The sequence below is a fragment of the Thamnophis elegans genome, chromosome 16 (assembly GCF_009769535.1).
Source record: "Thamnophis elegans isolate rThaEle1 chromosome 16, rThaEle1.pri, whole genome shotgun sequence".
Lineage (NCBI taxonomy): Eukaryota > Metazoa > Chordata > Lepidosauria > Squamata > Colubridae > Thamnophis > Thamnophis elegans.
This window is the reverse complement of record NC_045556.1, coordinates 39,294,348-39,411,781: the sequence shown is the minus strand read 5'-3', so window position 1 is coordinate 39,411,781 and position 117,434 is coordinate 39,294,348. Positions and strand designations below refer to the sequence as shown.

The 117,434-nt window shown below is 46.9% G+C and overlaps 3 protein-coding genes and 1 long non-coding RNA gene across 7 annotated transcripts in view; all 4 read right to left on the bottom strand.

Annotated features, from left to right (window-relative positions):
* Positions 1-1,302: 1,302 nt before the first annotated feature.
* LOC116518953 lies at positions 1,303-11,406 on the bottom strand. Its single transcript, XR_004256602.1, has 3 exons — positions 10,849-11,406; positions 2,358-2,487; positions 1,303-1,385 (listed from the first exon to the last, which is right to left on the bottom strand). It is a non-coding gene; the product is annotated as an uncharacterized LOC116518953 (long non-coding RNA).
* Positions 11,407-22,913: 11,507 nt separating this feature from the next.
* Positions 22,914-92,842, bottom strand: ABL1 (ABL proto-oncogene 1, non-receptor tyrosine kinase). 4 transcript variants are annotated; one of them, XM_032232885.1, is made up of 11 exons: positions 91,799-92,842; positions 47,300-47,473; positions 46,399-46,694; positions 42,595-42,867; positions 32,776-32,860; positions 32,292-32,469; positions 28,986-29,170; positions 26,892-27,044; positions 26,435-26,524; positions 25,849-26,010; positions 22,914-25,342 (listed from the first exon to the last, which is right to left on the bottom strand). In XM_032232885.1, the coding sequence occupies exons 1-11, from the start codon at positions 91,938-91,940 to the stop codon at positions 23,721-23,723; spliced, it is 3,360 nt and encodes a 1,119-aa protein (XP_032088776.1). In that variant the 5' UTR covers positions 91,941-92,842; the 3' UTR covers positions 22,914-23,720. The 4 variants fall into 4 exon arrangements, with proteins under 4 accessions (XP_032088776.1, XP_032088777.1, XP_032088778.1 ...); XM_032232886.1 differs by having other exon boundaries at positions 47,300-47,470; XM_032232887.1 differs by lacking the exon at positions 91,799-92,842 and adding an exon at positions 57,470-58,226.
* A 2,260-nt stretch (positions 92,843-95,102) lies between these two features.
* Positions 95,103-102,065, bottom strand: EXOSC2 (exosome component 2). Its single transcript, XM_032233704.1, has 9 exons — positions 101,896-102,065; positions 100,185-100,286; positions 99,688-99,733; positions 99,081-99,170; positions 98,026-98,091; positions 97,512-97,580; positions 96,387-96,563; positions 95,502-95,630; positions 95,103-95,290 (listed from the first exon to the last, which is right to left on the bottom strand). The coding sequence occupies exons 1-9, from the start codon at positions 102,042-102,044 to the stop codon at positions 95,210-95,212; spliced, it is 909 nt and encodes a 302-aa protein (XP_032089595.1). The 5' UTR covers positions 102,045-102,065; the 3' UTR covers positions 95,103-95,209.
* A 2,684-nt stretch (positions 102,066-104,749) lies between these two features.
* Positions 104,750-117,434, bottom strand: part of PRDM12 (PR/SET domain 12) — a 16,439-nt gene continuing 3,754 nt past the window's right edge. The window contains exons 2-5 of the mRNA XM_032233466.1: positions 115,662-115,852; positions 111,668-111,823; positions 108,083-108,194; positions 104,750-106,162 (exon numbers count right to left, since the gene is read on the bottom strand). Of these exons, the coding sequence (XP_032089357.1) occupies positions 105,780-106,162; positions 108,083-108,194; positions 111,668-111,823; positions 115,662-115,852 (842 nt within the window). The 3' untranslated portion in view covers positions 104,750-105,779. The remainder of the gene's footprint in view (positions 106,163-108,082; positions 108,195-111,667; positions 111,824-115,661; positions 115,853-117,434) is intronic.

Genomic DNA, 117,434 nt, shown 5'->3' with positions numbered 1-117,434 from the left:
CCGCGCGGCAGAAGATATACAGGACTTATCAAAGTCAAGTTCCTGAGGTTTTCCATACCCCGCTTCGATCTAGTGTAAGTTGTGAGTTACTGTATTTTTCTGGAGTATAAGACGCACTTTCGACCCCACTAAAAAGAGTGTGAAGATTTGGGTGTGTCTTATATACCGAATGTAGCCCCGCCCACCCGCCAGCCCCCACCCTTTGCCCTCTGCCTCCCAGCAATTTGCCTCCTTGCCCCAAACAGCAAACAGCTTGTTTCAGTTTTCAGCACAGCCTGATTAGCAGAAGCAGCTGATTTTGGATCGGCCTCTCCCAACCATCAGCTGTTTCAGGCTGCAGGGATTGTCGTTGCCTGTTGCCACCTCCACGCACCCCATTTTCAGTCTCCGCATCCCGTTTTCAGCCTCTGCATCCCGATCCAACCGGCAATCAGCTGCTTGTGCTAATCAGGCTGTGCTGAAGCTGAAACTGAAACAGGCTGTTTGCTGCAAGGAGGCAAATTGCTGGGAGGCAGAGACAGATTTTTTTTTCCTTTTCCTCCCCAAAGTCTAGGTGCATCTTATACTTTGGAGCGTCTTATACTTCGGAGAGTCTTTGTAGACCCTTTGTAGAGTTGAAGAAGGTGGGAATAATGATGGTGACCGGAACAGCCATTCCAGGAAACAAAAGGAGATATATTTGTAGCTGGCAGTTGAATTGAGGGGATCCTGGAAACATGGAAATTAAAGTCTCTTTTTCAACATAAATCTACATTAGAGGTAGTCCTTGATGTAGAGCCACTCACAACAGGTGCAGGATGCCAGGGACCCAAGTTTCTTTTGCTAAGCACACCGGTTTTTAAGTGGGGCACGCCCGGTTTTAGAACCGGGTGTCATGGTTGTTAAAAGGATTCTTGCAGTCATTAAGTGAATCACATGGTCAGTAAGCAAATCTAGCTCCCCCCCATTGCCTTTGCTGGTTGGAAGCCACTGGGAAGGTCACATAAGACAGTCCTGTGCTGGTGGCCAAGCACCTGGTCACATGTCTGTCAGGATGCTGCAACGGTTGTAAGTGCGAGGACTGGTTGTAAGTGTGAGGACCGGTTGTAAGTAAGTCCCTTTTCCAGTGCTATTGTAACCTCAAACCGTCACTAACAAATGGTGGTGAAGTCAAGAACTGCCTGCCTAATGTTTGATTTTATATCCTTTTATTAGAACATGCATTTTTTTGGTAAATATTGTCTTGGTTTTGATCTCGGATTTTCCTTTGTAAAGCCAAGTTATAAACAGAAAAATTAAAATGGTTTATCCTTACCGATCTTTGTCGCTTCCTTTTCTCGGGTCCCTTCTTTCTTCCCTCCAAGAAGATTCGGATGCTGTCATTATTTCTCTCGGGATGCCCTGGGCTAGAAATGGAAATGGTTACGATGCTGACAGGCCATCCTCGGCGTAACGCCCACAGCGGACCCCAAAATTTCTGCTGCTAAACGAGATGGAGAAGCGAGTTTCTGCTACGTTTTACCACCTTTCCTGACACGGTCGTTAAGTGAATTGTTGCACTTGTTAACGTCACCACACGCCTGTTCAGTGAATCTGGCTTCCCCACTGATTTTGCTTGACCGAGGGTGGCAAGAGGGGACCACACGACCATCGGGCACTGTGACCATCATACATGTGGACCAGCTGCCAATCACCGAAATTTGGGACCAGCTGCCAAATTTTGATGACTTAACTTTGGAGAATGCTACAACAGTTGTAAGTGGGAAGAATGGTCACTCTTTACAGCGCCGCTGTAACTTGGATCACTTAACAAACGGTTGTAAGTCGAGGACTACGTATCTTTGAATTTACGGAGCCCCTGGGGTCTTCAACCCACATTTTCATAGCTGGAGCCCCCAGAGGAATCCTTCAGCAGAATCCTCCCTTGAAAAAAGCCCCGCTTGTCTTTATAGTGGTGGCTCAAGGATAGGATTGCAAGCTTGGTTGGGAAAAATAATATCCATACAGCTGGCAGGCGGAAACTTGGCAATTTGACTGTTTCTAATTTCCCCCTAAGGGCTCAGTGGCTAAAGACGCTGAGCTTGTCGATCAGAAAGGTCGGCAGTTCGGCGGTCCAAATCCCAAGCGCCACGTAACGGAGGGAGCTCCCGTGACTTGTCCCAGCATCTGCCAACCTCACAGTTGGAAAGCACGTAAAAAATGCAAGTAGGAAAACAGGAACCGCCTTTGGTGGGAAGGGAACGGTTGAATCATGCCGGCCACATGGCCACGGAGACGTCTTCGGAGAGCGCTGGCTCTTCGGCTTTGGAATGGAGATGAGCACCATCGCCCCCTAGAGTCAGGAACGACTAGCACATATGTGCGAGGGGAACCTTTACCTTTAATTTCTCCCTGAAAAGTTGGAGCTGCCTTTTGTCCGGGTACGGTTCTCGCCTCCGTTCTGAGAGTGTTTGCACGCTTCAAAAACCAACACTCTGTGCTATTTGTCCGGAGCTGACAAAATCAAGACTGAAAAATATGAACAAACATATAATCAGCTGCAGCTTGTATCACTTTGGAATCTCTTTAAAACAATTTTTGACTGCAAATGAGGTGGGGGTCTCTCTCTCTTTCTCTCTCTCTCCCTTTTTTTCTCCCTTTTCCAATGATTTCCTTCCAGAAAAAGAAAAAAAGAAAAAGAAAAAAAAACAGAGAGAAAAAGAGAGAAAGGGAGGGAATAATTTCCATTTCCACTCAGATGGGGTAAGGAAGATTCCAACTCTGAATTCTTGTTGCCCTTAACTAGACTGATTAAAAAAAACAATCGGATGCATTTGGATAGGACTTTCCTAGGGAATGGGAGATTCCTTCATTTTTCACACCATCAGGGTGGAAGACAGATGTAAACTGAGTGCTATTTAGCTTTGGAAACATGTAGTATTTTTGCAAATGAAGTGGGCTGCAAGCAAGGCTGTTAGGATTTGTCCTCTCTTCTTCCAACAACTGACCCACCCTGATTGTAGCACTGATGATGTTACCACATTGGGTCATGAAACGTTGCAAGCAGCCAAACAACCTCAGAGCTACTGTATGTAAACAGGGGAAAAAGTCACACTGGTAGTGATGATGTTACTCGGGTCTTATAGCTCGGAGCTACTGTATATAAACGTGAGCAAACCTCAACTTCCTCCTAGCACTGATAATGTTACCTAGTTTGGTAATGAAATGTCTGAGGAAACAACTAAGCTCAGAGAGTACCTCGGTTGTCCTCCTCTTCCTCCTCCTCCTCCTTCCCTCCACAAAACCCACTCCTGCCTAGCATTGATGATGTTACCTATGTGGGTCACGAAATGTCCTCAAGAAAACAGCCAAACCCGGAGGGCCCCAGGGACCCCCATTTCCACCCCTCGGTGGCCTTGAAAAACCTGCAGTTAGAAAGCAGCGGTTAAGGTTTTGCTCACCGCCATTGGAAAATGCAGAGTCATGGCAAGGAGTGCCTGCGGGGAAAATAACAATAACAATTCTGCCGAGAAATTCAGAAGCTGCCGGTTGGTGAGTGAAGTAGCCAAGATGCTCAGGCCAGACGTGTTTATAAGCTGGCTTGTTCAGCTCAAAAAAAAAAGAGCCACGCCAGTCTCCCATTGTAGCTAAATTGAAATTATGTTGGTCTTTTCAAGCCAAGAGACTTTTTCCCATCTTGGTTTCAAATCCAAGACGTGAACACATTGAAATGAGAGGTTTGATGTTGTCTGACCCATCGTGACCCCATGGACAACGTTCCTCCTGTCCTCAACCACCCTCTGGAGTCCATTGAAGCTCACACTCCATCCAGCCACCTCCTTCTCTGCCGTCCCCTTCTTCTTCTTTTTTGCCCTCAGTCGTTCCCAGCATGAGGCTCTTCTCCAGGGAGTCCTTCTTCCTTCTCCTTAGGTGGAACAAAGTCTTTGAGTTTCCTCTTCAGGATCTGGCCTTCTAAAGAGCAGCCAGGGTGGATCTCCTCCAGGACTGACCGGTTGGATGGCCTTGTAGTCCTTCATCTTTTGCCCTCCATCGTTCCCAGCATGAGGCTCTTCTCCAGGGAGTCCTTCTTCCTTCTCATCAGGTGGCCAAAGGATTTGAGTTTCCTCTTCAGGATCTGGCCTTCTAAAGAGCAGTCAGGGTGGATCTCCTCTAGGACTGACCGGTTGGATGGCCTTGCAGTCCAAGGGACTCAATGCAGGAGTCTTCTTCTCCAGCACCAGAGTTCAAAGGCCTCCATTCTTTGGCACTCAGCCTTCCTTATGGTCCAACTTTCAGAGGTTGGTAGGAGTTAAATGGGTTTGCTGGTTTTCTCGCATGTGCAGAGTGGCCAGACGAAGGGAAGAGCTAAAGAAGAGGGGTCGACTTGGGAGTAAGGCCAGAGGTGGAGAATGAATGGCCCCTCCCAGAGGAAATAAAAGAGCGAAGGGGGAGTGGAGTTTGCAGGAGACAAATAGTTCCCATAATTGGTTTGTGACTCTCCGAAACTCCTTGCCAAGTTCTGCAGATATCGGCCTGGCAGCTCTCCAAGCCAGAGAAGGTCTGTGACTGTAAATCCTCCCTCAAAAGACTTTGCTGGAGATGAAGGAGCAGAATTCACAGCAAATTAATAAAAGGGGTTTTTGTCGGGACCAGGAGTTGGCTTCAGGCTCTCGGGAAGCCTCAGCAGACAGAACAATTTCTTCTGATGGGATTCAACAGGAATGGCAATCAGGCTGAGACCAAAGATTCCCAGTTGTGCTGATGTCAGAAAAGAGACTGGGAGGAGCGGGAGGGCAAGACGGGAGCCCAGCTAATCCCAGACCGGCTCTCCGATCCCTGCTGATCTTTCAGGGTCCTCCCTCAAAGATTGAAGGATTAGCCGGGCCCTCAGCCGTTCCCCAGAGTTGCAGAGACCGGCTTTTGAAGCTCTTCATGCAATTCCAAATCCGTTCAAAAGTAGCCACTGAATTGCAGGCTGGGATAGGCGAGGAAGTGAAATAACTCAGAAAGAGAAGCAATTGTGATATTCACTCTCTTTATTTGCTTACATTTAGCACCGAGTGGAGTCCAGGAAAAACATCTGCTAAAAAAACAGGGGGGAGTGGGGGGTGGGTGGGGGGTCCCTGCTTATGACATCATCATAATGGTTGAAAACATCCCAATTGAAAGCAGAAAAAAATTCACAGCAATCAAAGGACCCGCAACTCTCATTCGGTAACAATGAGTGCACTATTTTTGCACCCCGGTGATCCTAAGGTGTGTGTTGTCACTGTCAGAGGCACCACACTGGCCCAACAACAACAACAACAACATGCAGAGACTCCCGCAACAGATCCATCATTTCCTATCTACATTCTAGGTATTTTGAGATTCTGACAAACTAACCTTTCCTGCACCACTTGTGTAAACATCAGCCTGGCGAAATCTTGCTGAAGCTTAATGGGACTTTGGGCTTTTTAGTTAAAAGCTTCCTGCTTCCCCTTCTCTTTTGAAGCACTCCTTAATAACTCTTCAGTCTTGTTTCCAAAGCCTGGTTTGTCCCAAAGCGAGGACCATGGTCTGCCCCAAACCCTCTTCACTTCCTTCAGCAGTCCTAGTTCTTACCCATGAATCAAGGGTTTAGGTGGGCTTAAAGAGGGTTAGGAGGGGGGAGAAAAGCCAGGGTTTTTAGAGGCTTCGCACACAAATTAAATAAGAGCGAAGGGCAAAAGCAATCAAGGCGATTCTCTTGCTTTTCTCCGCTTCTCCCGTGGAGCTTTCGTGGGTCTCATCAGGCTGTCATTTCCACCGTATCCCAACCATTCATTATGGTCTCTTAGGCCCTGGAATGTGCACAGCAATAAGCACAATAAAGGGAAAGGTGAGGACTAATGAGGTGCCTTATTTAAAGACAGAGAAGCGGCGACATCCAGACCCATCTGCAAAACCATCCGAGGAGGTCTGAACCCCGTAGGAATAAAAACGTAAGTAATTCAACCACCTTTAATTTATAACTCCATTCCATCCGTCCCTCGCTCCCTCCTTCCATTTCTCCATGCATCCGTCCACTGTTGCATCCACCCATCCAATACTCCCTAACCTTATTATTTGAGAACATCTGTAGCTCTGGGTTGAATGGAGGCCTCCTCGGGAGCTCTCCGAGCGTGGTTGCTCTCCTGCAGACATTTCATGATCCAGCTAGGTAACATCATCAGTACTAGAAGGGAAGGGGGTTTGTGGGGAGGAGGGGGAGCGTGGGGTCCTTGGTGCTCTCTGAGCTTGGCTGTTTTCTTGCAGATGTTTCATGACCCAAACCAGGTAAAATCATCAATGCTGCTCCCCAGCTGGGCCATGAAACGTCTGGAAGAAGCTGAGAGAGCCCCAAGGACCCCTTTGCCTCCTCACCAGAGTTCCGCTTGTCAAACAATCGCTTGGCTCTTCAATTAGCTCCTCAACTAGTTCTCTCTACTACCTCCTCTTAACTGATATCGGTGGTTATGGTTATTATTACTCTGCTGCTTTGCATGCGCACGGAGATCTTCTGCCCTGGAGGCAAATTCTCTGTTCCTCTAATTACACGGTCAAATAAAGTTATTCCATTCCATTATTCTGTTCTAATCTAATTCTTATTCCATTCTTATTCTATTCTCTATTCTCCATTCCCATTTCCTTCTCTCCTCTCTTCTCCTTAATTCTAATTCCACTCTAATTCTATTCTATTCTCTGTTCCTATTTCCTTCCCTTCCCTCCTCTCCTTAATTCTAATTCTAATCCCATCCCATTTTTTCTTCTTTCAAATTAATCAAGAGTTTTGTCATATTGCAAATAATGGGTTCGTTTCATGACCATTGCAAAAATACAATTGGGTTGGTCACACGATGAGCCGCTTAATGACTGCCACAACTTATGACTGTAATCCTGGGCTCAATGACGGTGTCATTGAGTGGAGGACTCCCCTGTAGTGCAGCCGTGGCCGATGTGGGGACCGATGTTTTCGAAGGTCCTAACAAGGGGGGAAAAACCTATGCAAGTACGACCGCAAAACAGTGGTAAAGTGAACCGCACTTGATTCTATGACCTTTATTGCCAGGGTCGTTAAGTGAATCACTGCAACTGAATGACTTATGTGGTCGCTAAATGAATCCGGCTACCCCAATTGGCTCTGCTGGTCAGAAGCACGGCTGCAAATGACTTTGGGGCATTCCAATTGTCCTCAATATACACTATATTGCCAAATATGTTGGTTAAGAAAACAAACAGTCATAAGTCAAGGACTGCTGTCTGCAAATGCCCCCCCCCTTTGCCGTCTTTCGATGCAACCGGGAGGAGAGCTTCACATCTGCCCATCTGCAGATGCGCCACCTCCAAAAGCTAGCGGCAACGCAAACCCACACAAAATTGTCTTTGCCTTCAGGGATTGCTCACACCCTCACAGCTCCGCAACCTTACAAAAGCACACAAGTGCGTATGTGGGGCTGGCGTCCATCCCACACAGCCTGTTTAACCAAGCAAAAGGCAGATGCCAGCAAAAGGGAAACCATTTCCTTCCCGCAACTCTTTCGGGTAAATCAAAGCGCCTCTGAGCATCTTCCTCCCGTCTCATTCTTTGCAACCCCACATAAAAGACAATTTGTATAAAAATAGCACCACGGCAGCATCGCAAACTGAGGAAGATCACGCCGAAGGTTTGCTTCAATCAAGGAGATGCCGAGTTTATTACAGCAGAACACGGATTATTTCTTTTGCCTCGTGGGTGGGGTGGGAAAAACAGGACGAAAAAAATTAGCCACCCTCCAATCAGGATTTTTGAGGCATCTCCCGGAGCCAGTCCGGGGGGAGCTGGAAGTGATGGTGCCCTGCCTCCTTCTGAAAAGCCTAAGAACTGGGAGCAACTGGGAGCTCTTCTAGTCCAGAGGTCGCCATCTGGGGGCCTATGAGAAAATTCTGGTGGTCCACAGAAAAATTATTTGCATTTTTTATATTGAACTAACTCCAGGGTCCTCCAACTGCGGCCCCTGGGACGGATACGGGCAATGGACGGCTGTGTTGCTGCAGAGAGTCTCCCCCTTTTGTGGGGGTCGGATGGGGGGCAGAAATTCAAACTTGGGGTCTGCTTTGGCCTCCTGGGGTGGGGGGGGTCTTTGGGCAAAGGCTGGAGGGAAGAGCCGCTGGTGGTGAAGAGCCGGAGGGCCTCGTTCCAGTGGGACGGCATCATGGCCTGGAACTGGCTGAGCATTTCAGCCCTCTGAGCCTCCAGGCACCTGGCCTTGAACTCCCGCAGGTCTTCCCTCTGCTTGGAAAGCCCATGCTCCTAGTCCTCAGTGAGGTGCTTCTGCTGAGCCTCCTTCTCGGTCAGATCCAATTTGAACCAAGCTGTTTTGCCAACTCTTTCTCCTGGGGGCTGCTTAGCTCCAGCAGCTGCTTCCTGTTGGGGCCCTAGGGAGCCCGGGTGGGCAGGCGAGGAGGGGCTGGGAGGGGCAAGTAGAGGTTGTCGAGGTGCCCCTTGATGTGAGTGACATTGAGTTGGCCACACCCACTCAGTCACATGACCACCTAGCCACGCCCACCCATCTGGTCATTAGGCAGATCATATCAGTGGTCCGCGAGTTTTAAAATTACGAATTTCGTGCTCCCTGAGGACCAAAAGGTTGGTGAGCCCTGTTCTAGTCCAACCCTTACTCAAGGCCTTATTCCATCATGGACGAACGGTTGTCCAATCTTTTCTGGAAGACCTCCAGAAAAGCATGGAGCAATCACAACTTCTGGTCTTGCCCATGTGTCTGTGACACTGGTAGTAAGTGCAAAGACCAATGGTGAGTCACTTTCCCCCCCAGTGTTGTTTGAACTTCAAACATTCATTAAGCAAAGTGTTGAAGGTGGAGGAGTGCCAGCAATTTGAAAGCAGCTGCCTTGTGCTAGGATTTCTCAACTTCCCAGTCTAGCCGATAGCCCTGGGATCTCTTTGTGGGCTGTCATCTGATGCTAAATATGCCTTACCCTGCTAACCTTGTTGAGATCAGCCATGGTTTGCTACTACCGTGTTTTCCTAAAAATAAGACCAGATCTTATATTAATTTTTGTGCCAAAAGATGCATTATTTTCTGGTTAGGTCTTATTTTGGGGGAAATATGACACTAATGGTGTCTGTCTGGCTGATGAGCTTAATTGGGTCTTATTTTGGGGGTAGGGCTTATATTATGAGCTTCCTGAAGAATCATGCTAGGGTTTATTTTCCAGTTGGGTCTTATTTTGGGGAAAACAGGGTAGATGTAACCCAAAGCTGTTGAAAAGGTTTCTGTTCCTGTATACCTAAAGCAGTGTTTCTCAACCTTGGCAACTTGAAGATGTCCGGACCTCAACTCCCAGAATTCCCCAGCCAGCGAATGCTGGCTGGGGAATTTTGGGAGTTGAGGTCCGGACATCTTCAAGTTGCCAAGGTTGAGAAACACTGACCTAAAGTATTTCTCCGCAGCTGTCCATGGTGCTGGAACCCAAATTCCAGTCTGTACAAATATAATCTTTTGGGATGCAACCATTCCTTTTTCAAGTCTTTTATCCTTTTAAAAAATATTTTTTAAATTACAGCAGATGCAGGGTCCAAAAAAAAAGAGAGAAACATTGAACCTTCTTGGGTCCATGGTTAACTTTTTGAGATGGGCCTATGCTGACTGGGTGCTGTCAGGTGCTAAGCCCATCTCCTTGGGTCCAGCTTGATTCCTCATCATTCCCCGACCCATGAAATGTTGCACCCAGGATAAAAGTGGCTGGGTCTTACTTTCTTCCAAGTAACCCCATCTCTTTCTTTCACAATGAGATAGCAGAAGGATAAAGGAGACAACACATCAGGGCAGTAAGGACCTCATGATTGGAAAAATAGGATGGATGGTTTCTCCAGGAGATAGAAAAATTATCCAACACATTCCTCTTTAATTAAAAGCTTCTTTCCCAAAGAGTAGAACATTGAGATTTCTGGCGATAGTCTGGTCCACTCTGGATGGTTTTCTTGGAAACAATTTAGAAATGGGGCCTTCTGAGATATTTTCTTTTTCCACTTCCCAGAGTGATCTACAGATAGTCCTTGATTTATGACTATATATATGACTATAGTCTATAGACTGGGGAGGAAAGCTATAAGACTACAGTTCCTGGGGAGGAAAACTATGGCAAATCGAGACAGCATCCTAAAAAGCAAAGACATCACCCTGCCAATCAAAAGTGCATCTAGTCAAGGCTCTGGTTTCCCCAGTTGCAACGGATGGCTGTGAAGGTTGGACCACAAGGAAGGCTGAGGGCCAAAGAATGGAGGCCTTTGAACTCTGGTGCTGGAGAAGACTCCTGCATTGAGTCCCTTGGACTGCAAGGCCATCCAACCGGTCAGTCCTAGAGGAGATCAACCCAGACTGCTCTTTAGAAGGCCAGATCCTGAAGAGGAAACTCAAAAGACTTTGGCCACCTAAGGAGAAGGAAGAAGGACTCCCTGGAGAAGGGCCTCATGCTGGGAAAGATGGAGAGCAAAAGAAGAAGGATTGCAAGGCCATCCAAGCGGTCAGTCCTAGAGGAGATCAACCCTGACTGCTCTTTAGAAAGCCAGATCCTGAAGAGGAAACTCAAAGACTTTGGCCACCTAAGGAGAAGGAAGAAGGACTCCCTGGAGAAGAGCCTCATGCTGGGAAGGATGGAAGGCAGAAGAAGAAGAAGGGGACGGCAGAGAATGAGGTAGCTGGATGGAGTTACCGAAGCAGCCGATGTGAGCTTCAGTGGATTCCAGGGGAGAGTAGAGGACAGGAAGGCTTGGAGGAAAGTTGTCCATGCGGTCACGATGGGTCGGACACACCTTCGCAACTAACAACAACAATATGACTGTATAACTATACATTTCCATTGCAAAGCATGGCAAGTAAGACAACTTACCCCATTTTACCACTGCGGTTGTGGTGGCCCACTGCAGTTGTTCCATTTAGTGACACTGTTGTTAAGTGAATCCGTCTTCCTCATCGACTTTGCTGATCAGAAGATCGCTAAAAGGGATCACAAGACCCATGGGGCAGGTTTTTAAGAAGAGATCGGATAACCATTTGTCTGAAGACATCGAAGCAGAGCCAGCCAAACAAATAGGCTTAAAAATAGTTCCTATCCTTGAGCTGTCAGGCTCTTAAACACAACCACAATCACTCCGACTAGTTTTTCCTTTCTCTTTCTTCCCTTTATTCCCCTAATTACGTGCATAGGGATGATGCTTTGTTCAGTTGACTCCTGAATGGATGGAGCCACAAGGCAGTGGAGGCTTGTAATGGGAGTTTCCCTTCTCCCAGACGATGGTTTCTTGTGCTGGATCTGCCGTTGGGGCGTAGAGCCCCCTTCCGCCTTCCAAACCCGTTGACCGTCTTCTCCCGTAACCCTGGGAAGGGGCCCTTACGAGGTGCTACCAGCCGGGCCGGCTGGGCCAAGGTTTTTTAAGGAGGTGTTACTCCTCCATCACTCACCCTTTGTCCTGGCTTGTGACAGGCAGAGCCTGGCCCCCCCCCAAAGGTTGGGCCCAGGATGGCGGGTTTATACATGATGTACAATGACAATAAAGACTATACTGTACTATACTATATAAAGGACAAGGTGGCTCGGTGGCTAAGACACTGAGCTTATTGATCAGAAAGGTCGGCAATTCAGCGGTTCGAATCCCTAGTGTCGTGTAACCGAGTGAGCTCCCGTGACTTGCCCTGAACCTAGCAGTTTGAAAGCATGCAAAAAATGCAAGTAGAAAAATAGGAACCACCTTTGATGGGAAGGGAACAGCGTTTAGTTTAGTTTAGTTTTATTGGACTTGTATGCCGCCCTATTCCCCGAGGGGACTCAGGGCGGCTAACAAACTAAATAGGGGAAAGGGGAGATACAAGAAATGAAAAGACAGACAAATGCAAACAGCTTAAAAACTCATCAACAGCCACAACAATTCGAGTGGGGCTGGGAACTCATCAGCCCCAGGCCTGCCGGAACAGCCAGGTTTTAAGGGCTTTGCGGAAAGCCTGAAGGGTGGCGAGGGTCCAGATCTCCACGGGGAGATCGTTCCAGAGGGCCAGAGCAGCCACAGAGAAGGCCCTCCCCCGGAGGGGTCAACAATCGACACTGGCTAGTTGATGGAATCCGGAGGAGACCTAATCTGTGGGATCTAATCGGTCGTGAGGAGGTAATTGGCAGAAGGCGGTCTCTTGCGCCTTTGGCGTTGAGTCATGCCAGCCACATGACCACGGAGACGTCTTTGGACAGTGCTGGCTCTTCGGCTTTGAAACAGAGATGAGCACCACTGCCCCCTAGAGTCGGGAATGACTAGCACATATGTGTGAGGGGAACTTTTACCATTTAATATACTGAACTGAACTGTATTGTACTATACTATACTATACTGAAGTGGTGTAGGGTTTCCTGCCTAGGCAGGGGGTTGGACTAGAAGACCTCCAAGGTCCCTTCCAACTTTGCTATTCTAGTCTATATTGAGGCACCCCAAAACAACACAAGCATGCACAATTTCTATTTTGCGGTCTAGACAACGGGAAAAGATGACTCTTAAAAGTCATCCAAAGTCAAGTCGAATAGCTGTTGCTTTTATCCTCCGACGGAGAGAAGGCTGCGGCTTTGATGGTGAAGAAGAAGAAAAGGCAAAAACTCCAGGCTTCCAAAGGTTTTCTCTTGGGATGTTAATTACATTCTCTGTTCTCGCAGCTTGAGAATATTTCCCCCCGTCTTCCTTCCAAGAGCCGTTCTATAGATTGCAACCTTGATTAAAATTCCAGAGGATCCATTTTTATTCGCTCCAAACTCCAAGCTGGTTTACGCAGCCCTCAATCTCGGCTTGCTCAGCTTCTGCGGAGGTTCTTGCAGTCAGAAAACAAACTAGCTAGGAAAAAACAACAACACACCCACCCACACCCACAAAACCTCCCAAATGAATCATTGTATTTGGATAGCTTAATTTGGCCAGGCAGGTTTGGAGAGAGAGTGGGGGGAGGGAGGAGGAGAGACAGAGAGAGACAGACAAAGAAAGAGAGTCAGACAGACAGAGGGACAGAAAGAGACACAGAGAGAGAGAGAGAGACAGAGAGAGAGGGAGAGAGGGAGGGAAGGGGGGGAGGGAGGGAGGGAGAGATAGAGAATGAAATATAGATAGATAGATAGATAGATAGATATAGATATATATTAGATATAGATATATTTATCAGCACAAATACAACAAATATATATATATATATATATATATAGAGAGAGAGAGAGAGAGAGAGAGAGAGAGAGAGAGAGAGAGAGGAGGGAGGGAGGGAGGGAGGGAGGGAGGGAGGGAGGGAGGGAGGGAGGGAGAGAGAGAGAGAGAGAGAGAGAGAGAGAGAGAGAATGAGAATATTCCAGTTCCCCATCAGTAAGATTATTTTATGGTTCAAAAAACTGGCAGAAGACCCTTTGGAGAACTTGTCCCGCAACGCATGCCAGGAAAGATTGTAGATGGAGCAATATTTGTGTCTGTAGCTCTTTGCTTCCTGCTGTGAAATTAATTTCCTCTTTTGAACTCGAAAGATTTGATCCCCTTTGCGAGGTTTTTTTTGGGGGGAGGGGGTTTGAGGCTCATCTCGGCGCGAGATAGAGAGCCTTTTGGAAGGAGGGATCGGAGAAGGGGAGGGGGCCTTACAAATGGGTTGAATCCTCTTTTTTCCTCGGCCATGGGGATGTTTGAGCAAGACGAACAAGGATGGGATTAAAAAAAAAAAGAATTGGGTTCCTTAATTGATTGCTGTGTAAGCAGAACTGGGCAAAAATTCACTTAGCAGATGTCTCGCTTAGCAACAGGCTGTTTTGACCTAGGACTCCCCCAAAAGCACAGAGTCCTAGTCCCGAAGAAACCCCTTTTATGAAACGAATGTGGATTCCTCTCATATACCTTCAGCCAAGGCCTGGCAAACAGCCTTTCAAAGGAATATTTATGACCACAGACCTTATCTATCCTGGAAAGCTGCCAGGTAAATATTTCCCAAATGAGGAGCTGTGCATGGAAAGGCTGGGCACAGAGTCTCTGAGATTCACGGACAGATCTTCACACTCCTGAAATGAATCTGAATGAACGAATTGTTTCCTGCAAACTCCACTCCCCTTTCGCTCTCTTTTGTTACCTCTGGGAGGAGCCATTCATCGTCCCCCTGTGGCCTTCCTCCCAAGTCGACCCCTGTTCTTTAACTCTTCCCTTTGTCTGGCCACTCTGCGCACGCGCACACTGGGAACAGGCTCCAGCTGTTCTTCTGCCCCACTGAAGTCTGACTCTGAAGGCAGCTGATAACTGTCAGACGGCCCTGGCCCCCCCTCTGCCTCTGACACAGAGGCCTCACCAGAGCCTTCCCCAGATTCCAGGAGTGGCCCAGGTTCCTCCCCAACATCCTCACTCTGCGACTCTGCAGCCAGCTCCACTAGCTGCTGGCATGGGCCACAATAGATCTGTTGTGGCCGTGAGTTCAGGACTTCCTGTGTTTTGCTTTCACCATTTGTCACTTAATTCTTAGCTTTTTTTTTCCAAGTTTCCTTCAGAAAAAAACAGGAAACTTTCTTCCGTTGTCTTCCCACATCTCTAGAATCTGAGTATTGGCACATATAATCCATTAAGCTTCACTTTTCATCCGAGACCTGTTTTTTCTTTTAAAAAAACTAAGCTTCTGGCTCTCTCTGATTACCATGATGTGCTTGAAGGAAAGCAAAGGGGGAACAGCCGTTACGAGCAAGAAATATCTTTCAAAATGGGAGGGGGAGTAGAATAGCCCGTTATGCCCTGCCTAATTTCCCCAACAAATGCAAAAAATATGGCATCAGTGGGACTCAGGGGAACAAAGATTTTCAGTGGTGCTTTGGAAAAAAAAATTGCTTCCAGGACAATGTAAGTGTTGCTTAAAGGAAGCAGAATTTGGGGAAAGGGGTCAACCCCCCCCCCCCAAGGTGCATCAAATCAGATCAGATCTAGGTAACATCATCAGCTGTAGAAGGGAGGGAGGTGTGGGAGTCGGAGGAGGAGGGGGTGACTGTGGGGTCCTTGGTTCTTTCTGAGCTTGGTGGTTTTCTTAAAGACCTTTCGTTACCCAACTAGGGAATAACATCAAGTGCTAGAAGGGGGGGAGGTCCTTGACATGACCACAATTCTTGATGGACTCTGAGGTTGGTGGTTTCCTTGCAAATCTTTCATTAGCAAGCGGGGTATCGTCAGTTCCAGCAAGGAGTGTGGTTTGTGGAGAGGAGGAGGAGGAGGAGAGGGGTCCTTGATGTTTCCTTACGGACCTTTCGTTACCCAACTAGGGAATAACATCAGCCCCAAAAATGCCCCCAAAGGGTATTTTTCAGACCATTTTTAGGCTGAAAAACACCCCCAAAATGCCCCCCAAAGTGCTTGAAAAACAGGCCTTTGGGCTTCTGGCACTCCGATGCTCCAGCACAGGGACACGGATGCCCATTCTGGTTTGGTCACTTGGCCATGCCAGCCCTAGAGTCAAAGAGGGGTGAGATGTTGACGGCTGGACAAGCGGGCCATTTGGCTCGACCAGCGATCTGACGGTGTTTCTTTCCCCACAGATGAGCCTCCCCAGCCATGTCTCCTGCCTTCTCCTGCTGAGTCTTGGGACCCCTTTCCCAGCCGACGGCTTCCGAGCCCCGGGACCCCCTGGAGAGGAATTCCAAGCGATCCCAAATGAACCAGGCGTCGGGGAGGAGGAGGACGGAGGGGCAAAGTGGCGGCGTTCGCCCATCGATCTGAAGCCCCTTTTCAGCATCGCCAAAGAGCTTCAGAGCTTCGGGAAAGAGAAAGCGGGCATCCAGTTCCGATTCGGCAGGCAGGACCTGGATGGGAATCCCAACGGCATCAGGGATCTGCTGGAGGGAGACGGTGAGAAGGGGACCCTCGCCGAACAACGGGATGGCCACCCCAACAGGAAGAAACCCAGGTTTAGCACCTGGTTTGGGAGGAAAAGAGGAGAGGCGCTTTGGGCCAAAGGCAGCTTTCCTGGTAGCTTCCCAAAGCTGACAGGATCCATTTGATGTGATCCTGACACGATCCGTTGTGCAATGCTTGATGTGCCCCTGAACCCATCGCCCATTTCCCAACCTCTCCAGGGATCTGAACCTTTCCAATTGGTTCTGTTTCTCAACCTCTCCTCTCCACAACTGAGCTGGCTGCCTGTCTAAAGGGGTGTCACCCAGAAGAGGGGCTCAATTCATCAGTGGAACCGGCTTGGCACCGAAAGCTGTGGGTGCTCCATCCCTGGAGGTCTATAAGAAGAGACTGGGCCACCTCTTGCCTGTAACGCTGCAGAGTCTCCTGCTTGAGCAGGGGGTTGGGCTAGAAGACCTCCAAGGTCCCTTCCAGCCCTACGATTGTATGTTTTATGTTCTACCGCAGGAAGGTTTTTGGGCGACCAATTGGTGGACGTAGCATCTTTTATTCATGCTGAACGGAATCTGATTAGTTTCAGCCACTTTCCCATTTTCCAACATTTTGCTTATATGGGGGGAAAGAAACCCTGGGAAAAACCTGCAAACTCCTTGCACTTTGCATTCTTTCCCATATTTTGGACACGTTTTCCCCAACCTCAGCTCTGCTTCTATTTTCCCTTTTGGCCACCTTGCTTTTTTTCTTCTTTTCTAGCAGAGTTTTGCTTAGCAAGCATCTTCCTAGAAAATATACCTCTCCCCCCCCCCTGCATTCTTTTGCCCTGGTGAACATGTGCTCTGTGTGTGTGTGTGTGTGTGTGTGTGTGCCTAATATAGGCACTCGGAGGCAAAATGTATTGAACGGCTTTGCAACACTGTCCAAAGCCACAGCGGCAAAGAAGCGCCGTGTTTTTGATTCTTAGGTCAGTCCCAGAAATATCAGCTTGACAATTTGGCATTCTGCACGAATCCAATGAATTAATTCCGAGACCATTCAAATTAATTTCTCTCCCTCCCTCCCTCCCTCTCCCTCTCTCTCCCCCTCTCTCTCTCTCTCTCTCTCTCTCTCTCTCTCTCACACACACACACACACACACACACACACACACACACACACACACACACACACACACACACACACCCTTTCCCAAAAATAAGACAGGGCCTTATTTTCTTTTGACCCCCTCCTTGGCCTTATTTCCGGGGAGGTCTTATTGTTTTGGAGGTGCAGGAGACCCGTCCACTTCGGCCGGCGGATCAGCTGATCCAGAGAGGGCCAGAGGTTCTGTTTCTCGGTTTCTGGCACACTCTTGCCAGCCTTGGCATCGCTGGGCCTGCTGCTCTTTTTGCGGCCGCCACTAAGGGGCGCAGGAGCGGGGGTTTGCGGGAGCAGCCTCTGCGAGGCCATTCCGCGTGGATGGCAAGTGCTTGTGGGGTGCGTGGGGCATGTCCCCCCCCCCAGCAAATGGCAGGGACCGGCTGTGTGTGCGTTTCAATATTTTCGGGGAGGGCTTATTTTAGCGCGTGCACTCAAAAGCCCAATTGGGTTTTTATGTGCGGAGGTCTTATTTTCAGGGAATATGTGTGTGTGTGTGTGTGTGTGTGTGTGTGTGTGTGTGTACTCTATCTATCTCTCTCTCTCTCTCTCTCTCTCTCTCTCTCTCTCTCTCTCTCTCTCTCTCTCTCTCTCTATCTATCTATCTATCTATCTATCATCAGTGGAACAGTTTGCCTCCAAAAATTGTGAATGCCCCAACACTGGAAGTCTTTAAGATGATGTTGGATAGCCATTTGTCTGATAAAGTTTCCTGCCTAGGCAGGGGGTTGGACTAGAAGACCTCCAAGGTCCCTTCCAACTCTGCTATTGTATTATTGTATTGTATTATCTACCTACCTACCTGTATATCAATATATCAATATATCAATATATCAATATATCTAGATATCTAGATAGATAGATAGATAGATAGATAGATAGATAGATAGAGATAAAATGAGAGAAATAAAAGCAGGATACAATGATTATCTGGGGAAGCAAATTAATGCATATATTTCCAGACCTAGCGATGAAGAATTTTTTTTTTTTAAATGAAATCTGTATTATATTTCTGACTGGTGTGGAAGGAGGAATGGTCAGGGGTGAAATTGCCCAGCTGGGGAGCCTTTTGAGCTCCCCTGCTGAAGAAATGAAATTATACTCTTGATTTTGTGACTGTCAAGTTTAAGTTGCAGCTGAAAGGACGTCAGCATTAATGGACAGGAGAAAGGAAAAGTGGGGGGGGAGTCCCCCCCCCCACTGATGGTGGGATGCATTTTTCTAGCATTCTTCTGGACGTGAAGCCTCTGTTGTCAAGGCTGGCCGTGCTTTAACGGAGTCCGTATTGCTGGAGTCCAGTAGCTGCCCATCAAAGTGCAGCTTTTAATGGACTTGAGCTCTCAGGGGTCCATTTTCACTCCAGTTGCAATCTTCCCTCCCTCTCCGCCTTCATTCTTGCAATATAAAATCACGGAAGGAAACCTCGGAGGTCTTCTAGTCCAACCCACTGCTCAGGCAGGAAACCCTATATACCATTCCAGGGTTTCTATTTTTGAAAACTTCCAGCGATGGGGCACCCACAACTCCTGGAGTCAAGTTGTTCCACTGATTAATTGTTCTGTCAGGAAATTCCTCCTTAATTCAAAGTTGCTCCTCTCCTTGATTAGTTTCCATCCGTTGCTTCTTGCCTTCCGGTGCTTTGGAGAATAATTAGACTCCCTCTCTCTTCTTCGGAGCAGCCCCTCAAATATTGGAAGATTCTATCATCTCCCCCCAATGCTTTTCTTTCATTATGCTGGACATAAGCAGTTTTTCCAACCATTCGTCCTACAATTTAGTTTCCAGACCCCTCGTCATCTTCCTTGGTCACATGTTTTGGTGACAACCGGAGAGATAACATAGGAAAGGGCCTTATTTCTTATTCCAAATTCTTAGGATGGCACGCCTAAAACGATTCTTTAAAAAATATGCATTTATTTTAACTTTATTGGGCAGAATGTGGTCCAGCCTATTTTTGAAAACCACCCGTGATGGAGCACCCAGAATAAGCATGTCATCCGAATCAGGATTCAAACCTTATAACCCATCATTTTTTTAAAGGTCGAGCGTGTCAAGCCGAAAGGTCGGCAGTTAGGCAGTTCGAATCCCTAGTGCCGCGTAATGGAGTGAGCTTCTGCCAACCTAGCAGTTCAAAAGCACCTCAAAAGTTCAAGTAGGAAAATAGGCACCACCTTTGGTGGGAAGGGAAGAGCGTTCCGTGAGCCTTCGGCGTTGAGTCATGCCAGCCACATGACCATGGAGACGTCTTCGGAGAGCGCTGGCTCTTCGGCTTTGAAAGGGAGATGAGCACCATCCCCCCCTAGAGTCGGGAACGACTGGCACAGATGTGCGAGGGGAACCTTTACTTTTAATCCTTCCTCCAGACCATGGAACAAGCATCAAAGCACAATGTTAAATCTGAATCGTCTCTCTCTTTATAATTTTGCAGCTATTAATAAGCTTTTGCAGCGTCGGAAGCTGAACAAGCGGCTGAAAGCTAATCAATTAAAAGGCCTCTGAGAAGACAAAAATTGTGAACAACAGGACTGGTGGCTAAGAAAACAGAGGCAGGAACGGAGTGGCTAGAAATTTGATCATTTGCTGCCCCACATTGGTTTAAATTCTCCAAGGGACTCCATCCATCCCCCACCCTCTCGTCCAAAGGAGCTACCACAGTCCCAGCTTTGTAAATTCAGCAGATCTGAGGATGGCAAGAGGTTCATTACACACAGCCACACTTCCCTGAAACGTTATTATTAAAGCTTCTGTCCAAGAGAGAAACCCAGGAGCTTTTATCTTGTCCCCCACCCTGGTAATGTCCGTTGTGTCTGACTTTGAACATGTGGCTGGGGGTGTGAGGCTAGATTTGAACTCCTGCCCCAACTTGGGCAGCTAATAACCGATGAATGGAAAGGTTAATTTTGCAGAGAAGGCCTGGAAGGCAGCTGAGTAACTTTGTGACCAACCACAAGGAAATAGTGAGTTCTAGTTCCGTCTCAGGCACGAAAGGCAGCTAGGTGACTATGGAGAAAATGGGACGAGGGGGGGGGGGGTATTAGGTATGTTCACAGCTTTGAATGACCCTCTAAAGTAATAAAGGTGGGAGAAAAATCTGATAAACAACAACAAAAAAAGTGAGGGACACAGGCAGGCAGACCCACAACAAAAGGAGAATGAAAGAAGGAAGCTTTGCTTAAGAACTTTCAAAACAAAGGCTTGTTGCCGGGAATCGCAAAAGCCAAAATTGATCTGGGGAGGGGGGTGGGGGGGTTTGCACATCCAGTGCTATTTTTGTGTGTCATTTGGGGGGGGGGGGAGAAACAGCATTATTTGGGCTCCCCATCGTTCCTCTCCTTAGAAGTCCCCTGGTAGACATAGAAGCCAGGCATGACGGACTCTCTATTCGGTTCCCTAACATTATTTTAATTAAAAATAATAATAGTTGGAGAGGGATAAAAAGACACAGGGGGAAAGAAATCCTTGCCATCAAACTGATTTTTTGGATTAACCCCCCCTTCCAAGTCGCACAATAAACTGGTGGATAATCTAAACAAAGCGGCTGCATTTGCACAACGCAGCTGCCATTAACCACGGTTAGTGTGTCGTGCAAACGCATCGGCCTATTTGTGTTGTGTTAAGTTGCAGGCCTGATGTTGGCTTCCTGCCCCGAGAGCACAAACCCCAGGAGAAGAAGCCTTTCCTTCTCGCCAGGTGTGTGAATGGACCAGCGGAAGGCCCAAGCCATAAAGCAGCAGCAGCAGAGCGACCGAGGGGCCAGGCTGTCCGTGAGGCAGGGCCAGTTCTGGAAAGGCAGAAACATCCCTACAAGCAGCACTGCAGCCTCAGTTCCCCCCTCTCTTTTTCAAAGCATTACCTCTGCCCCCACGTCAGCCGGGATGGCAAAGCTGCAGGGAACTTTATCGACTTTCCTGGGCCTCCCTCCCCCCCCCCAGCTTTCTCCCCCTCCCCCCCCCAAGAGTTCAGAGCCTTCATAAATATCCGCCCTGTCAATTTCCTATCAAGCTACGATCAACAGATGTTTGCAAACTGGACTCGGTTAGAAAAGGAAGGGGCTAATTGGCCAGCTTGAAATCTCCAGCTGACGTCTCTTCCCCGTGGCCAGAGCAGTGCAATAAACAAAGATTTTGGCAGGATTCATGGAGCCCTGGTTTAATTAAGGCTCCTTGGGGCTTGGGAGGGGATGTGTGGGGGGGAGAGCAAATGGAACCAGAGTCCTCGCTTTGAGCCAGGAGGAACGCAGAGGATGCCCGAAAGCCATTGATTTCTTAATCAAGGGGCCAGTATTGAAAGTGTAACGTCATGTCCGTCTAAGATTGGCGCTTGTCTTAATAAGAGCATCCCTCTTGGGGGATCTGGAGAGGGGAAATGTTTCAGCCCTTTTGGGTTTCCCCTGGGGAATGAGTGAGCGGGAGATGTTGATTTCGAGAGGGTGGGTGCATTCGGATCCAGGGCAAAGGGGGGATTCAGCAGGTTAGGGTCTGCCTCACGCGGGCGTTTCTTAAATCCTCGTCCCTTGGCTTCGCCCTTGGCCAACGCCCGGCTACCCATCCGTGGCCCAGTCCTAAGGCGAGAGAGTCAGCTTGCCACAACAGAGGCCTCCTCTCTTCTTTTTCTCCAACGTCAATTTATTTAAAAAAAAAAAAAAAAAAAAAACAAAGACTAAGAAATAACCGTCTGGAATCCTTTGAAAGATCACAGGAAAAGTGGTGGTAGCAGAGGAGGAGGAGGAGGAGGGGGAAAATATCTTTCAAAAGGTCCTGGATTGGACCAACGTAAGCTAGAGATGAAGAAGGTTGGGGGGGGACAATAAACCCCCCTCCCGTTGAGTACTATAGAAATCAAAGAATTAAAAGGTGGCAGCTACTTTGCACACTGGAAGGCTTACAAAAGGCATTAATACTGAGATATGAACGGAAGTCTATATTACAGCAAGAGGTTATTCACAAAAGTCTGGCTCTCCTCTGGAAATAGCCAACATTCTCCGGATTTTTTTTTTGGGGGGGGGGGCAGCTCCCCCTTCATCTCCATCTCTTCCAAAGCTTAAAAATCACAGTTTCGGTGTGTCGTCCCCCCCACGCCCCGTTTAGGCTGGCCACGACGCACAAGGGCAGCCCACTAAACTGAGTTTGCCAGCCAAGAGGGCATCCACGCAGGCGGAGGGAAAGAAGAATTAAAAAACGAAAAAGGTTTTCAGGTGGAGGTGCTTAGCGTAAGGGGGGCAGCGAACCGAACATCCCAAATTTGTTTCGAAGGACAACGCTCCCCCCTCCAACCCTCAACCCCCCCCCCCAAGGTTTCCCTGCTCCCACATTTCTAGGGTTTCACCAGGCGGGGAGGTTAGGGAGTGCAGAAGGATCGATTCCCTCTTGGGCCAATGGAGTGAATCATGCAGAGAAGCAGCGGGTGACCTCCGGGCTCTGCGCGGACTCTGGCAGAGTGACACCGGGCCACCTCCCTTCCGAAAGAAAAAGAAGAGAAGGAAGAAAAAGAGATGTGCAATCCCCAACGACCCAAATTGGAGCAAGCTTGGCTTTGGGTGGGAGCCGTAATTGTCTCCTTCCCAAGGCAACCGAGGTCTACCTCTTGAATGAACGGGGAGTGAGGGACGGGATCGAAATGGTTTATGCAGTCATTCCTTTATCTGGGGAGTGGGGGTGGATGGGTGGTGTCAGACGGAGAGGGCAGTTGCTTCGATTGCGCCTCATAAGAGCCCAGCCTAGTTTCAGACCGAAGTCTGCACTGGACAGGAGGGAGGCAGAAAGGTTAAGATAGCAATAGCAGTTAGCAGTTAGACTTATATACCGCTTCATAGGGCTTTCAGCCCTCTCTAAGCGGTTTACAGAGTCAGCCTATCGCCCCCACAGTCTGGGTCCTCATTTCACCCACCTCGGAAGGATGGAAGGCTGAGTCAACCCTGAGCCGGTGAGATTAGAACCGCTGAACTGCAGAACTGCAGTCAGCTGAAGTGGCCTGCAGTGCTGCACCCTAACCACTGCGCCACCTCGGCTCTTAGAGAGAGAAAATGGGCTGTGTGAACGCAGCCCTGTGTGGAGAAGGAGTGGCAGAACCAAGGGGGGGGGTGGCGTGAAAAGAGGCAGAAGCCTAGAATCCCCATGCACTAAGTCCAACATCCCTTGGGTTCCGTTGACCTTTATCGAACGCCTAGCAGGCGCCTAGCCGAGATGATTCCTGTGCGTGGGCTTTTGGCAATAGAGTAGCTTAATTGAACCTTCACACGTGAGCCTGCTCTTCTGCACCGGACCAGGTGCCAAGAGGGCCAAGGGAAGCAACCTGCCGTCCATTTGGCCGAGACAAGGGGTGTCCCGCAGCCCCCCCTTTCAACGCAAAGCTCACACCGAGAGCAAGCAAAGCATTTGTTAGAGCGTCCCAAAGGATGTGACACTAAGACCAATTAAGCTTCACAGGATTTGGAGGCCCCCGAATTAAGAAGGAAACCCGAGGGAAATTGCAGGTGAGAAAGATGGATATGGGGAGGGTGGGCAGGTGTATGGGGAGGGGGTTCTTGTTTGACAAGGTGGTTGTGAGGAGCAATGGATGAGCATATCCTGAGGGTGAGAGCCATTCAAGCAACGGAAGGCTCAAAGTTGACGGTCTTGGACAACCCCAGAGGACAACTAAGATACAGTCCACGTGGCTAAATTTGTGTGTTGTCTCTCTGAGGTGTGAGGTCCCATTGTTTTGTCCCAGAAATCAACAATGTGGGCCACTGATGATCTCCCCACTTCTGCTACCTCTGGACGATATCGCTGATTTCTTTGACCGAGCCGAGCAATTTGCTAAAATCCGGGGTGGCGGTCGGACCTCCGCCAACCGTGGCAGGGCAAATCTGAAGCTCCCGGAGGCTGTTCTCCAGTTTGTTGATGGCCTCTCGGAACGCAAACTTATTCCGCATCTGCTGGATCGAGTCCACGTAGCTGGCGCAGAAGGTGTACAGGTTCTTGCCCGCTTCCAGGACGGCGCTGTGGCTGACCATCTGCTCTGAGTTCTTGTTGATGGCGGTCCGCAGGGCATCGGAGCTCTCCAGGACCGTCCCCTTTGTGACGGTGCCGCTCGCTATCTTCTCAGGAGGTTGGCGGGTCTTCCTGAGGGACACGCGGGTGGAAATGAGGGGGATGAAGGCCGTGGAGAGAGGTTGGTCTGCAGCCAGAGCAGACGAGATGGTGGGGGGCGACGGAGAAGGGGAACCGAAGAGCAGTTTGGCGGAGGGAGACTTTGGTACGGAGGACATCAGTGGCTTTTTGTTTCCCTCGGTGGACAACCCGGACTTGGGGGTCTCAGCGCTGATGGGCTCCGCAGCCACGACTGTCAGCTTGCTCTTGGCCAGGGACCCTTCTGGCCCTTCGTGGCTTGGCCCAGGACCCCCCTTGCCATTTTTACCCAAGTTCAAGACCGGAGGAGGTGGGGCAAGTTTGAGCTTCGACAGCTTCCCTTTTTCCTTCTCTGGCTTCATCTTTCGTAGACGGGACTCCTCGGCCAGGGCTTTGCCAGCAAAGATGCCCAGGGGAGCCTTGCCTACCGTGGTCTGCTCCACCAAAGGACCCCCAGAAGCAGAAGGAAGCAAAGGCTGCCTCCGGGTGAGCTTAGGGGTAAGGCTGGGCGGGCTGGAGCCCGGGGTACACTCGGCCTCTTTGGAACTCTCTTCCAGTGTCTCCTCGTTCTTCTTCAGCAGCCGAGGACCCGAGGTGACCATTCCCCTGCTGGCCAGGTCAGCTTTCACCTCACTGGCTCGCTTCCGAGGCAGGGCGGGCTTTTCGCTCTTGTGGCCCCCAAAGGTGGAGGAGTCAAACTGGTGCCCCACGGACTGCGGGTTCCGAGGGAGGGTGACCGACTTCCACTCGGCGTCCCTGGACCCGTGGGGAACGGAAGAGGCAGAGCAGGAACGCAAGAAGCGCTTGCTGGAGATCGAGCTGCCATCCTCTTCGTTGGGACCCTGGCGATTATTGGCCGAGGACCACGATTTCTTCCAAACATTTGGCGTCAAAAGACTGGAGCTCCCAGTCCCATTGGCAACGCTGGCAGCCTCATTGCTGGGGTTGGGGAACCGGGAACGGTCCTCTAGATCAGCAGGGTGTGTGAGCAAACCGCCGTTGTTGCTCTCTTTGGTCTCGTCCTCCCCTCCTCCTCCTCCTCCTCCTCTATGCTCCAGGTGCACCTCCGCTTCCCGGAAGGAACTACTCCGCTTCGGAGGGGTGGGCGCCGTTTTCTTTTTCTTCTTGATCAGAGCGCTAAAAAGATTGGTCTTTTTGTCTTTGGGGATCAAACGGTCGTCTTCGTTTAAACTCCCGTCGGCTGCAGTCCGTTCCTTCCGCGGCAGTACAGGGGACACAGCCGGCTCGGGCTCTGTAGAGTCTGCAAAATAAAAACAGATTTTGGCACAAGATGCGAAACAGACAGGGGGGGAGGTATCAAGTGGGGCACAGTCACAAAAGATCCAGAACCGACCCCCTCTAAGTTCCATGGGAAATTATCTACGTCAGATTGTGACAAAACTAATATTTTGAGAAAACGAGGTTCGGCTCGGTTTGGCAAAACCGGTAGTAGTTTTTGTGTGATTTCAGGCGGCACAACTGATTGTCGCACCGCTGATCATCGGAGCTACTGGTTCACCCGAACCGGGAGCATTTTGTACTACCGCTTCAGGCTAACGGGTCCGAACCGGTAGCATTTCACCCCTGACTTGAACCCCACAGCTGTGGGTCTGATCGCTTGCACCTAAGACAACACTCTTAAACCAGTATGTCTCATTTAACGTGTGTGGACTTCAACTCCCAGAATTCCCCAGCCATCATGGCCGTTCACGGGTTGCCCTCCCTTACGGCAGTACCCAGTTTATGGTAAAGAAGAATTAAACTTACCCGTTTCTGCCGGGATTTTGGCAGGCCCCCCCTCTAAGCTCTCGACCTCCTTCCATTCCGCCATTTTTCGAGACGACCTGGTTTTCGTGGGCAGCTCTGGTGCTTGCAAAAATGGGTTGACCGTACATTTCACCGTTTTCTTCCCCAGTTCCTTTTCCACCTCTGGAAAGGAAGAGGCAAAAGGGGAAATCAGATTAAAGACCAGGAAATCGTATATGAAATTCAAACTCTCTTAAAACTAACTTCGGTTTTGGTCACGGACCATAAGAATAGCATCAACTATTTCACAATTTTTTTTTTCTTAATGCTTTTAGAACCTCATAGAACAGAACAGACTAGACTAGGAAAAGGATGGGTGGGTAGGTGGAAGGAACCTGGAATGAAGGAAGGAAGGTAGAAATTTACTTATAAGGGAGGAAGGGAGGAAGGAATGGAGAGAGGGAGGGAGGGAGGGAGAGAGAGAGCGAGAGAGAGAGAGAGAGAGAGAGAGAGAGAGAGAAAGAAAGAAAGAAAGAAAGAAAGAAAGAAAGAAAGAAAGAAAGAAAGAAAGAAAGAAAGAAAAAATGAATTATCAGGAGGCACCCACCGTCTGAAATGCTGGATTCTTGAAACATCGTCTCAAATGCTTGGTGGATTTCGGCAAAGGACGGCCTCTCCGATGCGCTCCACTGCCAGCCTAAAAGGGGGACCGAGGGAGCAAGGGGTGAAAAGCCCAAAGGGATCAGCTCCAGAACTAGATCTTTTCAATCCAGGAGAAGAGCGAATCTGGGGGTTTCCCTGCTCCGCTAGCCTGGAGCTCTGAAAAGGCAGGAGGCGAAGAGGAAACCCACCCTCCTCTGTTCCGTAGGGATAAACTCAGTGAATAAAATAAAATGCAACTTTGCACTGAATATCGGCATCCCCCTGCCTCTTCCCTTAAGTGGAGGCTCAGGAAAACAAATCTTAATTGCCCCCCCCCCCCAACCGCCATGCCCAGATTTGCCTTGTGGCTTCCCCAACTCGAAAGGAAATGTACGCCAGGCCGTGGCTGTGCGCAAACTCACACTCTCGCATGAGCTCGTAGACTTTTTCCGGGCAGCCCTCGGGACGCTCCATGCGATAGTCCTTCTCCAAAAGTTCATAGACCTGCGAGAGGTCGATCCCAGGGTAGGGGGACATGCCGTAGGTGGCGATTTCCCAGAGCAAGACCCCAAAAGCTGCACGGGAGGAAAGGGAGAATCAGCAGAGGTGGCGATTTGGCCCACCACCATCTCAGTCTGCGGGCAGACCACATTCCCAAGCAGCGCTTTTCTTGCAGACGTTCCGTGACCCAACTAGGTAGCATCATCAGAGCTGGAAAGGAGTGGGGATTTTTTTTTTGGGGGGGGGGGAATGAGGAGGATAATGACAGTTTTCCAGGCGACATACTGTTTAATGGATGTCTGAATTAAAATATTTTTTTTAAAATAAATTAATAAAAAGGTTGACTCAAGCCAACATTTTTCTACACAGAGTATTTTCTGCAGAAGCCGGGGAAGGAGGCTTCTGAAGAGGATTTCGCTAAAACAGAGCGGTTGGGGGAGGGGGGGGAAAGGACCCCTCGGATCCCCGAAGGCACGGAGGCATATTTGATAAAGAGATATCAAAACCTGCCCCGTATCTCTCTCTGCTTTGGCCCAGCGACAGTAACCGAAGAGAAAGCAGCTGCTGGGCTTGAAAACAGAAATCTTCAACTTGCATTATGAGGTGAAAAATGACCGGCCGTTTCTAGGAGGCTATTTTTGAGATCTTTCTTTATTAGGAGTCTCCTCGGGCAGCGAAGGATGGGGAAGAAATACGGTGCTGAGTCGGAAAGGAGAAGGACACCTGAGATGAAAAAGCACCTATTCCTGCTAGAAGAAAGTTGCTTTATATAAAATTAGAATAAGAGTAGAATAACAGAGTTGGAAGGGACCTTGGAGGTCTTCTAGTCCAACCCCTCTTCTAGCCCTGATGATGCTACCTAGTTGGGTCATGAAATGTCGGCAAGAAAGCCACCAAGTTCAGAGAGCACCAGGGATCCCACAGTTCTCTCCCTCCTTTTCTTCTTCCCCTCCCTTCTCCCCTTCCTCCTCCTCCTCCTCCTCCTCCTCCTCCTCCTCCTCCTCCTCTTCCTCCACCATAACCCCATTCCCTTCTAGCCCTGATGATGCTACCTAGTTGGGTCATAAAGCGTCTGCAAGAAAGCCACCAAGTTCAGAGAGTGCCAAGGACTCCTCAGTTCTCTCCCTCCTTTTCTTCTTCCCCTCCCTTCTCCTCCTCTTCCTCCACCATAACCCCACTCCCTTCTAGCCCTGATGATGCTACCTAGTTGGGTCATGAAACGTCTGCAAGAAAGCCACCAAGTTCAGAGAGCACCAGGGACCCCACAGTTCAACCCTGAGCTACAAATATTGAAGAGAATATCTTTTGTTACAGAGATTCATTCTCCCATCCACCCATTTGCTGGTTTAATAACCGATCCAGTCCCTTGGCTGGATTTCCTACCTTCAGCCTCAACCACTCTGACCACCCCCCCCCCCAATCCCTGCTTTGGGGAGATTTTCTCCTCTTCCTCCTCCCCAAATTTGTCTCGGAATTGTATTTCTCAAGGGGTCAAAAGGAAGAAACCGCTAAATACCACCAGGAGCAACAATCTTAACTGAACAAGTTTAGGAAACGCCTGAAAAAAAACTTGAGCCTAAAAATGTCTGCGCATCCTTCACCCGGCAACTTCAGGAGGGCCTTCATCGCCAGAAGTCCTGGTGCTCCATCACTGGAGCTTTTCACGAAGAGGTCGGACAACCATTTGACCAAGGCGGTAGAGGACAGAGGTCGGCAACCTTAAAGGAGACCCAAAAGTCCTAACCGGAAGCCCACCGTTCGATTCTGGAGCTGGCCGGGAGTCCGGTTCCCCCACCATAGAGTCTCCTCCTAGCCCGGCATCCTTTCCCCTCTACCTGTCCTAACCAAAAGCCCTACCAACTGTGATGCCGACCGGCGACAGGGAGCCGCAGCAGAGGGACGAAAGAGCCACATGCGGCTCCAGAGGTTGCCAACCCGGATATAGGATCTCCTGCTTAAGGAAGGACTAGAAGACCTTCAAGGCCCCTTCCGACTCTCCCGCTCTGTACTCTTACCCCAGACGTCCGATTTGATGGAGAATTTGTTGTAGGCGAGGCTCTCCGGCGCAGTCCACTTGATGGGGAACTTGGCCCCAGCATGAGCGGTGTAAGTATCCCCCGTCATCAATCTGCTTAAGCCAAAATCGGCTACCTTCACCAGGTGGTTCTCCCCCACCAGGCAGTTTCGGGCAGCCAGGTCCCTGCAGGGGGGGGGGGGGGAGGAGACGGCTGTTAAGAAGACGGTGAGGGAAACGGCTTAAAATAAGCTTCAAGGGGAAAGCCGAAGTAAGGTGAAGAAGGTGCCGAGAGGAGGCAGATTCAAGCGCAGAAAGAGATAGGGAGAGGAAGAGAACCCAGGGAGATACGATTTGCGGTTTAAAGAGGTGCTACGCTGAACAGGAAGAAAAATAGATATGGTTGATAGGAGGAGGAAGAGAAGGTGGAAAAGGAGGCGGAGGAGAGGAAGACAAGGCGAAAGAGGAAGACAAAGAAGATGAGGAGGAGGAGGAGGAGAAGCAGGAGAAGAGGAGGAGGACATTAGTTGAAAGACAGACAGATACGGATAGATTCCTGACAAATGGCTAAAAACCCCTAAGACATGAGAGAGAGAGGGAGGGAGAGCGTCACCGGGACACCCATTCAGGGCTTCTGCTTTTTCTCACACTGGAACAAGCCCCATCAGAGACGTCCTCTTTGCCTTAAGCTTGTTGCCGTTCTGCCATTCAGCGTGAGTGATAGGTCCCAGAGGGCACTTCAATCCGTCCTGCCTTGTTCAAGCGCAGCTTCTGGTCCTTCAGAAGGAGCACCGTCCAGGGGAAAGAGGCTGCTCTCTGTCGCTTGAGGTCCTCCACAAAGGCTTGAAAAGCACCACAGCTCCCAAGACAGACAAAGTACACAGAAAATGCCACTCTCCCCTCCAAAAACCTCCTAGAATCTCCAGATCTTCCTGGTCCAGGTTGTCAAAGGACAGCATGGATTCAGAAGGCTGCCTCCGAAAATATATAGAATAAGAGAGTTGGAAGGGACCTTAGAGGTCCTCTAGTCCAACCCCCTGCCTAGGCAGGAAACCCTACTCCACTTCAGACAAATGGATATCCAACATCTTCTTAAAAACTTCCACTGTTGGAGCATTTACTATTTCTGGAGGAAAGACGTTCCACTGGTTAATTGTCCTCACTGTCAGGGAATTCTCCTCAGTTCTAGGCTGCTTCCGCCCATTGCTTCTCGTCCTGCCCTTGGGGGCCTTGGAGAAGAGCCTGACTCCCTCTTCTTTGTCCCCCTTCGCAGGAGCAGAAGCAACGGGTGGAAACGAATCAAGGAGAGAAGCAACCTAGAACTAAGGAGGAATTCCCTGATAGAAGAACAGATCAGTGGAATGGCTTGCCACCAGAAGTGGTGGGTGCTCCATCAATGGAGATCTTCGAAGGAGATATTGGACCACCATTTGTCTGAAATGGGGCAGGGTCTCCTGCTTGAGGAAGGCCTCGGACTAGAAGACCCCCAAGGTCCGTTCCATGGTCTCTGGTCTTCTGAGTGGCGTGAGGTCCCTTCTCCTGCTTGAGCAAGGGTTTAGACTAGAACCTCCAAAGGTCCCTTCCAACCCTGTCATTTGTTGTTTTGAGTGGTGTAAAGGGTTGGACTAGAAGACCTCCAAGGTCCCGTTCAGCTCTCTGCATTCCGTGGGCTCCAGAGCTGCGGGGTTCCTCAGAACATCAGACTCACAAATGTCCTGGCTCAAAGTCCACCTCCTGTGGAACCCAGTCCCACATTTATCTCACAGGAGGGGAAACGACATAAGAAGCAGCCTTTTACCGCCGCTCCTTCCCCACTGATGGGAGAGTGGACGGAGCCTCCCGCCAGGCTCTGCTATTAGGCCGATCAGGGAGCATTTCCCCAGACAAAGAATGCAGAGCCTGGGCTGTAATTGCAGCTCACTGAAAGGTCAAAATCCTCCAGACGGGCTGCTGGCAGAGATGGTTAATTGAGACAAAGAGAGAGAGAGAGATAAAGCGCGCACAATAAGGAACCGTGAAAGCCGAGCGGATGACAAGGTGAGTGAAGGATGGACAAAGGGGCTTTGGAGGAAGTAGAGGCACCCAGGGAAGAATAAGAGAGGGGGAGGGAGAGAGAGAGGAAAGGAAGAACTTCATAAGGAGAAGCTGCCATTACGGGCAATTTGGGGGCCGTTCCTGCAGGCCGTCCTTCTGCCCTTTGGCCGCACAAAAGAGCCGCCAAGAATGAGGAAGATGGTTTCATCACCAGCCTTCATTACAGAAGCACAAAGGGCTCCGCTGGGCAAGAGGCAAAGGGGGGGGGGGACAAATGAGTCAGGGGAGATTTTTCAGGGCTACGAACCCCTTACGAGACGCAGGGCCGGCCTTTGCAAAGCCTCTCGGCCGAGCAGCTCAGCCGGTTGCCTCCGGAAGGAGAGCAAGGGGGCGTAAGAGCCGAGGTGGCGCAGTGGTTAGGGTGCAGTACTGCAGGCCACTTCAGCTGACTGTTATCTGCAGTTCAGCGGTTCAAATCTCACCGGCTCAGGGTTGACTCAGCCTTCCATCCTTCCGAGGTGGGTGAAATGAGAACCCAGATTGTTGTTGGGGGCGATATGCTGACTCTGTAAACCGCTTAGAGAGGGCTGAAAGCCCTATGAAGCGGTAGATAAGTCTAACTGCTATTGCTATTGCTATAGGAGGGGCTCTGGAGATATGCCAGGAGGCTGCAAGGTGTGTGTACACGCAAATATTGGGCTCGTTTTGGGTCAAAAAGGAGAGGGCACCCCTTAATTGGGGTATTTCCATTTATGTCTATACACACACACACACACACACACACACACACACAAATGGGTTTAGCAGTTCACGCTTGGTCCAGAGGAAGGGGCCTACTGAATTTTGGCTGCCAGGGCTGAGGAGAAGGGCCTTTTCTGCCGTGGCCCCTAGCACAATCTGCTGTTGGAGGGGAGATCTGCTCCCATCCTCCCAGGGAGAGGGAGAGGAGATGAAGGAAGGAAAGGAGGGATCAGATAGTATGCTATGGGAAGGAAGGAAGGAAGGAAGGAAGGAAGGAAGGAAGGAAGGAATATGCTATGAAAAGGGAGGGAGGGAGGAAGGAAGGAGACAATATGGTATGAGAAGGGAGGGATGAAGGAAGGAAGGAAGGAGATAATATGCTATTGGAAGGTAGGAAGGAAGGAAAAAGATAATATGCTGTTGGAAGGAAGGAAGGAGATAATATGATATGAGAAGGAAGGAAGGAAGGAAGGAAGGAAGTTGGTTGGTGGGTCAGCCTGGGAAGGGAGCTGGCATTCTCTGTCCTACCTACCTGTGGATGAAATTCTTCCTCTCCAGATACTCCATGGCGGAGGAAATCTGGGTGGCCATGTAGAGGAGGACCACCGCGTTCACCTCTTGCCGGTTGCAATCCCTCAAGAAATCCAGCAGATTCCCGTAGGTCATGAACTCCGTGATGATGTAGAAGGGGGGCTCCCTCGTGCAGACCCCTGCCGAGCAAGGCGGAGAGTAAGCCAAGGCAGAAGCTCAAAACTTCCCAAGGAGGCCCCAGAAGGAGGCTCCCCGGGTAGACGCCGAAGCTTTGGCCTTCCGTGGACGAAAGCCTCCTCAGGAGAATTAATTAAAGACCCTCTTCTGGGGTCCCTTTCCCCCCTCCCCTTTTCAGGAGTTAATTGCCAGGCCCTGAGAGAGAAAGGAGGCATCTCCAGGTGTGGTGAGCAGCTCCGTATCTCTTTCACACCCCAGCATGCCAGGCAAGGGGCTTCCGTCTCTCCATGGCCCTTCCTGCCACTTACCCAGTAATTGCACCAAATTTGGGTGCTTGACTTCTTTCATGACGGAGGCCTCTTTCAAGAATTCTTCCACCTCCATCGTGTCTTCCTGTGACAAGAAGAAGGGGGGGGGAGAGAAGGGCTCAGACCCCAGAGCTGGTTGCTGGGTGGAAGAAAGCAATTTCCAGCACAATCATCAGAACTAACTTCCTTCCTTCCGTACCTCCCTCCCCTCTCTCCTTCCTCCCTTCCCTTCTTCTCCTTTCCTTCCCTCCCTCTCTTCCTTCCTTCCTTTCTTGGATGGATGGAGGGGAAGGGGGAGTGAGCGAAGGAGGAAGAAGGGGAAAGGAAGAGAAAAGAGAGGGAAGGGGAAGGAAGGGAAATGGCTATGGAGATTCTCAGTCATCCAGGTCATGGTTGTCCCAAAGGGGCTTTTTCAAGAGGCCACTCGATTTTTGTTTCCAGAAAGTCCAGTTGGCTTCTTGAAAAAGAACCTTTGGAACAAGGGAAGGGATGAAGAAAGAAGGGAAGGGATAAATAGGGAAGGGAATAATGAAATGAGCTCTTATCTTCTTTACAGCAACCAAAGCAAACTTGAAATTTCTCCCTTTTTGAAATTGCTCTACCCAGTTCACTTCTCCCCTTCGCTGGTCTCCGATCCTAATTTGTGACCCTGGGACCATCAAGGATGAGGGGAAAAAGGCCGATCATAAGATGGAAGCTTTTTCCTTTGATTTTCTTTCTTTTCCCCTCAAGGATGGCATGGGAAACATGAAAGAACATGTGGTGGAGTGGAAATAAATACCTAAATAAGCCCTTCCCCAATATCCACTCAATCCACATCAGTGGAAACCCATTTTTTCCCCTTCTTCTTCTTTTCTCCCCCCCCCCTCCCCAACATTTCATTATCAAGTTTCTTTTTTCTTAGGTCGGCTCAAAGGCCACACGCAGGAAACGCAGAGACGGAGCCAAGCAAGGAACCCCAGTGAATTCCATGCAATTTCTAAAGAAACTTACAGATACCACCAATTTCCCCTGCCCCCCCCCCCCTTTCTCCTTTTCTGCTTATTTACTTGGGCAGGACTGAAAACTGAGCTCTGTTGGGGAAGAGTGGGCTTCCTTCCTTCTCGGAGCGCAGATGCTCCACGGGTCTCCTGATGATTTATTTTCTATTTAATTTTAAGGTTGTTACCCAGTTGTTGTTTTGAAAGGTGCCATTCCAGTATTGTTGGAGAACTGTAGTCACCACAGCACCAAAAGAAAAAGTTTGAGCCTTTGGAACCAGGGCAGAGAAGAGCAACTGAGAGGATCAGAGGCCTGGAGGCTAAAACATAGGAAGAATGGCGGCAGGTTTTGGGTTTGGCCAGAAAAGGAGACACGACAGCAGCCTCCCAGTATTTGAGGGGCTGCCCCAAAGAAGAAGGGGTCAACTTATTTCCCAAAGCACCTGAAGGCAGGACAAGAAACAACAGATGGAAACTCATCAAGGAGAGAAGCAACCTGGGATTGAGGAGGAAATTCCTAACAGTGCGAACAATTAACAAGTGGAACCGCTTGCCACCAGAAATCGTGGGCGCTACATCCAAGGTTTTCAAGAAGAGACTGGACAGTCACTTGTCTGAGATGGTATAGCTTTGCCTGCTTGAGCAGGGGGCTGGACTAGAAGACCTCCAAGTTCCCTTCCTATTCTCTTCTCTTCTCTGCATGAACTTTAAGCCATTATCGTTGTATGTAGGGAGTCCTTGACTTGTGACTACAATTCTTGATGGACTCTGAGGTTGATGATTTTCTTGCAAATCTTTCATTAGCAAGGAGGAGGAGGAGGAGGAGGAGGGGGAGGAGGAGGACTGTGGGGTCCTTGGTGCCCTCTGAGCTTTGTGGTTTTCTTGTAAACCTTTCATTATCAAACTAGGTAACATCATCCGTGCTCCTAGAGAGCTTGGCTTGGTTTCTGAGCTAGCAGTAGTAAAAGCCACCCCAATTGTTTGCTCGCCTCTCAGAATGTGGGATCCCCTGTGGCGGCCAAGCATGTTGGTGTATACATGCAGTATAGATGTATACATACGGCTGACAGATGTTCAGTACAAAGAATAACAGATGGATGCTTGTGAATCTGCTAGAAGCCCCCCAGCTTCTGAAGCGGAGACCAAGCGGAGCCCTCGGTCTTTATGTATGCACGGGAGGCCAGGTACATCCATGACAGTGGTTAAATTCACCCTCAGATAGTGTGATAATTGAGAATGGCACTTCTACTTCCACAGCCCTTCTCTCGTGGCGTTGCAGGAGAAGGAAGTAGCAGGACGGGAAAGTCGCTGCTTTTCTGCTCACTATCCAAGAGATCTTTACTCACAAGAGAAGCAGGATAGAATAGAATAGAATTGGAAGGGACCTTGGAGGTCTTCTAGTCCAACCCCCTGCCTAGGCAGGAAACCCTACACCACTTCAGACAAATGTTTATCCAGCATCTTCTTAAAAACGCCCAGTGTTGGAGCCTCTGGAGGAAAGTTTTCCCACTGGTGAATTGTTCCCACTGTCAGGACATTCCTCCTTAGTTCTAGGCTGCTTCTCCCCTTGGTTAGTTTCCACCCATTGCTTCTCGCCCTGTACCCTCAGGTGCATGTATAGCCTTCTCAAAGACGGGCTGAGCTCCAACCCACCTCAGCTCCTCCAGTAGCACGGCTGGAGGTTAGAGACAGAAGAAGGAGAGAGTTGGAAGGGACCTTGGAGGTCTTCTAGTCCAGCCTCCTGCTCAGCTCAGAAACCCAATTCCATTTTACACCAATGGCTGCCCAGGCTCTTCTTAAAAGACCTCCAGTGATGGAGCAACCTTCTGTTCTACCGATGGATTGTTCTCACCGTCAGGACATTCCTCCTCAGTTCTAGGCTGCTTCTCTCTTTGAAGCTCTTCCGTCCTTGAAGATCTTGCCCTGCCTTCAGGTACTCTGAAGAGCGGGATGCCCCCCCCCCCCTTCTTCTTCTTTGTGGCAGCCCCTCAAATATCACAATGCTGCTATTACGTCACCCCTGGTCCTTCTTTTCCCTGGACTGGACACTCCCAATTCCTGCAAATGCTCTTCATACAGCTCAGCCTCCAGCCCCCCCATCCTCTTGGCTGCTCTTCTCTGCACTCCTTCCAGAGTCTCAACATCTTTTTTATATTGTGGTGACCAAAACTGGATGCAGGATTCCGTGTTTTGGGAGAGGCGCGAGATTCATCTGCGTGAGGTCGCTACCCCACACCCAATCTGAAGTAGGGTTAAAATACAAAACGGTCCAGGAAAATGGTAAAGGTTCCCCTCACACCTACGTGCTAGTCCTTCCCGACTCTAGGGGGCGGTGGTGCTCATCTCCGTTTCAAAGCCGAAGAGCCAGCGCTGTCCGAGGACGTCTCCGTGGCCATGTGGCCGGCATGACTCAATGCCGAAGGCTCACGGAACGCTGTTCCCTTCCCATCAAAGGGGGTCCCTATTTTTCTACTTGCATTTTTTTACGTGCTTTCGAACTGCTAGGTTGGCAGAAGCTGGGACAAGTCACGGGAGCTCACACTCTTATGTAGCGCATGGGATTCGAACCGCTGAACTGCCGACCTTTCTGATCGACAAGCTCAGCGTCTTAGCCACTGAGCCACCCTAGTAAAATGAAACTTCCTGACAAAATAAACACAGATCTATGAAATAAAATCTGTGAAATTGAAAATTAATTGGGGGGAGGGAGGGCGAATAATCTGTGACAATAAAATCCACCATTACCACACAGACCCCAAGCATTTCTGCACTGTCTTGCACTTTTTCTGCACGTTTCCATCTACTCCAGGAGACAAGGAACTGCATTGATAAACCGTACAATGGGAAAAGAGGAATATTGAGGGAAGGCAGCTCAAGGAGCCTTTAAAAGGCTATTGATTCAAAAATATAGGACAATCAGAGTCATAGGCTATTTATTCCGGGCTAAACAGCAGCCTTATTAGTTTACCAACGAGTCTGAGAACGTTGCATGCAAAATTTAACTGCAGTACCCACCCACCCTCCTTTGGGTCAAGTGACTCAGCAATTCATAATTTGATCCTGGAACCACTGTGGAATCTTTGTTAATTCTTCTCCTCCTCCTCCTCCCGCAATGAACATGTCTAACTCTCCATGAGGGACATTCCTGGTGACGGCCACATTTCCACAATGAAATGGGACTCAGAATTTGCTTGGGAGGGGAGGAGACAAAAGTAGAAAAGTAAGGAAGGGAAATTAGAGGAGGAGAAAAGAAGAGAAAGAGAAGGAAGAAGGAAGGAAGAAGGGACTCCATTTGGACTCCATTTCTGCAGTTCCAGCCGAGGCACAAGAGGATGAAGTAGACCACCTCTGGGTTGAGTTTCAGGACGTTGCCCCCGGGGATGTGGACAAGGCCATGAGGGCTGTAAGTGCCTCCACCTGCGTACTGGACCCGTGTCCCTCATGGCTGGTTGCTAACAGCAGTGAGGTGACACGAGGCTGGATCCAGGCGGTTGTTACCGCCTCTCTTCGGGAGGGGAACTTCCCCGCCGCGCTAAAAGCGGCGGTGGTGAGACCCCTCCTGAAGAAGCCATCTTTGGATCCAGCTGTTCTTAATAACTACCGTCCAGTCTCCAACCTTCCCTTCCTTGGGAAGGTTGTTGAGAAAGTGGTGGCCTTCCAGCTCCAGCGGTCCTTGGAGGAAGCAAACTATCTTGACCCCTTCCAGTCAGGCTTCAGACCCGGTTACAGCACAGAAACCGCTTTGGTCGCATTGACCGATGATCTCTGGAGAGCCAGAGATGGAGGACATCCCTCCATCCTGGTTCTCCTTGACCTCTCAGCGGCTTTCGATACCATCGACCATGGTATCCTTCTGCGACGACTGCGGGAGGTGGGAGTGGGAGGCACCGTGTTGCGGTGGTTCTCCTCCTACCTCTCGGACAGGTCGCAGTCGGTGTTAGTGGGGGGGCAGAGATCGAACCCTAGGCCCCTAACATATGGGGTGCCTCAGGGTTCGGTCCTGTCCCCCCTACTATTCAACATCTACATGAAACCGCTGGGAGAGATCATTCGCAGGCACGGGATCAGATACCATCAATATGCGGACGATACCCAGTTGTATCTGTCCGCCCCGTGCCAACTCAATGAAGCGGGGGACGTGATGAACCGAGGCCTTGAGGCCGTTATGGACTGGATGAGGGCTAACAAGCTTGTACTCAACCCGGAAAAGACCGAGTGGCTGTTGTGCTTCCCTCCCAACAATTCGACCAGTATTCCATCACTCAGGCTGGGGGGTCAAATTCTACACCCCTCAGAGAGGGTTCGCAACTTGGGAGTCCTCCTGGACCCACAGCTGACCTTTGATCACCACCTGTTGGCTGTGACCAGGGGGGCATTTGCCCAGGTTCGCCTGGTGCGCCAGTTGCGACCCTACCTGAATCGGGAGGCCCTCACAACAGTCACTCGGGCCCTTGTGACCTCTAGGCTGGAATACTGCAATGTGCTCTACATGGGGCTGCCCTTGAAGAGCATCCGGCGACTTCAGCTAGTCCAGAACGCGGCCGCGCGAGTGATCGTGGGTGCACCTCGGTTCACCCACATAACACCTATCCTCCGCGAGCTGCGCTGGCTACCTGTCGATCTCCGGGTGCGCTTCAAGGTGCTACTAGTCACCCATAAAGCCCTGCATGGTAGTGGATCTGGATACTTGAGAGACCGCCTCCTGCCAATCACCTCCCTGCGACCAATTAGATCACACAGATTGGGCCTCCTCCGTATTCCATCGGCCAGCCAGTGCCGGCTGGCAACTACAAGGAGGAGGGCCTTCTCAGTAGTAGCCCCGACCCTTTGGAACGAGCTCCCCGTGGAGATTCGTACTCTCACCACCGTCCAGGCCTTCCGCATAGCCCTTAAGACCTGGCTAGCCCGTCAGGCCTGGGGACAGAGATAATTGCCCCTCCCGAATGATGAATGAATGTTGCTCATTATTTTACTCTATGTTTGTCTACGTCACTGTTTGTATTTCCCTCCCCTGATCCTATGTAAGCCGCCCTGAGTCCCCTCAGGGAAAAGGGCGGCCTATAAATGTTAATAAACCTAAACCTAAACCTAAACCTATAAGAAGGAAGGATGGGCAATGTGAAAGAGAAAAAAATAAAAGAAAGAGTGGAAATGAGAAAAGGAAAAAGGAGGAAGAATAAAGGAAGGAAAATGGGAAAGGAAAGGAAAGAGAGGAGGAGGAGGAGGTGTCTTCCAACATATCCCCCCTCCTTCTTCTGTATTGGTGCTGGTGTTGGGGTGTGTGTGTGTGTGTGTCTGTGCAAACATCTCGCGCTAATTGAAGTCTTATTTAAGGGCATCGCCCAAGCTAAACGTGGGGAGAAGTATTGAATGGGGGCAGCAGCGCTGGGCCTCATTTATCTCTCTGTGGAAACTACTTTGTCAAAGCAGCCTCTCGGTGGCTCCCGGCGACTCCGAAAGCAGGATCATAAATAGTCTGGGGCTGAAAAACAATTAATCACCACCTGAAGTCCAGTCAGAAGTGCCGAAGAGGCGGCTTCCTTCCCCGCGATTCCTTGCAGCTGGGAGAGGCAGGCCATAAGGAGACGGTCCAGGACACTTTAGACCAGGGCTCTCCCACCTTGGCCCACTCGAAGCCTGGAGGACCTTCAACTCCCAGAATTCCCCAGCCAGACACTTTAGACCAGCAATCACCAACTGGGGGTCCGGGAGAAAATTTTGGTGGTCCGTAGAAAAATTATCTGCCTTTTTTATATTCGACTAAATCTGGGGTCCTCCAACTACGGCCTCTGGGACAGATAGGTGCAATGGACGGCTGTGTTGCTGCAGAGGGTCTCCCCCTTAGGGGTCTTTTTGTAGGGGTCTGGAGGGGGGCAGAAATTCCGACTTGGGGTCTGCTTCGGCCTCCTGGTGGGGGTCTTTGGGCAAAGGCTGGAGGGAAGAGCTGCTGGGGGCGAAGAGCCGGAGGGCCTCGTTCCAGTGGGACGGCATCATGGCCTGGAACTGGCTGACCATCTCAGCCCGTTGAGCCTCCAGGCACCTGGCCTTGCACTCCCACAGGTCTTCCCTCTGCTTGGAAAGCCTATGCTCCTAGTCCTCAGTGAGGTGCTTCTGCTGAGCCTCCGTCTCGGCCAGATCCAATTTGAACCGAGCTGTTTTGCCAACTCTTTCTCCCGGTGGCTGCTTAGCTCCAGCAGCTGCTTCCTGATGGGGCCCTAAGGAGCCCGGGCAGGCAGGTGAGGAGGGGCTGGGAGGGGAGGGGCGAGTAGAGGCTGGCGAGGCGCCCCTCAACGTGACATTGAATTGGCCCACCCAGTCACATGACCACCTAGCCACACCCACCCAGACAGTCATTAGGCAGATCATATTGGTGGTCCACGGGATTTAAAATTATGAATTTAGTGGTCCCTGAGGTCTGAAAGGTTGGGGACTCCTGGTCTGGAAGACCTCCAAGGTCCCTTCCAAATCTGTTATTCTAGGTCCCAGGTAGGTTCTGATGCTGGGAAAGATGGAAGGAAACAGGAGAAGACAACCAGCAAAAAGGTGGAAGGACTCAGTTGCAAGGGCTTTGTGGCTGCAATTGAGCCTTCAAAGAACAAGCTCGGGATAATAAGATTCTCTAGGAGAAATTCTCCAGGAGTCTAAAATGACTTGATTATAATCAATCCGTCATTCAAAAGTGACAACTGAGAGGGAAAATGTGAAAAGATGAGTAATCTAAGTGTTAGATAACTGGGAGCCGGAGGGAAAGCAGGACTGTCATCCTCAATCCCTCGAAAAACAAGAAACCGCTGTAACATTATTTAACTCCTCGGGTTTTTTTTATCTTCTGCTCCAAGGACTTGGGGTGACAATTCGGCAAACTTGGGAAGTCAGCAGGATCCCTGTTTTCATCCCTGCGATTGGGCATCGTCCAGAATAATCACTTGGGTCTTTGGATATTTTGTGCAGGAAAGGCAGATACTGAAATAAAGGGGTTTCTTAAGTCATGTCTGCTCTCTCCCCAGCCGTTCCCTTTTTGGTGGGGAAAATCGATGGTTTCCTAGAGGCTTCAGGGAAGGGAGATTAAGAAGCTGTGATGAATGCAAGGTTTGCCTCTCTTCATCAGGTCAGAATTTGGAGGCAGTTAGGAGTAATAAAGAGATTGGCTGTGTTTCATGCCATTAAACCAACCATCATACAGGCGGTCCTTGGCTTACGACAACAAATGAGCCCAAAATTTATGTTGCTAGGCGAGACAACTGCCCAAGGAGCTGCTGATCCAGTTCCACAGAGGAAGGATTGAGTCTGTCATCTGCACCTCCATAACTGTCTGGTTGGGCTCTGCAATCCAACAAGGCAGACACGGACTTCAGAGGAGAATCAGAACTGCAGAAGAAACATTGGCTACCAACCTGCCTTCCATGGGGGACCTGCACGAGTCAGAAAGAGGGCTGGGAAAATATCTACAGACCCCTCGCATCCTGGACATCAATTGTTTCAACTCCTACCCTCACAGCGACGCTATAGGGCTCTGCACACCAAGACAACTAGACACAAGGAGAGTTTTTCCCGAATGCCATCCCTCTGCTAAACAAATACTCCCCTCAACTCTTGTCAATCTATTTACCAAGTCTGCATTACTATTAGTCTTCTGGTCGTTCCTATCCCCCATCTCCTCCTCCCACTTATGACTTGTTGCTTGTATCCTTACGACTGATGTTGTTTCCTAGTATGATTTGATTCCTTATTTGTACCCTATGACTATCATTAAGTGTTGTATCTTATGATTCTGGATGAATGCATTCTATTTTATTTTTATGTACATTGAGAGCATCTGCACCAAAGAGAAATTCCTTATGTGTCCAATCCCACTTGGCCAATAAATAATTCTATTCTATTCTATTCTATTCCACTCCATTCCAATCTATCCTTTCCTTTCCTTTCCTATTTTCTTCTCCATTCTAAGGGAGCGTTGCCTGATTCTACGATCTTTCTTGCTTAAGTGAATCCCTCCCATTGTTAAGTTAGTAACACAGTTGTTAAGTGAATCTGGCTTCCCCACTGACTGGGCTTGACAGAAGGTCACAAAAAGTGATTGTGTGACCCTTTGTGTGTCCCTTAGGAACAACAATCTCCAGTGTTGAGTTGGCCTTTCTTCTCCCATTAGCGAAAACTCCCGATTATTAACACTAGATGGCAGTATTTCCCCATCTTTTAAAAACAACCACAAAAAGGAACTTTAGTGAATTTTAAAAAGGTTTTAAAAAGGTTCCCCTGGTACATCTGTGTGCCAGTCGTTCCCAACTCTAGGGGGCGATGGTGCTCATCTCATTTCAAAGCCGAAGAGCCAGCGCTGTCCGAAGACATCTCTGTGGTCATGTGGCTGCATGACTCAACACCGGGCGCATGGAACGCTGTTCCCTTCCCACCAAAGGTGGTTCCTATTTTTCTACTTGCATTTTTTACGTGCTTTCGAACTGCTAGGTGGGCAGAAGCCGGGACGAGTCACGGGAGCTCACTCCATTACGTGGCACGAGGGATTCAAACTGCCGACCTCTCTGATCCACAAGCTCAGCATCTGAGCCACCACGTGTGTGTGTGTGTGTGTGTGTGTGTGCACGCGCGCACGCGCACATGCACGTATTTATGTATTTACTTACTTATATTTATTTACTTACTTACTTACTTACTTACTTACTTACTTACTTACTTACTATTTATTTATTTATTTATTTATTTATCTATCTCTTCCCAAAATTAAGGCTCCTAAAAACCTGGTTCTAAGGCCGGGGGGGGGGGGGGGGGGGGGGGGAGAAACCGGATGGGAGGTTTGAAATGGAGACTTGTCAACGCCTACCTTGAGGGTCTTGACGGCCACGGTGAGGTTGTACTTCTTCCAGACGCCTTCGTACACCTCCCCGTATTGTCCTCCCCCGAGTTTGTGCTTCATGGTGATGTCGGTCCGCTCGATCTCCCACTTGTCGTAGTTGGGGGAGACGCCGTAAATGGTGGGCTTGTTCCTCTTGGGGGCCGGGTAGTGGAGCGTGATGATCAGCCCGTCGGCCACCGTCGAGTGATGGTGGACCAGCTCAGCTAACGTGTTGAAGCGGCTCTCCGAGGAGACGTAAAGCTGCAGGGAAGCAGAGGGAGAGGTGAGCCCGGCCGTCTTTGGTGGCTCCTCTTCTACACGACCGGGGCGGTGATTGCAGGCAGTCCTCGACCTACGGCCCCCACTCAGCCAGACATTTCTGTCGCTAACCGAGATAGTTGAGGGAGGGGTTTTTTTGTCCTACTTTATGACCTGCCTCACCACGGATAAATGAATCGCTGCGGTTGTTAGTCACACAGTTGTTAAGTGGATCTGGCTCCCCCCCGGGCTGGCCAGAAGGTCGCAAAAGGGGATCACGTGATCCCAGGAACACTGCGACCGTCATAAATAGGAGGCAGTTGCCGAGCATGTGAATCTTGACCACGTGGCCACGGGGACACTGCCACAGTCGAATGGTCACTGGAGGAACGGTTGTAAGTCGAGGACTTCCTGGTCTATAAACTTGTGGTCTGAATAGGAGCACCCTTCCCATTTCCAAAGGGGCTCCACACGGCGGGACTTCATTAGGTCCCACCAGAACTGGGGCTTTGTGCCCAAGCGGGTTGTGTCGTGGCCGGTCAGCAGAGCTGGCAGCAGAGTCAGAGAGTGAGGAGGTTGGGGAGGAACCTGGGCCAGTCCTGGAGTCTGGGGAAGGTTCTGGTGATGAGGGCTCTGCGTCGGAGGCAGATGGGGGGCCAGAGCTGTCTGACAGTTATCAGCTGCCTTTGGAGTCAGACATCAGGAGGACAAGAGTGTTGAGAAAGTTTCACCACCTCGAGTGATTCATAAATATATATATATATATATATATATATATATATATATATATATATATATATATATATATATATATATATATATATATATATATATATATATATATATATATATATTTCCCCCCGTTCAATTGTGTCCAATTCTCAGCCTAGGCAAGCCCCTCTCTCTTGGCAGGTTTTTCAGAATTGGTTCGCCATTGTCTCCTTCCTGGGGCTGCGGGAAAGTGGCTGGTTCAAGGTCACCCAGCTGGTTGCGTACCCGAAGCAGGACCAGGACTCACAGCCTCCCGGTTTCTTAGTCTGAGGCCTTAACCGCTCTCATAAACAATAATAAAAGCTGGATAAAAAAAAGTCTACAAAAATTTAATCTAACCATGCCAGCTAGAATCACTGTCAATCATACCCTTCCCCTTTTATGTGATATGTTATTCCCTGCAAAACACATTATGTCCCCCCCCCACCCCCCTTTCTTAGGAAATACCTCTCTTTGATTTAAAAAGCCACAATCTGCCTTCTTTCCCCCTGTGGCTCATGTCAGCTTTTACAAAAGATAACAAGATGCGGGATGGGTAGCTTTTGATATAGTTTTTTTTTTTTTTTTCCCCAAAAACACCCTGCGGGCTCTTTCAAATACCGATAAAGCGACATTATACTATACCCCCTGAATTTTAACGTCCTTCTTCCATCATCTCCACCCTAGAAACCCTTCTAGGTTGTAGTCCAAGACAGTCCTTGACTTTTAACTTCCCTCCCTTCCATCTTCTTTCTGCCTCTTTCCTTCCTTCCCTCCCTCTCTCCTTCTCTCCCTTCCTCTTCCATCCCACCTTTCTGGCTCTTCCCTTTCCTTCCTTCCATCCTTCCTTCTTTCTTTCCTCCTTCTCTCCCACCTTTTTTCTGCCTCTCCTCCTCCCTCCCTCCCTCCCTCCCTCCCTTCCAGCAGCTATAGATAGGTTCCCGGCTATATATAAATACAGGCCCCTCTTAGCAACCAGAGGGAGCCGCTGCTCTGTTATATATATGATTCATTCAAGGCAGTCGAAACGATTATCAGTCGCCAGAAAATGCAGCCGGCCAAAGACAAATTATTCATCTGTAGGAGTCTAGTGGCAGGATCCCTGTCGTGACAAAAATCACCCAGAGAGATAAGGCACCAAAAAAGAAAAAAAAAAGAAAAAGTGGGGGGGGGAGGCAGGGAAGCAGAAGCAAAAGAAAGGGGGAAAAAAGAGGCAATTTAACGCCCGCCCTCATCAGCCACGCTTCCTTGAAAGTCACCTTGGGAGGCCTGCAGTTACAATCCGCAGAGAAACCACGGTTGACTTACAACTGTTCACTTAGGGACCGTTAACGGGACCCGGCACTGGTTCTCACATTTATGGCCGTCACAGCGTCCCTCGTGGTCACACGATCAACATTCGGGTGCTTGGCAATCAGCAATTTTGAAGGTTGCCGAAACTCCCCGAGTCATGCGACCACCGTTTCTGACCTTCCAATAAGCAGTCAATGGGTAAAGCTGGATTCGCTTAACGACCATGTGATCCGCTTTACATCCACAGCAAAAACAATTGTAAAATCAAGCGTGGTCACATGATGCGTCGCTTAACAATTGTATCCCTTAGCAATGGAAGACTCCCATTCCAATTGCAGTCGTTAAGTTAGGGAATGTCTACGGGGCTCTTCCGATATGAGTGATTGGAAAAAAAAATGACATATTTAACCTCGTTTGCAATTCCTCCTCTGTTTTCCGAGCCCTCCTGGTGCTCCTGCGAGCGGCTCCCCTCCCAATTCCCAGGCCTCCCAAAACTGCTATATTTTCAACGCCTGCAGTTATTAACTTGTCCGATTACATTAATAACGGCCTGATGGGGGGAAAGATTCTTCGGAAGCGAAGAGCTACGCCGCCTGGCTCTACCTGATTTCTCCCGGCAAATGCCAGCCGGGGCCCCGAGATACGATATCTACTTTATCAAGCAACTTAATATTGTTTCATATGGCGGCGGGGTGGATAATGGGTCCAACGAGAATCTAATTCCGCACCGTTTCCTGGATGTTATTTTATTAAAAACAGAAAACCTCCAGCTGATAAGAGTTTCTGACAAAGGAGCCGGTGGACATTTGGTGCTAATGAAAATCCCTTGGCTGTTATCTCTTTCTTGAAAATTCTGACTAAAACAATTCCGAGGTAAGGAAAGAATCATTCATCTGTTCAGCAAAAGCCTCTCCAGGCATTTCCACTGAGTGAGGATGGACTGGCCTCTAGTGGGAACAGCGCAGAAGGAAGAATCAGGTGTTCCTTGTAGCAGAATTACACAAGTAATTTTTACGCAGGTGTAGCCCTGCCACCCCAGGTAGTCCTCGACATACAACAGCAGTGTTGTGGCCCACCAGTGGAGCTGCCAGCAGATTCTCTCCGAAAGACTCCTGGCCAAGTTCTGCAGATTTTATGCTTGCCAGCTCTCCAAGCCAGCTAAGGTCTGTGACCGTAAATCCTCCCTGGAAAGACTTTGCTGGAGGTGAAGGAGCAGAATTCACAGTCAATGAATAGAAGGGGTTTGTGTGGGGACCAGGAGTCTGCTTCAGGCTCTCGGGAAGCCTCGGTCAGAACAAGTTCGTCACCGTTCAAAGTTACAATGGCACTGAAAAGCCATTTGTGGCCATTTTCACACTTACGACCGCTGCAGCCTCCCCGTGGTCACGTGATCGAAACTCAGACACTTGGCAACGGACTCAAATTTACGACGGTCGCAACGTCCCGGATTAATGTGTGCTGGCTGTTTGGCAGAACCTCAGTAAAACTCACCTTCCCGTCGGAGGCCGTGTTGATGCGGTAGTGGTAGACTCTCCCCTCGTATCTCAAGGAAATGGACCTCTGGCCAGGGCTGCTCTCACTTTCCCGGACCAAGAAGCTGCCGTTTATCCCGCTGCTCAGCAGGTACTCCGCCGCGTTGCGTGACACCGGCCCATGGTACCACGAATGCTTCTCCAAGCTGTTGACGGGGGTGATGTAGTTGCTGGGCACCCAGCCTTGTCCGTTCTTCGTCTGGGCTTCGCACCATTCCCCGTTGTGGTTGTAACCCAGGACACGAAGCTTTTCCCCTATTGGGGGGTAAGGAGGAAAAGAAAGAAACAATCACGAGTCTGAGAATTGTCGGAGGCGACTCAGAGAGTTCACAAGGGAGCGATTGAAACACAGCGAAACGGCCAAAGGAAGGAATAGTCGCAGCTCAGGGTTGAACTGCGGAGTCCTTGGGGTTTTCTGAACTTCCAGGCAAAAGGCCACAGGACGGTCACAGTGGACGGCCCCTCCCAGAGGGAATAAAAGGGGAGTGAAAAGGGAGTGGAGTTTGCAGGAGGCAATTAGTTCGTTGCCAAGTTCTGCAGATCTCAGCCTGGCAGCTCTCCAAGCCAGATGAGGTCTGTGACCGTAAATCCTCCCTTGAAAGACTTGGATGGAGGTGAATGAGCAGAATCCACACTCAATTAAGAAAAGGGGATTTTTGTCGGGACCAGGAGTTGGCTTCAGGCTCTCGGGAAACCTCGGTCAGAACAACTCTTAAAATTTCTGAGGGAGCTAAAACCAAGCGGGGAAATCCGAACTCTACAACAGATAAATTAACTCCTGCCAAGGTTAAATTCCTTTCCCCTGAAATGCCAACCTCTTCTCATCCTCCCCGTTCGGGTTCTCCGTTTTGAGGACTTACCTTTAGTGATGCTGAGAGTGTTGTCACCGCTGGCGACGAAGTCGTACAAGGCCACAAAAAGATTGGGATCATTTTCACCCGGAGCAGAAAGGAGATTTTCTTTGGAATTCCAGCGGGCAGCTTCGTTCAGGCTCTGCGGCTCGAATTCTGAGGCGACAGGCCGTTGCAGCGCTTCTGGTGGGAAGGAAAGTTTGGAGGAGGAAGAAAGAGAGAGAGAGAGAGAGAGAAAGGAGAAGTGAGATCGTTTTCTTGCTGGAGGATTTGAGCCCTTGCTCTTCTGTTCTTCCCCGCCGGCTGTGCCTATCCTCAGTTTTAAAAAGGAAAAAATATGTTTTATCGGAAAAATGCAACGGAAGGAGGAGCGAAGGACGGGAAACGGCTGTCACTGCAAAGTGAATCAGTCTATTGTGAGGCCTGCACAATGCCACAACCGTAGGGTACATTCACGCGAATCCTCTGGAATTCAATTCCAGGGGACTGAATGGGATTCCCATGAACCAACAGAATAGGATTCCATGCAGCCTAAATTCAACCCAGCACTTAAAGTCTGAATTGCAGAGATCTGTATAAACACTTAAGTGGGGGGAAAAGGGAATGTTTAGCTTTTGTAACAGTTCTTCTCTCTCTCTCTCACACACACACACATTTTCTCTTTTTCTCCCCTTCTCTCTTATTGTTTCTCTCTCCTTCTCTTTCTCTCCTCTTTCTCTCTCCTCTCATTCCCTCTCTCCTTCTTTCTTTGTTTCTCTCCCCCTTCTCTCCTCCTATCTCCTTCTCTTTCTCTCCTATTTCCTTCTCTCCTCTCATTGCTTCTCTCTCCCCTTTCTCTCTCTCATCTCTCTCTCTCCTCTCAATTCACTTTAAATTCATCTTTCCATTCATCCCAGTTGAAATGTTTATTATTAATATCTGTTCCGCTGGTTAATTGTTCTCACTGTTAGGAAATTCCTCCTTAGTTCTAAGTTGCTTCTCTCCTGGATTAGTTTCCATCTGTTGCTTCTTGTCCTGCCCTCTTTGGTGCTTTGGAGAACAGCTTGACTCCCTCTTCTTTCTGGTGCCCCTCAAATACTGGAAGACTTGCTATCATGTCACCGCTAGTCCATGTTTCCCTACACTACACATGCTCAATTCCTGCAATCGGGAATAGGAGCCACCTTTGGGGGGAGGGTAACAGACAGACTCCGTGCACCTCCACTCTGTGGACTGTTTCCCCCCACCCCCACCCCTACTTTTTAATCCCCAATCAGCCACTTTGGGTCTTGTAAAAGGAGCCAAAGAGGAGAGGAAAATATTTTAAAAAAAGATAAAATTCGTAAAAGGGAAACTCTTGTAAGACAGGAACTTAAGCATTTGTTCAACAAAGAGCCCGGCTTCTCTGGCCCTGCGAGATCCATGTTTATAAACTGGGAATCACCGCTGGGGAGTGCAAATTGTTTCCCACTGTTTGCAAAACAAGAGGCCTTTGATCCACTCCCTTAGAGACCCTGGGCTACGATTCCCATTGCAGTTGGTTCTCCACTTACGACCACCATGGAGCCTTAGCACAATGATGTCGCTAAGGCAGACAGCTGTGAAGTGAGCTTTGCCCTGTTTTACGACCTTCCTTGCCACCGTTGTTAAATGAATTGCTGCTCATCTTTTATTTCTCTTTGTTTTTTTTCCTTCTTTATCTTCTTTTTCTTTTCTCTTTTCTTTCCCCTTGATCTTTACGTGGGGATTTCAACTTCACAGGGGTAATTTCTCCTTCAAAAGCCACATTTTCAGTTATGTCATCCCCCCCCCCCCCCGCCCCGCAAAAAAAAAAAGCAAGCTGGCTGCTCTTTGGGATATTTCCACCTGGTTCCTTTTTCCAGAGGTTTAGCAGAGACTGTTGGGACATTTTCCTGCATGGGGAGGGGTCTTCGTATTGCAAGCCAGAGGGGAGAGGTGAGGGGCGGCTTTGCAAACCCGGCCAGGCTGAGCTGCCAAAATCTTTTTTCTTTCTTCCGGCCACTTGAGATAATATTTACCAGGTGGAATCGAGTGGAAAAGAGGATACAAACCAAGATGGCTGGAAACCACAAAAAGGGGAGCTTGGTTAAGTGCCCTGGATTGGTATCTTTGGAGCTAAGCCAAGTCTTCTTTTAAAAAGAAGAAAAAGAGAAAGGAAAATTGGTTCACCCAAGACATTAACTCAAAAGCAGTTCAAAGAAAAATTTGTCGCTGGGAGTTGGTTTTAGGAAGCCCGGCATGAAATAAGCAAAAAGAGCAAGAAATATAGAATACAGAATAACAGAGTTGGAAGGGACCTTGGAGGTCTTCTAGTCCAACCCCCTGCTCAGGCAGGACACCCTACGCCATTTCAGACAAATGGAGGTCCAGCATCTTCTTAAATACTTCCAGTGTTAGAGCATTAACAACTTCTAGAGGCAAGTTGTTCCACTGATTAATTGTTCTAAGAGCCGAGGTGGCGCAGTGGTTAGAGTGCAGTACTGCAGGCCACTTCAGCTGACTGCTATCTGCAGTTCAGCGGTTCAAATCTCACCGGCTCAAGGTTGACTCAGCCTTCCATCCTTCCGAGGTGGGTGAAATGAGGACCCAGACTGTGGGGGTGATATGCTGACTCTGTAAACCACTTAGAGAGGGCTGAAAGCCCTATGAAGCGGTATATAAGTCTAACTGCTATTGCTATTGCTATTCTAACTGTCAGGAAATTCCTCTTAGTTCTAAGTTGCTTCTCTCCTTGATTTGTTTCCATCCATTGTTTCTTGTCCTGCCTTCAGGTGCCTTGGAGAATGGCTTGACTCCCTCTTCTTTGTGGCAACCCCTGAGATATTGGGAGACTGCTATCATGTCTCCCCTGGTCCTTCTTTTTATTTAACCAGACCTACCCAGTTCCTGCAACTGTTCTTCATATATAAGTTTAAGGAATAACTAAGCAGGTTGTTAGGTGTGTGTGTGAGAGAGGGGGGGAGGGGGAAGGGAGGGGGGGAAGAGGGAGATTGCCAGTGTGAGTGGAGAAACACCATCTGGCAGAGGGCAGATCTGGAAACATTTAGAGGACCAGAACATTACAGATATTTCTTGAATTAGAACTACCATACTTTGTTTAGTAAGAAGGGACTGAACAGCCACCTGTCTGGAGTGGTGATAGGGTCTCCTGCTTCAGCAGGGGGTTGGACTAGAAGACCTCCAAGGTCCCTTCCAAATCTATTCTGAAACCTATATACAAGTGACCGTTTGACGTTACCACTGCACTAAAAAAAGGGACTTATGACCTTTTTTTCCACACTTATGACTGTTGCAGCATCCTCCTGGTGATGGTGATCAAAATTTGGATGCTTGGCAACGGACTCGTTTTTATGACAGTCGTAGTGTCCCGGAATCATGATTCCCCTTTTGCGACCTTCTGACAAGCAATGTCGGGGGGGGGGGGAGGCAGATTTACTTAAAGACTGTGTAATTCACTTTACAATTGCAGCGATTCATTTAACAACTGTGGCAAAATAAATCGAGGACTACTATGTACGATGGCACAGTTTTGAAAGTGTTGGGATTTAAAGGGAAAAAAAAAAAGACTAAACAAGGCCACACTTGGAACACTGCATTCAGTTTTGGTGGCCACGATGTAGAAAAGATGTGGAGACTCTAGAAAGAGTGCAGAGAAGAGCAACCAGGATGATTAGGGGACTGGAGGCTAAAACATATGAAGAACGGTTGCAGGAACTGGGTATGTCTAGTTTAATAGAAAAGAAGGACCAGGGGAGACATGATGGGAGTCTTCCAATATCTCAGGGGTTGCCACAAAGAAGAGGGAGTCAAGCTATTCTCCAAAGCACCTCAAGGCAGGACAAGAAACAATGGATAGAAACTAATCAAGGAGAGAAGTAACCTAGAACTTAGGAGAAACTTCCTGACAGTGAGAAAAATTAACCAGTGGAACAACTTGTCACCAGTAGTTATGAATGCTCCAACACTGGAGGTTTTTAAGAAGAGGTTGGATAGCCATTTGTCTGAAGTGGTATAGGGTTTCCTGCCTAAGCAGGGGACTGGACTAGAAGACCTTCAAAGTCCCTTCCAACTCTGTTATTCTAAGATATCACATCTCCATAAAGAACATATCAGGGCAGGAACTGGGACTCGCTTGGAGAAATATGAGACGGGGGGTTTCAGTGTTCCTAGAAGAGATCTGAAAGCTATGGATTTTAATTAAAGAAAAAGAAAAAGAAATAGCCATACTCTCACCAAGTTGTCACAGCTCAGCCCTTCCTTTGTCATCCCCCCCCCTTCCCCGAAAACCAGTAAGAACGTGGCAGTTGTGAGAAACTCCAGCAATCTCCTGTGAGATCTTGAAGGTGAGATTACAGAAACCAGAAGAGGTTGGCGGATGATCTCAGATTTTGGCCTTTTAAGTCTTCTCTGAAAAGACTGCAGGTCCCGGGGGTGGTTGCGTCCAACAGCTTTCTCCAATTTAGCACACATACACGGCCAATTTTATGAGAACACAACTACCAGAATTGGTAAGCGGAGGGAGGGAGGGAGGGATACTGAAGTCAAGGAAGGAAGGATGCGAATGGAGGGAGGGAGGGAGGGAGGAAGGAAGGAAGGAAGGATGCTGGAGGGAGGGAGGGAGGGAGGGAGGGAGGGAGGGAGGGAGGGAGGAAGGAAGGAAGGAAGGAAGGAAGGATGGATGCTGGAGTGAGGGAGGGAAGGAAAACAGTGCAGTCTTCCAATATCTCAGGGGTTGCCCCAAAGAAGAGGGAGTCAAGCTATTCTCCAAAGCACCTGAGGACAGGACAAGAAGCAATGGGTGGAAACTAACCAAGGAGAGAAGCAACTTAGAACTAAGGAGAAATTTCCTGACAGTGAGAACAATGAATCAGTGGAACAGAAGTTGCCCCCAGAAGTTGTAAATGCCCCAACGCTGGACCTCCAAAGTCCCTTCCAACTCTGTTGTTCTATTCTAAACCCTGGGCAGATCCAGAAATTTGTAGCCTGTCCATTTCTGAGCTCCATCTTTGGAGAAAGATTGAGAGGAGCTGAGAAAGTGTCAAGGGAGGGCAGACCAGCTGGGATGAAGGGAGGCCTGGAAACGGAGCATGGGTGGAGAAAGGATAACACCCTTCAGATACGTAAAGAGGGACAAGTAGAAATGATACTGTGTGGTCTCCACCCTCTCGGAGTTCAGGACATGGAAACACGATCTTCAATTACAAGAATTTGGCAGATTCATAAGTGTCAAAATGAGTGTTCTTCAGCAGTAGAATGAACTTTGAACAGATTGAGAGATTCCCTTTTGTTGACTGCGTTGAGATATGGAATACAGAGAGTTTGAAGGAAACTTGGAGGTCTTCAGGTCCAGCCCTCTACTCAGGCAGTAGGACCTTATGCCATTCTGGACCAACGGTTGTCCAATCTCTTCTTAAAGGCCTCCAGTGATGGAGCATCCATAACTTCTGGAGGGAAGCCGTTCTACTGATTAATTGTTCTCATTGTCAGGAAATTCCTCCTTAGTTCTAGGTTGCTGAGGTGGCGCAGTGGTTAGGGTGCAGTACTGCAGGCCACTTCAGCTGACTGCTATCTGCAGTTCGGCGGTTCAAATCTCACCGGCTCAGGGTTGACTCAGCCTTCCATCCTTCCGAGGTGGGTGAAATGAGGACCCAGACTGGGGGGGGGGGGAGGGGGGCGATATGCTGAGGAGAATAGGTTGACCCCCTTCTTCTTTGGGGCAGCTCCTCAAATATTGGGAGGCTGCTATCATGTCATCCTTAGTCCTTCTCTTCTTTAGACTAAAGACACCTAGTTTCCCTCAATTGTTCATCCTGTTTAGCTCCAGACCCCCTAATCATCTTTGTTTCCTTTCTCGACACTTTTTCTAGGGTCTCAACATCTTGTTTATATCATGGGGATGTGACCAGAATTGGACACAGTATATTCCAAGTGTGGCAAAAGGACAGATACCAGCAAAAGAGTAGAGGTTGAATGTTGTGCTGGTGCACGAAAGCGAAGGAGATGTGGAGGCTTTCAAACGATCAGGAGATGATGGATGCTACAGGAGATGACAACAATCCAAAGGCTGCACATGGAATCACTAATGAGCTACTCAGCAGGCTTCATGAGTGGAAAATCACCTGCGTTTAGTTCCTTCAGGAGATCCGTACGGACTGCAAGCCAAGAAGCCTGTTGAAGGGAGTTAAGACGTCGTAGACGGCCCTCACTCTCTTAAGGGCCTAGGAGGACCCAGAGCTCAATGCAAGAGCATTGCCAAAAAGGCATTAAGAGTTGTTACCCTAATTTTGTTTCTTCTCCGGTAACATTGTACTGATAACTATGGCATATAAAACCTTTGCCAGACCAATTCTTGAATACAGCTCATCTGCCTGGAATCCACACTGTATATCGCACATTAATGAGCAAGTCCAGAGGTATTTCACGAGAAGAGTCCTCCATTCCTCGGGCTCAAAATTTTGGGCATGGACAATCTGGAACTATGCTACCTTGGTCTGCCCTAAGCGTAGCATACAAAACTGTCTGCTACAACATCCTACCTGTCAACAACTACTTCAGCTTCAACCTCAATAACACACAGGCAAACGAAAGATACAAACTCAAGGTTAACCACTCCAAACTCGATTGCAGAAAATACCACTTTAGCCACAGAGTGGTCAACGCCTGGAATGCTCTACCTGACTCCGTTGTTACACTCTCAAACCCCCACAACTTAATCTAAGACTGTCTAGCGTGGACCTCACCCCATTCGTAAGAGGTCTTTAAGGGGGGGCATAAGCGCACAAGCATGCCTTCCATCCCTGTCCTACTGTCCCCATTTATTCGTACTCATTTCCTGTATTCATGTCCATGTCTATACTTATACCTATTATCTAATACATGTTTGACAAACTTAATAAAATAAATAAATATTAAATAAATAAGGTCCAAGGCTATCAAACCCCAAATCCAAAAGAGGAAACGTGATCCCTCTTCATCGGACTAAACCCTTTCTGGCAATCCCTAACCACAACAGCCTCTCAACTGGAAGTTCGAATTTCCTGCTTTTACGATGATGGAAACCCAGCGCCTGGCCCTGGATAAACAAACCAGAATTCCTCTGCGTCCTCCAGACCATCATTCCCGGCTTCCAAAACCAACAAAGGACTCTCGAGCGAGGTTTTCTCAACCTTGGCAGCTTGGAAGGATGCGTGGGCTTCGACACGGCCGGCTGGGGAATTCTGGGAGTTGAAATCCATAGGTGGTCCAGAGGCTAAGATGGAGAAGCCCCGCTCTGAATTTCTCCCTGGTGTTGTTGTTCTACAGTCCCTTCCTCCTCTGGCAGTTTGATCTGCAAACCAGGGACCTTCTCATCAAATTAGCTACTAAGGTTCTACTCGGTGGGTCATTCAGCCTCTTCGCCCTTCAATGTTTTTATAACTGACTAGCTGATAACCTGGCGTTGCTCGGGTCTTTATTTATCCTAATCCTATATTAAATAGCTCCCTTCTGGCATTGATGACGTTACCTAGCCGGGTCATAAAATGTCTGCAAGGAAACCAGCCAGCTCAGAGACCACCAAGGACCCCACAGTACTCCTCCTCTTCCTCCTCCTCCTCCTCTCCACACGAACCACTCCCCTATAGCACTGATGTTGTTCCCTAGTTGGGTCATGAAATATCTACAGGAAAACCACCCACATAACACCAAGGACCCCACAGTTGTCCTTGTGCTCCTCCTCCACTTCCTCCTCCTCCTTTCCACAAATCCCACTCCCGTCTAACACTGATGATGCTACCTAGTTGGGTCATGAAACGTCTGCAAAGAAAACCACCAAGCTCAGAGAGCACCACACTTCAACCCTGAGCTACCAATAGTCTCTTCTATCAGTAACCTAAAAGGGACGTGGTGGCTCAGTGGCTAAGATGCTGAGCTTGTCGATCAGAAAGGTCGGCGGTTCAAATCCCTCGTGCCGCGTAACGGAGGGAGCTCCCATGACTTGTCCCAGCTTCTGCCAACCTAGCAGTCCGAAAGCACGTAAAAAATGCAGGTAGAAAAATAGGGACCCGCTTTGGTGGGAAGGGAACAGCGCTCGGTGAGCCTTTGGCATTGAGTCATGCCAGCCACATGACCACGGAGAGGTCTCCGGACAGCGCTGGCTCTTCGGCTTTGAAAGGGAGATGAGCACGTATGTGCAAGGGGAACCTTTGCTTTGAGTTCTCCAACAGACGGAGTCCCCAAAATGACCACAAAAATGCTTGATTTTGATTCAGGATCATTTATAAACCATTCTGGACAAATATCCTGGACAAAGGATAAATATATATGCTTTGAACCCACTTTTTCAAACTTTTGAGTGTGTGTGTGTATATATATATATATGTGTGTGTGTGTGTGTGTGTGTTGTGTTTGTGCTGATAAATATATATATATATATATATATATATATATATATATATATATATATATATATATATATATATATATATATATATATATATATATATATATATATGCCATCTTTTGACACTCAAGCATCCGGCAGCGCTGACTGGCTGGAGGAAAATGACGTGCCCTTGTTTCTGCTTTCAAAACTGACAGCAGTTTTGGAGAGAGAGAAAAAATTCTTGGCCCGCCTGATGTTTGCCTTTGAGTGGCATCCTGACTAATCCACCATTGAAATCCTGGAAAAACAAAAGTTATTAAGTACAATGCCACGGGAAAGAGGAGGGGGGGAGAAATTGCTCTTCAAATTTGGAAAATAGAGACGGCTGCCCATTGCAGAAACGCAGCAGAGCGACGATGCGAGGAAGAGACTTCACCATGTCCCGAGTGGAAAGTATGCGCTGAGCTAGAGCGAACATCTAATGGCCAACATTCCCCAGAAATGCCATAATTAATATGATTAATCCTTTTCCTGGTTGAAGGGAGGGGCAACAAATGTTTTCCTCGCTCTCAACGTGGATTGGAAATCCACTCCCCTAAATCCCAAATCCCGAAGAATTTGCAAAGATGGAAATCCGAAGGGAACATTAAATTTAGCAGGGAAATATATGAAGCTAAAAGCAACTTTTGTCACTAACTCATTGCCCCCTCCCACAACTCCCCCCCCCTTTTTTTTTGGCCTTCCTTAGATTTGGTTAAGTGTTCTTCTTGGAAAGTCCAAGTGATTTTATCTTCTTCTTTTTTATCCACCAAACTGGAACAGGGCATTAGATACCCAAAGGCCGGCTGTTGGGGCCTTTTTTCTCACAAACCTGCCTCAACCATGGAAGAGGAAAGAGGCAGAACTTTTTCTGTGGGCTAGAAGTTACAGTAATAAAAAGAATCACCTGTTTGGCCAGTACCTTTGTCCCATGTTGGAGGGGGGGGGAGGAGGAGGAGAGGGAGAAGAAGAAGGAGAGGGGGAGAAGGGGGGAAGAGGAGGAGGAAGAGGGGAAAGGTTAAAGGGGAAGGCGAGCGAGAGGAGGAAAGGAAGAGAAAGACAAAGAGGAAGAGATGGAGATGGGGAAGCACACTATCCTTTCTCACTTGAGCATGGCATGAGTTGGGCCAAGGGGAACTGAGGCAGCCAAGACCCATTGTTTATTCCATTTCCCTGCTTTCTCCTGGAAAAGATAAGAAAAGAAAGAAAGAAAGAAAGAAAAGAGGAGGAGGAGAGTTGAAGGGGATGGGGAAGAGAGTAAGAGGAGGAAAGGAAAGGAAGAGATGGAGATGAAGAAGCACACTATCCTTTCTCACTTGAGCATGGCATGAGGTGGGAAAGGGGAAACTGAAGCAGCCAAGATCCACTGCTTATTTCATTCCCCTGCTGTCTCCTGGAAAAGATAAGAAAAAAAGGAAGGAAGGAAGGAAAGAGGGAGGGAAGGAAAGAGGGAGGGAAGGAAGGAAGGAAGAAAGGAAGGAGGGAGGAGGGAAGGAAGGAAGGAGGGAGGGAAGAAAGAAAGGAAGGTGGGAGGAGGGAAGGAAGGAAAGAGGGAGGGAGGGAAACAGAGAAGGAACTTTGGGACAAGGACTTCAAAAGTTCCTCATTCATCCCCCCCCCCCCACAAAAGGAGCCATTCTTCTCCAGATGCCCCACAGAGCCCCTTTCTAGAAGGTCTTCTCCTCCAGACAAGGAGACCCACTACAGGCCTAGAGCAGAACTGAGGGGGAACAAAGCCAAAATCTACTTTTCAATCATTGCAGCTGTGCTGGACTTACCTTCCAAATAGCAGCTGGAGGAAGAAGATAGGCCCTTTTTCGACTTGCAACCGACTAATTTCAGGCAAATCTCCAACATTTTCATTGGTTAGAGGAACACCTCCGGCCGATACTCTCCACGGAGGCCCCCCCGGATTTTCCTCTTCTCCCTCAACCTTCAAACCCCCCAAAAATTCCTCTCTGCCTTTTTTTTAACCAAAAATAATAATAATTCCACTATAAATCCAGCCTTCTGAAAACGTTAATTCAACGCCGACTATCCATTTTTGACACCTTCACATCGCGCCTCTCCCCAAAAGTTAGAAGCTGCTTGTCCTGAGCTTCGCATTCTTCTCCGCTCCCTCAAGCGGCTCCGACAGGAAAGAAAGAGAGAAGTTGGCTTTTTTTAAAAAAAAAAGAAAAGGGAAGAAAAAAGAGGAGGGGGAATGGAGGGAGAGCGAAAGCGAAGTTACTTGGAGCAAAGGCTCCTGAATTTCCCCATCCCTCCTCCGTCTTCCCGCCCCTCCGTCCGTCCGTCCGTCTGTCCAGGGAGGGAGGGAGGGAGGGGAGGGCAGGGGCTGGTTTGCTGCTCCTCGCTCAGCCAGACGCCTGGATTGCAAAGCTTGAATTGCCAACAAAGGCCTTCCTTCATTCTTTGGCCTGACATCAGGAAGGCCTGGACCGCCCACCGCACATACTTAACTCCTGAGAGTCCCGGTTTTGTTGAGAGCAAAAGAGTCAAGCATGCAACTTTGGGAGAGAGAGAGACAGAGAGACAGAGAGAGAGAGAAAGATAGATAGAAAGACAGAGAGAGAGACAGAGAGAGGGGGGAGATAGAGAGACAGAGAGAGAGACACACACAGAGAGAAAGAGACAGAAATACAGGGAGTGAGAGGAAGAGAGACAGACAGAGAGAGAGAGAGACAAAGACAGAGAGAGGGGGAAAGAGACAGACACAGAGAGACAGACACACAGAGAGAAAGCGACAGAGAGAGACAGAAAGACGGGGAGAGGGGGAGGGGGAGAGGGAGAGAGAGACAGAGAGAGATAGAAATACAGGGAGAGAGGGGGAGAGAGAGACAGAGAGAAAGACAGGGAGAGGGGGAAAGAGACAGAGAAACAGAGAGACAGACACACAAAGAGAAAGACAGGGAGAGGGGGAGAGAGAGAGGGAGGGAGGGAGAGTTTCTGAAATTCTTTGAGAGTCTACAATGCCCCTCCCCCCTCCAATTTGATCATGAACAAAATTAAACCCTGTTTGGCTCTTCAAGATCAGCTGTCAACTAGGTGCTGTCAACCAGGACTCCTCATTTCCCAACCGACCTGTATAAGTCTGATTTTTCCCCTTGTTTTCCAGAGAATTCAGGAAGGAAGGCTCCCTTGGCAGAGAGGACGGCTATTTCATCTCACAATGGCCGGAAGGAATTCCTATTCAGAGAGCGATCCAGCTATCTGATATCCATGGTTTGTTCTGGGTTCTGTCCCTGGTTCCTAAGCTTCTGATCTTAGCCCTCCCAACCTCGCCTTGCGAGCCCTGGGTGGCTTTCACCTTCCTCCCTCCCCTATGCTAAGTAAGGTGGGTCGAGGCAGGGCTATCCTGGACCAAGGGAACGAGATGCCTTCGGAGATTGGGGTGCTCCATGGTCCCTGGTTTTGAAGAAGAGATTGGACAACCTTTTGTCCGGAATAGGAGGTCGTGGCCAGTCAGTGGCCAGGGGAGCTGGCAGCAGATTCGGACAGTGAGGAGGTTGGGGAGGAACATGGGCCAGGCCTGGAGTCTGGTGATGGCCAAAAGGGAAGCCGTTCTCTGGGCTGTTTTCAGGGCCGTTTCCAGTATGTTTTGGGGGCCATTTTCAGGCCATTTTGGGTCATTTTCAGGCCGTTTTCCAGGTTATTTTTTGGGCAAAATACAGACTGAAAACGACACAAAAAATGGCCTGAAAATGCCCCCAAAACAGCCCCCAAAACATCTTTGGGGTTTCCGGTGCACATGCGTGGGCACATACACGGGCATGCGTGTGCGTTCTGGTTTGGGCACTCGGTGCTGCAAAGGTTCAGCATCCCTGGCCTAATCCATTTGCCTTGATAAGCCGAGTTGAACATGAAGACTCGGGGGGGGGGGAAGGGGGGGAGTGACAGCAAACCACGAGAGAAACCAAGATTATGTAACGGGGGGGGGGTGTCTCTGGGGCCGCCAACCCGGGGAGAAAACAATTCTGGGAAACTGGGGTGTGGCTGCGCTCGGAGGGGCTTGTCACGAGAGCAAGGCCTGGAAGCAACCGAGAGCCCTCCTTAAGGTTCTTGGGCTTTCTGTAACCGGAGGCCCGTCTCCAGCCGCCCAGCTGCAGGATTCCAGAAAGAATTCCAGTGGAATTACTAAATGGGATTGCTAAACCCGCCCGCACCCCCACCCCCCGCACCCGCTACCCCTCGAGATCGCCAAGCAACAAGGTTAACGCACTCGGAGCCAAAGGACTAAGACTGAGTCAGAGAAAGATATTTGGACAGCCTTTCTCAACGCCAGCCCAACTTTTTCCCCCTCCTCCTCCTTCTCCCTTTCTCTTTCTCAGCCCTCCTCCTCCTCCTTTTTCCCTTCCCTTCTTCTCCTTTCCTTCTCCCCTTTTCTTTCTCCCTCTCCACTTCTTCTCCTTCTTTCCTTCTCCTTTCCCTTTTCTTTCTACTTCTCCCTCCCGCTCTCTTTCTCCCCTTCTCCCCCTCCTTCTCCCCTTCCCCTGTTCCTTCTTTCCTTTGCCTTCCTCCCTTCTCTTTCTCCCCCCACATCCTCCTCCTCCTCCTCACATTCCACCCTCCCCGAGATGAGTAGAAATTCAAACATATTTCCAGAGCTTCGTGACCGAAATGGAAATGTTTAGGATGGGTGGGACAATTGAGACTTTCATGATTTTTAATGAAAACACAGAGAGATTCACCGGAGGGCCTGGGATGCCAAGGCTAAACACATTCACCTTCCATCCTGCCTCAGTTTTACAACCTGTTCTCCTGGGGAATAATCCCACGGGTGACCCTGTGCCAACCTTGAGGAGGGCATGACCTCACCACCTGACCTGGAGGTCTTTCTTCTTAAGCCAGGGTGGGGCATCTATTTTGTATCCCTGGGTTACAATGCCACACCCAGAAGCTAAAACAACCTCCTTCCTCAACTCATTTTAAAACATCAAACATAAAGCTGGAAGGGACCCTGATCAGAGGTCTTCTAGTCTAACCTGCTGTTCAAGGCAGGGGGCCTTATACTATCGCAGTCCAAATGGTTGTCCAACCTCTCCTTGAAAACCTCCAGCGATGGAGCACCCACAACTTCCGGAGGCAACTTCCGTTCCACTGATTCATCGCTCCCATTGTCAGGAAATGTCTCCTTAGCTCTAGGTGGCTTCTCCCTCTCAAGCTCTTCTACCTGTTACTTCTTGCCCTGCCCTCAAATGCTGTGGAGAATAAGCTGCAGACGCACAGAGCCGACAGTGTGGAGGGGATGTCTTCGGAAACAACCAAATTAAATTGTTTTAAAAAAAGTAGGCAAAAGGACCAGAATCTTGCATGCTCTTCTCCCATTTCTAAGGAGACTTCAAGGGGGAATGGTGTTCTACAGGGGAAAGATTGTCATCTGCATCCTCCATAACTGTCCAATTGGGCTGTGGAACCCAACAAGGCAGACACGGACTTCAGAGGAGAATCAGAACTGGAGAAAAATCAATGGCTGCCAACCTTCCTTCCATGGAGGACCTGCACGAGTCAAAAAGAGGGCGGTGAAAATATCTACACACCCCTCGCATCCTGGACATGAATTGTTTCAACTCCTGCCCTCAAAACGACGCTATAGGGCACTGCACACCAAGACAACTAGACACAAGGACAATTCGCCCCACCCCAAAAGCCATCACTCTGTTAAACAAATAATTCTTTCAATACTGCCAAATTATCTACTAAGACTGTATTACTATTCTTCTTCTCTTCCTTCCTAGTACCTAACTCTTTCCTAGTACCTGTCTCTTTCCACTTGTAAATATAACCATGTTGCTTGTATCTTTAAATTTTATATTGTTTCATTTGTTTCCTAGTATAATTTGATTGCTTATTAGTAACCTATGACTATCACTAAGTGTTGTATCTTATGATTCTGGATGAATGCATTCTATTTTATTTTTATGTACACTGAGAGTATCTGTACCAAAGACAAATTCCTTCTGTGGCCAATCACACTTGAATGTTTGAATGTTTATTTCATTTATATGCTGTCCTTTTCCCCCCCGAAGGGGGACTCAGGGCGGCTCACAACTCAAACCAGGGAAGGGGGGATACAGACAAATTAACAACAACACAAAAACAATACATGATTTAAAAAACACACAACAATCATACCATTCGAGGCGGGGCAACAGCTCTTTAGCCCCAGGCCTTTCGGAACAGCCAGGTTTTAAGGGCTTTGCGGAAGGCCTGGAGGGTGGTGAGGGTTCGAATCTCCACAGGGAGTTCGTTCCAGAGGGTCGGAGCAGCCACAGAGAAGGCTCTCCTCCGGGTAGTCGCCACTTGGCCAATAAAGAATTCTATTCCATTCCATTCCATTCCATTCTATTCGTATTCTATTCAATTCTATTCTACTCCTAATTCTATTCTATCCCTTATTCTATTCTATTCTATTCTATTCTACCCAGGTTCTATTCTATTCTACTCTACTGTATTAACATTTGGCTCACCAAAGCTTGCGAGGTTTGGGGCTAGCACAATGATATATCCTCAGTTCTTGGAGGTGAGAAGGTTAAGATTTTGACCATCTGTCCCCCTTTCTGGCTGGAGAACAACTCCCCCCCCCCCAGGGCATCTTAGATCTAAGAGAATATGCACACGAGCGAGCGAGTGCGTGTATCAGTGGAAGCTCCATCAAGCTCAACAGAGGCGAAGCAGATGGTTGCTGGACCCCTTCCAACATCTAGCAGATGACCAGCGCCATGGGGGACATACACAACCTCATCTTTGAGAGGACAAGGGTCCCACAGCAGAAAACTGCATGTCGGCCAGCACACCCTTCCTTCAACTGCAGAGACAATCATGATCTCATTAAGGCACCACCAGCAAGTGTGTTTTCTATCTTAACGTGCTGTTGGAGTGGGGGTATTATTTGAAAAGCCTCTCGCTCAAATAAATAAATACCAGTTGTATTTGGGGAAGGAAACTATGTGTGGTGGGAGAAACGATCTGGAAGAGGAGAGGGGACAGAAAGCCAAAGGAGAAAGGCACAAGCTCTCTCTCTCTCTCTCTCTCTCTTTTTAAGCAGGAAAAGATGCGTCCAAATAGCAGCATTTAAGACTTGTGCACCGCTGCCTAGTACTTTTACAGCCCTCTCTAAGCGGTTTACAGAGTCAGCCAATTGCCCCCAACTATCTGGCTCCTCATTTTACCCACCTTGGAAGGACGGGAGGCTGAGTCAACTTTTGAGCCTGGTGAGAATTGAACTGCCAAATTGCAGATAGCCGGCAGGCAGCAGAAGTAGCCTGCAGTACTGTACTCTAACCATTGTGACACCTCGGCTCAATATAACATGGTTGCTGGATTCACACAACATACAGCCCTCAAAGAAATCTGACAATGCTAATACATCTATGTTGGTTTTCCTGAAGCATTAAATCTTATATACCTATTTTAGGCTAGGATTTGAACTAAGCCAGGATTTGACCATGGCTTTGTACTCCAGGTTCAGGCTGGGTCACCAGAATGAAAGCTGCAACCTTTAGCTCGGCATCGATGCAAAAATGGCAACTCTAATTTTATTCTCTGAATAAAATCCAACTTTAGAATGGGATTCAATGCTCTGAACCGCCATTAGATGGCAGCAAAATCTAGAGTTTTTCTCTTGCTCTCTGACACCATCTAGTGTTGCTCTGGAGGTGTGCAATGCAGATCAAGTAGCGCTAAAAAAATCTCGCCAAATGTCAGCATGCAGGTTGAGCTAAACGTACCACCATAATGGAACCTGGAATTTCTATTGTACATTATGACAGTCGTGTGTCAATTTTATCCACTACGTGACGCTACAACAGTCTAAATACAAACTAGCTGACAAGCCTCTGAATTTTGATCATGTGACCATGGGGATGATGCAAGGGTCGTTAAGAGTGAAAAATGATCACAAGCCACTTTTTTCAGTGTCATTTTAACTTTGAACGGTTACTAAAAAAAACTGTTGTAAGTCGAGGACTATCTATTTCAGATAAATGGCTGCCCAGTCTCTTCTTGAAAGCCTCCAGTGATGGAGCACCCACAACTTCTGGTGGCAAGATGTTCCGCTGACTAAAAAGCCTAATGCCACAGCAGAAGATGAGTTTTGTTGGAATAAGAGAAAATAAATACACAAACCACTCTCTCTCAGACACGCACACAGCACAGCCGCCCAGAAGACGGGGGAGAATTCGAACTATTTAAAACATATGACTTTGCTTTTAATTTATCGTCTCCATGCATTTATTTCAACCCAAATTACCAAGTATGTGGCCTGGAGCATCTGAGGAGCCGCTGGGAATGCTTGAAATAAAAGGAAATAAGCCAGTAAATAGGAAACTCTTTCCAAACGCAGCGGAGAGGAAAGAGTTAAGGGTTCCATAGGAAAGAGGATCAGGTTGCATCAGAAGGGAGGAAAGGAAAGAAAAAGAGAATTGCAGAACTGGATGGGAGTTGAAGGAGGAGGAGCTGAGGTTCTTCCAAAGCTCTTTCTAGGCTTCTTAAAAGAAAATGGAGAGAACAAAAAGAAAACTTTGGTGCCTTTTCAGCCCAAAAGGTATACAGGCAGCCCTTGACTTACAATGGCTCATTTAGTGACCGTTCAAAGTTACGACGGTGCTGAAAAAAAGGGACTTGGGACCATTTTTCATCGTTATGACCTTTGTTGCGTCATCACACAATCAAAATTCAGACGCTTGGCAACGGACTCTCATTTATGACGGTCGCAGTGTCCCGGGGTCATGTGATCCCTTTCCCCATCTCCGAACAAGCAAAGTCAATGGGGAAGCCAGATTCACTTAACAACCGGGTGACTACCTTATCAACTGCAGTGACACACTTAACAACCAAGGCCGTAAAACGGTGCCCACACTCGCTTAAACAACGTCACACTTAACTACACAAATTTTGAGCTGAATGGTGGTCGTAAGTCAAGGTCTGCCTGTAACAGGTAGCCCTTGATTTTGCGGCCACAGCTGAGCCCAACATTTTGGTTGCTAAGTGAGACAGCTGTCCCCCCTTTTACGACCTGCAGTTGTTAAGGGAATCACGGAGGCTATGAAGCTAGTGAAGAAGCGCCCAAATTTTGATCACACGAATCTTTGCAATGGTTATAAGTGTAGGACATGGTCATAAGTCCCTTATTCGGTGCCGTTGCAAGTTCGAATGGTCACTAAACGAACTGTTGTAAGCCGAGGACTGCCTGTACCGTGGTCCCTATTCTTTCAAACCAAAAAGTAACAGAGATTGGGCATTAGAAAAAAAGTATTTTTCTTGCCATTTATTTTTCTCTTTTCAAATCTTTTGACTGGAATTTGGGCATCCTGTTGCCAGCCGACAAGATTGGGCGTGAAGTCACAAGGCCTTCTCCTCCGAGGTTGCTCTTATTACGGTTTACGAAATCCAGCGTGTTGCTGTTTGTAGAGAGAGCCTCCGAAGAGAAGAGAGGAGAGGAAGGGAGGTGTGGAGGAGAAGAGAAGAGAAAGGAGAGGAGAAGAGGGGAGGGGAGGAGAACAGAGGAGGGGAGGAGAGGAGAAAACCATTTGGGCCAGCTGTGTTTTCCCAGCTGTGTGTTGAATGCCCAGCCATGCCTTCCAGTGGGAGGGGAAGGAGCCCAGCTAAGGGCTCCAGGAATTGGCAAGAAGCAGAAGGGAAGGAGGGAAAAAAGTTAGGGGAAGATTATGGGTACTCAGGCCTTGAAAACCTAAGGAATAACGGAAGGGACCTTGGAGGTCTCCTAGTCCAACCCCTTACTCAAGCAGGAGGCCCTAAACCATTTCTGACAAGTGAGTGTCCAGTCTCTTTTTAAAAACCTCCAGTATTGGGCACCCACAACTACTGGTGGCAAGCCATTCCACTGGTTCATTGTTCTCACGGTCAGGAAATTTCTCCTTCACTCTAGGCTGGATTCCTCCTTCATGAATTCTGAGTATCTCCTATTAATTGTCAGAGAAAGACGTTACCGCCTCTCATAGCATCGGCCTAACCGCTTTGAGGGTTTGTGCACTCCGGCTAGTTTGCGAATGACCGTGTGATTCGCTTAACAACTCCAAACAAAAACGGTCCTAAAATTGTGGCTAACAACTGCTTCACTGAGTGCAAGTTGAGGACTAGCTGCATCACGAGGATAGCTAAAAGAGCACAACAACAGGAAACGCAACAAACCCACCGCAGCTTTGACAAATGCTTTTCCAATTCAGATGCCACAAGGAACACACACTCACACAACCGCACATGTCCCCTTTTCTTCCTAAGCAGCAACAAAACATGGAAGGCACCCAGAAGACGCGTGGCCTACTTAAGGTTGCTTCCCAGTAACCGTGTTGAAAGGCGACGCCGCGTTAAGTGAAACCAGCCAGGATGGGGAGAGGAAGCTTTGGGGTTTTCAGCAGCAACTTCACGGAGACGTTGAGGGAACATTTTGCCTCTACAAGACCACAACTCTGGGAAGGCCACAGGCCAGAGTCAGGCCGGCCTCCCAGGTGGCCTATTCCCAGGATGGGGAACCTACGCCAGGCGCATCGTCGCCAATTCCCAACGCTTTGCGGGGCCAAAGCGTTGGGAATTGCCCCAAAAATAGCCAAAAACCAGGCTGTTTTGGGTCCATTTCCAGGCCGTTTCTCAGGCTGGTTTTGCCCCCCAAAAGAGCCTGAAAACTGCCCTGAAAATGGCCCCGAAAAACAGGCTGAAAATGGCCTGAAAAACAGCCAAAAACAGCTGAAAAAGGGGCATGCACGTGCTGGCCAGTTGGTCTTCGGGTTTCGAGATCTATAGATATAATGTAAAAGGGGAGGATAATGTTTTGCCTGTTATTTTCTTTCAACACCAGGGTGACTACATGTTAAATGTTAAATTCAGTTGACTCCTTTCTTCGCTTTTTTCTACACTTCTTGCTGCTGTTAGGGTTGAATGTACATTTCTGTTTTGTTTCATGTTGGTGGTTTGTTTGTTTGACTGTCCTGTGTTTTATTCTCTAAGATAAAACAATAAAGTTAAAGTAAAAAAAATAATCCAGACCCTTGGTAAACTGGTTCATGGTTATGACGCCATCGCTGTGTCCCAAGGTCGTATGACCTCTCTTTCACTGCCTCGTTCGGTTTGAATTTGGGGAAATAATTTAAGCTTTTCATCAAAATATTTACAACTTCTGCAAAAGCAAAACAACAACGAACAAAAGGAAAAGAAATGTGAAATTAGAAATCGTAGAGAAGTTCGGCTTCCGGTAGATTTTACTGGTCTGCTGGGTAGGGCTTGAGGGATAAATAAATCAGCTGCACAAGAGTTGGAATGGAAAAATAATGGCCATAATAATTACAAAATAACCTACCCCCAGGAAGATGCAGAGTTATATTTTCATAAAATATTTAAACATAAAAACGTAATAATATTGAACGAACATCTTGCTGCTGTCTAGCTGGTCGACTGTTTCCATTTTATTTCATTGTACGGTATGTGTTTCTATTTTAATGGTATTTTTAGTGTGTTTTATTGTACCACCCAGAGAGTTACAACTATTGAGCAGCTTTAAAATGTTTAATAAATAAAATTCAGGTGGTAAAAACATATTTTGTCTTCTGAATTTTTAAAAACCCTCCCTCTCCTCCAAAAGGATTCTTACCATAGTTACAAGCTATGCAGCGTTAAATTGATTAGGGGCCGTTTTAATATGTTTGTATATTGATATTTCATTTGTTTTTATTGGATTGTAGTCAACCATCCAAGGGAGAGGAGGAGGAGGAACAGAGCACTAAATAACTGTGATTAAGCTGAAAAAGGAAGGAAGGAAGGAAGGAAGGAAGCAATAGCAATAGCAGTAGACTTATATACCGCTTCATAGGCCTTTCAGGCCTCTCTAAGCGGTTTACAGAGAGTCAGCATATTGCCCCCAACAATCTGGGTCCTCATTTTACCCACCTCGGAAGGATGGAAGGCTGAGTCAACCCTGAGCCGGTGAGATTTGAACCGCTGACCTGCTGATCTAGCAGTAGCCTGCAGTGCTGCATTTAACCACTGCGCCACCTTGGCTCAGGAAGGAATCACGGTTCCAAGTAACATCCCTAATGACCAGAAGGAAGGAAGGAAGGGAGGGAGGGAGGGAGGGAGGGAGAAAGGAAAAGAGAAAGGAAGGAAGGGAGGGAGGGAGGGAGGGAGGAAAAGAGAAAGGAAAAGAGGAAGGAAGGAAGGATTTCTACATAGATAGACGGTGTCATCTAAATAGGCAGGCAGGCAGGCAGACCAAGTCTTCTAGATAGGTATACATGGAGAGGGGGGGGGGGGAGGGATGGATATGAATAGATATGAAAAGACAAAGTTTAAAGACCAATATACAACACAACACAACACAACACAAAACAATTATGAATAAAACGAAATATCTGTCCTTGCAAAACAAGCGGTAAGGATCTTGCCAGAAGAACTACTCAGATGACTCCTAGGGGCTGAAGGTCCCAACCCATTTTGAAAGCCACAAAGAGCAAATCCCGTCCCATCCATCCCACAAGATTTCCCTGCCCCAGAGAGATTCCAACACTAACCACTGGAGCAACCGCAGCCACTGGCAGCCCGGCAGCCCCTTCTAAAGACCTCCGGCTTGTCTCATTCCCACTTCCTTCCTCCTGCCTAGCCACTTCCTAGAAGAACGTGGGCAACTTTATTTGGTCACCATGAATGGTCAAAGGGTTTTGAGAGTGAACGCCTTCAGCAGATCCCCTGATGTAGGCAGTACGGTTCAAGATTACTGGAGGTAAGTTCAACAGCCCAAGGCTGACACATGGTGTCATCCAATGCTGGAAGGAAGATTTTTTTGGATAAAATGATGGTGAAGACACCCAAATCCCTGTTCTGCCTCTCCTGGTCCAAGGACCTTCAAAGAACGTTATTTCTGCCCAAGAGATAAGATGATAGTCTTGAGTAAATGCCACATGGCCTTCTGAAGTTCCCAACTTCTTCTGATGTTCGACCAAGACATATTATACATCTACAAATTAGTTTTACATCTGTTTTTTTTTTTATTCCCTCTGATCTCTACTTCTCAATTACACTTTCCCAGATAAAAAAGATTGCAAATTGCCATCATTTTAACATCAAATTTAACCACCCATTCCCTACGTATTTGACTCATAAAGTAAGTAACTTAAAAGTATGGATTATGCACAAAAGAAAATGGGTATTGATTATTACTCCGTCAACACCAAAGCATCCAATTCTCTTTTACAGAATAAAAAAGAACACTATAAAGGGAAACATTTGTGAATTGAATAGGTTGCAATTTGCAATTAAAAAAAAAAGAAGAAGAAGAGGAATCCATAAATATTTTTCCTTCACTGAGACAATGATCCATCAATGCAACTGTGTAACAGCAAGAAAAATTGTGTCCATCACACTGAAATAATTCTTCGCTGCAACTTTGTAGCAGCAAAAATAAAACACCAAATCCATCAGGACATAATAATAAATGCAACTCGGGAACAGTAAGGATAAAATATTGCACCCACCAGAAAAACTGCAGTTCTCAATTAAGCTCAGTGCAGTGATCAAGCAGAAAAACGTTACAGCATCGAGTTTTGGAGAGAATAAAACCAGAATTAAATGAGGAACTGAAGGCACAGCTCCAACACACACCCTCAAACATCCCCCAAACCCCAAGTGAAATGGGACGCAATCTCACAGGATCATGATGGGCGGGGGAGGGGATGGCCCACAAGGTCCCTTCCAACTCTGTCAATCTGAATCTGTATCAATAAAGGAGAAGGTTTGCAGCTCAGGGTTGAAACGAGGAGTTCTGGTGCTGTCTGAGCTTGGTGGTTTTCTTGCAGACGTTTCATGACCCAACTAGGGAATGTCATCAGTACTAGAAGGGAGTGGGGTGTGTGGAGAGGATGAGGGGGAGGGGGAGGAGCAGGAAAAGGAGGAGGAAGAAGTCTCCTGCTCGAACAGGGGAATTAGATTAGAAGACCTCCAAGATCCCTCCCTTGTTGTTCTATTTTGAATGGATGGACGGACGGACGGACGGACGGACGGATGGATGGATGGAAGATAAGCAGACAGACAGAAAGAGAGCTAATAGGTGGGTGAATGGATGATAGAGATAGAGAGGACAAAGATAGATAGATAGATAGATAGATAGATAGATAGATAGATAGATAGACAGACAGACAGACAGACAGACAGACAGACACACACACACACACACACACACACACACACACACACACACAGAGAGAGATATTGGTGACATGATGGACAGATGAATGGAGAAAAAGAAGAGAGAGTGATGACAGAGAGATACAGTTAGTTTTTGCTGTATCTATGAACTTCAATTAAATTATTACAAATAATAAAAGCTGCCAAAACACAGATCAATCTCTCAAATAAGCAAACAGCAAAATGGATTGTAAGAAATCTAAATTTTGTCCAGACCCTCGACCTCTCAGGGTAGATAGATCCCATTCCACTGAACTCAAATTTCCTGCCTTTTTTAAGGCTTATTTTTTCCATTCCTCATTTGAGCAAAGCCCTACTAAAAACTTGGAGCCACAGACGTCACCATTGTTCCAAAATCCTAAGTGTCAAATTGCCCACGAAATGTTGCAACCGCTGGATTTCTTTCTTACACAGCCAGGAATACCTGCTAAAACGCAAGGATTTCATTTTCTGTCGTCAGAGGATTTTAAGCAAAGGAGGAATTGCCTCCTTCCATGACCCCAGAATACAAATATGTCCATTAAGATGATTCATAGATTGGCTGTTGATATGCAAATGGATGCGTAAGCTGTTTTCCTCCAAAATTAGGGGAGGGGAGGAAATACATGTATATTATGCAAATGTTGTGTGAAAGCCAAGAGATGCTGCCCTGAGTCAAGCAAAGGTTTCCAGAAATTAAAGCTTTGATTAACTCTGTGGAGGCGGTGATCCACTGAAGGAAAAAGGGTGAGAAAGAAAGCATAAGGAAAGAAAGAAGGAAGGAAAGAGGGAGGGAGAGAGGAGAGAGAGAGAGAGAAAAGAAAGAAGGAAAAAAGAAGAGAGGGAGGGAGAGAGACAGAGAAAGATTTGATTGGACACACAAGGAATTTGTCTCCGGTGCAGAAGCTCGCAGTGATAAATCATAAATCACAACTACAGTCATATGTCGTAAGAGGCAACCAACAACTGATAGTCATAAAGAATATAGGAGAAGGTAATAGAAAAGACAAGAAGGATCTGGTAATGCAGTCCTACCACGTGGTTAGGTATCCTTAGGCATAAGACAAGGCTGAGGGAATTAGGTGTTCAGCAGAGGGAGGGCACGGGGCAAAAGGAATCTTTGTGTCTAGTTATTTTGGCATGCAGTGCCCTATAGTTACACAATGCCCTCGTCCTATATAGCAATGCCCTTCTGGAAAACCTCCAGTGATGGAGTACGCACAACTCTGGGAGACACGTCCATCACTCACACACACACACACACACACACACACACACACACACACACACACACAAGGTTTTGCCCCTGCTACGAATGTTATTTTTACAGCTACTTATTTTCAAACAAGCCTTCATTAATTTATTTCTCTTTTTGGAAGAGTACCATCCAGTGGCAAAAAGCAAGAATTGCCAGCAGAAGTTGAAACTGAAGAACACTTCCGTGAAAAACTTTGGAAATCTCGCTGTCGTTTCAACCCAGGCAAAGGAAACATGAAAACCATGGACGGAGTTAAAAAAACAAAACAAAAACAAATGTACTGTAGATGTAACTTTCCAGATATTTGCATTTAGGATGAGCCTTGCAAAGCGAAGGTTAAGGCAATGGTTGAAAAGAAAGGAATATCATCTCAATACTTGATGACTCTGAATATTTACCCCAATTTATCTTGCTTTGAATCTTCAAATTCCAGGTCCCTTTGGGGAGTTCAATTATAATTTTGAATGGTCACTAAGCAAGCAGTCATACATTGGGAATTACCTGTATCCCATAAACCAGCCTGCTTCTCAACTCTTCCCAAGTCTGGGAAATGCACCCTCAGGATAACTGAGGCTTTGGGGTTTTTTAGTTGTTTATTTATTTATTTTGTCAAGCATGTAAAAGATAACAGATATAAGTATAAACAATGATTATGAAATCAGGAAATGGATACGAATGAGTGGGGAAGGAGGACAGGGACGGAAGGCACATTGGTGCGCTTATGCATGCCCCCTTTACGGACTTCTTAGGAATGGGGTGAAGTCCCAGTAGGCAGTCTTAGGTTAAAGTTATGGGGGTTTGAGGATGTAACAATGGAGTCAGGTAGAGCATTCCAGGCGTTGATCTCTCTGTTGTTGAAGTCGTATTTTCTGCAATCGAGTTTACCTTGAGTTTGTATCTATTGTTTGCCCCTGTGTTATTGTGGTTGAAGCTGAAGTAGTCATTGACAGGTAGGACGTTGTAGTGGATAATTTTATGTACTACGCTCAGGTCAGACCGAAGGCGATGTAGTTCTAAGTTATCCAAGCCCAAAATTTCGAGACTGGTGGCGTAAGGGATTCTGTTGTGTGCAGAGGAGTGGAGGACTCTTCTCGTGAAATCCCTCTGGACTCGCTCAATTGTATTAATGTCCGATATGCAGTGCGGATTCCAGACGGACGAGCTGTATTTGAGGATTGGTCTGGCAAAGGTTTTATGTGCCCTAGTTAACAATTCAATGTTACCAGAGAAGAAGCTTCACAAAATTTGGTTAACGATTCTTAATGCTGTTGCAGAGAGCTCTGGCACTTAGGTCGTTAGAGATGAGCACTCCCAGGTCCTTGACAGAGTGAGGATCATCCACGAGGTCCTATCTGCCCAGCTTGTATTTGGTGTTCTGGGGTTTGTTTTTGTTTTTTGCCAATGTGTAAGACAGAGCATTTGTTGGTTGAGATTTGGAGTTGCCAATTGTCTGACCATTCTGACACCTAGTCAAGGTCTCTTTGTAGGGCGGCAGCATTGTCAGTGGTGTTGAATAGTTTTACATCGTCAGCGAAGGTATCTGCAGAAGGCTGACTGTTGGGATAGCACGGTTCGCAAACTGGACCCATGTTCCCCAGCAGAATTTGCCCTATGCCTAACATGTTCCGGCTTAACCGGGATTCAAGATTTGTGCTCAACTTAAGATGACGTAAGAGGCAGCTGGACATTAAAGATTTTTTTAACAAGCCTCGGCCAATGTTTTGAAGGGCATTAACAGACCCAGAAAACAACGTAATGCCACAAAACCATAAAATTTGGCTTTATTGTATGATGACAGGCCCTCCCATAAATAACAGAGGACTGATGAGTCTAAAATCAACAACTGGATGAGCACGAAAGCTCAAATGGATATAAGAAATATTGATTAAACCAGGGGGCTTTCTTTTTGAGTTAAAATGCCATTCTCAGACTAAAAATAATTAGTTTATGAGTTAAACATCTTTTCTGAAGACCATCATGCTAGGAACTAATTTTATTTTTTTTCCAGAATGCTTGTAAATATTTTAAGGCAGGGTGATTTGATAGCAAGCATTCTTTCCCCACTCCTTGGTTTTCCTTCCGATGGTGATTCAAAATGAGCTATGACCCATCCTTTAGATTTCAACTGCCCGTCTGTATAAAAATTAACTCTAATCAACTCAGTGATGTGTGCTCCCTGCAATTCAAATTTTTTTCCCCCCTTTAAAATTACATCAGGGATCTTTTTTTTAAAAAAAAATAGCGGAAACCTTTATAGGCAGCCATGACACAATTAAGATCCTGCCCGCTGGCTAGGTTTAATCATCAAAACAGGGAGGAAGAAGAAAAGTGACTCACAACTGTGATGTTACAAATTGTTAAGAAATGTGACTGCATTGGTCATCCCATTTGGACCAGAAGACTTCCAAGTCAACCCAACCCTTTTCTATATTCTGTTCTGTTCCATTCTATTCATTCTCATATCTGTCCATTCTCTACTTTACTGTACTAACCTAACCTCGCCTACACTACACTCTATTAATTTCACTTAGGTGCATTTGCTTTAAAAGCAATAAAGGCAGTCCTCGACCATCACTGAGCCCAACTATCTTGCTTAGCAACAGACATTTTGGGCTCAACTGCAGTCGTAAGTCGAGGACCACTTGTGCACCTTTCCAGCAAGGTTTCCCCCCCCCATCCCATACCGATTATTAATAGAACAGAATTCTTTATTGGCCAAGTGGGATTGGACACAGAAGGAATTTGTCTTTGGTGCAGATGCTCTCGGTAGACATCAGAAGACAAGATACATTTGTCAAGAATTATCAGGTACTAACACTTAATGATAGTCATAGGGTACAAATAAGGAATCAAATCATACTAGGAAACAACGTCAGTCGTAAGGATACAAGCAACAAGTCATAAGTGGGAGGAGGAGATGGGGGATAGGAACGACCAGAAGACTAATAGTAATGCAGACTTGGTAAATAGATTGACAGAGTTGAGAGAATTATTGGTTTAGCAGAGTGATGGCATTCGGGAAAAACTCTCCTTGTGTCTAGTTGTCTTCACCAATATAAATCGTAAGGATATGAGCAACAAAGAAGAAAAGGAGTCTTTAGCAGGGGGCATGGTGGTGGTGCCTACAGAATCTGAAGGGAAGCCATTGTGATATCCCATCTGTATTTCAGATCATACAAGATCCAGCAATTTCTGGAGTGCTGTAATGTCAACACATTATCTGCTAGGATTATACAACTTAAATCAATGACTTTATTATTTATTCATGCCGGATTGCGTTTCAGGATTTCAATAATTTATCACAAGCGGCCCTCAGTAACAATCTTTCAAATCATCTTCATAAACGAGGGCGCTAAAACAGGAGTGAAAAATAAATGATTAAGGAAGGGACGGGTCAGCCCGGATTCATTTTTGAAACAATCAAGACAATCCCAAAAGATAAAACTTCGCTTCTATTTCTTTCTGCGCAGGAAACAATTCCCGAATTTTATCAAAAAAAACAACAACAGTTTGTTTAGTGACCGTTCAAAGTTACAGCGGCAGTGAAAAAACTGACTTATGACCATTTTTCACACGTACGACCCTGGCAGCATCCTCCTGGTCACGTGATCAAAAGCCAGACCCTTGGCAACTGACTCACATTTATGACGGTTACAGTGTCCCCCGGAGTCACGTGATCCCCTTTTGCGACCTTCTAACAAGCGAAGTCCATGTGGAAACTGGATTCACTTAGCAACCATGTGACTAACTTATCAACCGCAACAATTCGCTTAAGAACCATGGCAAGAAAGACCATAAAATGTGGCAAAGCTCACTTAACCAATGTCTCACTTAGTAACAGACATGTTGGGCTTAATTGTGGGTTGTACATTGAGGGCTACTTCTATATGAGCTTACAAAGGTAGTGAAATTTCGAAGCACTAGCTCTGAAATGGTTCGAACAGTGTTTGCATACGTGAACAGCGCACTCAGGAGTGAAATGAGTTCTATATTTTAGCTTCCTTAATGTTGGCAAATTTAAAACGCCACGCATGAAAGCAAGAGAAAACAGCATGCAGTTTGGAGAAAGGGCAAAGGGAATAATTAAAAAAAAATAAGTGTTTTCCCCAGTCGGATGGTGGCTCAGCCCTAAACTGATTTTCGTTATGTCGCATCTACCCAATAAAGAAATTAAAACATTCATCGAAGTGACCCAGGTTAAAACTTAAATAGCGCAATTCTCAATCACGGCAGAGAATATATTTTCAGCTCGGTGAACACTGAAAAAACGAAATATCCCAAAGATCAAAAAAAACCACCCCTCAAACTTGATGGGTTATTTCCAAGCTGAAATATTGTTCCCTCTCCTGCAGAAAAATGATGGAAGGAAATTGGGGTCGTCAAAATTTCATCTGTTCATTCATTCACTCACTCACTCACGGATTCATTCATTCAGAAGATATTGTAAAATTTGGAAAGATAGCAGAACCATTAGCAGGGAAAATGGGACGATCAACCCTCTGTGGCTCACCCTGGATCGCTTAAATGTCTGAATTTATACCTGTGAAGAACTTTTTTTTTAAAAAAAGTACAAAAAACTAACAAGGAGAGAAGCACCTAGAACTAAGGAAAAACTTCCTGACAATGAGAACAATTAACCGGTGAAACAACTTGCCTCCAGAAGTTCTGGGTGATCCATCACTGGAGGTTTTCAAGAAGTTATTGGACAATCATTTGTCTGGGATGCTATAGGGGTCTCCTGCTTGAGTAGGGGGTTGGACTAGAAGACCTCTAAGTTACCTTCCAACTCTCTTATTCCGTATTCAGAGCAGGATAAGAGAGCAATTTACTCTGATTCATCAAAGGACACTACCATTGCTCAGTCCCAATTTCTCCCCAAGCAGCTGTTTGGACAAAGTCAAGGACACCGTCCTTCCAAAATTGTCAGTCTTAACTCTTTTGAGAAACTCTACATTCATGCAAATTAGCCATCCCCGGTCTTTCAAATCCTTTTTAAAGAAGGAAATTAATTGCACACCATGCCATGAAGTTATTTCATTTGAGTGCCGGTTATCTCCTTTTTCTTCTTCTTTTTTAAAAAGTTTTTTTTTCTTCTTTTTCTTCATTTCTTTCTTTCTGGGCTACCGCCGCCACTGCTGTTCATTTATTCCAATCTGCTGCATATTCCCGCAGCAAGATTATTAGCTCTTTTGCTAATGGCTGCCAGGACTCATTTAATTCTGCTTAATGAATGTATGTCTGAGCTGCGGAACCTATTATGTGGAGCTTAATAAAGGTTGGGAATGAATCCCCCCCCAAATTTATGGCTACAGGCTGCTGCTTCCAGATAAAATACCCGATAATTGCTGGGAAGAAACCAGGCAGGGGAAATGCAGGGGTGAAATCCAGCCGGTTCTGACAGGTTCTGGAGAACCAGTAGCGGAAATTTTGAGTAGTTCAGAGAGCCAGCAAATGCCATCTCTGGCCGTCCCCACCCCCATCCAATAGTCTCTGCTGATTGGGAGGAAATGGGGATTTTGCAGTATCCTTCCCTTGCCACGCCCACCAAGCCACGCCCACGGAACCGGTAGTAAAAAAAATTGCATTTCACCACTGGGGAAATGATGGAAAAAGCACCATACGCTGAGATGGGTGTGTGGTGGGTGAGGAAGGTACCCCGTGTATCAACTTATTTGAATCTGATTTTTAGGGGAAAAAATTCATTGCAGTTGTTAAGTTAGTCATACCAGTTATTAAATGAAACTGAAGGGCAGATTCGTTTAACAACTGGTGTGACTAACTTAACAACTGACTTTGCTTGTCAGACGGTCGCAAAAGGGGATCACATTACTCCAGGACACTGCGACCGTCGTACGTACGAGTCAGTTGCCAAGGGTCAGAGTTTTGTAACTGTGGGGGATGCTGCAATGGTCGGAAGTGTGAAAAACAGTCATAAGTCCTTTTTTCCAGTCCCGTTGTAACTTGGAAAGGTCACGAAATGAACTGCAAATACCTCTGTAAATGTATGAATTGGAGTTTCTCTAAGGATCTCCATAGATGTTTCTCCATGGACAATAGTTGTGTCAAAGGTAAATGTAAATATTCCCCTCGCACATATGTCCTAGTCATTCTCAACTCTAGAGGGCGGTGCTCATCTCCATTACAAAGCCGAAGAGCCAGCGCTGCCCGAAGACGTCTCCGTGGTCATGTGGCTGGCATGACTCAACACCAAAGGTGCATGGAGGGCGGTTCCCTTCTCACCAAAGGTGGTCCCTATTTTCCTACTTGCATTTTTTATGTGCTTTCGAACTGCTAGGTTGGCAGAAGCTGTGACGAGTCATAAGAGCTTAGTCTGTTACGCGGCGCTAGGGATTCGAACCGCCAAACTGCCGACCTTTCTGATCGACAAGCTCAGCATCTTAACCACTGAGCCACCGTGTCCCTACTCACCCATTTACAGATTGGAAATAGGAATTGGGACGGTTTGCCTCCCATCCCCGGAGGTTTTGGACAGCCACTTGTCTGGGATGGTCTAGGGTCACCTGCCTGAGCAAGGGGTGGGACTAGAAGACCTCCAAGGCCCCTTCCAGCTCTGTTATTCTGGGAAGGTGGCCGTTGCTCCATAAAGGTCCCTCTAAGCAAACCAGTTCCGGTTAGCACCTCTGTCATCATCTCCTTCCACCATCCCTCCACTGTGGGTGTCTGTGGAGCCTTTCCATTTTTTCCACAAACTCCTCCTTTGAACCACAAAACTCCTTTCTCACCAAGGACGCCCCCCAACACCGCTTGCCTGCCTGCCTGCCTGCCTGATTCATTCCTGGGCTGGGGTGGTGACACATGGATTCAGCGGGGTGACTCAGAAGCAACTCACCCCCTTCCGAGATGCATCAGGCCACGTGAGCTGTGCAGCTTGGTTAGACCCATCTCCAAACTCGGCTCCCTAATTTGGAGGAGAGCTTAGTAGAATAGCAGAGTTGGAAGGGACCTTGGAGGTCTTCTAGTCCAACCCCCTGCTCAGGCAGGAAACCCTACACTACTTCAGACAAATGGATGTCCAACATCTTCTTTAAAACTTCCAGTGGTTGAGCAGTCACAACCTCTGGAGGCAAGTGAGCCAAGGTGGCGCAGTGGTTAAATGCAGCACTGCAGGCTACTGCTAGATCAGCAGTTCAGCGGTTCAAATCTCACCGGCTCAGGGTTGACTCAGCCTTCCATCCTTCCGAGGTGGGTAAAATGAGGACCCAGATTGTTGGGGGCAATATGCTGACTCTCTGTAAACCGCTTAGAGAGGCCTGAAAGGCCTATGAAGCGGTATATAAGTCTACTGCTATTGCTATTGTTCCACCGATTAATTGTTCTAACTGTCAGGAAATTTCTCCTTAGTTTTTGGTTGCTCCTCTCCTTGATTAGTTTCCACCCATTGCTTCTTGTCCTGCCCTCAGGTGCTTTGGAGAATAGCTTGACTCCCTCTTCTTTGTGGCAGCCCCTGAGATATTGGAAGCCTGCTATCATGTCTCCCCTGTTCCTTCTTTTCATTAAACTAGATCTATCTACTCAGTTCAACCTTCCTTCTCCCCCTTCCCTGAAAAACAACAGATCAAGATCACCAGGATACATAAAAGTAAGGCAGTTGATGAGCGTGCAGGCCATGAATGAGTGAGTGTGCACAATCTGCACACTGGTTCCAGAAGCGAAGCAGATTTATTGGCCTTCTGCACAAGCCCATCTTCTCCTCCCTCCCTTCGCTCGCTTGCCGGCGGAGTGAAGAATTAAGAGCAAATCCCGCCCTCGGCTCCCAGTCCAAATGTTCTCCGTTGCACGTGATCGATTTCACAGGCCATCACTTATTTAATGTGTGACTCGTGTAACAATTAGAGGCAAATAACAGAGAATCGGACAGTCAGCGGCTGCCAAGACTCCAAGCTTTATTATTCCGATATGATCCGTGGATGGAAAGATGATTATGGGCAGAAGTGCGACCGCATCTCCTCCGTCGTAAATGCAAGTCAGTTGCAAAGTGTCTGGATTTAGATCACGTGACCATGGAGGGGGGGGGGGAATTGCAGTGGTCGTGTGAAAAATGGCCGTAAATCCCTTTTTTCGGTGCCCTTGTAACTTGGAACAATCACTAAATGACCTAAATGGCATACAACTTACTTATTCATAGACTGCTCAAAGTTTATTTGTATTTATTTATATTTCTCATTTCTAAACCGCCCCATCGCCCTCTAAGCCGGGACCTGTTACAAACAAAGTGACAATGGCCCTGGGAAGAAGAAGAAAGCACCGTTGTTAAGCAAGTCGGTTGCTATGCGGGTCACACCCAATTTTATGACCTTTTGGCCGTCGTCATTGGCAGGGGAACCACTGCAGTTGTTAAGTAAATCAGCTGTTTCTCCAAGCCAAGCATTAGCATTTGCAGGAAAGCAGAAAGTTATATAGTAGATATATTTAGACACAATCATAATTATAGATAACTAAACCCCACACCAACGTCTTATGTCAGCCAAGAACAAAATGTCAAAGCTGGAACAGAAGTGCGACACAGAGCGGGGAAAACATAATTCTGGAAAAATTCACCCAATTAATTTTCCTCCGTCTATCCAATCAGATATTCATCCACCTCCAGACAAGTCAAAATTGCTTCCTCCAACTCTGATCATCTGTAGTTTCTTTTTGCAAAAGCTCTAAATTCCTCTATTTTCTCTTAATTCCTCAACATGGTACCCGGGGTGCTATTTTTTTAATTAAAAAAAGAACAACGCAATCTGTTTCTGCATAAATAGATTATGGTTCTCTCCACCACCCCAAAAAATAAGATGAAAATAAAACAATGTGGAGAACTGGGGAACAAGGTGGAAAGTGATTAGAGAGGGAGATTCAAAGTTATTTCCCATCTAGGCAGGCATTTTGTGAGTGTCCCCACGAAACAATCCAACAACAATACAGCATAACAATAGTCAATTCAGTGGAGACTAAGGCGGGGGGGGGGGGAGCACAGGTACAGAATAGGAGGTACCTGGCTCAAAAGGAGTACCTGCAAGAGGGATCTTGGAGTCCTATTGGACAATCACTTAAATATGAGCCAGCCGTGTGTGGCAGCTGCCAAAAAGGCCAACACAATCCTAAGCTGAATTAATAGAGGGATAATAGGAGGACAATTAACCAGTGGAACGGCTTCCCTCCAGAAATTGTGGGTGCTCCATCACCGGAGGTTTTCAAGAAGAGATTGGACAGCCATCTGTCCAGAATGGTAACAGCGTCTCTTGCTTGAGCAGGGGGTTGGACTAGAGGACCTCCAAGGTCCCATCCAACGCTGTTATTCAGATAGTACCACTCTCATTATCAGACCGGTGAGATCACACTTGAGATATTAAATCCAGTTTTGGTCAATAATGATAGAAAAAAGATATTGAGATCCTGGAAACAGTGCAGAGAAGAGCAACAAAGATGACAAGGGGACTGGAGGCTAAACCATATGATGAGCTAGGTATGCCTAGTCTAACAAAGAGAAGGAATAGGAAGAACGTGGTAACATCTTCCAATACTTGAAGCGCTGTCCCAAAAAAGAGGGGGTCAACCTATTTCCCAAACCACCTGAGGGCAGGACAAGAAGCAACAGAGGAAACATATCAAGGAGAGAAGCAACCTAGAACTAAGGAGGAATGTCCTGGCATGGAGAACAATTCACCAGTAGAACAGCTTGCCACCAGAAGTTGTGGATGCCCCATCACTGCAGTTTTTAAGAAGAGACTGACAGTCATTTCTCCAGAAAGATAGAGGGTCTCCTGCTTTAACAGGGGAGATGGACTAGAAGACCTCCAAGGTCCCTTCCAGAGCTATGGTTCTAGGAAACCATCTCAAAATTCCCCCCAGTGGCCCCCAGCCTCAAAAAGCTAGAAAACCAAACCTCTGCTAATTTCCTCTTGGTTTGCATTTCTCTTGCTTTTAAAGGCAAGGGATCAAAGGCTTCCTTGCCAGTCAGGCCCAGGGAAGAAAAAAAGAAAAGTTGATTGCCTTGAAGACTGAAGGGGTAGAACAGATGGTTTATTCGTTCTTCTCTCTGCCTTTTCAAGTTTAAAACAGCCCCTAATTAAGTCACTTAAAGGAGATCTAATTAGGTGGTGTCAGGAGACGTACTCATTATCAAGACATTTCAAAAACAGGCAAAAAAAACCAAAAAAAGAGAAAGAGAGGCCCATTATCGGAAAGGAATTTTTAATAGCTTCAGTTATACCTCCAGCTGCATGTCTGTCTTAGACCAAATTCCATCTTCTTTGTATATCTTCTTCTTCTTCTTCTTCTTCTATCTTCATCATCTTCTTCTGTCTTCATCATCTTCTATCTTCTTCATCTTCTTCTTCCTCCTCCTCCTTTTTCTGTCTTCTTCTTCTATCTTCTTCTTCTTCTTTATGGCTATGTGGGCCATTTCTTACAAACCAGTTGATTTTATTTATTCATTCTTCTTATTATTATGTATTAAATTGGCATGCCAGCCGGCTCCCAAGCACAGTGGTTGAGAAATTGAAAACAAGAAAAGGACATTTTATTTATGCTCCTTCAAACATTTTTACGGCCGCTTGTTTCAGTTGAGTGGGTAGCTGACAATACAGAAAAAAAAAAAGCAGAATAGAATAAAAACAATATAAGGCCATGAAAAAAGAGAAAGAAATACCCCGGAGGCTGCAAAAACCCCACAATTTTTCCATCATGTTAGGCTTTTGAACGCTGATGCAATTTATTGGCAGGTTTAAGACTATGCTTCATTCCCGGGAGCCCTGCAAACTCCACCAAGAAATGTCTTAATAAGAAAAAAAAAATGTTTTCCACAAATGTAATTCACAGATTGGACCCAAAGATAAGAAAGCATTTGTAAGCCTAGAATCTGATGAAGGCATCTTTTTGGAAATGCTTTTTTTGCACAGGAAGAAAAAGATTAAGCTGTTAGGGACCCCAAGGATCGAACATAGAATAAAATGGAGGTTGGAAGGGACCTTGGAGGTCTTCTAGACCAGCCCATGCCAGAACATCACATACCGTTCCAGGCAAATGGCTGACCGATCTCTTCTAGAGAAAACCTCCAGTTGATGGAGCACCGAACTAGAACTGTGTTGTTCCTCTTAGTCATATAATATATGTGGGTGTACAAATAATTTTGTATTTATTTATTCTGCCATGCTTATGTAGTGTGTGTTGGAGGTGGTGACCCTTTGAGAGCTGCATGCAAGGAAATTTCATTTTAATGTATGCCAATAAGTGTACATTCAAAGTGGCAATAAAGTTCTTATTCCATTCTATTCTGATTTCTATTCTATTTATTATTTCATTCTTCTATTTTAAAAATATTATTTTATCCTATTCTACATTATTTCATTCTTCTATTCGATTCTAAAGTTATTGTTATTCTATTCTATTCAATATTCTATTCAATTCTATTCTATATTCTACATTATTTCATTCTTCTATTCTATTCTAGTCTACTCATTATTTCATTTTTCTAAAGTTATTATTATAGTCTAGTCTACATTCTATTTTATTCGATATTCTATATTCTATATTCTATTCTTATTCCTATTCCATTCTGTTTTACTGATCGTAAGACGCGGAGGACCCTTTTTACTTGAATTTCAAATATTTCAAAGATAAGCAGAGCTGACTTGAGGCCAGTTAATTACAGGAGTTTCCAAAATTTGGTCATTCCAATTTCCCCAGAACCTGACATAAACTGTACCAAACAAACTTTTTGTGATCAAGGAACGCCATCCATCCTTTGGCTGCCACCCTGTGGTCAGTTTCACACCCACACAAAGAGACATGGGAAGCACAGGGATCTTGAAATAACGCCACAGCCAGAAAGCAAAATTTCTCAGCCCCTGGATTTGCAACCCTCTCTTGGGCTTCCTTGGGTGGGACAGCAAACTCCACCCTTTGCACCAGATTTCACAAGCTTTTTAGGAGACGGGTTTTTAGAACTAGAAGCCGATTAAAATGTGACAAAAGGAACCGTGAATTCCCCCCTTCCTCCTGCATCAAACAGATCCGCTCAGCATTTCTCCTGGAAAAAAGAAAATGAAATAAAACAAAAGACCAAATCTATTCCTCTCTTTCACTCCTGCCAAAGCCAAGGAAATGTGCAACTCGGTGCAATTTATGATAAATATTGTAAGGCCTGACGGTGCATTTCGCAGGGGTGACCCTTTCTCTCTCTCACATACTCCAAAATGCAGACCCCCTCCCTTCTGGCAGCTCCGATTTGGGGAAGGGGTGAGAAAATGCAGGCTGCACCTTCCGTGTTTGGTAGGTTTCCTAAACGGTTTCCTACCTGTTCGCTGAGAGGGCGTTTAGCGTGCGTTTGCTGCTGCACATGTGCAGTTGACTGAAAACTATTCTGCGCATGTGACGGCAGAAGAGACCGCGGAACCGGTTCGGGGGTGTGGCAGGCCTGGGTCGCTGCCGGTTCCAGTGACCCAGGCCGCCATACAGTTGGAGCAGCTGATTAAAACAATGGAATTGTTTCACACCGTGAGAATTTGGGGAGGGATCGTGCGATGCTGAGCAACCACTTCCCAAACCAAACGGACAGGGAAGGTGGTGCTTCCTCAAAAATCGTTGCCAAAATGTAGTTATTCACATAAGGCTGTTGAATCCAAAGGAGGAAGACACACTGATTTTTAGGTACATGGGTGAAGTCAGCAGACTGCAACTAGAGGAACCAAGTTTCAAGTCCTCATTGTGCGCCACCGCAGGAGGTAAGTCAGACCAAGAAGCAAAGACCAAGAAGGTTAAGGAAATGGAGTCTAACACATACAAAAAATGGTTGTAGGAATTGGGTACGTCTACCCCAAGGAAGAGAAAAGATTAGGGGAGACATGATAGCATTCTTCCAATATTTGGGGGCTGCCCCAAAGAAGAGAAGGCAAGTTTTTCCCCTGGTTAATTCTTCTAACTGTCGGGAAATTTCTCCTTAGTTCTAGGTTGCTTCTGTCTTTGATTAGTTTCCACCTATTGCTTCTTCTCCTGCCCTCAGGTGCTTTGGAGAATAGCTTGACTCCCTCTTCTTTGGGGCAGCCCCTGAGCTATTGGAAGACTGCTATCATGTCTCCCCTAGTCCTTCTTTTCAGTTCCTGCAACCGTTCTTCACATCTTTTAGCCTCCAGTCCCCTAATCCTCTCTGTTGCTCTTCTCTGCACTCTTTCTAGAGTCCCCACATCTTTTCTACATCGTTGCGACCAAAACTGGATGCCGTATTCCAAGTGTGGCCTTACCAAGGCCTTATAAAGTGGTATTGAGACATCACGTGATCTTGATTCTATCCCTCTGTTGATGCATCCCAGAACTGTGCTGGCTTTTGGGGCAGCTGCTGCCCACGGCTGGCTCACATTGAAATGGTTGTCCACCAAGAGTCCAAGATCCCTCTCACAGTCACTACCATTGAGCCAGGTACCACCTATCCTGTACCTGTGCACTTGGTTTTTCTTGCCTAAATGTACAATCTGACTTTTTTCACCCTTGAATTTCATTTTGTTAGATTGCACCCAATGTTCAAGTCTGTCAAGATGAGTTCCCCATCTTTCAACTTTTATCTAATTTCATTGAAAGACGTTCACTTCTTTAAGGCCTGAAAACTTTCCCTTCCCAACGGCCCCCCACCCATATAGTAAGACCATCTCTCTTAAATCTCCAACATCTCCTGGTTGGAGGAGTTAAGACAGGCTCCTGTCATAAATCTGCAAGTGTCACTGTGGGACGTGGTGACCTTCCTGAGCATCTGAACCCACAGCCTGACTCAGTTAAAAACAATTTCCTAAGCTTGCATATTTCCAGCACTGTTGGAAGGTGATCTGCTCTAAACCTCAACCATGATGCAATTCACTGAGCCTTTAAAATTGTAAAGTATTGTTCGGAATAGTCTTGGGAAAAGTTTTTATTTTTACAAGTCAGAAAAAAAGCTGTGCATAAAAGCCTGTGGGCTATTTGCTAAAGGCTCAGTTTAACAGAGTAATGTGTAAAATAGGAAGTCCATTAAATCAGAATGTCCATTAAATCTGAAAGAGAATCTAATCTACTACTTGGAACTATTTATTTTTACAAGTCAGGTCTCTCCTGGTACAGAAAAAATCCTTGCCTGAAAGCCCTTTTTGCCTGTTGGGGCAATTTGTAAAACAGGTCTTAAAGGACAAATTGGAAGTGCTGAGTTTAACAGACTAGGGGTTCGTTAAATCAGAATGTCCATTAAATCTGAGAGGATTTAAGCTACTATTTCAAACAGTTAGGAAAAAAGTTTTATTTAACAAGTCAGATCTTCGCTGTTAACAGAGAAATCCTTGCATGAAACCCCTTTGGCTATTGGCTGTTTGTATTGACTTTTGGTGAAGTAGAATAGTGTAGCAGTAACATAAAACTTCAAACTTTTATATACTAGTCATTTCTATAACAACAATTCTAACTTATCAGCAAAACCCAAAATCAAAGTTTCCCCTTTTCCCCCCTGTGCCTCAAAGACAAAGTCCAGAAGCTGTTTCCAAGTAAAATCAAAATTAATTGTATTCTTCTTCTTTTTTAAAATCAAAACAGTCAATTTAGCCATCAATTTTGGCAGTCGTTCGTCCACTGTAGCAATCAAAACGTCCTTCCATTTTTGTGCAGAAAGTATTCTTGCTACCATCAACATATACTGGTATACACAAAGGTACGTCAACAGCCATTTGTGTATAGAATAGAATAGAATAAGAGAGTTGGAAGGGATAGGCAGGAAACCCTACACCACTTCAGATAAATGGCTGAGCAAGGTACCACCTATACTGGACTTGTGCATTTTCTCTTGCCTAAATGTAGAGCCTTACTTTTTTCACCACTGAATTTCATTTCTAATTTCAAATTAGACATACCCAGTTCCTGCAACCGTTATTTATGTGTTTTAGCCTCCAGTCCCCTCATCATCATTGTTGTTCTTCTCTGCACTCTTTTTCTAGAGTATCTTTGAACCACTGTATCCATGGTCCAAATGCTGTTATTTCACCAGGTGAAAACGCTCAAGGACAGGTTTGACCCATCAAAGCGACAAAAGTGAAGTCAGTGAATCCTCACATCCAATGTTATGAAATCTACTTACCAATCCAGTGTGCCATCCATCATCCCTGTTAATGAGCCTGCACATCACTAGAAGAAAAATTTATTTCCAGAGGAACTAAACTGCACCCCACAGAATATAAAGCGGAAAGAATAAAAGTTGTCCAACTTTTATTTTCTTCAGAGAGAGAGAGAGAGACCCACCAACGTTTCTGCAATTGGAAAGAGCTACGAGGCCCAGGTGCAAACTTGGACTGGAATTCAAAATTCAATATTCCACTTTAAGGTGTTATATATCGTGCAAAGCTTCATAAAACTGCAAGGCCGAATAGGGAGCGATTGTGTGGCTTAAGTAACTGAAAAGCATTAAAAAAAAACAACACACCACCGTTTCCATTCAGAGAGATTATTCTGTAAAAATAGGCAAGGATCCCCATGGGGCTTACTCAGGTTTTGACTGATGTTTAATAGGTGTTTTTCCCCCCTTATTTTTCTCTTTCAAGTTGTAGGCTTCTATTCTCCCCGATCAATTAAGATACACGTAATTTCTACCAACATATGGTGAGAAGATGCTACAGAAGTTCATTTCCGTCAAAAACAAAATCTGGGATTTTCCCCAAGCCATGATATTAAACTTCAAGCAAACTTTCAAAAGAATGATAAATGTTCAGTGGATTGATGTTAGTCAGAGCATCAAAAGGTTTTGGATTGGGAGTTTTTTTCTGCTATCAACTTTCAAAATCTCTCTTTATGAGAGAAGCATAAGCAGACGTTGTGGAGTTGGATGGATCCCCAAGGGTTATCTAGTCCAACCCTCTACAAATTAGAAAAACTCGCTTTGAAAAACAACTAAACAGCCTCCTGAAGAGATGGAAAATAGCAATAGCACTTATATACCGCTTCACGGTGCTTTCCAGCCCTCTCTAAGCGGTTGACAGAGTTAGCCTCTTGCCCCCAATAATTTGGGTCCTCATTTTACCAACCTTCTAAAGGACGGAAGGCTGAGGCAACCTGGAGCCTGGTGAGATTCGAACTGCCAAATTGCAAGCAGCCAGCAGGCAGTAGTAGCAGCCTGCAGTACTGCACTCTAACCACTGCGCAACCACAGCTCATAGAAGCCATCATCTCCAATGATGGAGTGTTCCATTGTTGGATCAATGTTACTATGAAAAACTTTTAGTACTAATATTAGAACTGAAAGGAAATGTATTGGCTCTCCAAGAAAAAAATCCAACATTAGAACATGGAATTGGATTTAAAGACAAAATGTGTCTTCTAAAATAGAACATACAATGGTATGGAATATGATTGGAAGGGACCCTGGAGGTCTTCTAGTCTTACTCAAGCAAGAGTCACTATAACATTCTGGGCAAATGATTGTCCAATATCTTCTTAAACACCTCCAGTGTTAGAGCATTCATGACTTCTGGAGGAAAGATGCTGGATAACCATTTGTCTGAAGTGGTGTAGGATTTCCTGCCTAAGCAGGGGGCTGGACTAGAAGACCTCCAAGGTCCCTTCCAACTCTGTTATTCTATTCTAAAGTCATTCCACTGATCAATTGTTCACACTGTCAGAAAATGTCTCCTTAGTTCTAAATTGGGTCTCTACGTTCCAAAATTTCTCAGCAGATTATCGGCTAAGGTAGGAAGCTAAGATGGTTAGGAGTGAAAAGAACACCACCAGGAGATCCCAACAAGAGGAAAAACTAAACCAGGAAGCTGAAAAATATTGCAAAGAAAAATGCTTCTAAACCACTGCTAAAAACATCAAAATGAATGTGTCTACGTCATTCCCAGAAAGCCAATGTTTTTTTTTTTTTAATTCACTTCCCCTTTACCTTTTTAAAAACTTTCTGATGCCAAGATAACCTTAACTGCCTTGTGAACTCCAAGTCACACCAGGACAGCATGGACTGGCTGCTAAAACCCAAGACATCACTCTTAGACTTGCTTTTTTCTGTTATCCCACTTGGTGGAAATTATCTGTAACCCAAACCCAGAGTCTTAGCTACCCACATAATAAAGAGGCAAGGAAAACACTGCCAGCCCTCCAAAGGAAAGGGGCCTGTGTGTGTTGGTGTGCGTGGTTCATAAATTCTACACGTTTTGACCAGAAGCAGCGTGGTTTTATGGTAGGAAAACCTAATCCCAGCGACAACATCCCTGAGAAACAGGTGGAGCATCAAACGTGGTCTCTCTGCGGTTCCTTACCGAAAGGATCAACCACAAAGCAATCCATAATTCAAGATTTCGGACAGAGTCCAGGTCTCCCTGGAGAAGTGGACGAGGCTGCCAAAAATGAGACGCCCAAACCAGAGAGGCCGGAGGAGGAGGAGGAGAACCGGACCACAAGGCCGAGGCTTGGCTTGGGCAACTGTTTGCAGAATCCATTTGGGAAAACGGATCCTCCTCCCCTCGACCCGTGAATTAAAGGAAACCAAAGTCAAAAGTTCAGCCTCCGTGCAAAGGCCAGGACGGGTTGACTCCATCATCCCGTGGCTGCAGAGAGCTGAAAAAGGTCTGTGGGAGGCATGCGAACACGAGGGAAATCTTGTTTTTTCCAAGTTCCTTTAAGGCCCTGGGGTGGAAATGTATTTGTCAATCAAGGGGAAACTTAAAAACACCCACAAACGTCAGATCTGCCTGTACGGAAAGAGATCCGTCTTGCAAAAGGACCAGAGCAGGAAAAATAAGATTCCTCTTCTTCCAACAGCCACGGAAGGGCTCTCCACAATCCAGCTTTAAAATAATCATGGTTTGCATTGCAAAGCGCTGCCTCGCATCATGCTATATGGCACAAACCTGGTTTACAAGCCATCATGTCCTAAACCAGGGGTCAGCAACCCACGGCTCTGGAGGCGCATGTGGCTCTTTCATCTCTCTGCTGCGGCTCCCTGTCACTCAAAATATGCATCACAACTGCCAATGAGTGACACCTACCGATGCGCACATTTATTAAGCTTTTCGACCCCCAGTAGTCCAACCCAGGATAAATCCAAAGAAAGTTTCAGAAGAAAACAGAACCTTTAATTCAACTAGATATGCTAATTTTATGGCTGCTTAGGAAATAGTCAGGCACGGGAAGGTTTTGTGGCTCCCGGTGTTTTCAATTCAATTCAATTCAATTCATTAGATTTATAGGCCGCCCAATCCCGGGGGACTCCAGGCGGCTTACAAAAACAAGAAAAGAAAAGAAAAGAAATTTAAAAATTCCCCAACACGCATACGTTCTGATCGGGGCTGGACCCTACATAATAAGGTCAACAGCTCCAGGCCTGCCAGAACAGCCAGGTCTTAACAGCTTTTCTGAAGGCCATGAGGGTGGGTGAGGTCTGGACCTCTGGGGGTAGCTGATTCCACAGGGTCGGAGCAGCCACAGAGAAGGCTCTCCTCCGAGGCCCCGCCAGCCGGCACTGTCCGGCTGACGGTGTCCTAAGGAGGCCCACCCTGTGGGATCTTATCGGCCGTAGGGAGGTATGTGGCAGTAGGCGGTCTGGCAGATACGCTGGTCCTGAGAGTATCTGTGGGAAAGCGGTCTGAGTATTTAAGGTTGCCGACCCCTGCCCTAAATTAAACCACGGACGCCCAATCCAGGTCAAGCAAAAAATGATTCAGCCCAGCCAATAACCCACCGTCACATTTTCTTCCCTCCCTTAAGCTAATTTGAGAGGCCACACGGCCAAGCTCCAGGCTCCAGCTGACTCAAGATGCGGAATTAACTTCCTATCTATAGGAAGAGGCGAGAGAGATAAATAGATTTATAAAATGAATAAATCGGGGAAATGTGTCGGGAGCCGAACTCATTGCCCTGTCGATTAAACGATGACTAAGTAGTATCTTTTATTTGAAGGCTTGCAACGAAGGCAAATTAAACCCTACTCAGAGGCAATTCAACACACGGATCACACTGACTCTTGTTGTGGTTGCTTTCATGTGTCATACGAATCCCAAGTTTGTGGTAGCTTACAGAGAGCAGGTTGCGTCTGCACAACTTCCTTTTTCTCATTTATTCAGATTTATTGTCTTAGATTCCCCCCAGCCCCCTAATAACCACAGACCAGTTTTTGTTCTTCATTCGAGCCGAGGTGGCGCAGTGGTTAGGGTGCAGTACTGCAGGCCACTTCAACTGACTGTTATCTGCAGTTCGGCTGTTCAAATCTCACCGGCTCAAGGTTGACTCAGCCTTCCATCCTTCCGAGGTGGGTGAAATGAGGACCCAGACTGTGGGGGCGATATGCTGACTCTGTAAACCGCTTAGAGAGGCCTATGAAGCGGTATATAAGTCGAACTGCTATTGCTATTGCTATTCTTCAGGCCAACAATGGGAAGCATCTGAAAACTACCTCAAGAGACCAGCTGTGTTCAAACAATCATTACTTAGCCATTATTTAGGTTAACTACAGTTTGTTAAACAGCTTCGGGGTTGAACCACAGTTTAAACATCACAACAAGCTTACGTATCGTGATAGGCCACAAACAAGCATTGCTTAGCGTGTGCGATCATGACCTCCTTCTCTTTCAAACCTGGTTTGAGTAACACAGAAAAGCAAATCGTGTGGTAGCTTATTACATACAAACAGGGAGTCCTTGCCTTACGACCAGAAATTGGGACCAGAATTGAGACCATTGGAAGGTGGATGGTTAAGTCAGTCGCACCTTGACTTGATGGCATTTTTTTAACCCGGTTGTTAAGTGAATCTCTGCAGTGGTTAAGTCAGTGTTTCTCAACCTTGGCCACTTGAAGATGCATTCGCTGGCTGGGGAATTCTGGGAGTTGAAGTCCGGACGTCTTCAAGTGGCCAAGGTTGAGAAACACTGGGTTAAGTGAAACATGCACTTGTTAAATGATTCCTGCTATCCTTTTAAAGGTCGCAAAAGGGGATGGCATGACCCCGGGCACATTGTAATCGTCATAAATATGAGGCAAGTGTCCTCATATTTATGGAATTCTTGAGAGATATTTTCTGGGAAGAAAAAATAGGTTAAATAAGTGGAAAAACTGTAAAAAAAAGGTGAAATAAAGGGCATATAATGATGTTAACTACATGTAAAACTTGAATAATGACAAAGAGCTTTGTAAAGAGAATAATACTGTGGAAGTTGGAATAGCAAAGCTATGGTTAAAAATGATTAATTTGTAAAGATAAATTAATAGTAATTGGTTGAAGACAAAAGAAAAGGATGTTTATCAATGATATGTAAGCACAAATGAATTAATGGAAAAAGATAAAGGACTATATAAAAGAGAGGAATATTGATAAGAGTGGAAAGATTAAAATATATTGAAGCTATGATTATAAATAGGATGCATAAGATGTGACCTGGTCCACGCTCTGTCCAGAGAGGATGTATGATGGGGAAGAAAATTGCAATAAAACTTGTCTTAAAAAAACTATGAGCCAAGCTTCCAAATTGTGATCGTGGGAATGCTGCAACGGTCCTTAAGTGTGGAAAAACGGACACAAGTTCCCTTTTCTAGGGCGGATGCAACTTCACATCATGGTCGTAAGTGGAGGTCTCCCTGAATGTTCAGCCTTAAAGGCTCAGTCCCCCGTGCAAACTCACCTGGCTAAGCCCGCCGCTGTGTGGACCCCTAACCCTCTCTGGTCAAAACAAAGCAGAAGTCTCCTTACCATGCTCCAGGAAGACGTTGCAATGGGTGCCCCCTTGCTTCGACGACGGCCCTTCCTTCCTCACCCCGCTCTTGATGAAGTGCAGGGCAGAGAGACTGGGCCTCCGTTGGTCGCCCAGAACCTTTCCAGGTTGCTGACCCATAGATTTCTCCCCCTCCCAGGCGAGGACAGGCAGGAAGCTTCAGCGTCCGAGCGCCGGCCTCTCAGAGCAAAAGCCAGCCTTCTCTCCCTCCTTCTCCCGTTCAGCCCTGCGTAAGTCTGCAAACTTCCATCCGGTCGGCAGGCCGGATTTTAAAGAGTCCCCTTTTGCTCCGTCTTGGCGCTTCTTCACCTGCGGTAAGAAGGTGAGGTCATCCGGTTGCAAGAAGGCTCCCACGTAAAGGTCCCCCTTTTCTGGCATAGCGCAGGCCAAAGTCCTCCTGGCTTCAAGCGTTCAAGAGGAACCAGACAGAGTCCAAGAATGGTCGATTTTGGGGTTGTCCTGTCGCTCAGCAGCCCTCCACAAAAGTCCCCAAATTGTCACCTGTAACAGGAAATATTTCAGCAATATTCAGTCCGGTGCAGAGACTTATGGGCCCCGTAGTCTCCTTTCTGCCCAGATTCTGCCCCGTGGGGAGGCCAACGGGGGGGGGGGGGCATTTTAAGGACCAAACGTGGCGGTGAGATCCGGGGATGAACTGAATGAACCCGGCCACCGTCCCAGGATGCCCTGGGAAGCCAAGCATGGGGGAGCCTGGGAAGGAAGGGAGGATGGGCTCAGCAGTCCAAGGAAAGGGGCGGAAGGGGAGCCACGGAGGAGGAGGGGGGGGTCACCTGGGGTCAGAGCCGCTTCCAGGGGTTTTTTGGGGAGGGGGCTTCAGTCAAGGGGGGGGGGGGGAGGCTCGGCTGCTCTTCCGAGGGGCTCCTGGCTCAGGGGCAGCAGGAGGACCACCTTGGCCTGGCCGATGGGGATTCGGGTTACGCTGCTGCGGGAGAAAGAGAGGAGGAAAGTGGGGAAGGAGGGAGGGAGGGGGGGAGGGGAGAAGAAAAAAGGGAGGTTGAGGAAACGGTGAAGAAGAAGCCGAGGGAGGGAAAGGGGATGAGGGGAAAGAAGGAGAGGAGAGAAGGAGAGGAAGGGGGAAAGGGGGAAAGAGAAGGGAAGAAACGGAGGAGGGAAGGAAAAAGCTCCACAGGGCGGCGAGGACAGCAGAGGAGAAGGCGAGGGAGGCCCGGGGAGCCGGCGGGGCAGGCGGCGGGCTCTCCGGCCTAGGGAGAAGCGGCGGCGGCGGCCATGGCTGCGGAGGGCCGGCGGGAGGCCGAGGGCGGCGCCCGGCAGGAGGAGGAGCAGCAGCCCGGCGAGCGCCGCTGGGCCGACCCATCCTCCCCGGCCCCCCGAGAGGCAGCAGCTCCCATGCTCCGCCCCCCCCCAGGACCCATCCTCCCCAGCCGCCCCCCCTCCCCCTCTTTACCTCAGGGGCTGGGCAAAGGTTCCCATCCTCCACTGCCGTCCTCGCTGAGTGTGTCTGGCTTCGGCACTTCCCTCCTCTTTTTACCTCAGGGATACACCGGACTACAACCCCCATTGCCCACGGGACTCCCATCCTCAGTCCGACCTCTCTCTCCCCTCATCCCCAGCCGCCAGACCCCCCCCCTCCCCTCCTCACCTCAGCTGACCCAGATCACAACCCCCATCATCCACGGGGCTGAGCAAAGAACCCCATTCTCCACAAATTCTCATTTGTGGGGTTGGGCTCTGGCACCCATCATCCTCTGCCAGGGAAGGCCCGGGGGGGGGGGGGAGGCATATTGTATTTAATTCTTCATTAAAAGCAAACTCCTAAATTCTCTGTAACAAGCCACTAATTTAAATATATATAAAAAAAAACGTAAGAAACCGGTGTTATTTTCTGTTTCTCTTGAAACTGTAAAATTATATAATAAACGAGTTTGAAACGCAAATAAAGGAATTAATGTGTCCTGAGTCCCAATTTTGCTTTGAAGTCCCGATGAAACAGTAATGAAGTCCACACAAAAATACACAACCTTTTAACAATAGAAACAATGAATTGTGGCGCATTGCAGCTCAAAACCTGGCGGGCAAATTCCCTTTATTTTTTATCCTGTAATTCTCATCCAGAAGGAAAGACAACAGATTTGATTTTTTTAAGGCAGGGTTGATGCAAGCGAATATTGACTTCCAGTGACAACTTGGGGGGGGGGGGAAAAACCCCGGCAAATTTGCGCCGTTTTCTTGGCAAGATTTCAGGAGCCGCCTGCCATTGCCGGCTTCTTAGGGCTGAGAGAGCGTGGCCGGCCCAAGGCAGGATTAGAACTCAGAATTAAAATGTATTCCCTCGTCCAAAGAACTGAGCGAACGAGACGTGATTCGAAATTTGGTTTCGCTCCAAATTAAACACATTTTTTTTTTGCAGCAACCACAACTTGAACCCAAAGTTGCAAAGGCAGCAATTCGAATTCGCTGCCCCCCAAAATCCGAGGACTATTCTCTCGGCTGCCCAAACCCACAATGCAGAAATAGAAATTTAAAAGGTTATTTATGGATTCCAGACATTTCAACAGCCTTCCAAACTCACTCATAGGTGGCTTGTAACATTTTCTTTAATTAAGACACAGAGTTTTAAGGAGGGGAGGCATAAAATTACATAGGAAATGGAGATGGGTAGGTTCTCTCTTTTAAAAAAAAAACATCAAGTCCTTTTTGCGCCAAAGAACGGTTTTACGCTTAGGAAATCTCTTTCTAGTGCAATTGTTGGATTTTCCATCGATGCTGAACTTCAAAATCCAGCATTTGTCAGGTTAGGAACACACACTGGAGCAATGTTTTAAATAAAGGAATAAAAAATTGGGGTGTGGAAAGACATTGTTTGAGGAAGAGAAGGATGAGGATTATATTAGCTCTTCCTTGCTGCTCATCCTTCCTGTTGAGTCTAGAATCTTCTCCAATGATATTTCCAGGTCATGGAGCAGGAGACACGTGTTTGATGTTGTTCACACAAGGAGAGAAGATGGACAGACAATGGGACCACAGCTCTTCATGGTTTACAACAGGAGTTTGCAACCTGTGGGCCGCACCCCACAACCGGACCATGGCCGCGTGAGAAAGTTAAGGAAGGAGATGGATGGGATGGATGGAAGAAGGAAGACAGGGATGGGATAGAAGAAGAAAAGAAGGAAGAAAGGAAAGGGAAGATGGAAAAAAGATATGAGACGAATTGGATGGATGGATGGACGGATGGTGGGTGGGTGGAAGGAAGGAAATGGTTGATTGGAAGAAGGAAGGAATAAGAGAAGAAAAGATGGAAGAAAAGAGAGGGAGGGAAGAAAAGAAGGAAGATGAGATGGATGGATGGATGGATGGGTGGAAGGAAGGAAGGAAGGAACCCTTGCCGCTCCACCACTCCTTCTCTACCATCATCCTTCCAACTCCAGGAGCCTCTGGCGTGTCTCCAACACAATCTCCTCCACCACTTCTGGTTTGAGAAGGTCTTTGATCTGCAAGGAAGGAGAAGGAGACATCCAGGTAAACATCAGGCTTCCCTCTTCTCACACCTCTGGCCCGGAAGCCCCCTGGCTTACTTGAGTTCCTGCCGGGCACCTCTGGGCCTTGGAAGCCCACCCGGCCTTCCCCTCGCACCCCCAGCCCTTTCCCTTGAGGGGCCTTCCCTGGTGGAGACCCGGTGCCCAAGCCAAGGAGAGGCCCTACCTGGTGAGGAAGAGAAGCTTCGTAACAGTAGAGGATGCTGGTGTCGTACAAAGTCATCTTCTGGGAGACGAGCGCCAGGAGGCAGTTCCGGAGGCGGGAGATGACCTCGCGGTCAGACAGGGGCACCGGCTGAAAAGACGGACAGCTGAGCCGCTGCGTGCCTGCTTGGTGGGTGCAGGTAGTCCTCCACTTAGGACGACTCGTTCCGCAACCGTTCAAAGTTATGACGGTGCGGAAATACTCCACCCTTCGCTCTTTCTTTCCTTCTCTCTTCCTTCTCTCTTCTTTCTTTCCTTCCTTTCTTTTTTCTTTTTCTTACTTTTATTCGCTATCTTACTTCCCCCTCCTTTTCTTCATTCCTATTTTCTTCTTTCCTTCCTTCCTTTCCTTCCTTGTTTTTATTTCTTTTACTTCTTAGCTACCTTCCTTCCTCCCTCCCTCCCTCCCTCTTTCCTCCCTCTTTTCTTCCTTCCTTCCTTCCATCTTTCTTTCTTATTTATTTATTACACTTCTTCACCACTCATCCCCCTCGGAGAAGGGCTCTGCGCAAAGTACCATTGAATCCATAAAATTAAGCATTTGAAAGCAAAATAAGATTTTTTTTAAAAAAAAAAGAAAAATCTAAAACAACATTCTGTAATTACAAAAGAGGCTTCCAGGATGTGGAGGTTAGCAGTTGTTAACACAGATGATGACGGGACCCGTGGGGTCAACCAGCCCCATGGTTGTGGGCCCCCTCCCACACAAGGCTCCACAAGCAGATTTTGACCCATTGGCAGAAGGCCAAGAGATCGTGGCGGGGGGGGGGGGGGGGAGGCTTTCCTCACAAGCTGCCCAAATTTTTGAAACCTCTTGGGTCAGGGGATCCCCGAGCCTTCAACTCACCTCCAGATTAGCCACGAAGCCCCCAGCCTCGTCCTCTTTCTGCTCAGGGGTGGGGTAAATCCAGATGAAGCCATTGTTGCCGAGGATGATGGAGGCCCCACACGGCAAGTCGTGGAAGTGAGTTTTCTGACGTTTCACCAGGGATGGAGAGACCTGGACTAGGACCCCCTGGCCCAGCTGGACAGGGAAAGAAGGGCACGAGGAATGAAGGCGAAGGGTGAGCAGGTGGGGGGGGGGAAAATATAAACATTTCTGATATACGTCGCCACATAGCCTTGATTGTCATTGCAACGAAATTGGTTTTAGCCTCACTGCTTGCTCCCCACCACAAAAAATACAAACAACATAAATAGCCTAACGAATAATCCCTATGCAAGTAATTAGGAAAGAGAAAGAGAAACTAATCCTACGTGTGTGCGTGGAGTGGGTGTGGTTGTATTTAAGAGTCTGACAGCCCAAAGTTACTCATTATTATCAAACTTAAAGTATTGACCATAATGTAAATATAATGGGGATGTGAACAATTAATATTATTACAACTGTTAGTACAATTGTTATTACACCATGGCAGATGTTAAAACCTCTAAGACGGCAACGTAGAATAGAGAACTACAAAAGCTAAACATGCCAATGCAGTAGACTGTGAAATTATTTTATATTGTTATGTTTGTCTTGTTTTTTCTGTATTTGTTGTTTTTCCCCCGTTTTTAAAGGTAAAAATGTTTAATAAAAACTATTTTTTTTAAAAAGAGCCTGACATTCCAAGGATCGAAACTGCTTTTAAACCTATTTGCTCGTCTGGCTCTGCTTCGATGTCTGCTGCCCGATGATCAAAGTGTAAAGAGACTCTGAGCAGGCTGAGAATCATCTCAGAGAATCCTCCTTACTCTGCTAAAGCAGCGGGACCTGGCAAGGTCATCCAGTGGTGTTAGATGGCGACCAATGGCTTCTTGTGCCGAATTGACCACCCTGTGGTGCCTTCCTGTCCGCATCAGTTAAACCAGAGGACCACCATACTGTCATGCAGTCTGTGAGGACGCCTACAGAAAGAGGCCATCGGCCCTTGTTCCCCTGGAACACGTTCCGATATTCTTTATTCTACATGAAGAATGTTCATTCTTATACCTTCCCGTATTTGAGACTTCGAGTGTGCAATGAGACCGCCCCATCGGAAAACACCGCTTGGACCTCGGCCTGAAGGGAGCATTTAAGGAAATAAAAGCACAGCCGATTCCCCCTGAATTTCTACCAATGCCCATAAATACAAACCCAACCGACCGATGGCTGAACTTAATTCAAAGTTCCCCTTCCAAAATGGCTGAATGGTTCTTCCCGGCATCTAGGCAGCCGTGAGAGCAAAAGGTATATTGGGAAACGGAGGCTACCTGAGGAATCCTGGGAGTTGAAGTCAAGTGGGCAAAGTTGAGAAACACCAACCAAGCTTGGTATTATGGGTGCAAACGAGGCTTTAGCACAAGCCGACCATAAAAATGTTCAGCAGTCAACATGTCGACCTGCAGAAGGATGGGACACAGCTCCCATCATCCCCAGAGTATGGGCAATGGTGCTCCATCAGCAACGGGGTCGGAAGAAGATTCTTAAAAGAGATTTTCAGCTCCCCCTGCCCAAAAAAGGATACGCTGACAAGGTCTCCTTCTTGGAGGAAATCTCTCATGGCCAACTCATCTTCCGCAGACCGGCGTCTCTGGGGAATAAATACAGACTGAATTGAGCATTTGATTGGGCCAAGGGGGCTTTAGACACACAAGGAATTTGCCTCCGCTGCAGGAACTCTCGGCGTATCTAGAGAAAAAAAAAAAGCAACAGGATACAGGTATTGTCCTTGTCTTACAACAGTTTATGTAGCGGCCATTCAACGCCAACGAAAAAAGTGACATGACCGTTTTTCACACTTAGGACCGATGACGCGTATCCGTGGCCATGTGATCAAAATTCAGATGCTTGGCAAGTGCTTCATATTATGACCGCCGCAATGTCCCAGGGTCATGTGCTTTTGCAACCTGATGAGGAGGGCTGATTCACTTAATAACTGGGTTATCATCTGCAGTGATTCACTTAACAACGGAAGCAAGAAAGGACTCAAAATGGGGCAAAACTGGGGATATTTTTAAAATAAAACAGTGGCATAACTAAAAATTAGAAAGGGGTACAAGGGAAGATTATAATTCAATATAAATCTGTGCATTACTATTAGAATTATACAAGTCTGTTAAACATAACAAATGTGATTATGGGTATTTTATCTGTAGTAAAAGGAGTAATATCAAGAATATGGAGATTGGCATAAAAACATTATATTGAAATATGGAATAATTAAGGAAAGATTATAATTCAACAAAATATACTGTATGTCTTACTACTAAAAGTTTATAAGGTTGTTAATTGTGTTAAATATGAAAAGTATTGTTTTATTTCTACTAAAATGTAACTCTGGCTCAACACTGTTCTCACGCTATGTTTGAAGAAAAATAAAAAAAAAACTTTTTAAAAAGGGGACAAAACTCACTTAACAAATGCTTCATTTAACAACAGAATTTTGGGGCCGAATCGTGATTGTAAGTCGAGGACTACCTGTAAAATAATAGTTTTTAAAAAATCAAAATAACCCTCCATATAAACCCCACCCATTTCTCAATGAAAACGACGTTTCCAGCGGAGTGAAGACAGACTCACCAACTCTCCACCTGGAAGATTCATGGAAGACAACAGCAGCACAGATTCGAGTCTCGAGTTGGTCTCCACCTTCCATCGTTTCTGCTGAACCTAAAAAAAAAAAAAAGTATATATATATATAAAAAAAATTAAATCCAAACTTCTTCAAAATGCCACTCACCCAAAGAGCCGAAATAGAAACTATTTTGGCAGGCGCTGGGCTTATTTATAATCAGTGGTCCTAAACCACTCCATTCTTCGGCAGATGCCATTTTAGGAGTTATTATCCTATATTTTACATTCCTAACAAATTGTTCCACGCTGTGGGACAAACCAGCAACACAGAAAAGTAATAGCAAATATTTTCAACATGGCTCTTTTTTAAAAAAAATACAAGTTCAGAACTTCCATTGAAAACAAATAATTACAGAATTTTTGCTGTTCTGCATATTTTAGGGAGGGAAGAAATAAAGGAAGAAAGGAAAATATAGGAAGGAAGGGAGGGAGGGAAGGAGGGAGGAAGGGAGGAAAATATAGGAAGGAAGGAAGGAAGGAAGGAAGGAAGGAAGGAAGGAAGGAAGGAAGGATAGATGGGAGGGAGGGGTGTACGCTTAAATGAAAACATTACCTCTGTAATTCGCCCAACCACAATGTCTCCAACCTCACCATTGTACCTGCCAGGAAAATCAAAAAGAAGCAATTATTCAATAATTCCCCAGCTAAAGGCAGAACACATAACCTTTTGCTGTAATAAATGTGCCGATCTTTAAAAAAAATCCCTTGAGATTATGGGTTACTTTTCAGCATTAAATCAGAGGCCAGAACTGGAGCAGGAAGGGAAGCTCAGATATACGATAACCGAGCAGACGCACCAAAGTCCTCGACTGAGAATTGTGAATTTAATTTGAAGGCTGAGCTCAGTGTTTCTCAATTTAGTAAATGTTTAAGATGCCTGGATTTCCTCTCCCAGAATTCCCTCAGCCAGCCATGCTATCAATGTATCTCGTCTATCATCCCATGCTGGCTGGGGGATTCCGGGAGTCAACGTTCAACCCCACACAACGTGTCTTGCTTAGGATTCCCAGGATCAAACTGTATATTTTGAACCCAGCTTCTGTTTCTCACCTGGTTTTCAACGCTTTCACACACACCAATTTGTTCACTCTCTCCACAACTCCAGCCACCGAAGCGACCAGCTTCTCCTCCCCCAGGTAGGTTCCGTGACCCCTGGCAAAACCCAAAGTAAGAAGGAAACGAAGAGAGAAACGAACACTTGTGGAAGGATTGTTGTACATTGTTTTGGAATAGACACATAGACAGATTGCGGGTCGTCCTCAATTTACAATAGTTCATTTAGTGACCGTTCAAAGTTACAACAGCATTGAAAAAGGGGCCATTTTTCACACTTATGACCGTTGAAACATCCCCAGGGACATTGATTTACATTCGGTCGCTTGACAACTGGATCACAGTTATGACGGCCGCAGGGCCCCTGCCCACTTTTTGGGGAACTTCTGACAAGCAGAGTCAACGGGAAAGCCAGATTCAGTTAACAACCATGTTACCCACTTAATGACTGCAGTGATACACTACACAACCAGGGCCAGGAAGGTCATAAATTGGGGCAAAACCCATTTAACAAATGTCTCAAGAACAGAAATGTTGAGCTCAAAAATAACCAAGTTCAGAGAAGACCCAGGACCCCACAGTCCTCCTCCTCCTCTCCCTCTCCACAAACCCAACATCCTTCTAGCACTGATGATGTTACCTAGTTTGGGTCATGAGAGGTCTGTAAAAAAATAACCAAGGACCTCTCAGATAGATGACAAATAAATGACCAATATATAGAAGATAGATAGGTGACAGAGAGATAGAAAGAAGAGAGGATAGAGAAAGAGATGATAGGTGGGTGAATGGATACATAGATAGATGTAGTGGTAGAGATAGATAGCTGGATAGCTGGATAGCTGATAGATTAGATAGATAGATAGATAGATAGATAGATAGATAGATGATAGATAGATAGATAGATAGATAGATAGATAGATAGACAGACAGACAGACAGACAGACAGACAGACAGACAGACATATTATAGATGATAGATAGAGAGACGGAGAATGATAGATCTATTGATATATGATATAGGTAGATATAAATATAGATGATGATGATGATAGATAGATAGATAGATAGATAGATAGATAGATAGATAGATAGATAGATAGATAGATAGATAGATAGATAGATAGATAGATGATGGATGGATGGATGGATGGATGAATGGATGGATGGAGATAAATGTAGATGGAGATATTATACATGAAAGGGAGAGAGGAAAGAAAGAAAGAAAGAAAGAAAGAAAGAAAGAAAGAAAGAAAGAAAGAAAGAAAGAAGAGGTAGACATAGATATTATAGATGAGAGGGAGAGAGTTATGATAGAAATAGACAGATAGACATGAATGGATAGACAGAAAGAAAAAGGAGAGATGACAGATGAGACTTGTGTCCATTTGTCTTCTGCAAAGTATTTCCAAACCTGCCTGCTGGGGAATCCCATCCAGCCCCCCCCCCCCTCCTTCATGCAGCCCCTCCCACTCACCCCCACCCCCTCCCCTCCTTTGGCCAATGGCCCTCCCATGGATTGGGGGGAGGGGGGGGTGTGGTGCTCAGGAGCCCCCTCGCCTCCTCTTCCTCGCAGCAGAACGCCAAAGGCGGAGGGGGGGAGGGGGGGGCTTTCCTTAGCACGTGCAGAGCCTTGAAAGACCCAAGGGGGCTCCTGAGCACGTGCAAAGCGCGCCCCGGGCTCTGTTGCAGCCCCGTGCACCCGCCCTCACCGCATGTATCCCGGGTCCGTGGTGATGGTGTCCCCGGGGACCACTAAGTCCCGCTCCCCGCCGCCGCCGCCGCCGCCGCCGCCCCGGGACAGGCTGGGCGCGAGAGGCTTCCGCGCTGCGGGCAGCCTGAACTCCACCGCCGCCGCCATCTTGGTTGAAGGCGCACCGGCCGCCGCCGCCGCCGCCCCCGCGCAAGCGCAGAACCCCGCCAGGCCTCTGCCGCCGACATGTCTACTCCTGGCGGGTTTCTAGAGGAAAGGGTTGCGAGCGCAGAATGGGACAACTCCGGGCTTCCGTTCGCGGCGCTGGGAAAACGAGGGAGGCTGGTTTCCCTTTTGCAAAATAAAAAAATTAAAAAGAGCCACGCTTCTCGCCGTGAGCACCTTGGATTAGGGTCAGGGGCGCGCTGGACCCCCGCCTCATCCCCAATTTGGACAGTCTGGTTGTGTGAATGTGTCCAAGATTGGACAGTTGTGTTCAAATCTCACCGGCTCAGCCTTCCATCCTTCCGAGGTGGGTGAAATGAGGACCCGGACTGTGGGGGCGATATGCTGACTCAATTTGCTAAAAAAAAATTGTAAACCGCTTAGAGAGGGCTGAAAGCCCTATGAAGCGGTATATAAGTCTAATAAATAAATAAATGTGTACGTATACACACGCACACACACACACACACAATCTCCTGCTTGAGCAAGGGGTTGGACTAGAAGACCTCCAAGGTCCCTTCCAGCTCTATTCTGATTCATCTGAGTCACCGGGATCGCGATTGCAACGGCTGCATTTTGCACTTCCCCCACGCAGAGGGCATGTTGAGAAGAGAATAACAGAGCTGGAAGGGACCTTCGAGGTCTTCTAGTCCAACCTCCTGCTCAAGGAGAGTTTCTAACCTATACCATGTCAGACAAATGGCTGTCCAATAACATGCAAGCCCCCTCCCGGCTTTGCAGCCAAGATCCAGCCTCCCATTAAAGCACGCCCCCATGCTTAGGAACCAAAAACCTAAGTTTTATATCACTTTTGCTTAGACTGTTCCTCTTGGGGTTAGCAGAGACGCTTGAGAAGGCAAATGCAGTCCGGCTCTGCGCCTATTTTAAAAGCGGTTCTCTGTCGCCCTCTAGTGCCTATTTAGGGGATATGCTTTATTTCCTCAAATCTGCTGTTAGCACCTAAGTGAAACCCTTAAGTAAGTTTTGCCCCATTTTATGACCTTTCTTTTCTACAGTTGTTAAATGAATCATGCCAGTTGTTAAAGTTAGTAACACAGTTGACAAGTGAATGTGGCTTGTTAGAAGTTTGCAAAAGGGCATCACGTGACCATCATAAATATGAACCAGTTTCCAAACATCTCAATTTTGATCATATGACCATGGAGGTTGTAAGTGTGGAGAACGGTCATAAATCAATTTTTTTCTTATTTGCCTTTAAAACTTTGAATATCCCCCAAACAAATTTCCATACGTGTACCCAATTCAACTTCCCTTCTTTTGGAAGAGTCCATCAAGGACCAAATAATATACATTTTTTACATTGGCAGATTTGAATTTCATAGATTTATAGATTATAGAATCTCCGAATTGGAAGGTTTTGTGAAAAGAAACCAATTGTGGCAGAGTTCACACACTTCTCTACATCAAATTATATTATGATGAACATGCTGGCTGAGGAATTCTGGGAATTGAAGTCCATACATGCTATCTGTGGAATTCTGGGAATTGAAGTTACGGAGGTTGAAAATCATTCCGCAAATTGTAAAACTGATCTGTGATTAAAAATCAAAGAAAATTCAGCGGAACAGAGGACTAAAAACTTAAAACCACCAGTTTCTACCTCAGCAGTTGTAAACTCTGCATCCTAAAAAGCTTTTCAGTTCACATTATATTTTGTTCATGTTTTTATTATTATTCTTTATTTAGAATACAAGAGCATGAGAGATACAAAGATATATATTTATATTTATATATTTATATATATATTTATGTATTTACAGCTGTGTACATCATACAATTATTATATAATTGATATTAAAGTCTTGGGGGTTTTGTTTTGTAAATAGCAGTTTTACATGATTTTTATCTACAAGGTTAAAGTGACCGTTGTGTGTGACATCTCAAGACCTCTTATGCTTATCAGGAGAGATTTTCCGAAGCAGCCGGGGACTTTCGCCGTTCTTTAAAAAATGTATATTTTACACACACAAAAAAAGTTCATTCCTGAATCCCATTTAGGTCCATGATGGGAATTAGGCAAAGAATCTGTTTCTTCTGTATGTGGAAGGTTGAAGGTTGGTATCAAGCATTTGCAAAAACTTTGATTTGACAAAAGACAGAAATTGCACAATTTTTTTTGGGGGGGGGGGATCTAGGATGTTGCAATCCCAGAATACAAAGCTGAATAAAATCCTTTCCTAAAACAATGTCTTTTTATTTCAAGTCTTTTTTTATTCCTCTGTTGTGGTGCATCAGCAGCCAGCGGAGCTGGTAGCAGAGTCGGACAGTGAGGAGGTTGGGGAAAAACCTGGGCCAGTCCTGGGGGGGCTGAGGGAAGCTCAGACGAGGGCTCGGCAGAGAGGGAGCTAGTCAGTAGCAAGGAAGGACAGCTGGAGCTGTTCCCAGTGGGCGCATGCGCAGAGCTGCCAGAAGACAAGGACAACTAAGAAATCAGGCTCGACTTGGGAGTAAAGCCACACCTTGGAGGTGATTGGCCCCTCCCAGAGGAAAGAAAGGAGGAGCGAATGGGGAGGGGGCTTTTGCAGGAAATAATTTGTTCGGAGTGGAAAGTTCTGTTTGTGACTATAAGAGACTCTGGGCCAAGTGTTGCCTTGCCCTGCGGTTGGAAACTGGTTACCTGGCAGCTCTCCAAGCGAGATAAGGTTCGTGTGGATAAACATTCCTTTGAAAAGACTGTTTTACTAAGCCTTGCTGACTGGGAATGAAAGGAATCCACAGTCGTGTAAATGAAAGGTGTTTTGCCAGGACCAAGACTCCCCTTCGTGCTTGTTAAGGAAGCCCAGGTTAGAACATCCTCCAAGTTTTAAACGTGAGTGGGCAACTGTTTTTCATCCATCAGGCAAGCTTACACAAGGAGAGAGGCAGAAAAATGTGTGAAACCGGTTAAAATGACAATAAAAAGAGAGGGCCCTTTGCAAAGGAGTCCCGCGTCGCAAATGGGGGAAGGGAAAGACTCCCCCTTGTGGCTGAAATGGGAAATGAGCAACGAGGGGAGGACTACAGGCTGTCCAAAATGCAGAATTTGCCTCAAATTAATTCTTTCTTTTTGGGAAATGATCTCTAGACTCAGGCAAGGAGCATCAGTCCTGTGAGATATTCTAGATTGGAACCCCGTTGGCTTAGGGGTCTGTCTGTATATGCTCCCATCTCCCCTACAAGATGATTCTGGGCAGCTTACCAATTTATCCTTCCTTCCTTCCTTCCTTCCTTTCCTTCCTTCCTTTCCTTCCTGGGTGGAGAAACTCCTGGGCAACAATCTGCCATTCCTCCTTCCTCTCCTCTTTTTTCATCGTCCCGTTTCTACCACAACTTGCTTCCCCCGACAGCTGCGCCTCCCCCAACCGGCCGGGCCCTGGAAAACCTTCATCCTTCATCCTCCCGACCCCGCAAAAGACGATCCGTTTCCTTCCCCCTGGTCGCCCGCAAGAGAAGGGCTGAGAACCGCATCTTCCCCCGACATCCTGCACTCTTATGCCCGCATTGCTCTGTGGGGGCAGAGCCAGGGTGGCTGTACAGAAACCCAGGCACGTGTGTCCAACGGGGGGGGGGGGGCAGCCGGAGCCCCCGGGGGGAGCGTGCCCAGGGCCCCGTCGTGCAGTGTTGGCTGCCGCTGGAGTAAGCAGCCCTCCGCCTGCCCCGGGCGAGTCCACCCGGCCTTCACAGCACCATGGTGGGGATGTGGTGTCCCAGAGCCGTGGGGTGCGGCACGGGCAGGGCGGGGGAGTGTGGCTGCAGGGCCCCGTTGGGGGGACGGTGCCGGGCGCTTTTCTGGTGCGCCCGGAGGCCGGCCAGCTGGGAGTAGGCGCTTTGGCAGACTTGGCACTTGTAGGGCCGTTCGCCGGTGTGGAGGCGGACGTGGTTGCGCAGCGTGGAGGACTGGCTGAAGCGCCGGTTGCAGAAGCGGCAGACGAAGGGCTTGTCCAGGGTGTGGATGCGCATGTGGGAGCGCAGGTTGCTGCGGGAGTTGAAGCCTCGGTGGCAGATGACGCAGCGCATGCGGCCCACGGAGTTGACCCCGCCTTCGACCAGGTGGAAGTCCTCTGGGGGGGGGAGAGGGAGGAAGAGGAGGAGGGTGAGAAGGAGCTCTCCAGCGATTCTGGGGAAGGTGGCGGCTGTTGCGCCTGTGATGCCACGAGAGATCCCTGCGCTCGGGAATCAGGAGGGATCTTCGGAAATGGAGAGATTCCACTTGGCCCCTGGGGGAAGCCCTGGAGATGCCTATCCACCCACTCCTCCCTCCCTCCCTCCTTCTCCCTCCATACCGTTCATATCTATCTATCTATCTATCTATCTATCTATCTATCATCTATCTATCTATCTATCTATCTATCTATCTATCTATCTATCTATCTCTAAACTTATCTATCTATCTATCTATCTATCTATCTATCTATCTATCTATCTATCTATCTATCTATCTATCTATCTATCTCTAAACTTATCTATCTATCTATCTATCTATCTATCTATCTATCTATCTATCTATCTCTAAACTTATCTATCTTTCTATCTATCTATCTATCTATCTATCTATCTATCACCTGTCTAATTTCTATCTACCGTATATCTATCTATATTATCGATCTCTAATTATATCTATCTATCTATCTATCATCTATCTATCTATCTATCTATCTATCTATCTATCTATCTATCTATCTATCTATCATCTATCTATCACCTGTCTAATTTCTATCTACTGTATATCTATCTATATTATCGATCTCTAATTATATCTATCTTTCTATCTATCTATCTATCTATCTATCTATCTATCTATCTATCTATCTATCTATCTATCTATCTCTAAACTTATCTATCTATCTATCTCTATCTATCTATCTATCTATCTATCTATCTATCTCTAAACTTATCTATCTATCTATCTATCTCTAAACTTATCTATCTATCTATCTATCTATCTATCTATCTATCTATCACCTGTCTAATTTCTATCTACCGTATATCTATCTATATTATCGATCTCTAATTATATCTATCTATCTATCTATCATCTATCTATCTATCTATCTATCTATCTATCTATCTATCTATCTATCTATCTATCTATCTATCTATCATCTATCTATCACCTGTCTAATTTCTATCTACTGTATATCTATCTATATTATCGATCTCTAATTATATCTATCTATCTATCTATCTATCTATCTCTAAACTTATCTATCTATCTATCTATCTATCTATCTATCTCTAAACTTATCTATCTATCTATCTATCTATCTATCTATCTATCTATCTATCTATCTATCTCTAAACTTATCTATCTTTCTATCTATCTATCTATCCATCTATCTATCTATCTATCTATCTATCTATCTATCTATCTATCTATCTATCTATCACCTGTCTAATTTCTATCTACCGTATATCTATCTATATTATCGATCTCTAATTATATCTATCTATCTATCTATCTATCTATCTATCTATCATCTATCTATCACCTGTCTAATTTCTATCTACTGTATATCTATCTATATTATCGATCTCTAATTATATCTATCTATCTATCTATCTATCTATCTATCTATCTATCTATCTATCTATCTATATCTATCACCTGTCTAATTTCTATCTACCGTATATCTATCTATATTATCGATCTCCTATCTATCTATCTATCTATCTGTCTGTCTGTCTGTCTGTCTGTCTGTCTGTCTGTCTATCTATCTATCCAACTTCCCTGCCACAACAATCTCTTTGCATCCATCCCATACGGGACTGTCATTTGCCTCTATCGTTAAATATGTCTTCAATAGGAGGGATGCCAAGGACGTCGTGGGGGTTATATATTGGCGTGCAGATGTTGTCAGCCCTGGAGGGCACACCGTGACAGATGTGGTGGCCTGTCCTGGACGCCTAGGAAGGCATCAACCAAGCAGTCCAGCCAGAGCCTTCCAGGCGATGAGACCCAGAGAATCTCACCATCTCCTCACCATGTTTGGCCTTCTTCTGTTCCTCTTCGTGTCCCAGAACGCCAGGAATCCCCAAAAAGGTGTTGTGAGAATTCCCGTACCAAACCAGCAGCTCTTGATCAGGTGGGATCATCTGGAGGGAGAAGAGAGAAGGCAGAACAGGGTTGACTCCGTTGCTCCTTGGAGACCGGCTGCATCAGAGCAAGAGAAGACTTCGCCCGACACTGAACCACAGCTGCCCAAATCGATAAACTTCAAGGGCTGCTCTCAACTTCACCAAAAAGCACAAAACAGATTCCTGGTCTTGACAAAAACCCCTTTTATTAAACAAATGTGGATTCCTCTCATTCACCTTCAGCAAAAGCCGGGCAAACAGTCTTTCAAAGGAGTATTTATAACTACAGACCTTATCTATCGTGGAAAACTGTCATGTAAATATTTCCCAAATGAGATGCTGTGGAAGGAAAGACTTTGCACAGAGTCTCTGAGATTCACGGACAGATCTTCACACTCCTGAGAAGAATCTAACAAATGAGCGAACAAATTGTTTCCTGCAAAAGCCCCCTCCCCTTTCGCTCCTCTTTTGTTTCCTCTGGGAGGGGCCATTCAAAGTCCACCTGTGGCCTTACTCCCAAGTCACCCCCTGTTCTTTAGCTCTTCCCTTTGTCTGGCCATTCTGCACATGCGCACACTGGGAAGAGGCTCCAGCTGTTCCTCTGCCTCACTGATGTCTGACTCTGATGGCAGCTGATAATTGCCAGACGGCCTCGCCCCCCCCCCCCCTCTGCCTCTGCCTTCCCCAGAACTCCAGGACTGGCCCAGGTTCCTCCCCAACTCTCCGACTCTGCTGCCAGCTCTACCGGCCTCTGGTGGGCCACAACACAACTGTTACTAATGGAACAACCACAATGATTCCCTTGACAACGGTGGCAAAAAGGGCCGTAAAATGGGGCAAAACGCACTTAACAAATGTTTCACTTAGCAACATAAATTTTGGGCTCAATTGTGGCCATAAGTCGAGGCCTACCCCGAGCCATCCTTTTGACCCTCTATAAGGACACCTACCAAAGAAAGCAACATTCAAACCACAGCTGGTACGCGGTTTCCTCCTTCCCAGTTAATCTTTTAATTATAATTACATCTTTAAAAAAATTAGCCAAAGGAGGCAGCTGGGAGGCACTTGGAAAACGATTCTTCGAAGGCAGCCGCGACTGGAAAAAAATAAATATTTAGGGCCGCCAAAAGCCGAGCCGATTAATTAAATCAGTTTAAACGTAGCTCTAATGAAGCGGTTGGCTTGTAAGGGGGGGAAAGTGTTTATTTTGTGAATTCAAAAACCATCCAAAGGGCATAAGAGGGGGTTTGATTTTTCCTTTTGGGGAAAGGGGGAGGTGGGGCTGTTCCCATTCATTGGTTTTTAATACAGGTGTTTACATGAGCTGCAGGCACAGCGCGCGTGTGAGTGTGAGTCTGTGTTTGTGGGAGGGTTTGTGTGTGAAATGACAGGCACTGCACCTCCTAATAGGTGTGAAACCCCTCCTGTGATTTCACACCTATTAGAAGCAAATACCTTTGCTGTAATTGTCAGGAGTTGGATGGCAACAATCTCTTCCCTTTCTTTCTTTTGAAAAAGAGGATTTTATTTTTTTTTGGCTGATGGCTTAAGGCCCCGACAGCTTCACCTGCTAGCCCCGTCCCATTCCCTTCTCTGCTCTCTTTGACAGTGTCACACCGCTGTCATTATCCCTCTTTTTGTGGGTTGCCAAAGAAATAAGCCCCCAAGCTTCCATCAAGAAGCATTTGAAAACCTCCAGAAAGGAAAGGGGGGGGGGAGAGAAGAGAGAGACCTGGGTAGGGTTTTTCCCCCCCTTCAAAGAGGCTCGAGTGTGAATCTTAACTGTTATTTTTCCCATTAGGAAGCCCAACCTGAGCCATAAAAGAAATGGGGCACTCCATAATAACAGTACTTAGTTCATGCGCGGCACAGACTCACATAGATTGAAGGACGCGCGAGGAGGCACCACAAACACCGCAGCCTGTGAGTGGGTGCGTTGCTCTTTTTGCGTAGCCAGGAATTTTAGCATTTTCAAACTGCAAAGCTGGAGGCCATTAAGGTTGTTAAATCGATCAACGGAGCTTTTAAAGTGCGGTTCTCAACAGGGATGGTCTCCACGCCCAGAGATCGCTTTTGAACTTACCTATTTCTCTTTTTTTACTGACAAATTGTCATTTAACAAGCAAACTTGGATGTGGCTTCCTTGCTTGCTTCTGTTCTGACCAAGGCTTCCCAAGAGCAGGAAGCAAACTCCTTGTCCTCCCCCAAAAAACCCTTTTTATTAATTTGCTGTGAATTCTGCTCATTCACCTCCAGCAAAGGGAGGATTTACAGTCACAGACCTCATCTGGCTTGGAGAGTGGCCAGGCTGAGATCTGCAAAACGTGGCAATGAGTCTCCAAACCAATGAAGCAAATTGATTGTCTCCTGCAAACTCCACTCCCCTTTCACTCCTCTTTTATTTCCTCTGGGAGGGGCCATTCATCGTCCACCTGTGGCCTTACTCCCAAGTCCACCCCTGTTCTTTAGCTCTTCCCTTCGTCTGGCAACGCTGCGCATGCGCACACTGGGAACAGGCTCCAGCTGTTCTTCTGCCTCACTGATGTCTGACTCTGAAGGCAGCTGATAACTGTCAGACAGCCCTGGTCCCCCCTCTGCCTCCAACACAGAGCCCTCATCATCAGAGCCTTCCCCAAACTCCAGGACTGGCCCATCTTCCTCCCCAACCTCCCCACTGCCCGAATCTGCCGCCAGCTCTGTTGCCCGCTGGCGGATCACAACAGCTTCTTCGGCTTGAACTCAAGTTTAAAAACACACCTTTTGAAAAAGAGGGTGACATAGATAGATAGATAGATAGATAGATAGATGATAGATAGATAGATAGATAGATAGATAGATAGATAGATAGATAGATAGATAGATAGATAGATATAGATACAGATACAGATACAGATATAGATATATTATGTAGCCAAAAGAGGCTCTTTTAGAACATAAGGATGAGAAATTAGTGACATTTGGAAAGGAAAATGAAGCTAATTTCTGTAAATCCAAGTAGCTCTGAGAACCACAACCGGGACTGGAAATTTTATGGTGTTGTGGTAGTTAAGTCCAGTTGGAGCCAATTTTCTGACAACCTTTATGGCAGTTGTTAAGCAAATCGCATGGTCATTAAGTGAATCATGATGTCATTAAGCAAGTTGTCCAGACATTTTGTTCCTTCCAAGCCTATGATTCTATTTAATACTCTGGTTCAATGAATCTATGATTTAATGGTTCTGTGGTTCTATATTATTATGGAACGGTGATGCTATACTTCTATGAACCTCCGTATGTTCTATGATTCTATGTGGTTTTATCCTTCTATCCTCTTTGTTTAACGACCCCATCATCCCTTGCGGGGTGGAGTCTGGGCAACTGAATGAAGCTGAGTGTTTACTGACCGGATGCCCTTCCTGTTGCCGATGAGGAGTTTTGTTCAGCAGATACATTCTCATTGTGCCCAGAGTATCCGAGAACCTGTCTTCATTTTGGGCTGCCCCATTTCATACCTCAATGGCTTTGTAGAAGATGCTATTCCCAATCTGGACCACTTCCAAATTCTGTTCCTGCTCGTTCCGGGCGCATTTGATGTAGGTCATCCAACTGCGATGGTCTTCTTGGCTCGCATCAATGAAGTATCGGACGGTCCCGTCCTCATTGAACACCTGAGGTGGAGAAAACCCAATGATTCATCCTGGTTTTTTTTTTTTTTTAATGAAGTCTTCAATACATAATACTTTACTGAGTAACCATTAAACCAGTGTTTCTCAACCTTGGCAACTTGAAGATGTCCGGACTTCAACTCCCAGAATTCCCCAGCCAGCGGATGCTGGCTGGTGAATTCTGGGAGTTGAAGTCCAGACATCTTCAAGTTGCCAAGGTTGAGAAACACTGCATTAAACCCTGTTTCTTTACCTTGGCAACTTAAGACAGGTGGACTTCAACTCCCAGAATTCCCCAGCCAGCCTGAGAAATTATGGAGAATAATGCAGATTTTCTTTCTTACGTGATTCTTAAACTGTTTGACTCAATGACTTCTTAATTTCAAATAATGTCCTTAGGTAAAAAGTAAAGGTTCCCCTCGCACATCTGTGCTAGTCGTTCCTGACTCTAGGGGGCGATGGTGCTCATCTCCCTTTCAAAGGCTGAAGAGCCAGCGCTGTCCAAAGACGTCTCCGTGGCCATGTGGCCGGCATAACTCAATGCCGAAGGCGCACCGAAGGCTGTTCCCTTCCCACCAAAAGGTGGTTCCTATTTTTTTACTTGCTTTTGAACTGCTAGGTTGGCAGAAGCTGGGATAAGGAATGGGAGCTCACTCCGTGACGCGACATTAGGGATTCGAACCACCGAACTGCTGACTTTTCTGATTGACAAGCTCAGCACTTTAGCCACTGAGCCACCTTGTCCTTACCTCCATATAAAAATCCAGGATTCACAAATAAGCAGTTGCACACATAGCTGCAATTGTTCCCAGAATATGCCGAGATTGTCCCCAATTTATACCGATGTAAAGTGAATTAAATTGTTGAACATGAGTAAATGGTGTATCAGATTATGAAAAACACTGCAGAGAATAGATGGGAATGTCTTTGCTTCCATCTCAAGAAGCCCACAGAGGGGCTTTAAAAATCTCAAGGGAGCTTCTAAGAATCCACGCATAGATATCCGGATTAGCCTGGTTTGGAATAGGGAAAAATCTTGGCTATTAAGTCTTTTAAGTGAGCACAGCAGCGGTTGAATCTTTTTTTGCTGTGTGAGCCACACAACAAAACTATTGTTGTGTTTTGGGGTATTTTCTAGTGTGGAAATCTCCCTCCTGTGGAAATAGGAAAACTTGCAGAGAGCAAAAAGAAAGAGAAAGTAAGTTTGCAAGAAGGGAAGAAAAGCACGCAAGGAGAGATAAAGAAAAAGAAGACTGGGAAAGAGGCAAAAGAAAGAAGGTATTTGGCTAAGAGGAAAAGAGAAGAAAACTCGGGAGGGAAGGAAGGAAAAGAAAGAGAGAGAGAAGAAGAAAAAAGATAATTGGCTAAAAAGAAAAGAGAAGAAAACTCATGAAGAAAGGAAGGAAGGAAGGAAGGAGAATGAGCAGAGATAGGAAGGAAAAGAAAGAAAGGAACAAATGAAAGAGAACGAAAGAAAGAAGAAAACTCGCAAAGAGAAATTGGCTAAGAAGAAAAGAAGAGAAAATTCGTGAAGAAAGGAGGCAAGGAAGGAAGGAAAATGTGAGAAGGGAGGGAGGGAGGAAGATATGCAGAATATAGGAAGGAAGGAAGGAAGGAAGGAAGGAAGGAAGGAAGGAAGGAAGGAAGGAAGGAAGGAAGGAAATTTGCAAAGAGGAAAACGAAAGAAAAGAAAACTCGCAAAGAGAAATAAAGATAGAAGAAAACTTTCAAAGGGGAAAAAATGGCCTTAGGAGCACGAATGAGCTGCAGAGGCCCTGATCGGCTGTCAGCTGTGGAATATCCTATGTGGGCTTTGCAAAAAAAAAAACCGGTTGCCTCAGAAGAATTCAAGCACGCGAGAGGGAAGAAACGTCTTCGGTTTCACACTTTGCCAATCAAACGGGGAACCTCCAGAAAATAGGCTTATTATCCCCCCTTTCAAATCAAATCGCGCACGAAAAGGCCTCTGTCGTGGGGAAACGGTGCATTATGATGCATTTGTGAAGAAATTACATTTTTTTTAAAAAAGGAACTCGCCAAAAGGGATGGTTGCTTGCAAAAGTAGGACAAGCTTTGAAAAAAAGGAGAGAGAAAGAGAGAGAGAAAAAACAGCAACTGCAGAAAATACATACACATTTAAATTCCTGTATTTATAGGTGTGCAACATCTCCCAACAAAGTGATGCAGAATGAACTGAAGTGCCAGGAGGCGGGGGAGAAAAAAAACCTTGAGATTAATAGGCAGCTTCCTTTATCCCTGGGCTGAATAGCTGTCATTTGCCTTCATTTATGGAGTTTTGAATAAAGGAAAAATTAGAAAGGCAGCATTATGCCTCTAATGGCAGCTTAAAACACACATTCAGCTCCTTTTTCTCAAGGTAGGTAACAAAAACCAGCCAGATTCATTCACGGAGCCTGCAATGCTGGGCTGGTTTTAACCTTGGTTTCGTTTCAGAGGTTTTCTGGATTCAGCCTCTTCTCCCAGCTGAAGGGTTCAGAGCCTGGCATTCGTATTTATTGCCGTCTTCGCTGCAGACTTTAACTGCTTTGGAGCGCAGAACCAGCCACCGTAAATAGCCAAAATGCCCGTAAGCCAAAGTTGCGGTGTGGTGATAGGGGACGGCCGTTACATTTTACAAGCAAATGGACAAATAAACAGGCCGGATTCTGAAAACCTGCCCAACATCAAAGTAACCAAGTTAAAAACTAACCAGGATTAGCATGTGGTGAGAGTGGGGCCAGTCGACCCCCTCCCCTAGCCAAGAAATGAAGAGAGGCTTTCTCCTGGGGAGGGAAGCGATGGGAAATCTAGGCAGCCTCCTAAAAAGCAGAGACATCATCACCCTGCCAACAACAATGCACAGAGTCAAGGCTCCGGTTGCCCCAGCAGCCATGGGTGGCTGGGAAGGTTGGACCACAAGGAAGCCTTCGCAACTGACAACAACAAACCCCCCTCCTGAGCAAGGTAAAGGTGGATTTGAGGGAGGCCTTGACTTACTATCAACAATGGAGTCCAAACTTTCTTTTGCTCATCCATATGGTTGTTGAATGAGTTGTGTCCATTTTACGACCTCTTTTGCCACGGAAGTTAAGTGAATCCCTGCAGTTGTGAAGTTACTAACACGGTTGTTAAGTCGATCCGCCTTCCGCCTTGGCTTGGCTCGTCAGGAGGTCGCCAAGGGGGGTGGCATGACTTGGGGACAATGCAACAGGCATAAATACATGCCAGTTGCCGAGCCTCCAAATGTTGATCATGTGATCACAGGTGTTCTGACCGAGGCTTCCCAAGAGCATTAAGCAAACTCCCGGTCCTGACAAAACCCCCTTTTATTAATGGACTGTGAATTCTGCTCATTCACCTCCAGCAAAGTCTTTCAAGGGCGGCTTTACAGTCACATACCTTATCTGGCTTGGAGGGCTGCCAGGCCGATATCTGCAAAACTTGGTAAGGAGCCTCAGAGAGCCACGAACCAATGAAGCGAACTAATGGCCTCCTGCAAACTCCACTCCCCTTTCGCTCCTTTTTCATTTCCTCTGGGAGGGGCCATTCACCGTCCACCTGTGGCCTTACTCCCCAGTCCACCCCTGTTCTTTAGCTGTTCCCTTCGTCTGGCATAGGGTCCTGGCCCCCTCTCTGCCTCTGACACAGAGCCCTCATCTGAGCCTTCCCCAGACTCCAGGACTGGCCCAGGTTCCTCCCCAACCTCCTCACTCTCCGAATCTGCTGGCGGGCCACAGCAAACGGCCACTCTACAAATAGAGGTCCGGGCTGCCTTTTAGGATGTGTCCCTGTAAGCCCCCAACCTGTGACCCTTCTTTGTGTGCGCAGAGCCTGACTTTACCTCCCACATGAGACTGTTGTTCTTGCACAGGTCCACGTGTTCGGGAGAGATGATCCGGCCCGTAAATGGTCCCATCTCTGTGCCGGCCTTGATCCAGGTTTTGGAGAAGATGCCCAGTCCTTCCCCAGGGATGGAGCTTTGGGCGATGATGACCTCCGAGGGCAGGACGAGACTGGAGAGCTTCTGGACTTCTGCCAAACGAGAGAACCGGAAGGGGAGAGAGAGATTAACCACACCGGAATAACAGAAGGGACCTTAGAGGTCTTCTAGTCCAACCCCCTGCTCAAGCAGGAGCCCCTATCCCATTCTGGACCAAAAACACACCCAAAAGTGCAGGTCACACCCCAAAATTGCTTCCTTCCTCTGGGTTAACCAGCATACTTTTGTCCTGGTTTCTCCAACCAGGGTTTGCCGAATTAACCATCATTGCCTAGATTTGCCCATCATTCAAAGCTGGACTGGCTTCACCCCAGCATTAATGAAGGAGTTTGCAGCCTGACCTACATTCTAAATCATCATTTCCCAGTTGTGTCCCCCAAGGAGGCTGCGCTGAAGCTGAACAAGCCACAACCTTGTTGGCACCCGACAGATGAAAACCTAAATTGTGCAGGGCAGCATCTCCACCATAAGGAAAAGGCACTTGATTTAGACACACGTTAATCCTCCCTCGAAGCTGGCTGGGTTAAAAAGGGGGGGGGATTATATTAGTTTAGGGGAGAATGATGGGAATCGGCTGGGAATCAGCCACTTCGCAACGGGGCACCAACTGGGAAATGCAATTGGTTGGGTTTTAAATTTGGGGACTCCTAAAAAAAAACCCCTCCTCTTCCAAATGCATTTTGGATGCAGACAACTTGCACAACCAGGGGAGTTGTGTTAATGAGCCACACAACAATGTCCTCTCTTTCTCAATGGCCAAGAGAGATCGGTCAACGTGAATTTGCCCCTAAAGCCTCCGTCAGTTCTTCTCATCCTCTTCTTAATACGGAACCCTGCTTGGTTCCAGTCTTGTCTATAGTTTTTAAATTGTTGATCAGTTTATTTATCTACCTGTTTACTATCTGTAAGCCGCCCAGAGTCCCTTGATAGGTCAAAGGCCTGGTTGGAGGCCCAGTCAGCCAGATGTTCAGACTGGATTTGGCATTTTTGTCCAGCTACTGAGTCCTTCCCGAGGACCTGAGACAGGAAGACGTGGATTTTTGATGGGGTTGCAAATATTGTCGCTGGATGTAAGCCGCTATTGGGACAGCTGCCTTCTGCAATTGACCGATGGGGATTTTGTCAATGCCGATGGTGTTCAAGAGTTGCTCCAGATGTTTTGGGATTGCACCCAAGGCACCCATGGCTAATGGTACTTTATTATCAAAGTTATTTGCCTCCCATGTCACAGTTTCCGGTGACTCTGGGCGACCTAATCAATCAGGCAATCAATCAATTCAGTCAATCGAAATATTAGTCTATTTTATGCCATGGTTGGAAGCAAATTGTTGAGGAACATCAAGACTTCCTTGGGTCTAAAAGGACTTTTCTTCTTTTTTGAAACTACCCTGAAAAAGACACTTATACATAGCGTAAATAAAGTATAAAAATTTCAAGGCTACGTTGAATATCTTTCCATCACGGCAGACTCAGTGCTAAAATCATTATCCGCCACACAGCGTCCTCTTTTGCGAATAGCGCATGATTTGAGGTGTGTCGTGTGCCCTGTGGGGGAAATAATGCACAATACAGGACACACTTGTTGTGAAGTTACGGCCAGGTCACGCACCCAGC

Coding starts and splice junctions, on each gene's coding strand:
- ABL1 (XM_032232885.1), bottom strand. CDS start 91,940: ATGGGTCAGCAACCTGGAAAGGTTCTGGGCGACCAACGGAGGCCCAGT. Junction 32,861..42,594: donor TGGCCGTCAAGACCCTCAAG/GTAGGCGTTGAC, acceptor TTCTTGTCACAG/GAAGACACGATGGAGGTGGA. Junction 26,011..26,434: donor AGAATCCAGCATTTCAGACG/GTGGGTGCCTCC, acceptor CTTCCTTTCCAG/AGGTGGAAAAGGAACTGGGG.
- EXOSC2 (XM_032233704.1), bottom strand. CDS start 102,044: ATGGCGGCGGCGGTGGAGTTCAGGCTGCCCGCAGCGCGGAAGCCTCTC. Junction 100,287..101,895: donor ACGGACCCGGGATACATGCG/GTGAGGGCGGGT, acceptor GGGTTTTGCCAG/GGGTCACGGAACCTACCTGG. Junction 95,631..96,386: donor GCTTCGTGGCTAATCTGGAG/GTGAGTTGAAGG, acceptor CCGTCTTTTCAG/CCGGTGCCCCTGTCTGACCG.